This window comes from Eulemur rufifrons, chromosome 1, assembly GCF_041146395.1.
Source record: "Eulemur rufifrons isolate Redbay chromosome 1, OSU_ERuf_1, whole genome shotgun sequence".
Taxonomy (NCBI): domain Eukaryota; kingdom Metazoa; phylum Chordata; class Mammalia; order Primates; family Lemuridae; genus Eulemur; species Eulemur rufifrons.
The window spans coordinates 89116177-89260355 of record NC_090983.1 but is presented as its reverse complement, the minus strand read 5'-3'; positions in this window follow the sequence as shown (position 1 = coordinate 89260355).

Sequence of the window (144179 nt, the reverse complement as noted above, 5' to 3'; positions counted from 1 at the left end):
TCTCTCTCCTAGACCTCTGAAACAGCTCCCTAACCAATCTCTCTGCCATGTCCTTAAGTGGATGGTCCACCAGCTGCCAGAGAGAATTGTCTAAACCTTGAACCATATCTCACTACTTCCTCCTCCACCCTTAAAACTTTCCCATGATTCTCCCTTGGAACTTGAATAAAATCCAAATCTGATTATCTGACCCCAGCCTCTCTCCAACCCCGTATCTCCTCCATGCCTCCCTCACCCACGATGTTCCAGTCACACAGGTTGCCATTGGTGCCTTGAGGATGCCGTGCTCATTGCTGTACCAGAGCCTTGTACACTTGTCCTTTCTCCTTGGAATGAGCTTCACCCAAATCTTCAAGCGGCTCTGCCCTCTCATCATTCAGGTTCCAACTAGAATTATTTGTGATGTCTATTGCACAATGAAACAATAAGAATAATTATAGTATACCTACATAAATTACATAAATGATTAAATATCTATATAGTTCATTACATCTATTATATAATAACTACACTTTCAATTTGTTTTTTCTTTGCCTTTTCTTGCTAAAAGAAGACTCCCTGAATGTGGGCTGTTTGGTTTATTTGCTGATGAACCTTTTCTTCCTAGAAAGCAGCCTGTAGCATAGAAGATACTTGATTATCTGTGTTCAGTGAATGAACTCAATTGTTCTACCCCTCAGAGAGACCTTCCCCAAGAATGCAGGCTAAAGCAACACAAATACCCATACAGTTATTCCCTGCCCACATCAGATCCTTCAAAGTACTCACTGGCACCTGAAATTGCCTACTTAGTGATTTGCTTTTATTTATTTGCCTTCTATTTGTTTTTTTTGTTGTTGTTTGTTTGTTTGTTTGTTTGTTTTTTCTCTCCCACTACAGTCTAAGCCCCTTGAAGATGGAGGTTTTTGCTGGTCTCACTCATAGCTGAGTCCCTGTTGCTGAAAGCAGGGCTTGGCAGATGGTAGCTGCTCAGTGGATACTTTCAGTCTGACCAATCTTGATGTCCTGACATGACCAAGGGGAGCTGACATGTCCAGGAGGAGCCACTTTGGACGTTCCAGGCCTGCACACAGCAACACACTGCCGCGGTGCTCTGAGTGTGCACTCTGCAGTGTCTACACGGGGCACTGTGCTCTGGGTGAGGGAGGGGCTGGCTGAGAGCCTCTGTTCAGCACCCAGGACCAATCCCAGGAAATAAGATAAAATGCCCTAAATTGCCACTGACACTTTTGTTTTTTGTTTTTTTTTTTCATTCTTTTCCAGCCTCAGACCCAGGTCCATCGTGTTCACTGACTCACTGGCTGAGGGCAGCAGCCTGTGGACACGACTCTGTTCCTTGCTCCTGGCCTCCTCTCTCCATTAACACATAGCTATTTGAGTCCTTTATACCTGGTCTGCTTTCAGCTGAGAGTAATAGCAAAGAGATAAATCCGAAAAGAAAATTTACATGAATCCTCCAGCATCCGAGGGGGCAGAAGATGACCCACCCATTTAAGGTACATTGAAAATATGTGAAGGGCCAAAGTAATTGGAGGGGGCACGTGGTAAAGCCTGGGGTGGACAACGAAGGAGGTATTTGGGGGGCATGTCATGGCACCACTTCTTGGTTAGCGTGTCCTTTGCAAGACACTGTTCCCTCAGGTCAGATCCACCAAGATGAAGCTAAAGGAGCTGGGGTGGCACTGAAAACCTCATTTTGATCCCTCATGATCTGGTGCCAACTTTTGCTACCTTTTTCCTCCCACATGGACTATTTGTTGAAGATGTCACGTATTTGGCCTCCTATACAATCCTAAAATTCCATGTAGCATCTCACCAAACTGACTCTACGAATGAGGGCTAAGGCCCAGAAAGGGGATGAGGCTTGTCTAAGGTGACACAGCCCCAGTGTGATGGGGCCAGACCAGAAACCAGAGCCCATCACAGCCCAGAGCTCAGCTCTCACCACCCCTTGCACTAGGGTCAAGTCCTGGAACCTTCTACTGAGTACTCAAGGAATGATTTTAGCATTTTAGGAGAAAGCCTCTTGAGGTTTCTTTGGGTTTCTGACCTCAGGGTGGCTACTGGCAGTTGGGGTAGGTCACAGAAGAAAGCATGAGATGGAGATAAAAGAAATAGGGTTCAGACCACCTTGGACCCCCTTCAGAATCCATCAAATTGCTCAAATATCTCAGCAATTATTAGTTCATTAACATCAACTGTCCCATAAGCAGCTGTTCCTGACCATCTAACCCAAGATTGTCTCACATTTTCCTGTTAACGTTTTCTTCCTAGAGCATCGGAAGTCATCTTGTTTATCTGTTGTCTTATTATTATTAGTCTTGTCCATTAGAAGGCCAGTTCCACAACGATGGGATCTTGTATATCCTATTGAGCACATATGTCCAATCCTGGAACAGTGGTAGCTACTCAATAAACATTTGTTGAGTTAATTAATGCTGAATAAATCAGAGGTATAGCATAGGCTTTGGAACCAGGAAATTCTAAATTTTTTGATTGAATAAACTTATTATTTGATCCTCCCTTACTTCTAATGTTTTAATCTAAGAAATAAAATGTTTCTTCTTGGGGAAAAAAAAAAAAAGAACAGATTTCCTGTATTTGAGATAGCTGGCAGCCTAAAAGGCTGGTCAATCATTTATAACTCATTTGCTCTCCAGCCCGCATTACTGCTTTAACTCATTTCTAATAAAATGGCAGAAAAATACTTGAAAGCCACTCTCCTCTCTTGAATCCCTCTGATCTAAACCTGGAGTGAAAAGGTGCAAATACTGTTCTCCCCAGGGGAAAGTAATCCCACCCTAGTCGCCGTTAGAGGGATGGCATTATGATTCCCCGGCACTGGAAATCTATCATCTTCAACTTTTCCACCTACCTGGGAACAGACGGCTGTAATAACTCCGAGGAGCTGTGTTTCAACTCCAGCTGTGGATCCAATTTCCACTCATAAGATTTAACCTGGAAATTATCAGCGACAACAGCAGGGGGAAAATGAACAGCTGATTTGGGAGGTACAGTGGGAGAAGCCGGCTCAGCCTGGCAAGAGGAAAAGACTAATGATGCACAAGGCAGACGAGCATAAAGGATGTCCTTGTGGAAATGAAATGTGATGTACAGTAATTCCAACTGCGAAGCCACCAAACAGCCTATTAACAAATAAATGGCTTGATGTGATTAGAGATAAGACAACTGAAATTAAAGAACATCACACGCGACGAAAGCAGTATCTGGGAGCATTGATTGAGAGCTGGTGAGAGGTTTAAGCAGCAAGAGGAGAGAACGATTGAATGATGCTTTGAATGAGAAAATTAAAGGAAAGATGATAAACAGGAAAAAGTCTGTCTATTTAATTGGGGTGCCGATGTAGGGGGTCATTAGTTTCTGACTCTGAAACGCCAAAGATAAAGGCTAAGAACAGCAAGAATGTATAATGAAAACTCAAAAACTTCCAGCATCTTTAGCTGTAGGTACTTCATTCATTCAATAAACGTTATTAAACACCTAAGTGCCAGGCACTGTGCTAATACATAAAAGATTAAAGATACCGTCTCTTCCCTCTAAGAGACTGAGTTGTGTGAACAGACTTGAGAGCTGAAAAATACAGGAGCAAACTTGTGATGGGAAGCAACGCATTCTACTGCCACGGAAGCTACACGCTGCATTTCAAGAACACGAATCCCTCAACACGTTATTAATTGCCTTTGTATATATTATTTCACTCCACCCACACAGCACCCTCTGAGGTACACACTGCTGCCCCCCACTGCACTGGCAAAACACCTGAGGATCCGAGAGACTTAAACACTTCACTGAGCTAAAGACTGAAGAATCTCAGACTTGAATCCAGTGTTTGAGCCAAAATCCACGCTCTTTTCACGACACCGTGTTACCTCTGCAGGTACTTAGCAAAAACAATGCCTGGCAAATCTATGACACACACACAACCCCCGTTTTTTGTTTTTTGTTTTTTTTGTGCTTTATGTCTCACCGCAGTGACCCCGGGTAACTTTCTCAGAGAAACTTTCTGATCCCGCCGAGAGAGGTTTGCAAGGCAGGATCAGAAATTCATTTATAATCTGGATAATTGGGAGGAAAAGCATATGTTTTATTCTCCTCAAGCGTATTTGAACGTTAACATGTGCTACAGTGTAGCCTTAAGATCAAAGAGTGAATAAAAGCTCCAAACAGCAACCAGATCAGTCACTGGGGAGGAGAGAGGTATTGGAAGCAGAGAAGGAAGCCTTTAAAAATCCTGCACAGATGTCGCACAGATACTCAGTTCAGGCATAAAGCAAAGGGGTTCACCACGAGGGACCCAGTCGAGGACGGCAGAGTGCTCTGTCTGCTGCAGTAGCGTCTCCAGACCAAGCTGTGTGGAGCAGCCGCCGGCTGTCTCCGGGCTATTGTCTGCAACAGTGTTCACCACCCGAGAGGGCGCTGCCTGCGCTGGAGCTCAGAAGAAACGTCTCTCTGCCCGGAGCCTCCCCACAACGCTAGGAGGCAGCAAAGTACCTGGGAAAAAACTCAATTCCGTGGACTTTAGCTCCGCAAGTATTTACTATCTGGTGAACACGTGCCCTTCTTCTGCAGCTGTAAATATAGTAAAGAACTAGAAATTATAGCCTTGATCATTTAAGAGTACACAATCTCATTAAGGATATAAGGGAAATAAATCCATAGTCAAATTTTTCAAGGGGAATGAGGGTGCATGGTGGGACTGTCCAGAGATGGTGACGCGGAGAATACGTTTTAGGAAATAGGGAGAGACCAAAGCAAGCTACATAGTTAAGGAAGGCTTCGTGAGCCACGGGGAACTTTGAGACAATCTTTATAATTGTGATGAGAAACAGGGGAAAATCATCGTTGGTAGAAAGCAAGAGCTCAGAAGGTGAAACAAGCTTAGAAAAGGTGTGGGTGGCGGACACATTGCAGGGACACCAGCCTGACTCCACAAGGGACATTTTGTGGTGCATCTATGACATGCCAGCCCAGGGCTACGGGTTTACGATCATCATTTAACTTGACTCTCACAATAGCTGTGCTGAAGGAAGAACTCTGTTTGCCTCTATTATAAAAAGAACCTCAGAGATAAGTAATTCGTCTGATCAACAAGAGTCAGAGCTGGGAATTGAAAGATCATTTGCACCATCCTTCACTCAGTGGCTCCACGGGTCAGATGCAAGTGAGATAAAGGTAGATGTTGTCCCCGACCTTGAGAAACACACAGCTTGTCTGTGGGGCACACATACAAATTAATCAGGGATTTCAGTCCAGTATAATGTGTCACAGCAGCCAAGTCAGACAGGGTCTTGGTTAATGGAAGAGACTGTGTGGTACTTGAAGTGAATCTGGAAAAATAAACAGAAGATATTCAGGCAAAGAAAGGATGAAGGGTTCCTTCAAAGGGAGGAAATAGCCTATGTACACCCCGGGAGGGGAGGAAGGACCTGGCTCATGCAAAGTGCTGTACAGGAGCAGGTCCTAGAGGCCAAGGGCATAGACTCTGCAAGCAAATGTCTGGTGTAAGTCCTGGCTCTGTCCCTTATGAGCTGTGTGACCTTGAAAAAGTTACTTAACTTTTCTGTGCCTCAGTTTCCTCATCTGTAAAATAGGGGCAACATACCACACATCTCCTAGGGTTGTTTGAGGGGTAAATGATCTAACATTTGTATTGTGCCTGGCCAGTATGTAATGTGTAATGACTGGCGTCTTAAAAACAATTCCAACCATGGAAAACTTTTTGTACCATAAACTGATGAACTTAGAATTTGTTCTGAGAATGATGCAGGAATGTTGAGAGAATTTAACTGCAACAGTGAAATCTCTGGACCTGTATTTTAGAAAGCTGGGGGTGGACCTTACAATAATTTGGGTGAAAAATGGAACCTTAGCCAGCAGCTAAGACTGTAGCCGTCAAAAAGTAGAGAATGAAATGGGCTCAAATGATAGCGAGACTGGCATATACAGAATTAGCTGACAAAATAGATGAGGGCCCCTTGGTTATAGGTTTGGCGGTGTGATCATTTCTAAAGGAGGTAGAAATGCTTCCTTTGACCTTTGACCCTTGACCCTCCCATTCCCAGTCACTCCGTCCACACCCAGGGCTGTTCCCTATGTGTAAGATGAGTGCTTTCCAGGGTGCACCGTTTCATGGTCCCTTCTAGCTCTGAGAGCTGTGAAGGCTGCGTTGGTTTATCGTGAGCGATTCCGAAGTACGAATGAGTCCAGTTGTCTCTAACCGGGGACTCTCTCCTCCTGTTTATGTAGACACGTTTTTTAATGGTGCTTAGGGACGAAGTTTAAGTCACTGCTTCTTCTCAAACAAACACACAAAGCACCCAGACACGGGGCTGAGAGTGGTGAATGACTCTCTGGGTGGAGACTCATCCCACGCTGTGGATTCCCTCCCCAGCCACGTGACGCTGTCACAGGAGCCAGTGAGCACACCTGGGCAGCGAGGACAACTTGCCACCCACTCCTCTCATGCATGTGCACACTCCTGAGGGCCCAAGAAAGTGACCCAAATGAAAACAAAATGCGTTCCCAGTCTCTCTCCTTCTCCTCCCGCTAACATGAAATGAATTTAGTCCGTAAGAAAATTAAATATGGGACTTACTTTGATTTCTATTTCTATGTGATTGTGTCCTTCTGCTTTTAAGGACACACATCAGAGTGTTTTAAACACATCTCTCTTTGACTGGAACTAAATAAGACGTTTCTCAGTTCAATTGCTCTTTCTAAGGGTCAACTTTCACGTGTGTGCCGCAGGAGAAACGAGTTCAGTTTTTTCCTCACGCATTACAAGCAACTCATACCACAGAACATTCAGGCGTGGAGAGAAGCGATGCCGTTTCATTCTCCCTGTTGGGGGTCACTGCCCCTCAGGTCCCAGAGCTAAAAAACTCCAAGGTCTCCAACTATTTGTGTTTGCAGTGTCACTTAAAAAGCAGCTCTAGAAATGAAGTAGATGTTTAGGGACCACCCGCTGCTCCAGAGACTCACCAACTGGATTTCCACGCTCGACCCAGGAAGAGATTCATGCATGTAAAGGCCTGGCTTGCATCAGAGCAGTTTCTCGATAACTCCCTGCTGCTCACAAGTGCCTGTTATTAGTCCTCCCATATCAAAGACGAGTAAGGGGTGGAGGAGAGGAGGCAAGTGAGTTGCTCAATTTTTCTACAGAAACACGTCAGAGCCTGGATCAGAACCCAAGTGGCCCGACATCCTTGATCTCTATGTTGCTGGGATTTTGCTTTGTACCTTAACCCAACATCACCATTTCCAAGTGTGGTACCGTGATGGAACGAAGAATGCAGAAGCACTTCCTTTACTCTCCCCACCCCGATACCTGAACTCAAACTTGCTCCGGAGTCTCCGCAGAGATAAATAATATGAATAGTAACAATACGTGCTCTGCCTCTGTTCAACAGCACTTTGCAGTTATGCCGTGTTTTACATACTTTAGCTCATGTAATCCTCAAAGCAACCCTGAGCCCTGTGGATCACTCGACACCCTTGCCACCCTGCTCTGTCCTTAGGAGGCTGCCCCCATGGACCACAGCGACTGTGGTCCCTGCAGTGTGGCTTCTGGTCCTTTCCTGCCAGAGGAAGACACCAGCAGGGGATTAGAGAGTCAGAGGCAAGAAGTCAGTGAATGTAATCACCAGCTCCCTGCTGCAGGGTCAAGGCGTGGCAGTAGCTGTGCTCCTCTAAAGAGGGAACCCCTCCTGCCCAGTGGTCCCCTGCTACCCTCTTCTACTGCGATGGCTTCAGCAACCTCAGGGTTCCCACAGCCACCCCCTCCCCATGCTGGTAAAGGAATACCACTCTCACGGGAAGCAGTTAAACAATCTCTAAAGTCTATTATCTTTGTTACCTATGAATACATTGAACTCACATGCATACACATATATATATATATACACATGTAAATATGCATATATTCCTAAACACACGCAAACACATATCTTAGTGCTTTTCTGATTGAAATCTGACCCTGACTGATACACAGAGGATCAGAAAGGCTAAGGATCTTTCCCGTAGTCACACCACTAGGGCCAGCTATAAAATTTGTGGTCCCAGAGCAACACCAAAATGCAGCTTCCTTATTCAAAGCAGGAAAAAAGCTATTCCCTTCCTTGTGTGGTCTCCTGCTCGACCTGTCATGGTGTGTTTTTATTTGTTATTTAATGGCGCAGTCACTGGGAGTAGGCCCCAGCCTCAGTCCTTCCCACACCTGCATCCAGGCCCCCGCAGCAGGGGCAAATGGCAGAAGTGGTCACCGGGCAGGAGCAGGGCAGCAGCAAATTGGGTCCCTGGGGAGGTGGAAGTGGCAGGAGGTGAGAAGGCCAGCGGTCAAGGCACACTCCAGTGCCCCATCGGGCTCCACTTACAAAACACAAATTCAAAGGTAAAATTATGAAGAATCTCAAGACAGCAACTGCGGGGCATTAAACCACAGAAGCAGAGCCCCCTTCTGATGGGCCCTGCGCTGCCGCACACCCAGGGCGCCTGCCTACTCACAGCCAGTCTGTGATGCTGCTGGAATTGAAAGTGTGTCTGACTCTCATATCTGTGCTTTTGCCACAGAATCACCTTGCCTTGCAAAGCCAATAAATGAGCACCTCTGTCCTTTCTGAGGAGTCTGGGGTTCGGAATAAGAACTGACAGACAGAGCACATCTTTAATTTCCCAATCCCACAACTCACATACATTCTTCATGTTATTAGCCAAGGAAGGAGAGTATTTAGTTTTCCTTTATAGTTAAGAAAACAAGTTAAGCCAGACAACATTTCCGGTGACTTTTCCACTTCTAATCTCAGCATCCGACTCACACTGAGCCCCCATTAAGTGTACACACCTAGCAGAAGAATTAATTAATGCTTAATTAATTAGAATGCTTTGCCTTAGGAGACATGGATGTTACCAACCAGTTTAAAATTGAGTAGTGTGGCCTGACTATTCTTGGTTCAGGGAAAATTCGAAATCGTCACATTGGAAAAGCATTTCAGGGCTTTGGGCACAGTGCAGGGAGATTGATCATGAGGGTGTCTGGCTGAGTGAGTAACACTGAATTCTGCTTCTCAAGACTGGAATGATGGTTTGGGTTTGGGTGAAGGCGGAGGAAACAAAACAGAGAACTTCCGAGGAATGAACTAAAGACTCCTAACATGAATTTGCATGCCAGGAATCTGTTCCAAAGTTAAATTTCATACCTAATATAAGGTATAAATTACCCAGGTAATGAAGCAGCAGTAGCAGAGATAAAAGACATTCATTGAGAGTTTACATGTGTAAAATTTGCTCCATGAGTTAGGGTACAAAGTAATCCAAGACCGGACTGAGTTTTCTTACAGGTGAGACCAGAATGCTTTACCTTAGGAGATGTGGATGTGTGTTTGTGTATTGCACACATACAAAAATAAACAGTAGCTATGCTTAATTGGTGTTGAATAAAAAATGAACACTACAAGAGACTGAAAAAGAGAGAATAGACTTTACAGAGTGGGCAAAACTGGGACTGTTTTTTCCAAGAAAAATGAAAAGTCGCATAAATTCATGTACTTGCTAAAAGATCACATAAGAAAGTTCAAAAAAGATTTATCTCAATCCCCTGCATGAGAAGTTCTCATTAAGTTATTAAGAAGAAGGTAAGGCAGTTGAAAGGATGTTGTCTGTTGGTCTCAATGAATTCAACTTTTTCTTCTCAATATACTCCCTCTTCACTAATATATCCAAAACATCTAGAATGGTTGAATACTAGGTGATCAGAATAAAAGTTTTGAATTAGAAAAATTAATGCATGAGTGAATGAATGAATGAGGCCCAAAAGACCAAGCTACATTTCAAGGCTCCTCTGAGCTAGGCTGGCAGACTGGCAGATCCTGCTGTGGTCACAGCAGATGTCAGGTACTCTCTTCTCAATCCAGGCAAAAAAAAACTCGAGTTCAGGCCAGCAGTGTTTAAGAACAGCACTGAACAAATAAAAGTTAACAGTCCGTATGGGAGAGGAGTTTGCCTTGCTTAATGACTTGGCAGCAGAGCAAGTGTGGGGACTGTTTGAAGAGATTTGAGACCTTATCTTTTGTTGACTTCCTGCTCCCACAGACCAGAGGAGCCATGAGGAATATTTCCAAAGGACAGCAAAATTCTCTAGCCCTATTCAGCCACCAGGAGGCAGAGGGAAGCATCAGCATAAAAGGAAAAGACAACAGTTACCCTCAAATGAATTCCAGGAAGGAAGAAATAGACTCAAAAAGAAGTGGAGAAAATGACCCTTTTTCCTCTGGCTGTTTCCTACTTGTTCGTTAGCCTTGGTTCAGGGCAGAGAGGGATTGAGGATGTTGTCAATGCGGAACTTGACTGAGGTTGAGAATTGTAGAAATAGCTTTTTGGCAAAGGGCTTTATGGTAAGAGCTTAGCTTTGCATTTAGCTGAGCGCTGAGAACAAGATGTCGCCATGTCACTAGTGCTTAGAGATGATGGAAATCAGAAAGCAAAAAGAGAAGCTAAGTTGTTTAAGTTACTTCCTTTTACAAAAGGAAAACTCTGATAATGGTAAGACAATAAAAAACTTTGTAACAAGTGAATTTTAATAGTTAGTACTGTTATTGATACCCTGTTCACGTCTCAAATCATATTGGTCAGGAAATGGAAAAAGCCTTTAGCAGAATTAATCCAGACTTTGTGGTGAAAACATCGTTTAAATTTGCTTCTGTTAACCAGGAAAAAAAAAAAAACAAAAAAAACACTATTCTCTTGAGCACTACCAGGGCTTATTTGAATGAAGCAGGCTTTTGTTTATCCAAGGCATTAGACATGTTTGGAAAACAAGGAAGTAGAGCCAAAGAGACTCCTAAGGATGATCACATCCTAAGAAATGAGAGGCAGACCCCAATGCTAATAAAATCCACACTATCAGGGCACTGAGTTTTGGAAGCACAGTGCAATCACGGGTCATGAGATATAAAGCAGCTATTCATGTCTGAGAACCCTATGCTGAGACATAGATTTTTTTGGACTTAGATTTCCTCATTTTCAGTCCACCAGAACAAAGTAGTGTTCATTACCAATTTACAAATGAGAAAGCTTGTCTTCTTTACCTAAGGAGGTAACCTGGGGTCACACAGCTAACAGTGGAGTCAACTGCAACTGAAAGCAATTTGATGCCAAAGCGTTTTGTTTTTCTACTGTATGCTCAGAGATAACAGGCACAAAAACTGCATTCCTCAGGGACACAGAGGATGCTGGGGAGGTTTAAATCCAAAAGCCTGGATGTGCTAGTAAGATAAGACTTGTACAAATCCAGGTCTAAATCTCCAAGGGCTCCAGCTGCAATCAGCCTTCTAGAAAAGCAGTGGAGGCCTTCCCTGGGCCAGGGTTTGTGGGGAGACCTGGCACATCATTCCCTACCAGATAAACAGGGTAGGTGTCAGTAGACAAAGATACTCATAGATATACATATACACTCGAGCAGAAACCGATTTTCCCATTGAGGAGAATTCATTCCTTTCTTATTTTTATACTTAACTTTTTCCCTGTTACCAGAAATATAAAAGGATGTCTCAATAATTGAAATAAAAACCACAATCCCATTACACAAAGGCAACTATTTACTATTTACTTCTAGTATTTCTCTTTGACATTTTTAAATAGTTTTTCATCATACTGTACTCTTTCCTGCTGTGTTTGCTCGACATATGGCGTAAACATGTTTTGCCGTTGATATTCTACAAGTTTAAAATGTTTGATAATTTTATATGGAAAAAATTAAAACAGTTCACAAATGCACTTTTAATAGTTTTGTAACATGCCATCAGGTATATGTCAAAATTTACATAATTCCCGCAATGTTAGTCATTTGCTTCCATTTTTTACTATTACAAATTGCAAAGATTAAGTCTTTTATTTAAAGCCTTGCCTTCTGCACTTGTTTAAATATCTGTAGGAAGGCTGAATAAGATCTGATGATCTGTTTGTATATTGAGAGGAGTTTGCTGCATGTTTTTCTGGGAGTGGATTTTAAAGGCGGGGCAGGGGTGGGTGGAAAAGCAGGAGGACAGGCATGGAACTCCTGGCGGTTGGATAATGGGGCTTCCCTAAGGGGGAAGATGGTACAGAAAAAAGAGGCTGGCCTACAAACAGTCACCTGCCAGTATGGACCACTCTGACTCTACTTTCACACAAATCACTCAAGGCAGTATGAATGCTTGAAATCCTCCCTCCCCTCCCCAATATCCAGACCTCCTGGGTACATCAAGGGAGTATTAAGCCTAAACCTGAGTTTTAGAAGGGATTAGATTAGATTAGATTCTTGTACACTTAAAACAAAAATACAATGTTTGAGAAAAACCAAGACTTTGCCTACATCAGAAGAATCACATTATCTGCCAGAGAAACTATCCTCCAAGTGGGCAAGAGAGCTCCATCTAGAATGTTCTGAATTCTCATTTGAAATAGTCTCAAAGGATATATTTATTCACATCTTAAAGACGTGGAGGGGACAAGGTATTTAAAACACCAAAGAGATTGGATTTGAGCTGTGATGGAGGCAGGGGGAGCTTCCTAATAAGAAGGTGTGTCAGTTTCAACAGTATATTTCTACAGGCAGTTCATATCTTTTCTGAAGATAAGACTAAGAAGAGATTTGGCAATACTATTTTTGTGAATGGTTTTAGGAGTGGGGAGGCCGGTAGGGACATATTCAGAGGTAAGGAGAGGGATTGGAAGACATTTCACAGAACTGTTATAAAACAAATGTTTGGCCTTTAGTCTCTCTTCTTTTGCAAAGTTTCTATTCATGTTTTTGCCCACTTTTTAATAGGGTTATTTGATTTTTTCTTGCTGATTTTCCTGAGTTCTATATAGATTCTAGTTATCAAACCTTTATTGGCTGTGTCGCATACAAATATTTTTTCCCATTCTGTAGGTTGTCTATTCGCTCTAATGATAGTTTCCTTGTTTGTAATTTTTTAATTTGATCAGGTCTGTTTATTTATTTTTGTTGTTGATGTGATTGCTTTTGGGGTCTTCCTCATAAATTCTCTGCCTAGGCCGATATCTATAAGAGTTTTTCCAAAATTTATTTCTAGAATTCTTATGGTTTCACACCTTACATTTAAGTCTGTTATCCATTGTGAGTTGATTTTTGTGAGAGGTGAGAGGGGCAGATCCTGTTTCAGTCTTCTACATGTGGCTATCCAATTTTCCCAGCACCATTTATTGAATAAGGATTCTTTTCCCCAGTGTATGTCTTTGTCTGTTTTGTCAAAGATCAGATGGCTATATGAGGATGGTTTATATCTGGGTTCTCAGTTCTGTTCCATTGGTCTATGTCTCTGTTCTTGTGCCAATACCATGCTGCTTTGGCTACTATAGCCTTGTAGTATAGCTTGAAGTTTGGTAAACTGATTCTGCATGAAAAAATGCGCAACGTCTCTAATCATCAGGGAAATGCAAATCAAAACCACAATGAGATATCACTTAACTCCAGTGATTATGCCTTTTATCAAAAAGTCCCAAAGTAACAAATGTTGGCATGGATGAGGAGAGATAAGAACACTCATACACTACTCTGGTGGGACTGCAAGCTAGTACAACCTCTATGGAAAGTATTATGGAGATACCTCAAAGAACTAAAAGTAGACCTACCATTTGATCTAGCAATCCCACTACTGGGTATCTACCCAAAGGAAAAAAAGACAGTCTATAAAAAAGACACTTGCACTCAATGTTTATAGCAGCATAATTCACAATTGCAAAGATGTGGAAATAACCCAAGTGCCCATCAATACATGGATAGATTAATAAAATGTGGTATATTTATACCACTGAATGCTATTCAGCCATTAAAAAATGGTGAACTACCTCTTGTATTATCCTGGATGGAGCTGGAGCCCATTCTTCTAAGTGAGGTGTCACAAAAATGGAAAAACAAACACCACATGTACTTATTGTTAAATCAGTGCTAATCAATCAAAACTTATGTGCATATATGGTATTAACATTCATCATGTGTTGGGCAGGTGGGGGGGGAAGGGGATGGGTAAAGGCATACCTAATGAGTGCAGTACGTGATGTCTGGGGGATGGGCACGCTTGTAGCTCTGACTCGGGCAGTGCAAAGGCAATTTGTGTAACCAAGCATTTGTACTCCTGTAATATTCTGAAGTAAAAAATAAAAAAAAATTAAAAAAAAAAAAAACACTGTAAACCTTCTTAATTTGTACTCCTTTTCATTTGGGCTCCAGTGTAACTAAATGCAAGTCAGCAATAACAAAATATCCTAAACAATTTTAGTGTATAATATGTGCTGACAAATGTCATTAAGGAGATGGCTGCAACAGATAGGGAAATATTTAGTGTGGCTCCATCTGAATGTTATATTGCTAAGGAAACTCAATGTTTTTTTTAAGAAAATATTTTCAATGTAGTGACTTCACTAGGTGACTTTACAACTATGGTCAGTTCTACCAAAGGAATTACCAAAATGCTTTTAATGAGTATTTGCTAAATTTATCAAGTTTTTACAAAACATTTTAAGTGGATAATACTACTGATGTACCACTCATGGATAACATTTTAAAATAAGTTTAGTAGGCATCAAATCGTTTTTTGTTTTTTTTTTCTGTTGAGTTTTTTTTTTCTGTTGATAGATGAAAACTCTCTGTCTCATATTCTCCAGGACAGTTCCAATTACATGTATTCCATGTCATTATTCTTCCAAACCATCAAATTGCCTTAGATATTCCCATATTATGGTGTCAAAACTACTCTTCAAATATACTTTTCCACACAGGGAAATGACAAGAAAAATCCTTTGTCAGACTGTATTTGATTTTTTATTTGGAAAATATTATCACTCCATCATTCTTACGAGAAAGACTGAATTGGTGGTGTCTGCCTTTGAAAATATGTTGCACATTTCCTCTGTCACTCAAACCTTGGGTTCCCACCCCTATTATGTTCTCTCATATTCAAAAAATAATAAATTTTAGACTGAAAATGCCCAATAGGCTGGTGATGAATTGTAAATACTTGGAATTATCATTATCTGCAAGTTGGGCATCATTATCATGATAATATTACTAATAATCTAGCCAGACTGTTCTATGTGATTTATCTCTTATGCCTATGTCACTGTGTTTCAGAAGACTATGTATAATATTGCATATGGGAGGCCTCCGATCATTCATTCTTGCATGTAATCATTTTAAAATATTTATTGAGTACCTTCTTTGTGCCAGGCACTGTATAATGAGCTGAATCCACAATGGAGAACAAGACGCCCTGACCTCTATGTGCATGAAACTTAGAGCTGGTCAGAGATGACACTAAAGCCGAAACATGAAAGTTGTGAAAGAATTAGCCAAGCAAAGAGAGAGCAGAGTAGCAAACAGGGGAGGGAACAGGAGGCAGTGGGGGGCAGTGGGGTGGGGAAAGAACCTGAGCAGGGAAAGCACTCAGAAAATGCAAGGACTGGAAGAAAGCAAGCCTCTCAGAGCTTAAGGAGCTAAGGCAGAGAGGCAGGAGAATGGAAAATGCCTCATCACACAAAGCCTGTAGGCCTTATGGGGTAGCTTGCATTCTACCTTAAGGTGATAGGAAGGAAATATAGGGCTTCCATCAGAGCTGCCAAATAATAAATTTATGTATAAATAAATATAATTTATATGCAAGTTATGTATGATATAATATATTGATAAACATATATAGGTATATTTATATAATAATAAATATAACTCTCATATAACAATAAATATCTAATTTGTGTGTATGTAAAATATAATTTTTATTGTAAAAACCTCATGCTGGCTGCTATGTGGAGATTGAAGAGGGGTAAGAGGAGAAGCAGGAAGATCAGTGTGGCTGTCACCTCTCATGCTCCTCAATGTCTCTGCTCTTCTCCTATGAAGGACAGGAAGACAGTAAGTTCTCCGCTCTTTGGCGGTTTGATGGGTACGTGTGACTAATCTGGTCAAGGGGCTATGAACAAAAGTGACGTGAAGCACTAATGGACCCCAGCTCAGAGAAGGGGGTGTGAATTCTCTTGTGTGTCCCCTTCTTTTGCCCGAGCAAACCCATGCTCTGTGCCCTGGAGAGTGCATCTACTGGAAGTTGGAGACTCTCTCCGTCTGAGTCCTTTGGTGACAGTGAGAAGAGGGATCTTCCCACACCCCCATCTGTCACCCACTGATCCATGCTAGACTATAACATGAACAAGAAGTCAATCTGTGTTCTATCAATGCTCCTGAGATGTCAGTGCTACTCTGTTACGTCAAACTAACCTAACTTATCTCGACTAAAACATGGGGATAACGGCACCCAAATTTGGGGGCGTGAGAAGCAACAAAGTAATAGTTACGTAAGTGCAGATCACAGTAGCAAGCACACAGGAGATGCTGAGAAAATGGTAGCTAGAAACAATGATTATTGGCTTTTTGATTCTAGTCTCAGCTGTGTTATTAACTAGCTCTCTGGACTTCAGGTGACCACTTCAGCTCTCTCAGTCTCAATTTCCTCCTCTGCTGAATGAGGGGCTTCAACTAGATCTCCAAAACTCTAGCCAACTAGGACTCTCAGCTGGGAGGTGGGGTAAAGAGTGCTGCAGTAGCTGGAAGGGCTGGGGCAACACTCTCCTTTCCTCTTCTTTCTTCTCCATTCATCAAGCAGAGTAAGCACGTTCCTTGGAAACCAGGTCAATAGACAAATGATTCAAGGAATAAGGCCACTAATACTTCATTTTGCTTTTCTCTGCATAAAGAAAAAAGTAAAAACAACTCAGGGTTCTTTCAAGGCCACTGGACAAATCTTTAATTACTCTTCAGAGATTTACAAACCCAGCAGCTAACCAGGGAAAATAAAAGCACCAATTCTTCTGGCGAAGATGGTCACAGGTATCAGTTAACTAGTATTAAGGATTTTTCCAGTTTGCATTTCTGTCCCCTTATTAAACTGCCATGCAAATCTGCAAATCTCCAGAGCCACGGATCCAGATTTCCAGGTGTGAGGGAGGTTTGGGCTTTCTCTGTGTCCTGGGCATTTGTGTGTGCAGGCAGTGCACATAATCCATTTATGTGACAGCAATTCTCAGAAAAACTGGGCTCTGGCTCCAAAGCTGCCACTAACTAGCTCTGGGATTCTAGAAAAATAACTCTACATTCTCCACAGCTGAGGATCCTCATGTGTGAAATGGTGATAATAATACCTACCTTATCTACCTCCTGGGGTTGTCATAATGATCAAACGAGATGGAATAGAAGGGAATGTCCTTTGGAAGGCGTACTCTGCCCCCCGGATGCATTTGAGAATCACTGATGCATTGCTCATTGCTGTTATTGCTATTATGCTCTTTCCTGCTCTACAATGATTCATCTCAAGGGATCTTCCTTGTGCATATCAAGACCAAAAAAAGAGAAAAAAATGGCCTTCCTTCTCTGTATGATGCATGGTGTGTCTGAGAAGGAGTTTGCTGTCTTGAAAATGTAAACAACCCATTTCCATGGAGATGATTTTCCTTATACACACAGGAACAACTGTTTTTTTGTTTTTTTTATTCTTTCTAATGCACATGAATTCCTGTCCACCAGAGGGATCCTAACTGCTTTGTCTCTGTAATCAGTTTACCCTCCTAGGTGCTTGCTATTCTCTGAATAAACTTACTAAAGCAAATACCTATCCTCCTCAGATCTCATGGTAATCTAGAAAATTGTTTTTACCCAATTCTCATCCCCAGGGCCATTGGCTGAAATAGGAGGGAAAAAAAAAAAAAAAAAAAGCAAAAGAATTGGAGGCCATGTTCTATAACACAGGCACCCACCCAAGACATACTGTGAGGTTATTTTGGTGGTGAAAGGAGTTGGGGCCCTGATAGAACCCCTTTATCCAGTAGTCTACTCAGCACCTCAATATCCCCCTTCCACAGGGAGCTTCAATCTTAGGAGTTATAAGAATTTTCAAGCAGCCAGACTCCTGTCTAGTAATGTAAATACACTTGGGAGTGTATTTGAAATTATTAGCCAAGACTTTGGGTGGACTTACTGAGAGCTTGCGAACAGCTAACTTTAAGTAGGAGACTCTGGAATAGGAAGTGTGTGGGGGGAGGGGTGCAAATGCCAGGAAAGAACAGAAGGATTCTAAGAAAGACAGAAATTTTAGGCTTAAATTATAGAAATCTAAACAATTATAAAAATGACACAATTGAGGCCTAGAGATATTAAACAGCTTGTTAGGCATAGATCAGAGTTACCTCAATCCCAAGCCAGTGAGTGAATTTTAAGTCAAAACAGCTCAAATAATTATGGAAGTAGGTAAAACATTCCCCTAAGGGAAAAGATTCGTCTGCTGGCAGCCCTCAGTTTCAATATCATCATAGTAGGAAACATTCTACAATGTGTCAGACAGTATGCAGAAGTTTAAAATCATGGAACAGCTCTAATAGGGCACGGGAGCTCAGGCAACCAGTGCAGATACAGAATAGCATAGTAGGATGGTGCAGAGTACTCCGGGAGAGTGGAGAAGGAACTGTGAGCCTCGCTGTTGGTAGGTTGGTGAGCGATTCCTAGAGGCACCTAACGTGGTTTTGAAGGATGTCACCAGAAGAAGGTAACTCTGATCTATTCCTAACAAACTGTTTAACGTCTGTCTCTAGGCCTCAACTGTGTCATTTTTATGCACACTCTGCAGGGAGTGTGCTCCAAGCAGAGGGAGTAGCGTGTATAAGGGCATAGAAGCACAAAATTGTTTGGAGTCTGCCATGGAAGTGCATGAAAGCAAATGGTCTTACTGAAGTGCTACGTCCAGAAAGGCCATGGTGAAAACTGAGGTTGAAGAGGCTAGTGCAGGAGGCAGATCCTTGATAGCTCTCAATGCTGCTCTCAGTTTGGACTTTATTAGTGCAATAAGGATTCATTTGGAAGGTTTTTTTTTTTAAGTGACATAATCATATTTTTATTTCAGAAAAAAATCAGTCTGGCCACAGCGAAGTGGATGGATTTGAGGCGTGTGCAGCAGAGAAAATACAGAAGGAAAAAACAGAAGAGATATTCAGGAAGTAAAATCATCCGCATTTGGTGAATGGTTGGATACAGAGCTGGTGAGATAGGTGTGGTTAAGGAAAACTCTCTGGTTTAACAGCTACTTTAATATTAGAAGAAGAAAAGTGTATGATTTGGGAGTGTAGTAGGATGGATCAGTTTAGAGAACATTTGAATTTGTCTTAATTCATATTCTAGTGCTAGACCTGGGGAAAACAACTGTTTCTCTTCTCTTGGGAGTCTTCATGTAACAGTGGCAATATTGCCCTTTTCTTACACAGCCACTGATATTTCAAAATGAATCCGTACCTTATTGGAAGACACATTGGTGATAATATCATAAATAAAATCAAGGAAGTAATTAACCCAAAAGTCATGATAGTGAGTACTTCTGGAGGGTAGAATGAGTGTAATTTCCTTCATAAAGGAAATTAAGAGATAGAAAGTTGACCTCTTTTTTCAAATTTAGGTAATTATCATTATTATCTAGTAGTTTCACTGATAGGAAGCTTGCCTATCCTAAATTTACTAAGGAAGGGATATTTATTAATAAATTATACCAAAAATAATTGCCTTAGAATCTATGGAGACATAATGATGCTACTCTAACAGAAATCAAGAAATATTTGTGGAATAGCTGAGTTAAAGGTTAAGATTGTAGATTAAATACATACATCGAAGGTTGTTTCCCTATGAAACCCACTAAATTTGTAGTAAATAAATTTTGTTTGAAAAAGAAAACCACACAAATGTAAAAAAGAGAAAAGGAGACAATAGTAACAAAATTCTGGAAGCTGAAAAGCAGATGGACAAGACGTAACTCAATGGAACTGAGAAGGTTGAATCATAGGTCAATATTAAAGAAAACTGAGAATTAACACAAGTTATACCATAAAATCCTCAAAGGACCCCCAAAATGGGCTTCCCAGGCACTCAGGGATCTAGGGATGGCCATAGAAGGGCAGGAAGAGGTCAAAATCAAAAAGAAATTCAGGTGAAGCTCTTTGAGGAGAATCAGGTAGACCACTAGCTGCCATCCTCCCCAGCCCCATGACTCTGGAAGACAAAATTCTTAAGGCTTATTCCCTAAAAAAATAAATAAGTAAATAAAAAGTGAAACAGAGGGTTTCTAGGGACATCAGGCACAGTTAAGGGTGTGGGTATTATACTGAAAACAAAGGGCATAAGTGACTATATGCAAAGAATGCCAACTGTGGAAATCCCAAGACAGTTGCCCTGGCAGTCAGACTACCGTTACAGGAGGAAGAGTGGAAGAGCGTTTTCTGAGAAATCTGACTAGAACAAGAAGGAAACATCAAAGACCTTGGAGCATTCTCTTACGGGAATCTCAAAGTTGACAACCTATCAGACAATCAGAACTTCAAATAAGCTTTTGAGTAGCTCATTCCTAATCATGAACAGGCAACTAGGTTTATCAGATATGAGAGTTAAAGGAAAGCCTCTAGGTTAGAGAAACCTCTCTAAGAAGGAATATAGAGACCAAAATGACAAACAGAATAAAAAGCAACATGTAGAAAATAGAGACCATGCCAAAAGAGTAAGAAAAAAAAAAAGGAAAGGAAAGGAAACTATTATATATATTCTCAGAGATATAATGCAGACACAAAGCAAAAAGAAGATAATATATAAGAAAAAGATTCACATAATTTTAGAAGAGTTCTTGGAAATTCAAATCATGAACAGAAAAGATAAAATAAAAATATCAATTGAAGAGTTGTAAGATAATGTTAAGGGCTAGACCATAAAGTAGAGCAAAACAACAAGAGTTGGAAAATAAAAAGAAAATAAGTCAATTAGTGTAAAAGGCCTCACATCCAAATAATAGATGTTCTAGGAAGAGATATCACAGAAAACAGAAGGGAGAAAATCATCAGTGTAATAATTCAAGAGAATTTCCTAGAAATGGACAAGAGTTTTTTGTTTGTTTGTATTTTGTTTAGATTTAAAGGGCCTAGTGAGTATCCAGCACTATGAAATCACAAAATTCTATAAGCTTCCAAAGACGGACTGAGGAATTGAGGATCGGGTGGCTTCAGGCTTCTTAAGATAACTTTGGAAGGAAATATTAGAAAAATGTCTTTAAAATTCTGAAGGGAAATTATTTCTTATCTAAAATTTTATACTCAGGAAAACTAGCAATTAATATGATGTCATAACAAAAGTATTTTCAAACACTCAAGCTTTAAAAATCCCCTTGCCTCTTACCTGTTCTCAAGAAACTACTAGAATATGAGCTCTACCAAAATAATAATGATAATAATAATAAATAAACCAAAAAACAACAAAACATGGGAAACAGGTCACCCAACACAGAAGAAAAAAATGCAGAAATCCATGAGAGAATCATAAAATGTAATCTCAGTAGGATAGTGTGCACCAAATTTAGAGGGCAACCAGCAGAGGTTGGACCAAAGCATGCCAAGAGTTAGAAGCACTGAAGGTTATAGGTTGTGCACACTAAGATGCCCAATGCCATCATACCAACTTTTTTTCAGAGAATAAAATGCCCTGGTAAGCCTGACCCTAATAGTAGCTGGTCTTGGTTTGTCATGTCAATGTGCTGATAAATTTCCTGCTCTTCACTCTGTCATGCTTCCTGAATCAACTGACAACATTCATTTTGCTTCACAGAAATGTTCAGCTTTGATCCACTCCAAGAGCTGTAGGTAGGGCATGATGAGTTCAGAAGCATAAAATACCCCAATCTATTCCTGCTGGATGTCTAGTGTGTGGTCCACACCTTAACCCTTCGACATGCCCTGACTGGGGCCTCTGATTTCCCCAGAGGAGACTCATTCATGTAACATCCAGTGATGGATGGTGGAGCCATGAGATTTCTCAGACTGTTCTGTTTCTCTTTTTGTAGTAATCTTCATGTAATAATGCCAATATCACCCTTTCCTTACACAGCTACTCAAATTTCAAAACTAATCCATACATGATTGGAAGACACTTACACTGGTGATAATATCATAAATAAAATCAAGGAAGTAATTAACCCAAAAGTCAGGATAGTGAGTACTTCTAGAGGGTAGAATGGAGTACAATGAGATCAAGTACAGACACACAGAAGGCTTCTAAGACACTGGCCATATTCTAACCCTTAAGCTAGATACTGGGGAGATAAATGATTGCTAAATAATCTATAAACTATGTGTATGTTTTATACACTCTTCTATCTATGTAACTGTATTATTCAGGGTTCTGAAGAGAAACAGAATCAATACAGGATCTATCTATCTATCTATCTATGTCTATATTATATATATAGATAGCTATAGATATAGATGAGGAAATTTATTATGGGAATTGGCTCATGCAGTTTGGGAGGCCAAGCAATCCCAAAATCTGCTGTCTTCAAGCTGGATAACCAGGAAAGCAGGTGGTGTAATTCAGTCTGAGTCTGAAGGCCTGAAAATGGAGAGGATCAATGGTATAAGTTCTGGTCTCAGTATGAAAACCCTAGAAACAGAAGCACTCATGTCCAAGGGCAGGAGAAGATGGAGGTCTCAGACAAGGAAGAAATTCTCTCTTCCACCATCTTTTTGTTCTACTTGGTCCTTTAATGGATTGGATGATGCCCGCCCACATTTGTGAAGGCAGCCTTGACTCAGTCTACCAGTTCAAATGCTAATCTCTTCCAGAAACACCCTCACAGACACACCCAGAAATAACATTTTACCAGCTATATGGGTGTCCCTTAGGCCAGTCAAACTGACATATAAAATTAATCACGAAAGTAACACATACCAAAATCTGTAAAAGTAAAGTAAGTATAATACTTTTCATAGCTCTTTGCTTTTAGGTCCAACTTATCCTTCGTGAACATCTATTTGCTTCCATAATATAACAAATACTGTTCTGGTTACCATCAAGAAAGAGGTTATGTGTGACATAAACAGTACCTTTCAGAAGTTTTCAGAGAGACTCCTGAAGATAGGAACACTTAGGAAAGGCCTCTGTGAGTGCTTTGAGTCCTGTTTGAAGGGAAGTGGTCGTCCTCTCCTTCCATGTATCACAGCTCGTTTATTTCTTTTCTTTTTTTGGTTCCCCCAATAACAAGTACAGTTCTTAGAATAAAGGAGGAGCTCAATAAATATGAAATGACGGAATGTGTCTGAGGGAAAGTCATTCTAGTCTGTGCAGTCTCAGCCAACACTATAGCTGGCATTGGAGCTTCTCCTGTGGGCCATCTTTGTCCCCTGCCTCCCAGAATTATTGACTGAAGAGAATTCCTATAATGAGGCTTTAATTAAATCATGTCTTTTTTTGTTAATTGACATAAGTAAATTATTCTGGAATAGATATTTGCATAAAACAAAAATGTAGTATAGATTCTCTAGAAACTCTTACTGGCCACCAGTGTGGTTTTGTTCCCATATATCCAGACTTTGTGATCCAAGAGAATATTTTTCTTGTTTTGTTGATTCTACAAAACTTTAGAATTAATAATATAATTATCTCTTTAATGTTTTTTTGGCTATCTTATTGAAGACAGAACTTCCATAGATGCTTCTGCTGTGATCATCATACGAAAGTGATGAGCTTAGGTCAGCAGAGCAACTTGGAGGAAACCCTGGAGGGGGGTTGACTAGTTGAGTTATTGGCTTGTTTTCTGAGGTTTTACTGGGGATGCTCATAAAAAATGGAATTCAAGACCTACCATTGACCTGTGAGCAGCTAAATGTTTATAAATGAGCCTCCTTCCTCTGACTATAGGCTATGTTTATTCCCAAACTCCTCAAGTCAGCTCTCAGTTTAACTCACAACAGATCATTTAGAGAATAATCATGGAAGGCTGCTTTCCCTGTGTTGTTGCCTTATTTAAATGACCTCTATTTTATTTTTATTTTTGGCTGCCTTTAGCTAGTGATACTTTTTTATTATTCATCTAATAAATATTTATAAAATGGTAATCATGTACCATGAATTATGCAAAACATTACAGATAAAATGAAAAACTAAGGCATGGAACACCCCTCCACACACACACACACACAGAACTTATTATATATCAATATAACAATTATATATAATTATACTCCCTGACAAATGCTTTGAAGCACATATATAGGGTACTATAAGAACATATTAACTGGAGACCTGAACTCCTGTGGCAAAAATGTGAAGTGCCACGAAAAGCTTCCCGAAGAATGTAATATTTCACGTAAAACTGCAGGCCAGGGATGCGAGGGGACAAGCCAGAAATGGGGAATTTCTGAAGAGAGGCAAAAATTCAAGAATTCTGAATTCTGAAAAGTCAGAGGTCTCCTGTCAATTTCAAGGAACTAAAAGAAGCAACATGGCTGGAGCCCAATGATTGGGACAAGAGATGACGAAGAAGAAGTAGACAGGAGCCAGATCATGCAGGCTGCGGCCACATTAGAGCTATTTCTGTCTATCTTAAGATCAACAAGAAGCCTTTGAAGAGTTCTAATCAGGAAAATGACAGTCAAATTTGCACTTTAAAAGATCACTCTGCCTTTAATATGGAGAGCAGTTTGAAGTAGGCAAAGTGAGTGTGGAGGAAATACTGGTTCATTCAGCTGTCTACTAGAAAATGCATGGCTTGTTCGATAAGGTTTGCCTGAAGATCATTTACACAGGAGAAAAATTCAGAAGCTAAAAAGCAGAATAGAGCTGCACTCACTTCCCAGCCTGAAAGAACAGGAGAGAGGCAGTTTACCAGAGCCTAGAAAGGCTGAGAGCACAGGAGCAGGGCCAGCTGACAGAGCAGGGGTGGAGATAACGCTTCTGATCTCTTCCCTTTCTCACTCCGGCCAGTGTCGTCCCAGCCAGAACCACCTGGAGGACATAAGTCAAGGGCAAGACAGAGCAGGGCAGAAGAGGGCAAAGAATAGATCTAGGGAGAGAGGTGCAAAGAGAGAATGGCAAGCCCAGATGGTTACAGTGAGTCCCTCAGGTGCAGCCCCTGGTCATCATCCACTATCCCACAAATCAAGGGTATCAGTGACAAGGGGCCCTGGAGGAGAGAATACAGATGTGCAGTGCATTCCCTGCCCTGACCCTCATCCTAGAGTTTGCACTGAGCATTCATCTAGGACTAGACAGCCTTACTCCCTGTCTAGAACAAGGAGTGGAACAGCTAGACTCTATGGGGACAATACCTCTACAAAGTAATTGAAAGTTGATTTTGTAAGGTACTGGGCCTGAGGATAGAGTCCCAAGCACTTTTGGCTAATCTTGAGCATTGACACTAATCCTTTTCCATTGCCTAGGCTGTTCCCTGGCTTATATTTCCACAAAATAAGAGTGGCGCCCAGACTGATCCTTTAGCCAGTGTCTCTTTGTAACCACAACTTCTTGTAGTTCCCTGGACTTGCAGTAAGGATGGGAGGTGGCTCTAATGTTGCCAGTGCCCTGGGGTGAGGATGGGAGTGATGGTGCTGGATGTGTACTTCCTTTCTCCATCTTCAGGGAAGTCCCTGATATAATCCCATTTAGTATTGACACTCCACTCTCCCTTTCAGAAGACTTCACCTCTCTGTTGTTCGGAACTACAGTCATGTGTCACAAAAAGATGCTTCAGTCAATGTTGGACCACATATACAACTGACAGTGGCCCCATATGATTATAATACCATATTTTTACTATATCTTTTCTATGTTGAGATATGTTTAAATACACAAATACTTACTATTGTGTTACAACTACAGTATCCAGCACAGATTCATGTTGTCCAGGTCTGTAGCCTAGGAGCAATAGGCTATGCCACATAGCCTGGGTGTGTAGTACGCGATGCTATCTAAGTTTATGTGAGTGCACTCTACGATGTTCCCACACATTGCAAAACAAATGTGGAACATGACTGTATTTTATAATTTTTAGTCCTCTAACCCATCATAAATCCATGGCTGGGAAAACCAGTCCAATCACACTGGACAATAGTTAGAAATAGTCTCATTTAGACTGGGATTTGGGGGGAAAAAAAGCTGAATTGGTGGAACATGATGGGTTGCTCACTTGCTCTGATCCATAAGGATTCTAAGCTTTAGGAAACTCAGTTCTTTTATTGCGAGAAAAAGGGAATTATTGAAAAATTACCTGGTTGAAAAAAATGCATTCAGGACTTAGTGACCCCACATTTAACACAGAGCTAGTCATAGCGTAGACAATCAATAAACCCTTGTCTAAAGATTGATCTCACAACTATAATTATTTCTCATTTCGTGTGATAAGAGTGAGGACAGAGGTAATCACAGAGTCCAAAGGAAGCCCTGAGAAGGAGTCTCAAAGTCAAACTAGGGAAAGAGGTGTGTAGATTGAGGACCGCGTCCCAGAGTAAATGTTTAAAGAGTAGGCAAATGATAGGACATCAAAGAGAGAGCATTATAAGAAAAGTGAAGTTTGGGAAAGATAACTGCATTGGTATAACTATTTGAAAATAATACCCATCCATCTCTGAGACACAAAGGCACATATGATGAACTGAATGTTTATGCCCCACCCAATTCATATGTTGAAATCCTTACCAAGGTGATGGTATTAGAAGGCGAAGCCTTCGGGAGGTGATTAGGTCATGAAGGTGGGCCCCTCATAAATGAGATTAGTGTTCCTACAGAGGAGGACCCAGAGAGCTCCCTCATTTCTTCTATGACATGAGGATACAGCGAGAAGACAGCCGTCTAAGAACAAGGAAGCTGATTCTCGCCAGACACTGAATCTGTCATATCTTGATCTTGGACTTTCCAGCCTCCAGAACTGTAAGAAATAACTTTTTGTTGTTTAAACCACTCACTTTATGGTATTTTTCTTTATAATTGCCTGAGTGGCCTAAGACAACACATAAAAGTATATTCTATGGGATATTTTAGATTATTACTATACTTTTCCAGATTGTTTTATAATTTCTTATCCTCCCTTCAACTTTAGGAATGAAAGCAGGGTTTATAAAATGAGAAGCAAGATCATATAAAAGTATAAGCAAAATTTATGCTCTTGGCTATCTCCTCCACTTGTCAACAGGAAAGAAAACAAGCAAAGAGCCCATATTTTCTGATTGACCAATGTAAATTACCTTTGTGTGCAATAGCATAACTGATGTTGAGGAATGCAACTTCAGGTCTACTGGGTGAGCTGTCCCCTTGGCTGGCATAGCAGCCAGTGCCCTAGAAATGATGAATAAGCATTGTTCACAATCAGATTACTACCATGCTTTGCCAAGGAGCATTTCTCTCCAGCAATAAAATATGACTTTGTTTTCAGTGTCAGACATGATTAAGTTAAACGTGTGAAGATCCCTAACCTTATCGATTTTCTTGTGTTATGCTCATATTTCACATGCTTTTCAGCACCTTGCTCATGCCTAAATAGAGGGAGACATTTGAAAGAACAGCTGCTGTTTAGGAGTCAAAAAGAATGTAGGTAGAGATCTAGATGCAGAGTAAGGACGCTAAAGAGTACTCGAAAGACTAATAAATTTGCCTTTTTCTCAAATTTGACTAGTTGCTAAATAAAGACAGTTTCATGGAGATGAGTATAAAATCATTCAATTGGAACAGACCTGAGAAAAGGTTTTGTCAACTCCCTTCATTTTACAGGTGTGAAATGAAGGTTGAATCTAGTGATGTAACTTGTCCAAAAATCACAGTTAGTGAGTGATAAAATAAAAACTACAATCCAAGATTCTTAATCTGAAACTAGGCCTCTTTCACATGATCTTGAACAATTTTTAACACCTCTATGCCTCAGTATCCTCATCTGTAAGATGGAAATAATAACAAATATTTCATAGAGTTGTAGAAATTGCATGATCACAATACATGTAAAATTGCTTAGCTCAATACTTTTTATATAGTATCCAATAATATTCACTATTATTATTATATTACACTTTTAACATATGTTCTTCTTCAATATTTGTATTAAGACTTGGCTTCATGTGAATTCAGAAATTAAATATATGGTGTGACTCCAATGTACCAAAATGTATTTTTCATATTCCCATTTACCATATATGCATTTTCAGCTAAGATGCCTAAACTCCTTCCTGAAAGGATTTTTCTTTGAATTAAGCATTGCCTCTTCCCAAAACACATTTTTACAATGACAACATGCTTGTATTAATGCACTAACATTTGTGTATATGAGTTTAACAGACTCTTTCTTCCTAATACAGTATAAATGAAGACAAGATGGACTTGAAAGTGAGTTAAGCCTATGAGGAAGAACTCAAGGGTTGGAGGCAGATATTGCTAATACAGCAGCAAATCTTCTACACACATGTGGAGACATTGCCCCTTCCCAGCAAACTATGCTGAATTTTATGTTTGTCAGATCACAACTGAGGCAACAGTCCATTCTGGAAGGCTACATTTGAAGAAAAACATTGAAAAAAATACAAAATCTGCAGAGGAGGAAGGAATGTGATTCAAAGGAATTTAGAAGTCATGTAACACGAGAATAAATTCAAGACCTGGGACAGATTCAGAAAAAACAAACAAGCAGGATGTGGGGGAAAGATAAACATGATTCTTCCCATGAATATTGAAGGTATTGTTTCACAAAGGCACCATGAATGCTCTTAAGATGCCTGGATAGTCATTCATCTCTTCCTCTAAATTTCCTATAGCTTTTTTCTGCTGGTATTTATTACAACAAAACTCAAATGTTTATGTCTTTTTCTTATCACTGGATTTTAATTTCCTGGAGAGCTAGGACCATGTCTTCTTCACCTTTGTAAACCCACTTGTAAGGCAGCACTGGACATGTACATCTTTTTGTTGAGTGAACAAGCCACCTGTTCTGCTTAGCTTCCAAGAACAGGAATGATTTTCAGAGATGATTTTAACTCTTTGTCAGGCAAACATCCTTAATGCTTGGACTCATACATCAGTTTATGTTTGCTGTTTCATGGAGAAAGAAGTGTCAGTGGTCCTTTTGTCAGGAATGTGGGATCTTGCATTGCCTGGGAGGTGCTTACTAAGATTACTTTAGGCCTTCAATATTTTTTCTTGGACACCCAAAACAGCCCTGAATGGCCTCCCTGACACTCTCTTCCCTCTCCAGCCCATCCTCCACATTTCCTTAAGAGTTACCAAGTTACCATGCCACGGCACAAATGTAAACTTCACTTCTATTTCTTGAAACCCCCTTGGGTCTCATTGCCACATCAGCATTTACTAAAAAATGTTTTTATAGAATAATGTTCCCATGGGATAGTCAGCAAACAATGGGTCTCATTGTAAAATAAATTTGCAAAATGCCACCTTCTAGCCCTCTCTTAGAGACTTGGGAACTTCTTAGTATATGTTACAGAGGGCAATTTCCATTAGTTCTTTCTAGTCTCATCTTAATCAGAGACCACGTTTTCCTTTTATTTTCACATTACCAACAAAGTGCCTGTGTTTCTCATGTTCTGTTCTTGGGGCTTAAAAGTTCCCAGACTGCCATTTGAGACCTGCCATCCGATGTGAAATGGATCACTGGGGCCAGTAGGGAGGAGAGAGGGATGGGATGAGCAGCGGGTTGGGGGAAGAGTTGGGCACAATCTCTGGAGGACATCAAGCAGCACTTCACAGCTCCAGAGGCTGACCATCTGAGATTGTTGTGACCCCACACCTGGCAACATGGATAATTGCTTGATGCTGAAACAGCTCCCGCAAAGCTCACTGGCATGTTTTCTTCCCCTGAAAACACCTAGGTTTCTCTGCCCTTTCCCTTCTCTCCATAGAGGTTCTATCCTGTCCTCTTAGTGTAAAGCATCTAGACACTGAAAATGGGCATCTGTATGTCATGCTGAAAAACAACAAAGGACTGATCAGTGATGAGAACGCTAACATCAAATAGAGCTACCAGGACCCTGTAGGTGACACTAGTGGACTTTGCCCAAGTTCATCAGGCTGATGGACCAGCCCCCAGCTGCTGTGTCAGTTGTTATTGCCCCCAGATATCCTCTTTTCGGAAAATCACCCATCATGGAACTGGAGCCATCTGTCTCCTGCGTTACACCCCTTTTTATCCCTCTCCCATTGAGCAGCCTGTAGGCAATGAGTAACTGATACAAGAAAACGAAAGTCCAGTCCCTCGCCTCAAAGTGGGGCCAGCACTGTGGTTCAACGTATGCTCAGAACTCTCTGTAGGATCAGACTGCAGCTGGACTCAAGCTGAGACCACATCTTCACTTAACTTCATCCCCATCTGGTTTGCCCACACCCTTCCTCTCAGGAGCACTCACTCGATAAATCGCAGACACCCAAACTCCTGTCTCAGGGTCTAGTTCTAGAGTACCCAACCTAAAACAGCCTGAAAAAAGCAATCAAAGTTTCATTTCTCCCCAAATGCCAAATCCTTAAAAATAATTGTTCATGGTTCTTTCTTTCTTCTCTCTTCCATGATATATCTGCTTTAATAGTCATATCTTGTACATGAATGCTTATTGTATTCACATAAAAAGAGCTATATCTAGTTCCACAAAATAGAACCACCTTGTTAGAGCATCTTCCCATGTCACTGCCTCCCCAAATTCCTGATGATTATATAATTACTGGAAATTGTAACATAATTTTAGATTGAGTAATATATTTATAATATTTATATTGTTCCTATAATCATAATTCTCATGTTTTTTTTTTTTTGTCTCAACTCTAAGTATAAATGGAGTCAATGCCAATGCAATGAGTTCTCTAACCTAGAGTTCTTTATTTGATTTTGATCTATCTTCCATGGTTAGATTCTTTCATCAACTGTTTTATTGTTTTTTTTCTTTTGCTTTTTGTTTTTTTAAAGAAGGGTCATGGGTGTTATAATCCTTGAGTTCTCATTTCTATATAGCCTTTATGCTTAAGAACAGGTTGACTGGGTATAAAAACTTTAGATAATAATTTCTATCATTATACAATTTTTTCCCCTGTGTTCTGGCATTCAATTCTGCCATGAAGAATTTTAGACCAGCCTTCTTTGCCTGCCTGGATGCTCAGAGATACTTTCTTTATATTTATTAGGACATGTTTCATATAAATTTTCTTAGAACACAGTAGGCTTTTTTAATTACATCTTTTTAATAAAATGCAGGTTTTAGTTGATTTCAGCATTTTTTTTTACCATATAGCTTATTTTTTCTGTGTTATATTATTGTCTTTTGGGGAATCTCACTTAACATAATTTATGTCTCCTATGTCTGACTTCCATGTCTACAAAATTATCTCTAATCACTGTTCTTTTTGTTTGTTTGTTTCTATTTCTTTTCTGTGATTATCTCAATACTTTCTTTTATGCTGATGGATGCTATTTTCAACATTGTCCTTTCTTATTTCTTTATGTTCTTAATGTGGCCACATTTTTAATGGCTTTATTCTTCCATTCCACTTCTTTTTAAAGATCTACCAACCTGCTTTTCCTCTCAATGCAGTGTGTGTGTGTGTTGACATCTTTTATTCATTTTATATCTCATTGTAATGTAACTAGTCTATATTCACTTTATGTTAAAGTATGAAGAATAGACTTTTCATTCATTTTCTTCTTTATTTCCTTTCCTGATGTGTTATCAAATTTGTCTTTTTGTTTTCTATATTCCTTTCCTCTATAGGTCTTGTGTTAGGTTCCTTCTGCTCATGTTGCTTCTTGGAATGAAGAAAGTTCTATCCAGACTAGCAATCTCCCCAAGATTGGGGGGCAGTCTGACAAAGTATGATCTGGAGAAGCTGTTTTCACTTGGTTATGTTGTCTTGGCACAGTGTAAAAGCAAGTCATCCACACTTTCTATTGGGGTGTTTGGTTCTGCTAAGGTTTCTGCATTCCCTTTGGGTCAGGTTGGATCATAGCAAGCCCATACCTCACGCATCCCTGTTTCATGATTGGCTGTTATTTTTTATCTCTTCGGGTGACTCTAATAAACAGATTCAGAGGATCCATAATACCTTTACAGATCGAGAGAAGAACGAATTGGTTTTTGGCATACGGCCATGATGTAAGTGGAGATTCTTCTCCTCTTTTTTCTTCTTATCAGTGGATACTTTCATAAAGGAAAGCAAGGTAAAAATATCCTTACCCAATCATCTGACTCTAGAATTCCACTTTCTATGTGTAGGCCATGCTGCATCATGCTCCTCTTTTATCATTTCATTGATTTGTCCTTGCCTAATGAAAACCTATCTTTACTTTTGACTTTGCTTGCTGTATCTACTGTCAATTTCCAATAATTTCTACAGACAAAAGCAGCAGCATTCTCACAGTGAGTGTTTTGCCTTTAAGCACTCTCCTTTATGGAGCAGTCTCTAGGAATGCATTATGTCCAAATTAAGGGTCATCTATATTTTACTTTATTCATTTACTCACCCCTCATTCATTCGCCACATATCTACTGAGTGTATCTGATGTGTGTTGGCTCAAATAGAAATGGAGAAAAACACACTTACCAGTACTTCATAAATCCCCTTGAGATAAACAAAAAAGTTTTAAGGAATTTGATGATAGTTTTAGAGGCTAATTTTATTTACTCTGCATTTCTATCATCCATAAATATTATTAAGGGATGATTATCTGCTTTGTTTCTGACCTGGGAAATTGAATTTCATGAGCTACTGATGAAATTGATTTTTCTAAGGAAAGAACTCCAGTCAGTTATTTCAGTAGGTTTTTCTTTCTTTCTTCTTCTTTTTTTTTTTTTCTTTTTTGGTAGTTGTATTTTAAAAAAGAGAATATATGTGCTCCTAAGAAGATTTAAAGATGTGGGTATTTTTCTAATAACCTCACCACAATACATGAAGAAGGATGCAAAATAACTTAATGGAAATCCCATAGGTAAATGAGTAAGGATATATTTTGTAGACTTCTAAAATAAATCCGTCAACTGAGTTCTTTGGAGGAAATATGCCATCCTAAGCCAATAAACTTATAAATAAGTAATAGACTGATGCAGCTATGTGGATGGAAAATATAAAAGGTGCACATTGGTTCTACAATATGGGTTTGGAAAGAACATTTGCTGCTGTTTTGAGGAAAGAAGGAACCATATTTAGAACTGGGCTAAAAATATGCCCTATTTCCCTATGCAGTGGTCCCCAACTTTTTGGCTCCAGGGACCAATTTCATGGAAGATAATTTTTCCATGGATGAGGGTTGGGGGATAGTTTCAGGGTAAGTCAAAACTCCCTGCTAAGGATAATCTGCATTTGCAGTTGCTCCCCAGTGCTAGCATCACCACCTCCCTCAGCTCCATCTCAGATCATCAGGCATTAGATTCTCATAAGGAGCGTGCAACCTAGATCCCTCGCATGCGCACTTTACCGTAGGGTTTGGTTCGTGCTCCTATGAGAATCTAATGCTGTCGCTGATCTGACAGGAGATGGAGCTTATGCAGTGATGTGAGCAATGGGGAACGGCTGTAAATACAGAGGCAGCGTCACTCCCTCACCTGCTGCTCGCCTCCTTCTTTGCGGTCTGGTTCCAAACAGGCCACAGACTGGTACCAGTCTGAGGCCCGGGAATTGGGGACCGCAGCCCTGTAGAGTGCAAACGAATCTGTTCAGGGACTATAACTTTAACTATGACTCTGACTCCAATGCAGGGACTCAGTTGCAGAAACTGTCACCTGAGAATGAACTGGGAAGCTGGGTTTTCTTAGGTCATCAGGGTGTGCAGGGCTGGAAACTGCTTTGCCAGATGTAGAATATCAGTGGGTGTCTCAAACCTCTAAACCCAATTCCCTTTTTAGATCAAGATATGCAAAGTGACTGGCACTGGCCCCCAAATGGCTAAGGGCCAGAGTGATCCAAATTACCAGCACTGATACAATAATTAAATAAAAGATAGTAAAATGAGGTCTCATAAACAGTTCTGCTATAGTGTCAAATGAGGTGAGGTTTGAATAGTATATGGCTAAGACTGAGGAGAACAGAGGGAAATTCGGTGGCAGAAAGAGTTTCTCTATCCTGATCTCTCTATCCTCATCTCCTAAAGTGAGCTAAACTATCTGTCAGCCTCAGTCCCTCACAGCTGTAAACCTGGCAAGTGTATATAACAGAACAGATTGTTCCTTTTATTAAAAGAAAAAATTTCTTATCAATGAATGATATTACAATGATAGAAAACTCAGGTCTGGAAGTGACTTTAGGATTCCTTGGGGAATCCCTTAAAACTTTCACAGGCAAACCTTTTTTTTTCAAACAGTGTCTTATGTTAAAGCCTAATAGATAAAAACTAATAAAACTGGAGTTGCTCAGGGTTCAGATGGGAGCCTCTGTCCTTACCACCTAGCTTCCGAGGAATCATAGCTGAATGGGTGGTGTTCCAAGGAAGACAGTTTAAAAAACTGAGCTGCCTCATATAGGGTCACATGGTTAGACAGTGGCAGAGCTAAGACCAGAAGTTAGATCATCTGCTTTGATGCCAATATTCTTTACCAATAATTTTAAAATTTTACTGTGCACATGAATCACCTGGAAATCTTACTAAAATGCAAGTTATGATTCTGTGGGTCTGAGGGGGCCTGAGATTCTGTATTTCTAACAAGCTCCTGTGGCAATGATGTCAATGCTGCTGGCCCAGGGGGCACGGGAGGAGAAACAAGAAGGCTTCATAGAATGCCACAGTGCCAGGAGTTGAGCAAGCATCCTAAAAGGGAATTTGGTCTAAACTACTAAACCCGGTGCCTGAAAAGGTATGAATTTAGACCTTCCATCTTCAAGATCTTAACTAATCTCTACTGAAAATAGAAAGAGGAACATGAGCAGTAGTTGTCAATCCATTGTGACCCAATAAATCCTTAGAGAATTACTATGAAAATGGGGAATGGCTCATATTGGGTTCTGATTATTGTTGAAATTATCAAACCAAATTTGAAAGTCCTGAATTTTTCAAATAGTATGTTGAGGAAGGCTGTGCAAATGGAATGAGTGAAAAAGATGAAAGGCCAAAAAATGCCTATGGAAACATTGGCCAGTACATGCAGACATCCCTCAGAGGACCTCCACATTCCCGTGTGGCTTTATCCCTCCAGACACGCAGCGTCACTGAGCCTCCCTTTGCGGCCGGCTGCTTACCCCACCTGGGTGGGCGGGACCCAGCTTTCAAACTTCAGCTGCTCTGTGTCCCTGCAGTCACACTCTTCATGCATCTGAAGCAGCTGATCAAATAATTTGCAGGTTAAAAATAGCTTAATGTGTTTTCATTTCAAGATAGTATTTGGATTCATATAATAGCCTTAGAAATTTTAATGCAAATTAGTGATAAAAATATAAGAAGAATGTTTTACAGGCTCTCTGAAAGTCCTTGTTATGAAGACAGACCCTGATTTCTCAACAGAAATAAACACTTGTCCATGAAATAAATAGATCCTTTAAGCGAAGGTTTTACTCCTCAAACCCTAAGATTTGATTACTGCTTGTGCTATCAAATCCACAGTGGAAGCTAAAGTGAATTGCCCTGTAAGCAAGATCTCACTAAATCAAATACATACTGTCTGAACTTAGTTAGGAAAAAAAAAACAAACATGTACACACACACATATTTTGAGAAACTGGTGGAAAACTGATTGTATTGACCATTATCCACCAAAGTTGCTGTGAACTCATAGCAACATAAGAAGAGGAGAAGCTGTTTTCCCCACTTTGGCAGTATCTGTATGCAAATCAATCATGTGGATTTCAAGAATTCCTGCAATAGATACTACCCAAAGGCTTAAAATCTTTGAGTGCTAAACATCAGTAGTTCATGAAAACAAAAGCAGAAGTTTAAAAAAGCCCAGCAATGCAGTGTCACAAAACATCTCCAGTCCATTTACATCTTCTTTTTTATTTCAGCATATGATGGGGACACAAATGTCTAGATTACGTACATTGCCCTTGCCCCACCTGAGTCAGAGCTTCAAGTGTGTCCATCCCACAGACGGTGAGCACCATTTACGTTTTTAAACGAAATACTCTTCTGAGTTTAAACTGCTTTAAACTATTTAGAAGCCTACATTGATATTGCTTTCTTATAATTTAGTAAGGTACAAACAAAGCATTTGAATAATGAAAGAGAGGCATTTTCTCCTCAATACTACATTAAGTAAAAGCAAATCACTAATATAATCCTGTTTCCATGGCAACCTAAGTACAGAGCCAGTCTGATACAACGCATTTCTTCTAGTATACATATTTTCCCCCTTCTCCTTAAAATACACTTTCAATGGCTATTCAAAGGCTAAAGAGTAAGTGTTGAAAACGAAATGATCATCTTTGCTCATCTTTTCCAGGGCTGAGAGAGCTGCAACAATAGTGAAAACGGAAAACAACAGAGTCTCATCACAGCAGGATTAGAGCAAGAGCTGGCTGGAAGAATGAACTTTGCAGGGAGAAAAAAAAAAAAAAGGCTTAATGAATCTGATTCTCTGACTTGAAATTTGGAGATTAAATTTGAACCTCCCAACCTCATCACAATTATCTCCCAAATTTGTGCATAGCAGCCTGGTATAGGGTGATGTCTTCCTCCCCTGCCCCTCTGCTATCTTTAACCGGAGTGCAATCAGTCTACTGACTTTTTTTTCCCCCAGAACAGTTGTCCTTAAAGTGTTGTTACTGAACCAGTAACATCTGCAGCACCTGGAAAGACACTAAAAATGCAAATTTTGGGGCCCCAACTCAGATCTACCAAATCAGAAACTTAGGAGTCTGAGGCACAGCAAGCTGCGTTTTACCAAGTGCTCTGGGTGATTCTAATGCCTGCTATAGAATCACCGGATACATATTTGTTTGAACAGAGACTTGTGGGGAGACAGAGACTTTAACTTGGAGCTAAGTGACCCTCGGCATGCAGGAAAGAGTAGCTAGAATTAATGTCTTATCCATAGCACCAACACTGAGAGAGATCACTCAGGAACTTCAATACCCTGGGTACCAGCTATGAAAATAAGAGTAGAAAAATTCTAGAAAGAGGATGATATGAGATGTGGAGGTTATACAGGATTGTGAATTAAGATGAAATGACCAAAAGAAACAAAACAAAACAAAACAAAACAGAAAAATAAGGAGGAGGAGGAAGGGGGAAGCCATTTTTCATATCATTTGAACTTTCTCTCTCAATGAAATTGGGTTGAGGACTACCTCTGGCTCCAAATGGTAACTAAATAAATAAACAAACTTGTATAGGGTACATGTTGTACTATTTTCCATCTGTAGAGGGAGACTCCTTTATTTGTGACCTAAATGAGCATTTTATTTTAGGGAAATAGTTTCAGAATGCATTGCATCAAAAGCTCTATCAGCAAGCCTCGGATCTTTCTAAAATGCCCTGGTCTTCTTGTCTGGGTTTATTGGAACAACCCAGGGAGGCCAGATGCCTGTTGCAGAGGTGCTGCATGGAGATTCTGAGGAATATTAGACACCTGGACCTCAGTACCTCTAAGCTTTATTCCAACATTGAAATTCTCTAATCTTATGACACATTAGGCTCTAGGAAGACATGGGAGTCATCGTTCCCAATGTTTATGCTCATTACGAGAGGCTAAAACTGGAAATTGTCTTAGTGCTAAATGCCCACTCCAAGCATGTTTCCTATCTCTTTCCTCTTTCTCTGTAAGTAGCATGCAGAAAAAGAAGATCTGTCATTTGAAGAGGCTTGTAACTAGATTCCAGCTAATCAAATATCTGCCAAACTATACTTTGGTACACTGTATAATATAGTCTATGCACAACTTCTTTTTTCTTATTAGCAGCAATGCATGAATGCTCTGAGTATCGTTTGGGAGTAAGGCAATGGTACCTATTGATAATAGGAGTAATAGGCAACTCCTCCTACTACTATAGGAAAGTAGGGCTCGGACGGGAGCCTCAACCTGCTTTTTCCTGCCTCCACCATGGAAAGAAAAGGAAAAAAGGAAAAGATAAGATTTTTCCCAGTTGTCACAGGTGGTACACAAATCTAATTCTGCACATGGATACTGGAAAGGCCTTTCTTGCTCTTTTCTTTGCCATTGTTCCTGCCACGCCTCGGTGGGTTTTGCATCCCCAAGTTCTCAGTGGTGGCCAAGTTTGAGGCAACCCCTTGGCACTGAAACACAGCCTGGAACTTGAGTTTAATCCTGAGGGCAGGTAGGAATGTCAAAGCCTTAAGCTTTCCTGGCCTCAAAATGACTTGTTAAATCTCTCAAAAGAACCTATCAAAACAGTGGACCATATGTGAATTGGAAGCTTCTGTGGATGCTAAAATTCAGTTCTAATCATCAAGTGGTTTTGAAGGTGTTTCTGTGAGGCAGGATTTTAGAGTAGCAAGAGGACTGGCCTGAGGGTTAAGGAGACCCAAGGCTTAATCTTAGATTTGCTTCGAAATCACTTAAGCTGTCAGATCTTGCTTTCTTTATTTATAAAATGAGGATAATGAGAGTGTCTACATCATAGAGTTGATGTGGAGGTTAGATGCTTTAAACCATGCTGAGTACTTAGAAGAGCATCTGATATCAACCAGCCTTGGCCAAATCATGTAGTCAAATTGGACCTCAGATTCTTCCACATTATGAGGGGCATGAGGTGTGTTTCATGGAATTTTAGGTTACCTTGAAAGCTTCTCAGATGTCACTTTGGAAAAAGAGAAGAGGGACAGGGAAGGATCAGAATGATGACTTGGGTAACACAGCCTCTGCTTCCTTTAATTCAAACCATAGTAACTTGGTTTTTATGTATTTTATATATTTGGAGCCAATTTTATTTAATTGAAATATAAACTTGGGGGGAATAATTAGGTTGATATTAAAAAGTTTCAAAAACACTGGACCAGATATTCTCAAGGTCTTTTCGAGTTCTGAGGTCATTTGATGTTCAGAATACATTAACTTGCTTGTCCTGACACAAGATATTCTCAATATAAGAATATGTTTCATGTAACTAAAAGGACAAAATCATGCCATCTCTTCCCAAAATACAAACACAATAAGACCTCTTAAATTAAATCATTTTTATAGCAATGCCAAAGCTTTTATTTGGTCTATTTCTTTTTCTTTCTTTCTTTTTAGTTCCCAGACCCTCAGATATTGAGATATATTTGGTCTAACCAAGGTCTAATTTCTTATTGCCAAACTGAGAGAACATAATAGGAAAGGACAAGGTGAAGTGAGAAGATGGAATTAAAAAAGTAATGAATATTGTTTCACATGAAAAGGGGAAATAATAATTCCACTGTGAAAGAAGAGCCTTGTAAATCATGGAGGAAGATCTCTTCTTTCTCTTTTCTTCTCCTTCCCCTCCTGCTCTGCTTCCCTCTCTTCCTCCTTCTGCTCCTTCTCCTTCTTCTTCACTTTGAAAGGTATCACAGATAGTGAAACTCAGCTCTTTGAATAGGCAAATTTTCAACTGATGATCTGCGTTTTACATGATCTCCACCTCTAATCCTGTCTTCACAGCAGTGTTCCGGGCTGGTAAGAGGTGAGGGCATCCTCAACCAGGAAGTGCTTCCAGGCAGCCCCTGTCCTGTTGATGAGGACAACATATGTACAGGCCACTGCTGGCATCTGGAAAGTTTGCATGTCTCTGAAGAACTCAAAACCCAGCTCTAAAAATGCATGCTTTGCTGATGGTGAATTCGCACTCTCAGAGTCATGCAGAAAACTGGCAAACTGATGATATGTAAAGGTAAAATAGTGTACTTGTTTTCACGTATAGCATTGTGCTGAGAGAGGGAAAAATTTACTGTCATCTGTGCTTACTGTGTTCATAATTTTTAAATATAGTGTCACAATTAGGCCACGTAACAATTTTCCCACTTTTACAGATGAGAAAACTGAGGCCACAAAGTTGTGCATCTTGTCATGTTTGCCTGAAGCGCATGGAGCTCTCCAAAGGATGAACAAAAGCATAAAGTGCAATTCCTGTATAACCAAGTCGATGAGATAAATGGACACCCATGAAATCAATAAATCCTAAAGTATGTGTAGGGATGATGCGGCAAGGGTGGTTATTAAGGAACAATGAGAACACAAAATGTGAAAGAAAGAAATTGATTGGGCCTTGCAGAGTGGAAAAGACTCTTCAGATATCATAATGCCACCATTCCCTGGTTACATAATTAGCACCAGAGTTCACTTATTCAGAGTAAAATCATCTGTGTTAGGTTTCACAAAAGGCTAGAGCTCTATAAAAGATGGGGGCAGCCTCATATGCTATTTGCTTATTTCTTTACTTTTTCCCAAGTAAAAATAACTCTTCATCATTGACATGTTCAAAGACAGCAATCTCTTCAAAGTAATTATGAATCTAATCTCCACAGGTGCCTGCAGATCTTTATGGGTTATCTTTTCGGTTGCAACCTTTAAAAGCAGATGCTGGAACAAAACATTGTCTAGCAAGGCACAGCTTATCATCTGGAAAACTTACCATCTAGAAACAACACTGGGCAAGAAGTAACCTGAAGCCCTCAGACAATGTATGCCTGGAAGAAGCGTTATGTGCTGGGATGATGCCCCCATGCCTGGGCTGCTCTTGTTAGTTCAGGATCACTTTGTGGATCAAACTTGCAGGAGAAATTTGAATTATTGTGAGATTTGGGAGCTGATGTGCATTTAGAGCTGATGGAGACTAACCTGTTTATCTCCACTTTCTACTGGTCATTAGACAGCATTTATGCAAATAATTGAGTTTGATTAGACTAGGAGTAGTCCAGCAGCTAAATTAACTCCAGGGTTTATTTGGATTTCCCTGATATCAGCTCCATATATTTATACATACTTATTTTTTTATTTCAATGCATTATGGGGACACAACTATTTTTGATTACATGGATCACTTTTAAAACTCTTGAGTCGTGGTTGTAAGTGTGCCCATCACCCAGATAGTGTTCATTGTACCTGTTACATTGGTTTTTGCCCATCCCTACATATACTTGTTTTGTTTTGTTTTTGTTGTACTTTCAGAGGACTGTGTCCAAAAATAGCCAGTCATTTCTTTCCAACTGTTTTTAAATTGCTCATTTTAGTGCAAGAATAAATGGGCAAATGTCAAAAGCCTGTTCTGATGGTTCTGTTTGTCTTTAGCACAACAACATTTGAGGGCCCAATTAGGGAATATTTTTCTGTTTTCCATAAGCATGTCTTTGTCAGCGCCCTAGTTCCTGTTAATACTTTATTGGAGTTACATTGATTTTGTGAAGTCTCTTTGAACACAAGAATGTTCAAGGCTAAATATAGAAATAAATCAATTAATATTATTTTTGTTCACAGAGTGCAAAGCAGTAGCATTAGAAATACACCACATTTATTTATATCTACCTATACCTATATCTACAAATCTATATTGATATCTATACAGATTTATTTAGCTAAGGTACAAGACTGAATTTAGTCCCCACTCTCAGCTCCTCTGTCTTCCACAGAAGGGACCATTCACTAAGCCTCATGACCTAGGGATACCCACCACCCCTGAGCCACACAATGCTGTAATACCCTTTGTGTCTTACAAAGAGCTTTGAACTACATATTTAAGCTCTTTGGCACCTGTAACTGAGAAGGTGTTATGATAAATTTAAATTATTAACTACAAAGAAGTCTCTGGGTTATTTTTATCTAAATTTGTGAGTGAGTATAGAATAGTCACTCCACCATAGGCCATGAAATGATATTTGTCACTGTGAACCTCTTTGATTATCTAGACCAGAGAAAATCCTGAAGGTAAATAGTTGAACAACCACGGATGTCTCAAAGACAGTAAGAAGTGGCAATAAAGGACCTAATATTCACCAAGCACCTATTATGTATCAGCAGGCTTAGTATTTTACTTACATTAACCCAATTAGTTTTTATAATTAGTCTGCAAGGTCTAATAATCCTTGTTTTCAGATGAGGAGACCAAAGCTGAGAAAAGATAAGGGAAGTCATCACAGGCCAGACAGTTAGTGCCAAGACTATCTTCATCTCCAAATAGCGTGACTAAAACACGTACTTCACCCATTCCTCAAATGCCTCTGAAGCCCAGCAGGCCAGGGGAATAACTGTAACCTTGGGGTGCTTCTCATAACTCCTGAGATCTTTCCCCCAATCCTTGATGGAAATAGCGCTCCCACACATCTTCCTCATACCCCCCAACTCTCTCCTTCTTTTCTGTGTTTCACTCACTGCTTTCATTTTGCTCTATCCACCAAGTCCTTCCCACCCCTTATCCACTTGTAAGAAGAAACAGAAATAAACACTTTAGATCTTTAAAAGTCATGTGTTCCCTCCATAAAGTAAGCAAAAGAACAAACATGCAAACATGCAAGAGAGGAAGGTTTATATTTCTCTAAATTATATATATATATATATATATATGTGTGTGGAATATAGTCCTATAAGGACCACACATCTTACAATTTTTCTGCATTCCTAAATTAGTATCCTGTAGCTTTTCCTAACAGCTTCCTTCAAATATTCTATATTATCACATCTTCCCTTATCATCAGCAAGTAATCTAGACTCCCAGAGAAAATGGAGACAATAGACAGCACTCTCTTCATGCCTCTTACTCCATTCACTCCTTAGACATGTAAAAGGGGGATAACTAAGCTGGGGGAGGCCACCTCCTTCACATCACCATTCAGGGTCCAACATGGGAGCACCATTTCCATCAGGGACTTTGGGGAAAAGTAGCTCAGAATTTAGACTCTAGGTTAGCTACTCTCCAACATTTTGACCTTATACAAATTATTTAATTTCTTCAAACTCATTTCAGTTTCTTCAAAGAAAAACTCTTCCCCATAGGGTTGTTGTTGTGGCCCAATTTAAGAAAGCAAGCAAGAAATTCTTGCTTATTAAAGTAGTATTAAAGTAGTAGTTGGTACATAGTTAGAACTCAATAAATCTTTATAACAACAATTTGTTTCCATCAGAGATTATTTGGTTGGTGTATTTCTCGGAAACAAAAGCCCACTGAACCTACTTTAAACCAAAGAGAGTTGACTAGAAAACTTTCAGGGCATCTGGCAAAACCACAGAGTATAAAGGATTGCCTGGCGTCTTGGAACATTGAAAGAGGGAGGAACAGAGGTAGCTCACCTCTCTATCTTGTAATCTAGTCTCTTATTTCTGGGTCTTATTGCTTTTCTGCAGTTTCACGTGCTCTCTCTCTCTCTCTCCTCCCCACCCCCCCACCCCCTGCACTAGAGGTCTCTTCTCTCTCAGTATTTGACCCAAATTGCCCATCCTAGCTAAGTCTACCTCACCTCTAGTTCAAGTATACATCATCAGTTAAACTAAGCCCCTGTTTCTGAATTTTGCATTCTCAGAGGATGAAATGCATTTGCCCCAGTTTGAGCCAGGTGTCTACCTCAGTCCAATGAAGCATGGCTGGAATGTGGTAAGGTAACCTGGCTCAGTGGGAATAGGGGAGCAGCCTCTCTGGGAAGTGAATATGGACAGGCCAGACAACGGAGAGGACATGCCTGCTTCGTTACAATTATCATCATCTTGGGAAGCAGAGAGAAGACAGAACTAAGATGCTCTGATTTAGGCATCGTGTGCTACGCTTTCCATTGTCACCCAGTGTCCTCACTAAGCCCTATAAGAAAGTCAGTCCACACAAAGTCTCATAATCAAATGTTTATAGCAATAGTATTCATAAAGCCAAAGACCAAAACAACCCAAATGTCTACCAACTGGTGAATGGATAGACAAGTTATGGTATATTCATACTACACAACACTACTGAGCAATAAAAATGAACAAAATATTATTACGCATGACAACATGAGTCAATCACAAAAATAGGCAAAGTGAAAGAAATACAATACAAAAACCTGCTAATTTTATATTTCTGTTTATATGGAATGCTACAAATGGCAAAACTATAGTCAAAGAAACAGATCAGTGGTTGCCTGGGGTTGGGAGTGGTGGGGAAGGGGTGGAGGTGGGGGTTGACATGAAGAAGTGTTTTAGGGTGATGGAAGTATTTTATATTTTCATTGTGGGGGAGCTTACCCAACTGCATACAGTTACCAAATCTATCAAACTGTTCATTAAAATGATTGAATTTTATCTTTTGTAACTTATACATTAGAAAGAAGGAGAGAGAGAGAAGAAAGAGGAGGAGGGAGGGAGAGAGGGAGGGAGGGAAGGAAGAAAGGAAGAGAAGAAGAAAGGAGACTGTAATTTCCAAATTCTACATGCCATTTTTTTCAGGTGAGGCAGCATCTATTAATTACTATGTTTATGAGTATATGATTACCACTAATAAAACTTTTTATTGAGCGATTTCCATATGGCTGAAAGTATGCTAAGTAACTCCTTTATATGCATTACTGAATTTAATTCTCACAGCAACCCCTGTAGAGTAGGTGTTATTATCCCCGTTTTAGATATCAAGATGTGATTGTTCAGAGAAGCTACATTTCTTGCTAAGATCACCCAGCTAGTCAGTGGCAGAGCTGGGATTCCAAACCAGGTCTGCCTGATTTCCAAGCCTCTGTTCTCAATGGTCACCCTTTGAGAATCAATCCAATATAAAACTCAGGTATTTTCTCATGTCATGATCATCCCGTTGGTTAAAAGAAAGAAAAATCAGTTAAATCTCAGGTTTTTAAGCCAATGTCCATGTTTTCTGAATCATATGCTTTTTGGTGCCGAACTAAGGTGATTGAATAGTGTCTCTTATTATGCGGACTATAAGTGTACGGAATTTTCTCATTTGTGTGATGTTTATGTGGGATGGAATTTTTTAAAATTTGTTTCAGAAAAACGTCAAATGAAAACTGAATAATTCATATCCATTGGAACCCAACTCAGAAGCCATTGCAGAATGCTAATCAACTTTCACAAAAAGAGTCACTTTGTAGATCATATACATGGTATTTAAAATGCTTTTTAGGGTGTCACCAGTGTTGAAGATACTTGGTCTACATTGTCAGAGTGAATGACAAAAATCAAGATGATGATTTACATAATTGGAGGGAAGGAGAACCATCTTTGCATTATCTATCAATGACGAAGTATTTAATGAATTTCTACCATGACTCAGAACTATATACTGCTTTGGAAAAAAAAGTAGAATAAGGCAAGAAACCATTTCAAGATATATTGTTATATAATTGCACAGAAAAATCATTACCAAGCATGAAATAGACACAATGAAATAATAAACTGTATGGTTTCGAATACAGTTACCACATAACTTCATAAATGGAGGAAGTCAGAATGAGCTGGAGGAGTCTGAGAAGTCTGTGAAGGGAAGAGCAGAGGAGCCGTGGAAGAGAGGAGAGGGCAGGAATGGAGTGAGGGGCAGGCTGAAGGCTCTGTGCCCAGCTGAGTGGCTTCACAGCTGGGTTACTTGGGCAACTTCTCCTCTGTGCCTCAGTGTCCTCATTTGTAAAATGGGAACATAAAATGGGAACTCCTTATACAATTTGAAGGAGTTGAGGACATGCCAACCCAAAATACACTGCTTTGGCATATTGATTATTTTGACTTGAAGGCACTCAAGAAATACCAGACGAAGGAAGGGATTTCGGACCTCCCTTCTCTACCTCCAAATAGGCAAAAAAAATTTTCTGTGACAAAGATGCCCTCCCGGTGCTAGGAAGAGAGCATCCTTATAACCTGACTGGGAATTGATGCTAAACTGGATCGGTACAAACAAACTCACTAAAATAACCCTTATCTTCCAAAGTTTTCCCCAACATGTCTCAGTCACTTCCCAGCAATTTATTGCCTCTGGTCTGAACCCCTATATCTTGTCATTTCTTTACATATTTACCATTTCTTTGCTTAAAAAGTATATAATATGTCTGTCTGGTCATATCTTTGGGTCTTCATTATCTTGAGTGTACTCCCATCCATGTAAATGTACAATTTTAATAAACTTGTATGCTTTTTTCCTGCTAATCTGTCTTACATCAATTAAATTCTTAAACTCAATAAGAGACTCTAAGAGGGTAGAGGAGAACTTTCCCTCCCTTACAGGTTGATATAAAAATTAAACAACATAATACATGGTGTGTCTAGAACAGTGGCTGCTATTTTGTCATTATAAGATGGAAATTAAGGTGAAACTTAATGCTCAGTAGAATATTAATATAAGAAGGAAAAGGAAAAGGGTGGGGTGGGTGCTCTTGGGAAAAGCAGTAGCACAGAGTATGGCATGAAGACTATGAGAGAGTAAGGAAAAAGACTTCATGTGGGGAGAGAGTACAATTTATGGTGAGGAGGGGCAAGAAATTAAGGTGAGACCAAGTGGAGCAAAACTTAGGATGGCCTTGAAATCCAGAAAGAGAAATGTGAATTACACACAAGCGCAATGGAAAATTTGTTAGGTTCTTCAACAAGCAATTGCTCAGAAAGCAAAGTAGTGTTTAAAGAAAATTTGTTTCATGCCAACCGATAGGATGAATTGGAAATAAGAAATGACAAATAAAAAGGAGAATAAATAGAAGGCTATTGAAGAATCTTGTGTACTTCAACAAAATGCTAAACTATAGGCCTGAAATGAGAAAGCTGGAAGTCCACCCAACAAAAGAACACCCCACAGCAGTCTTAAGTTACGTAACCACTTATTGGAGTCGTAAGTTATGTAACCACTTATTGCAGCAGTGGGGAGAGCATGGCACCTGATTCTGTAACAAATGACAAGGAAAATAGAGGATTCACTTTACTACATTTGGTTAAAATATATCTATTCCAGGAATCAAGGTAAACTCTTTACTGCTTGTCATTCTTTTCCTCCTCACAGGCATTTTAAATATACAAGGGATACTCTACAGTCACCCAAAGCTGTGTAAAAATAGAAACTGATGAATAATTGTAAAAAAAAAAAAATAGCCTTCCTAGTGTCTTGTTTTTTATGGTACAAAAGTCTGACAAAACCCAGCATTAAAAAAAAAAAAAAGGTACCCACTCATGCAGTCAAACTCAGCAAGCTTTACGATCACCTGCAGCATTCTGAGATTGTCCCAATCAGAATTCATGTTTCTGTGTGATGGTTCTGCTTGCTTTCTCCTGTAAATCCACTTCCCTTCCTGTCTCACAAACACTCTCATGAAACAACATATTGCTTGGGATCTTCAGATCTTCTCCCCTTTCAGGATAACCTCTTTTACTCAGACTCCAGGCATTGACCCTCGTATCAGTGTATATTCTTTAGATTGAGTCTCAATTCAGTTTGATAAAACCCAAGAAATGCATCTCCAAGGTGTCATTGATATATCAGTATCAAGGCATTTGAATCTCTCAACCTTCTAAAAGAAAACTAATAAATTATAATCAGTCAAAACTCCCAAAATGCATATACTGGTTACAAAGCATATGTGTTTCATGATTGAATATTAAAGATCAAATCAAGCTAGTTTTTCAATCATCTTTTAGGATAAACACCTCCCTATGTCAAAGAAAACCACTGTCAGTATTTTTGATCCCAAAGCAAATGTCACCAGATTTACTGACTGTGCAATGTCGCTCCTCTTATAAAGTCGGGCAAGTAGAGTAGCACTTAGAGCATCTGTGTGAGAGGCCGTCTGCCAGCAGTGATTGCCAGAGTCATTGCCAAGGGTGTGGACAGCCAACAGCACCTTGACAGAAGAGCAGTTCAAGTTACACTCATTTCTGACGCTCTTACGTGTCTATCCTATAGCTCTCTGTGGCCCGTTTATATTTCACAGGGACACACGAGCACATTTCCACGTTGTCTTTGTCTATCTCAAGCTGTGACAAGTGCCCTGGCCTGTCCTATTCCACGGTGTTCCAAATCCTTAGAGTGTTCCACTTCCTCTCTCTCAAGCAGAATTCATATTTCTGTCTGATCTCAATTTGTAAAGAAATATTATATATTTAACATTTTCAAAAATTCACACTAAAGTAGGAGCCACCAGATGATAGGTTTAACCCTTTCAGGGCTATCTGAATGCAAATGCAAGCCTCCATTAACCCAATGACTCTCCATGTGGTAGAAATATGCAGGGAAGATACTTTGACTGGAATGTGTTCCTGGGTTCTTTCACGCGACACCACCCACGTGAGACAACGACAGGGCACTCAGCTGGCATTCCAATTCTGAAAGAAAACAGCTCAAAATATAGGTTGGTTAACTAACTCACTAATCTTGTTTAGGATAATGACAACTGATTTATTGCTTACCTATGGCTGCTTTGTAATCTCTCTAAAGCTTTGCCATAGCCTCAAACCAAATAAATTTTTAAAATATTCAACAAAAGAAACATATGTCTATATACTGATACCTCTATTTGTATAAAAGACATGTTCATGAACTAGTCTTATCTATATTAAAATTTCATAAATAACCATCAGGTTTAAATGTTTGAAAAATGCTTCTAAAAGAACTCTCTTGAGTACAGAACACACAGACACACACACACACACACAGTCTCTCTCTTTCTCTCTTAACATGGATTCACCAAAAAGTTTCATAGAATATTGGGCTTACTTTTTCCTCATATCAATCGTATCCTCACTTTAATGGTGTTTGACCAGATGGAAAGACACCTTCTTCATCAATTATTTCCCACTATGCTTTAACAGTGAATATGTACTTCTGAGTAATATTTTATCATATGACACCTGAGATACAGCTTCGTGAGCATGAGAGTTGCAAAATGAAATTGAACCGCTCTAGCACCAAAGCCATAAGCAAGATGACAGATATTGATTGTGCCCCAAGATGTAATGTAGGCACCTAATGGGGCGTAGTAATGTACAATGAATCATTAGAATATTATTTTAAATTTTCCATTCACCTGGGGGATTGCTAACGGGGTATTTCACCTTCAAGTTACTCCTCCGCCTCCCTAGACTAGGAGAGTGCTTCATAAAGGTCATTTAGAACATGGCGGATTTTTAGCAGCTTTGAGAAAATTACTGATGATTTTCTAGGTCCCAGGGAGCAGATGTGTGTCAATATTACTGAGGATTAGACATCTTTAATATTTTTAAAATATATATTCTTGTTAGTCAAACAGAAAGGCTGGGATGTTTCGCAAAACTCCAATAATCACAACAAAGTGACAAACAACTAGCATTTATGGAAGACTCACCCTTGCTATTTGGACAATGGCTTCACATACATCATTCCCTACTGTTCCCAATAATCCTCTGAAGTTGCTATTATTATCTTCACTTTAAGGAGGGGGCAACTGAGGTAAATGGAAGTAAAAGTAGTAGCCTGACATCACACAGTTGTAGTAAATGGCAGAGTCAAGGTAAAAAGCCAGATTTTTCTATATCTGGGGACTACCCACTTTTAATTACTATATAACTCTGCCTTTAAAAAGATATAAGACCTTGAGTCATTCATTAGTAAGTTAAATGACTATTTATCTTTGTAACTGTAGTTCCCACCCAAAAGCAGGTTGCCTAGGCTGACCTCCTGGTCACAGATACGAAGTGCATGAAAAATGTTTCCAGTCCCTTTCTGTGGCCCTCAACTCTGAAACATTCATCATTGTCCTCTGCTGTCCTTGGCTAACGACAGCCTCCCATAGAGAAGCCCAGTCACCAGTTGGATTCCTGCCTTGATCCTCCTCCCAACAGATTACCTGCTGCGGGCTTCTTTCTCTCAGGATGCTGCAAAGACAAAGACGTTTCAGATTCAATGTTTTTGTTTGCTAGTACATCACATCTATTTTCCTTTCTGTCTTGCCCTCACCCTTTATTCTTTCTGGTTTTTTTTTTTTTTTCTGGATCCAGGAGGTCAATCAATACCCTACTTTGCTTTTAAGGCATCTCTCATCTGAAGAAAGCAATGTAGCATGATGGACAAGTCTTAGTTTTTCACATTAGGCTGACTAGGTTCAAATCTGGTTCTGCAACATTTTAGTAGAGAATTGGAGCTAATCTGATCTGATATTTTGGTATAATGCTTCCAAATCAGCATTTTATCAGGGGTTTCCAATATTTAACCCAAATAATTAAATAGTGCAAAGTTGTGAAAATTTGCACATAAATATATATAAATACCAGGGAACCCTTTTTGCCATGATATTTCATCATATGGGCCATATGGGCAAACGCATATTACATTCACACAAAATGTAGGCCTGATTCAGCAAATGTTTATTTTTAATTTGTTCAGTAGCATAATTACAAACCGTGGAGCCTTGATCATGGTTCCTCATGAATCCTTTAATTCAGTCAATGAAGTTAACCCACATTGAGTGCTTATTGTGTGGCATGACTTTGTTAGTCATTCAGCTAGAAATTCAGCAGTGGCCAAGGCATAGTCTCTGCTTTCAGGATCTCTCCACATTGTGCAGAAGCAGAATGATTTATGCCATGATAGAAATGAGAAAAAATGCAAAAAGACCTCTGAAACACAGAGGAGAGAACCCTAATATTCCCAAAAGCTTGGCAGAAAGGAGAGATGCCAGTGAGCTCTCCCTGGAGGAGGTGACAGGAGATGAATCATGAGTTCCAAGTGGGAGTTGGCTATTCAGAAACTATGGGATTGTGTGAACATCAACACAATTTGAAGTGGCAAAAGAAAACTTCCACAGGGATAGAACAGTGGTACACATTGGGCCTCATTTAAGGAAATTTATTTTAAATAATTAGCACAGGAACTGATCTGCAGGATAACAAGCTTTCATTCCATAAAGAGAGAAGCTGTCAGAGCTATTCTTACTTCTCCCCCGGAAGTCCTCTCCCTGTATTGTTTTTATGTACTTCTAGTTTCTCCTACCTAAACTGGAAAATATTTGGAATTACTTCCAGACACTAAGAAAAATGTGGGGTCCGTCATCTTAGCCTGTGACTGTCCTCCATAGCCATGTCCCTGTCCCCAACCCAGAAAAAAAGTCTTTGCAAAAGCTTATTGTGCCAACATTTCATTTAGGAGAATATAATCCCAAGGCAGCAAGAGTAAGAGAAAAGGAAGAGGAAACACATATAATACAGTGTGTTATAGAGCTGTACAGAATCTGTGACAAGCTATTTGCCAAGCCTTACAGGACATCTTCACCGAGACCACATGATGCTATTGTAAATCTGAAAAGCCCATCCAGGGAGAAGAAGGGGAAAAAAGTTATCTACAAGTTACAATATCCGTTGCTCAGAGTTCACTCCGAAGGGTATTAACTCCCTTGCTGTTTTGGATTACACGTGCCTGAGCACTGAGCACATGCCCTGGTGCCTCATATCTCAGTAGCAATTGGAAAGCCCTGAGGTGGGAGGCAAGAAATGAAAGTCATCAGAATGAAGCTGGCCACTATTGGAAAATACTCATGAATGACACAGGAGATCAGGAATAGCTGCCACCATGGATGCCTTGGTTTTTGGTAGCAGAAACTTGACTTTAAGACTATGGCAGTTGTCTTTCTGTGCCTGGCTTATTTCGCTTAGCATAATGCCCTCCAGATTCAACCATGCTGTTGCAAATGACAGAATTAACTTCTTTTTAAAGGCTGAATAATATTCCATTGTGTGTATATACCACATTTTCTTTATCCATTCATCTGTTGACGGATATTTAGGTTGGTTTAATATCTTTGCTATTGTGAATAAGGCTGCAATGCACATGGGAGTGAGGTGCTACGGTTTGGATGTCCCCTCCAAAACTCATGTTGAAATTTTTTTTTATTTCAGCATGTCACAGGGGTACAAATATTTAGGTTACGTATATTGCCTTTGCCCCACCCAAGTCAGAGCTTCAAGAGTGTCCATCCCCCTGATGGTGCACATCGCACCCATTATGTTTGTATATACCCAGCCCCTTATCCCCCTTCCCACCTGCCCAACACCCAATGAATGTTATTACTATATGTGCACTTAAGTATTAATCAGTTAATACCAATTTGATGGTGAGTACATGTGGTGCTTGTTTCCCCATTCTTGGGATACTTCACTTAGTAGAACGGGCTCCAGCTCTATCCAGGATAATACAAGAGGTGCTAGATCACCATTGTTTTTGTGGCTGAGTAGAACTCCATGGTGTACATATATCACATTTTATTAATCCACTCATGTATTGATGGGCACTTGGGTTGTTTCCACCTCTTTGCAGCAATGTGTGCATCTGCCCAAAAGAACAAAAGACATTCTATTTAAAAAAAAAAAAATACATCTGCACTCGAATGTTGATAGCAGCATGTTGAAATTTAAATGCCATTTTAATAGTGTTGAGAAGTAGGACTTTTCAAATGTTATTTGGTCATGAGGGCTCAGCCTTCATGAATGGATCAATGCCATTATCTTGGGAGTGAGTCAGTTATTTCAGGAGTGGGCTCCTAATAAAAAGATTAATTCAGCTGATTTCCTTGCTCTGTCTCACATGTGTGCCTGTCTTTCTGCTTTCTACCACAGGATGACGCAACAAGAAGGCCCCCACCAGATGGCTGAGCAGATGCTGGCACCATGCACTTGGACTTTCTAGCCTCCAGAACTGTGAGCCAAATACATCTTTTTTCTTTATAAATTACCAACTTTGTGCCATTCTGTTACAGAACCAGAAAATGTATGATGACAGCAGATATTCCTTTGACATATTGACTTCAGTTCCTTTGTGATCTCACTTATATGTGGTATCTAAAAAAGTTGAATTCATAGAAGAGTATAATGATGGATAGCAAAAACTGAGGCTTAAGGACAAGGAGGGAGGAAATAGAGAGCTGTTGATCAAAGGGTACAAAGTTTCAGATAGATAGAAGGAATAGATTCTGAGATCAATTGTACAGCAGGGTGACTATAGTCAATAATAATGTATTGTATATTTCAAAATAAAGAAGAGATAAAATTTCAATTGTCTCACCATAAAAAATGATAGGCAATTGAAGTAATGGATATTTTAATTAGCTTGATTTAATCATTCCACAATGTACATAGACATTAAAGCATCAATTTTATCCATAAATGAAAACTATTATGATTTGTTAATCAAAAATAATATTAATATATTTTTAAAAGACCATGGGAAAATCCCAAGTACTTGATAGAGCAGTTCTATCCCAAAGGCAAAGCTAGAATGCAGACCTGAAGCACAGAAACTGAATCTAATACATTCTCCATAGCTGAGTGGTCATTTCCATAGAATAAAGGTCACTCTGGATGCTAGTACCTTCCCTCCCCTTTTTCTGTGCCTGTGTTTTTAACTCCTTGGTCCTGCCTTATTCTACATTTTAGCAAATCAGGAAAGTTCAACATTTCCTTTGTTGTTAGACAGACTTTGGCTAGAATCCTACCTGCTACTTACTGACTGAAATTACGTAAATCCTCTGAGTCATATTTTTTTATTTGTAATATGGAGGTAAGCCCACTTCCCTAACAAGGCTGTTGGGATTATAAAATGAGATGTTATCTCTGAAGGACTTGATAAAATTATTGACCCATAATGGGAGCAAGAGTGATGTTAGTTTTTTCTCTGAATCATACTCATTATCCTAGTTTGTGGCTTTCCACTATCCCTGCTCTTAGACATTTTTATACATATGTCTATGCATGGCAAGAATGTCTCCACAGTCCTTCTATTAGGAATACTTTTGTAACAGGAAAACTTGGTTAAAAGGCTTATGTAATCATTAACCTCTTATCTCTCAGCTCAACACCCACCCTTCCACACTCTGCTTGGTGATGCTGAGGCTCTTCTTTGCCAGCAGGTTCTATATCATATCTGATGAAGAGTACTAACAGAAGACCAGAGGACCAGAAAAGAAATAAGGTTCTTGCTCCTTTCAGTTTTCCTCTGTTTCTGCAGGTGTCATTTCAACAATGGCCCTTCACCCTGGCAGCAGCAGTTGGTTCCAGTTTATATCTCACCTTGGATATTCCCAAACCAGCCTCATCGTGCCCCCTCAGAGATTGTATTAAATAGAAGTGGTGTCAAAGTACCCTTCTATGGTCTGAATGTTTCTGTCTCTCAAAATTCACAGGTTGAGTTTCCTATGAAAGGTCCTCAAAGTGAAGGTAGCAGGAGGTGAAGTGTTTGGCGGATGATTAGGTCATGAGGGTGGAGCCTAATGAATAGTATTAGAGCCCTTATAAAAGAGGCCTGAGAGGGACTCCTTGCCCTTCCACCATGTGAGGACACAGAGAGAAGACAGTCATCTATGAACTGGGAAGCAGACCTTCACCAGACACTAAATCTGTTGACACGTTGATTTTGGACTTCCCAGACTCCAGAACTGTAAGTAATAAATTTCTTTTGTTTATAATCTACCCAGTCTAAGGCATTTTGGTATAGTAGCCCCAAAGAACTATGACATGCCCTTTCATTAGAGGTCTAGGACCCAATTCTGAAGTGTTCCTTCTCTGAGCTTCTGATATAGTGCCACCGGCTGGACAGACAGGGGTTTTTTTTGTCCTAAGAATCCCAAACTTCCCACCACTAGCACCACCACCACCACCGTAGAAATCATAGTTGCTTCCTCCATTAGCTCTCAGATCTAGTTTTTCAGTACTTTATTGGTTAATTCCCTATAATTTTTCCTCTGTTGAAATATATGATATGGTGTCTATTTTCCTGACTGGACACTGATATGAAGGATATCAAGATCAGTCTTGCCAAAAAAAGGGGGAAGAAGAAGTTACCCAAGGGCAAGATAAAGGTTGTGAAAAAAGAGAAAGGTGAAAATATTTACACAAGTACACACACACACAAGGGGTCTTCAAAAAATTCATGTAAAATGTATATTATGAATAAAACATGCATAGATTTCAAAATTTTTGCACCAAAATAAACTGATCTATTTTGTGGCACTAAGACCCCCCATCAGAGCAACATGAATTCTGCTAAAATTGACATAAGACCAAATATCAAATTTATTTTATACAAATTTGGAGGGAAGAATGGTGAAATTATTGCTTCTTCACAAAAAGTTTATAGAGATGACAACCCAAAGAAATCAGCAGTTTACAAATGGATAGCTCATTTTAAGAAGGGACAAGACAATATTGAAGATTAAGCCCACAGACTATCCGTATCAATTTGTGAGGAAAAAATTCAATCTTGTTCATGCCCTAATTGAAGGAGGAGTGACAATTAACAGCAGAAACAATAGCCAACACCATAGACATCTCAACTGTTTCAGCTTACACAATTTTGACTAACAAAATAAAGTTGAGCAAACTTTCCATTTGAGAGGTGCCAAAACCATTGTACCTAGATAAGCTGCAGACATAAGTAGACCTTTCAATGGAAATTTTAAACAACTGGGATAAAGATTCTGAGGCATTTCTTTGAAGAATTATAACACGAAATTAAACATGGCTTTGTCAGTACAATCCTGAAGACAAAGCACAATCAAATCAATGGCTACCCAGAGGAGGACATAGTCCAGTCAGAGCAAAAGTGGACTGGTCAAAAGCAAAGGTGATGTCAACAGTTTTGTGGGATGCTCAATGCATTTTGCTTGTTGACTTTCTGAAGGACTAAAAAACAATAATATCTGCTTATTAGGAGAATGTTTTGAGAAAATTAGCCAGAGCTTTAGCACAAAAATGCCTGGGATATCTTTACCAGAGAGTCTTTCTCTACCATGACAATGCTCCTGTTCCTCTCTCTCATCAAACAAGGGGAACTTTGCAAGAGTTTCAACGTGAAATCATTAGACATCCATCTTACAGTCCTGATTTGGCTCCTTTTATGTTTTTTTTCTGTTTGTTTCCTAATCTTAGAAAAATTTTAAAAGGCACTCATTTTTCTTCAGTTAATAATATAAAAGAGTCTGCATTTCCATGGTTGAATCCCTAAGACCCTCAGTTCTTTAGGAATGCACTAAATAAATGGCTGGCATGATCACTTACAAAAGTGGCTTGACCTTGATGGAGCTTATGTTGAGAAATGAGGTTTATATATTTTTTTATTTTTTTGTTTAAGTTTTCCACAAACTTTTAAAAGTCCCTCTCTATGTGTCTCTTTGTGTGTATTTGCTCATGCATGTATGTAATATGCTATTTTGTGTGTGTATATATATACACACACATACAATATATATATTTAAATGTAGTTAGTGTTTGCCTCTCAGATAATAGATAAACCACCAAAAAGTGGCTCTATCTACTTCATCCAACAAGCTTTAGTATATCTAGACACCCAAGAAGCTCATTTGCTGTTTATCATACAGTAGCCAATTTACGAATGTTCTCTAGATACTAGTTTATGGACTCATTTTTTAATGGCCTGTCAGTGTTGACATCTAATGTCAATACCTGAGACCAAATGGATACTTTGGGCATATTCACAGAGTACAAAACGTCCCTTTGCAAATTCCTATAAAAGAGCATTCTCTACCTTAGTTATCAAATTGTGGTATGTCCAAAGCCATTATTTTGTCATGGCTTAACCTTTCAGAGGAATTAGTTTTTCTTGGATGATATTACTTAATTTGATGGGCCATGGGTAGGGAGAGGAGTGTAATAATGGAGAGAGATGACATGTTTTAAAATGCTTTCAAATGATTTCCCAGAGCTAAAGGAATATTTACAGATTTCAACATTTGTTCCCTTATAGTATAAAAGAAAACTTTAATCAACTGGAGTGGAAGATGCAAAGGTAGTTAAGATGAGTTAAATGCAGATGAATTCTTAAAAGTACTCTTTAAGGAGCTCTGAATTAATGGACCTCAAAACAAAATGACAACTCAGCACCTGTTCAATACCAGCACTACATAGGTTCAGGTCACATGGCAATGGATGGGGACATCTTTTAAGCAATAAAATTTTATAACAAAGACATATGTATGTATAATAACCCATATGTATCATAGCCCATAGAGACTTTTACACATGTATTTTTAACTATTTCCATAATTCCTAGAAAATAAAACTAAAATTTTTTAAATGAGATTATTTACATGTTCCTCTCCCAAATTACCTGGTTACCATTTAATTAAAGACATAGATTCTTAAAAGACCACCAAAATTTCATAAAAGCTATAATAGAAAACCTCTCCACACAAAACAGACCATTTCACTACAAAACGAACTCTCCCTGGCAACCCTAATACTACCTGTGATTTAGATGGAAAGGCCTGAAGGGAAGGCATTTTTTTATCATGGACCAAACCCTGGCCCATTCTATCACTAGTACTAAACCTACTACTGTTTTCTAAAAATATTCATCTTTCACCTTACTCTTGCAGAGAACCCTGGTCACATGGCCTCTGTAAATGTGTATTCAACCAGAATGTGACTATCAGACCCAGCTTCCCCAAAAGCCATGCTTGTGTTGTCATTTCCTTTTGAGAATCCCCAACACTTTACCATTAGTTATCTTTACAGAGCTGGGCATAATGTGCTCGGGAGCTATGACTAGATTTCCTGATCCTTCTAGTAGGAACTTCTATACTAGAAATTAATGTTCTTCATTATTCATACTGCTTTCTTTCTTCTGTAGAAAAATGACATGATATCATCCATCTACAGGTGTCAAATTCATACTTGCTTCTTTCTTTCCACATGCTATGTCCCTTGCCTGAAATATCTTTCTAAACTTTTCTCTCCTTAATATCCAGCTCAAGTTAAGTCTATCTCTTCTATGGAGCTTAGTATAAATTCTGCACTCCCTACGTACTAGGCTCCACTATAATCAGCTTTGCACATATAAACTTACTTAATTCTCCCCAAAGCACTATAAGGAGGATAATATTATTATTCACATTTTATAGATAAGGAAACTGAGGCAGAGGAAGTTGAATAAATTTCTCAAGATTATACTGCAGACAGAGCCAGGATTTGAACCTAGGCAATCTGGCCCCAGAATTCAGTTCTTAACTGCTATTTTTTTCTAATAGGTTTTTCTAATAGGTTTTTTTTTTTTTTTGTCTTATTCCTGTCTACATTTATCTGCCATTTCCCTCAATGCTTTCAGCATATCTTCACTAAAATAGATAATTAGGCACTCAATATTATGTAATATCAGTCTATGTTCTAGAGCTCATAGAAACATAAATGAAAATATTTGAATATTTGTTTACATGCTATCTACTACAGATAAAAACACCAAGGTGCAGAAAAAGCACATTATTTGTGAAAAATTCACCAGAAACCAGCTCTTCTGACTCTTAATTCAGTGCTCTGTCTACCACACACAATTTGTACCATCTTCTGTGGTCTCTATTTGCTTGAAGTGTGTTAACCTTTCTTCTCACTTGTAGAACAATCTTCAATTTGACCTTCAAACCTTTCAGCAATTACTACACAGTGATGTTTTATCCTTAATTCAAACTGAGGTCCCAACTGTCATTTTTTTATTATAATTAATTTTCCATGTTCAATTTTCTACAGCAATGAGTAAATCCTCCAGTCCAAGTCAGAATTATTAAGAGTGTCTTCTGCTAGTTTATTGCATCCCATTCACCATCTTGATAAAACTCACCATGTCCTATATGAACTTTCTGAACTTAAGAAATTTAAGCAAATCCCCTTAGCTTTCTGGGCCTCAATTTCCTTTCCCCAGTTCCTACTAGCATTAGAGTAAGTCTCTCTCTTTCACCTTGCATGACACCCCCTTCTGGGAAAACTGTTCTTCTGAATTCTGAGTCTTTCATCTCAGAACCACTGTTTCCCCTTTGCTTCCCCCACACTCCAGCACTCCTCACTTCCACTCTCCTGCCCTTTCCCCCTCTGGTCACCATTCCTGTCCTGAGCTCCATAGAAAAAGCTGACTCACTCCATTTACCAGTGGTCTCAAGCAAGTTGACCCCACACGGTTCCCAATCCTTCACCCAGAACAAATCTAGCCAGTGTGTTCTACTCTGCTCTTTCCAGCTCCTTATCTTTTCCTCACAGCTGTTGCTGTATCCTGTCATGGTTTTAAAGCTTTTCCCAAGTGAGACACTATGCTGACAGTAGTACAGTAGACCACAGCAAAGGCCTCCTCCAATCTCCTACTACCCATTAGCACCTCCCTCATTATCCCTAGTCCTGGAAAGAGTCCCCCCACCCAAGCACCGGGCATCTCAGATGGCACTCTCACCCCAAAGCAGTTGCACAGGAAGTCTACATTTGAGATGCAGTGTCACCATCATCATATCAGCCAGCATTTATTGAGCACCTACAATAGGCTAATTGCTGTGCTAGTTCCCAGACATACTAAGCTTATTCAGTCCTAACAACATCTCTAGGCTATTTTTCCCATAATAACCCCCATTTTACTGCTGAGATACAGGCCAAGAGGTCAAATGACCTGCTCATGGGAATAGTGGAGCCAGGATTGACACTGGGCAGTTTATGTCCAGAGCACATTTGCCCAACTACCACTCTGTGGTGTATACTTATGCTTTGAGTCTATCTGTATGTTTTATACTCATTCCTTATGAGCAAATGCTTCCCACCTGTCTACTGTGCACTACAAACTATCTCTAGGTCTAGTCTCCTGGAGAGCAGGAACTGTCCACTATTTTTCATAGTACCAGCGTGCCTATCTTAGTATCCACTAGAAGCCAAGCTCTGGAGAACTGAGGCTCATGCATGTGCTGCTCACGCTTACATCCCCGGCATGGCGTCTGGGCACATTACAGATGGTCAACAAACATTTGTTGAATGAAAATAGCATATTTCCAAAGAAATACAGCTATTTCTCCCTCTCAAGTTACAGTTTTAGTAGCTGTGCCCTAATACAGAACCACATTCGAGTGCATTCAATGTTGCTGCTGCTGCTGCTGAGTGTGCTAGTAACCTACACGATTTGGTATTATTCATATAATTAACTGCATTTGGAAGGAAACCTGGTTTTAACTTATATGTAAGACAGCTTTTATTTAGTCTTATATTAAACAAGAAATATATTAAAATGCAAATTAGTTGCTCCTAGAAGTTTCTAGAAAATAGCATGTGCATAAAAACCTTATTTGCCTTATCCCTTGAAACCAAAGGGTATTTTTAATACTAAATGATGCCTGTTGCATGAGTCCTATTTTTCAGTTGCACATATGTGTGCTCCTACTGTTGCAGTTACTATTATTCAATTATAAGAAAATTAAGATAGTTTGATTAGTGGATCACTGATAACCTAACCTTAATGGCTCATTTAACAGTCCTCGCTAGAGGCTTTTGACATTTCATGAAAGTGTTTTAAATTGGAAAATTAGCTTTGGGGATAAAATTATACAATATGTCACTTCGTCAGAATAAAGAATTTCTGATGTGATAGTTTCTATTAAAGAAAAGAGCTGTTGAATGAATAACAAATTAATTAGGTATGTAAAAATAATATTTAGTGTAAGAATGCACAAGTTAATTCAGTTCTAACAAATGCATTCAACTGATATCATTTACTAAGGACAGAGGTTATATATAAGCCTGTCCAAAGTATCTGATAATAGAAATGGCAAAGGTACGCTAATCCTTCCTAATTCTTAAAGGCTTATATTCATTCATTAGTCTATTTGTTGGGGGGTGGGTTACAACTGTTTTCCATGAATTCTAGATGCCCTAAGGGGGAAAAACACTAAAAGACACAGATACGCTTCATAGGTTCTTAGGAAAATCCTTTTTGTTTCATGATTACTCCGTTTGAGAACATTCATTAAATCTGCCTTCCAAGGTGATATAATTAAATTCTAGAATTAAATATCTGAAAATTAATCCTTCCAGAACTTAACTGACATGCATTTATCTTGAAAGCAATTATTTTTGTTCTTCAATGAGTATAATGTTCTCAGCAAAGTAGAGAAAACTTTCCTAATGAAATGCCATATTTGGTGAGGAATCTCTTAGGTAAGTTGCCAGTGGAAATGAACCACTTCTGCTACTATACAAGAAATATGATATTTCCTATGCTATAGAAAAGATTTGTGTAACAAACTGGAGGGTAAAGTTGGGCTATTGAACCTGTAAATGAAGAAGAAATATTCTTCTTCCTTCATGGAGATATAAAGAAATGAAGTAACCATAGACTTTGATTTTTATACAAAAATATCTATTGAAGGTTTAATTACAATAGGAAAAACTTGGAACAGACAAAACGTTCACCATTCAAACAATGATGACATAAATTACATTATATCCACACCTTGGAATAATATGATGCCATTAATGATATCTCAATAAATACATCATGAAAGAAAATTTTGAATAGAAAAAAACTACTTGTAATTCTTTATTTCTTCACTATATTTTATATTTTCCAAATTTTAAATAATTTGGACTTTCTAAAATTTTAACAAATTTTCTGATCCTCAGAAGAATCAAAGATAATTTTCAATGGAAGAAATCGCATATACAGGAGTCTATTGGGTATAATTGGTTTTCTTCATAAGGCAAAGTTCTTGAAATGTCATAAAACATCCCTAGTATAAATCAGATGTAAGAAAGAGGACAAATTGCTGAGGTATAGGCTGGCCAGGGCATGGTAGGCACTTGATAAACACTTTAATGTTAATTATGGGTCTGATTTGATGCTTGTTTTCTCTCAGGTTTCTACTGTATTTTCAAACCCTATTAGTTTGGCAGTATTAATATCACAATTAAAAACTTACAACTAAATATGTCTACTAAAGTCTCATCTATAAAATCCAATTCAACAAATTTATATTAAGTACCTTCTCACACAAGTGTTTTGAGTTCACATTACCAACCAACAATACATCATGGATTAATGGAAGCTCAGAGTTTTTAAGTACCTTGCCCGAGATCATACTGTTAGAAAAGCAAAGCGATGAATCAAATCGAGATCTTAAAGTTCCAAATCCAAGACTTTTTTCCAGTACTCAGCAGAAGTGCTTCTCCTCACCTTCTCTCTCTTCCTCCCTTTTGCTTCTCCATTCTTCAGATTTTGCCTCATCCCCAAAGCCCTTCTTGGCTGCCTCCAGCCTACAATAATTCCCCTCTGAATACACGTTGAGTCTCAAGTTGATTATGGGTGTGAAGCTCTTGGCTCCCTCCAAGGGTCCGTTACCCTCTCCTGTTTCCTCTCTCCCTCTTCCCTCTGCACCCTTTCCTCACAAAGCTGGCAGTGGAGTGAAAAGAGTCCACACAGGGTTAGGAAGGCAAGAATGTGTAGGGCAGAGCCTGCCAAAGGTAGGAAGCTTGTGTTGCAAGGGGCATGGAAAGGATGAGAACATACCTGGACAGCTTACCAAACACAGAAAGGGATCTTTAGGGCAGGATGTGACCAGACAGTGAGAAATTAGCACTCAAGAGAATATAGGTATATAATAAAAAATAACATACATTGAGCTTTCACTATGTTCAGACATTTGTTAAGGGTTTTGCATGCATTATTTCTTTCAGTCTTGACATCAGCCCATTTTACAGTTGAGAGAACTAAGTCTTTGAGGGGTAAACAAAACTTGCTGAAAGACACAGCTAGTAAGTGCTACAGCCATATTGAGACCCAGGTTTACATGTCCTCTTAAGTGCCTGTAGGCCTATATATCTTACTGCAGAGATTACTGATTGAAAAATAATCACTTGCTGTGTGTGGTCGGAGGTACTTTTATTAATACCTCCAGGAGCTTGTCAAACGCAGCCTCATACGCACTCAAATCCATATACCCTGTTCTGAAGCTCAAGAAAGGGAAAAAGACAATTCTCTTACCAGGCCATTGGTTAAGGGAAGAGCTAAAATGTAATGTCCTTGAGCACTGTCACAGTGGGACAAATGTTCACAAACAGAGGTTACCTGCTGTTCTTCCCTCCTGGGACATGATGCTAGTAATGATATTTGTGAGAACAGTATTTCATTTTCCCTTTAGATGTACTTGGTGTTTTTTTATTGAGAATCACAAGGGTTGGATGCCAGGACTCCAGCTACAGCAAACGCAGCCCTCTCTGCTCATCTAGACTGGGTGGGGAAGCTTCTGCCACTCGCCTCGTGGGCCAGGGCTGTTAGACAGCTGAACTGGGCCCAAGGGCTGTGCATCTGGTGGCAGCTACTCAGGAAGGCTGTCTCTGTGTTTAACATCGGTTGCACTCCTTCCTGGAGAGAAGAATGAGATGGGCATGTACAAAATAAAGGTGCAGAAGAGCATGACACCGCAGGAACATTGTAACTACCTCAGGGATCTGGGCATGGATGACATCTCACAAAGACTTCGGAGGGGATCTGGACTCTGGTCAAACATTTAAAGCAGCTTCTAATGATGCTTTATTTTGAAAACAGATTCAACTAGGATGAAAATACTCACATGTAAGCCAAAGGGTGTCTGAGGGAGCAAATGCTCCAAATGTTGTCTCTGGCAGAGGTCTTCAAAGAACCAAGAAAAGTGTGGGGCTCATTTAAAGTGTTAGATGATTTAAAATTAGTTAGCATGATCAAGAAGAGTGTTTATCTCATTTCTATCAAGATTTGCCATGTGATAAAGCAGGCTTGACACAGAACATGAGGCTATGGCTCCAAATAGGAGAACGTGGGCCAGGGCTGGAATGGGCTTTGGGCAGGACTATTATAGAAAGGATGTTGCAGAGTATGGCTGAATCCTGGAGATGCCACCAGGCTGGGGTTTTCCAAACTGTATTCTACAAAGCAGTGTCTACATAAGATCCTTAGGCTCGAATAAGTGTCCTATGGCTATATAAATTTAAAAAACACTATATACATTGTAACTCTGCCACTGCTTAGAGATTCGCAATGCATGTTAGAGGTATATTTAGCACTATAAACACTTTATAATTTAAAAAGCTGCTTAATTTTGCCCTAATTCATGATTTATCATTTGACTATGGGCCCCCCCTCTTCATATATTACTGCTACTATTAATAGTTGTAGGAATAAAAATGAGTAGCAGCAGCTGAGCACTCACACTATGCGCAACATTGTTCAGGAGTGAATACATGTCCTAACTCAATCCTCATGTCAGCCTAAAACACAGTAGGCAGTGCTATTATCACCATTTTACAGATGAGGAGGCTCAGGCATAGAGTCACTTATCCAAAATCACATAACAAGTAAGTGGCGGAGCCCAGCGTAAAATCCAGGTGGTCCTCCACCCCTGCCTGGTCACTACACCACTAGGCCAGAGATGCTCAGCCAGGGGGTGACAAGTGAGACACAGGTCAGCCATGACATACTGATGGTTGTAAAATGTATGAGGTGACAAAAATTTAAAGCCATTTTTGCAACTATTCCAAAATGTGAATAGTTGAAATGCTGTTTGATCACTATTTGTATGTACCTTTCTGAATTTGGAAATTATCACTTCAGCAGATGAAAACTTTGTGAGAATAAAACACAGCACCTTCCTGTTAAATCACCACAACTGGTTGGTGATTTATTTATCAAAAATAAAGCTCTTCTGTTTGCTAGTGTATGCAAATTACTTCCTGCTCTGCTCTTTAATGTTCAGTCTTCGTGATTTCTCAACTAAATCTAGAAGTTGTCTAAGATTGCTGCTGTTATTTATTATTGTTCTTATGAAATATTGATATTTAAAAGATAATTGATGTTAATATTCTAGATTAAAACCTCTGGATTTATTTATATTTTATTAGCTTCTGATGTTTAAAATTAGCCAAAATCTGTTTGCGGAATTTCATAATAATTATTGTTTGTTTCTGCAAATTTTTATATCTGATAAAAATAATTGAACTTAATTTGTTTAAATTGATTTATTACTGTGGCTCCTTAAAATTTAAAATCACATTTTATGAAGTTTTAAAATTTTTAATTATTAAATTAAATGAAACTTAATATTAATAGTTCAATAACCAGAAAATCAATTTCCTAAAGTTGTAAAGATCATCATTTCTGTTGAGAACTTTACACTTAAAAACAGATTTAATTTTTACTTGGCATTTATTTTCCCACAATTGTAATGTTTTTGATTAAAGCTGAAGTCATCAGATTTATAAGGTAAACAAAGGATCTACCACAGAAGCTGCTGTGAATAATAAGGCAACATGGAGTTCCTCTCAAATGTCTATTTTGTGTGCCCTGATACTTTCTTCTTCAAATTTTGTGACTTATTTGCATAGAAAGGTATTAAACAAATTATCTCAAACTGCACCAGTACCCAGTCAAAACACATCTACTCACCACAGAAAAATATTTGAACTTTAAATGTGTGTGCAAGGGCAAAATATGAAACAAAGCTTTTCTGTAGGATTTTTTACAACAATATTAGCTAGAGGTCAAGAAACTAATTATAAGAGCACATCATGCCTGCTAGATTCAAAGTACTTTTCAATTTTGGTTTCAGAAATTGACTTCTCAGATTTTTGAGCATTGGAATGAACATAAATTGCAAGAATGTAAATTATGCAAAATGTAATTGCAACATATAAAATTACATTGATATTTAATGACAAATTTTATGGATTCAGAACAAGTCAACTTTTGAAGCGGGAGGTCAAAATGGTTATTAGTGATATTTAACCAGCATTTTATTTGAATCTCAAAAGAAAATCATTAACATTAGAACAATATCTGACTGTACTTGAAGAAAAGCATCATCATTATTTTTAAAAACTTGTATAAAAATTGATAAGAAATCCAGATGCAGCATTCTCATGAATATCTTCAACAGTATAGTTTCATGTGAAAGAAAAGAACAAACCAGAATCATTAGATTTGGAGAACTACAACTCCTTTGACATACAATTTATAGAAACTAAATTCTGGTTGCTAGCGGGAAAAGAGTTTTATTTAAATGGAGAAAAAAGTAACACATACACTCCTTATATCTAATGCCATCTACTTGAGATGATAAAGAATTAGAAGAAATCATCTTTAAATTGTCTTATTCAAAAATTAGTTTTAGCGATTTCAAGCCTAAATACCTGTTATAAAACATTGTATTCATGGACTGAAGCTTATTAAAAATATTTTTAAATTTGTATTTGAATATTTTATGCAAATTCAATAGGTAATATCTTACCTAGAACTTTGTATTTTTTTCTTGCAATTTGAAGAAAAGGAAATGTAATATTTTGTCAATAAGCCTCATAAAGAGGATAAGAAAAAAATTGGAATGCAGTATACAATGCTATGCTCTATCAGCATCACACACAAACAAAGGGATGTACCTTTGGAAACCTTGTTCTAGTCAATTTGATCTACCCAGGATGGCGATGCTGTGGCCCTGTGTTCCAGAGTTCTTTAGAGTAGATAATAATCAATCTATTAATATCAATGTTCTATTCCTTCCATGCCTAACCTCGTGATTGAATGTAGCCCTAATTAATCTTCCAGTCAGTGCAATTTTCTCTCAAATTGTATCAGACAGTATAAGCAACCTTTTAAACTTGAAGTGCATGTGTGTGGGAGCATGGAATGGAGTGGGAGAATGCACCCTAGCCCCAGGCCTTCTTCTGTACAAAGTGGCATTTACTCAAATATTGTCATCTCGGGGATGTTTTCCATCTCTAACCCTCGGGTACACATGCTTTCCTTGGCTGGAATTCGAGGTAATCTTGGGCTAACAGAACCGGCTCATCAGTCAGGCATGTGGGATTTAGAGAGCCCAGCTTAGAAACACATGGCAGGACAACTCAGAGGACTACGGCAAGGGGGAGGAAAAGCATGAGGAAATAGGGAGTTACAGAAGGGAAGAAGGAAGGGAGGACCCCAGACATTCCAGAAAAGATATAACAATGTAACAACAACCTGTTAAGTCGACATTATGGGAGGCCATTGTTTTCAACTGTGGTACTTTGCACTATGCTCCAACTGACCAGACCAAACAGAAATGGAGTCACTTATGCTAAATGCCACATAATCAAACTGAAACTTAAAAAAATAGATAGATTCCCCAAAGCAAATAGATTCCATTCTAGCTGAGTCAGCATAAGAAAGACCCCCCCCCCCGCCCCCCCTTAACCCTTAAAAAGCAGTGACCTGATGTTAACCAATCAGCTTTTTCCCATTGTTCTGTTTCCTGGTTTCTGCCTTACGAAGCCCACTGCTCTATCATTGCCCAGCAGAGCTCTCATTCTATTCTGTAGAACGGAGGCTGCCCTGAGTCGTGAATCATGAATGCAAGGCAATTTGATCTATAACTAAATTTTTTGTAATTTTATCCTTTGACGACCTCAACAATGCAAGTGCTTTAGGATCTGAGGTGTAATTCCAATTAGACCTCATGGTCAGATTGTTTCTCTCAGTACCATCGAAGGCCGTTCAAATTTACCAACCTACTCTACGGAGCTTTGTCTGGCTAATACCACTTTATTTCTCTATTTTCTCTTTTCAGTTTGTGCTGTTAAAACAATGGGGATTATTTTGATTTGTTTTGTTTAACCTTTAAAACTCTTTCTTCAAATAAAATATTAGGAGAGGCTCAATGAATAAAGCAGAAAAATTACATACTACTCTATGTTGAAGCAAGGAAGTAGCTCCACAAAACTCCTATACTGAAGACATTTGAATTTTTAACTATGTTGCTTTGTGGTCTTTATTTAATATTATGTTATGTATTCATTCAAGTCTTCTCTGTATGTCAATGCTTTTCAAACTCTAGTCAGTATCATATGAATTGCCTGTAGATATTGTTAAATACAGATTCCCATTGAAGAGTTATGGAGTGGGACCAGAGAGGCTATATTTCTAGTAAGCTGCTGGATGATGCCATTGCTGCTTCAACAAGACCTTGGCCCACACATTGGGTAGCTAGGTACTGTGTTACTAGCTATAGGCTAAACCATTTGACAGATAAAAGAAAGTATACATTTTTATTATTAAAACTATTAAGAACTCAAAAATAATCAGGAGGAACTGATTAATGAGCTATAAGGCTTATTACCTAATTAAGTGACTCTTCCACTCATAACTCAGTAATGTCAGCAAAGTTCTCAAGCTTTCTAAACCTCAGTTTCCCCTTACGTTCAGATTCTTTTGACTCCATGATTCTAAAAGCAATGTGCTCTAAATCTAATTGCAAGTCTAGAACAGGTTGAGAGATCCCAAGAGAGTCAGAATAGTAGAAGACAATGCAAGCGGATGCAGGCCAGGGACTGGGGTTGGATAGTAGGCAGGCTTACAGCCTCTGCCTGGCAATATCGGAGCCTGCAGACTCCAAAGTTGTAGTCGCTTTCTCAAGTATTGCAACGTTTTGACCCTGGGTGATATTTGCTTGGTTAAAAGGAGTGAAAAAGTATGCCCGGTCTGGCAGTGACACAAAGGACTCAGACCTAAAAGTCTACAGGGCCTAGGAAGCCAATGTAAATGAGTGAAGTTGTCCCCAGGCCAACTTATGGAGAGTGTGACAAAATGAAGGTGCTACTGCTCAGCTCCAGACAGTTCTGCAGTATGGAAACACAGGCCTGTGGATTGTACAAAAGCAGACATTCAGATTTTTCAGCAGAAGTAAAAATCTAGATTTTTTTAAAAATTTAAATCTTATTTAAAACAGTGTGTGTGCTAGGTAACAAAACCTGGATGAGGCCTTCCGATCTGTAAGCCCTGGAAGAAGGATTGTGTTTCACAGACGGCCCTGATGACTTCTAATGAAATCCAAGCACCTCCAGGTATGAGTATATCTTTTTTATGACCAAAAAGAAACTGCATAGCAGGCTGCAATAATCTTAGTCAAGACTACTTCTTCTTCTTCTTCTTCTTCTTCTTCTTCTTCCTTTTTTTAAAAAAGTTCTTGCTTGCTATTCAGTCCTTGCAGTTAATCATATGTTACAAGTTCTTCAAGTGTAGACTGTTCTGTCAGGGATGGCCTGTTGTCCAAGAAACACCTTGGGGCTTCATGTGGTTACTGGTTAGCATCTTGTTCTCTTAGATTTAAAAAAAAAAAAAGAGTACAATTATTTTGTTATTCCTGAAGGCTTCGTAATACTTGTTTTAAAGTGGAAGCTGAATGCTGGGGTCATTGAACGTTTTCGAAGTGTCTACATGGTAGAGGAAGAAAACCTAGTTGAATAGATGTGCACTGTGGCGTCTTCTTTTTCACAGAAACAAACTCAACTCTATCTTATCTTCCACCCCCTCAGCAAATTTAGTATTCTACAGAACATGGAGGGAAAAATCAAATAAATCAATACTGGTCCCATCAAAAGGTCTCACTGTCTTCTAGTTAAAGATTGTGGGGCTTGGACTGGCTCTGGTGACAACACAACATTCAACTAGTTCTATTAAAATGTCACTTAGATCACTTATCCAACTCTTGGGTCATGTTTACTAAACAGCTATTTGAAAAAAATGAGGGGAAAACAGCTAGCCTAATAGTTGTTTAATTGACCCGTAAGCACAATAATTTGTTTCATTAACTTGTTTTCACTTGCTAAGTTGTCAGACTAAATGGAAAGAATCAATCTTGTGTGGCCACAGATGTACAGATATTATGTGGTTTTTGTTTTTGTTTTTGTTTTTTTTTTTTTGCTTAGCCAAAGAGTGAAACTGGTGACTGAAGTTATTGTGAAACTAGGTAAATAAGCAGGAGGTTTATTTTTCTAAGACTTCAAATCAAAGTCAACAAGACACTTATCAGTAATCATAAAGTACAAGATGTGCATTGGCCAATAAGCAATCTTTGACAACATGAAGCTAAAGAGTCTCTATTTGAAATCTTCAACAAGGAAAGAAATAGCTATAAACAAGGCTCCTCCACAAAAGAAATTTTGACTAATATCACCTTAGGCTGTTTTGTGCTCCTTTCTTGACATACTTATATCTCCAATTCGCCTCTATTTAAATATGACTGCAGATGCAAATGACCCTAGCCAAGATCTGCTGATCCTTACTCATGTAAAGTAATAAATGATTGTTGTTTTAAGCTACTAAGTTTTGAGGTGGTTATGTAGCAATAGATAACAGATACGTTTGGTTTTCATAATTTACAGTTCTCCATAAGATGGGTTTTTTTTCAGTTTTGATGAGGTCCAATTTGTCATTTATTCCTTTTATGGATCATGCTTTTTGTGTCAAATCTAATAACTCTTTTCTTCACCCTAAATTCTGAAGATTTTCTCCTGGCTTTTTTTTTTCCTAACTGCTTTATAGTTATAAGTTTTATATTTAGATTCATGATCCATTTTGAGTTAATTTTTATAAAAGGGGAGAGGTTTAGGAAAAGGCTCCCTTTTTTTGCCCACAAATGTCCAATTGTTGCAGCACCATTTGTTGAAAAAGCTATCTTTCCTACATTGAATTATTTTTGCACATTTATCAAAATCATTTTGGTATTTTTGTGTGGTTCTGTTTTTATGTTTTCTATTCTGTTTCATCGATCTATGCATCTATCCCTCCACCAATACCACATTTGTTTGGATTTTTGTAGCTATATAGTAAGACTTAAATCAGGTACAGTGATTCCTCACATTTATTCTTCTTTTTCAAGATGTTTTAGCTAGTCAGTGTTTATGCTTGTCCATATAAATTTTAGAATAAGCTTGTCTATGTGTAAAAAACATAACAGAACAAAAACTTGGGGAGAATTGACATCTTCACTACTCTTAGTCTTTTAATACATAAACATGAAATATATATTTATTTACATTTTCTTTACTTTCTTTCATCAGCATTTTATAATTTTCAGCATACAGAGTCTGCACATGCTTTATTAAGTGTGCACCTATATATTTCATTTTCTTTGGAGCAATTTTAAATGGCATGATATTTTTAATTTTGATTTCCATGTGTTCACAGTCATTATGTAGAAACTGATTTTTGCATGCTGATTTTGCATCCCATGGTTTTGTTGAACTCATCTATTTGTTCTATAATTTCTTTTGTAGATCTCTTCAGATTTTCTATGTGAGAAATTATGTCATCTGTAATAGGGATAATTTTATTTCCTTTTCAATCTGTATACCCCTTCCTTCTTCCTTCCTTCCTTCCTTTCATCCTTCCTTCTTTATTATGTACTTATTTAATTTTGTAAATTTTCATTTGCTCTACAGAAACAGCTAGAACTTCCAATATTGCATTGAATAAAAGTGATGAGGTTGGATATTCTTGCCTTGGTATCAATCTTAGGGGGAAAGCATTAAGTTTTTCATCATCAGGGATATTAGTTGTAAGTTTTTTGTAGATGCTCTTTGTCAAGTTGAGGTAATTCTTAACTTGTAGAGAGTGTTTGCCATCAATGAGTGCTAGATTTTGTTAAATTCTTTTTTCTGGGCCAATTGATATGACCCTGTAATTCGTCTTGTCTAGCTTATTGATAAGGTGGATTACAGATCAATATTAAAATGTTGAACCAGATTTTTTTCATGCCTGAAATAAGTCTTATTTGGTTGTACTGCATAATTATTCTTGTACATTTTTATACAATTTTCTAATATTTTGTTGAGGATTTTTAAGTCTAAATTCATAAGAGATGTAGCTTTTTTTTGTTGGTACTTTGTGTGGTTTTGGTATCAGGGTAATACTAGCCTCATAAAATTAATTGCAGGAATATTTTTAGTTGCCTGAATTTAGATGCTACTCAATTATCCATCATGAATAGAATGGACACATAGATACATATATTGTGGTATTTCATAAAATGCAATAGTTTAGAGCAATGGTAATAAACCGCAACTACACACAAAAATACATAGGGATCTCACAAACATTATATTGCAAAGAAGCCAGCCACAAAAGAGTATATTCTGTAGGATTCCATTTATACAAAGAACTAAACAAGAAAAAAACTAATCCAAGATGTTAAAAGTCAAGATCATGGGTACTCTTTTGAGAATTATCCCTGAAATGGGGCATAAAGGATAGTTTTCTAGGGCACTTGCCATATTCTGTTTATTATCTGGGTAGTGGCTACACAGGTGTGGGTATTTTGTACAGTTCTTGGAGTTGTGCACTTAACCTACCTATTTCTATATGATTGCTATACTTTGATTAAAAAAGAAAAACTATCTACCATCCCATCACCAACCCCACAGAGGAGTTCCCTGCACACACATACACACCCTGTTCTTGTTTGAACTTCTAGGAACAAGGGGTATATGATTCAATGCTCATGTAAATATAAAGATGAGAACTCCTGTTTTATAGAGTGTTTGAAAAGAGAGACATGAATTTTGTTGTTTTTTAAAAAGACCCACCATCTATTTTTGTTTCCTTTTAGGCCTTAGGGTTGAACAACTTCACTGGCATCCAATGTAGAATCCCTGTGAAAAGTCTGAGAGCCATTCATATGTCCTGTCGAGATGAAATGGACCAAAAGGTAGTTTTGCCAAATACTTTTCATTCGAAGTACATTTTGTCTTGTCTGCTTTGTACTTGAAGATGGAAATATCACAGAGTATTTTTATAACAATACTCCGCTAATTAGAAATAATTAAGCCTGATAGCATCTGTGATTGCAGTAGCCCTTCTTTAGTGTTCTGTACTTAGGAATGATAAATGAATAGAGGTCTATTAAATACATATTAGAAAAATGAAAGCCACAATTAGTAAAGTACATCAAGAACCTGAGAATATCCTGGCTTTAAAACAGTAAGCAGGAGTGGTAGATTCTAGTGGCGGGTGATACTACGGCTTACACCAAAAGAACAAACAATTCACCAAAAAATACTTCCACCCAAGAAATTTAAAGTTCTTAAGCCTTCATATGCTTAGAAAAAAACCCTGGCCCTTCTAAATGCCCCTGGTGATTTGTGAAACAGCACACAGCAGGAAGCCTGCAAAAAATCTTCACCGAAGACTCTGCGGAACAGGAAAACTTCTTTGAACAAAATCAGTTCACTCCAACCACCCTGCATAGTCACTATCAAGTTACCCCCACAAGAAACAGAGTTCCTATTGATCCATCCACCTCTCTCACCCTCACTCAGTGCTTCTCTACTTTGTTATTTTACAATCTTTAGGGGAGAAAAAGTTGTTTGAAGACGAAGTTTCTACATGATACTCTGTATTGTCAGACTGACAATGTATAAAACTGTGGTTTTGTAAACAGATTAATTAGAAGTGGTTCTCAAATTTTAGTGTCCATGAGAATCACCTGCACAGGGTTTAAACACCGTAGATCCTCAGATTCTAGCCCCAGAGATTATGACGGGGCCCTGGATTCTGCATTTTTAACAATCATCCCAGATGATTATGACATACAGACTTGGGGGAGGGAGAGAGAGAGAGAAAGAGAGGTATGGATTAAGAACCAGGCTGAATACATGGAAATTCCAAGACTGAAGAGCATTTTTGCAAAAAAAAAAAAAAAGAGGAACTTTGTTAGTTTTGAATACAAATGGCAATGACAACTATGTATAAATAGAAATTTAAAAAAGAAAAAGAAAAAAGTTTCATGGTTACAGCTCCCCTGTTGGATACCTACCTGCACAATGCCTTGTGAGTGCAGGACAAAGCTACTCATCAGTGAGAGTGTTTTACCATCAAAGTCAAAGTTGTGTCCCAGAAATAAGTAGAGTACTTATCTTTAGTCTTTCCCTACCTCTGGGTGGGTGACCTTCCTCCCTTCGCTGCAGGGCGCACTCTCACTCAAAGTCAAAGAGATATTGATTTGCCCCCTCTTTGAGGATCGGAAATTTGGAATTTGGGGTACCCCCTTAGGTATTCTTCCTGTGTTGCCTAGAGCCCTTAATTTACTAGGTTCCCTGACACCCTCTCATTGGCACATTATCAACAGTTTTGTTCCCACACTTCTAGTATCAGGCACTGTTTCTGCAGGTATCATTATTATGTATAGGATTGATTTGGCCAGGAACCAGAAGAAAACCCACTGAAGTTGTACAAGGTTTTCTTGACATAATGGGTAAGAAAATTAAACTGTGATTTTACGTTCCTCATTCTTTTTTATTTTGGTTGTTGCACCATTACTATACTATATTAATATAATTATAAACTACAAGAAGACACAAAATCACCAATCATTCTCTTAGGCTTTCGTCTAGCCAAATGAATACATATATATGAGTGTGTGTATGTACATTTATGTGCAGGTATATATAATATTTATATGTATCTTTTAATAGCTAAATTGCAGTGTTAATATTAATTTTCAGGCTATGTCTTTTGCCTGACAATGTATTGTAACATCTTTCCATTTCAAAAAAATTCTAGAACTATCATCAGTTTTAAGATTATGTTGTTTCTGTTGTGTGGGTTTACCATATTTTACCTAAAATGTTCTCTAAAGTTCAGTATCTAGGATTGTTTATGATGTTTCACCATAAACAATTCCATGCCTTTTAATTACATCTTTGATAGCCTGTGATGAACTCACTTTTACCTATATCTTCATGGGTTGGTTCCATCATTTCTTTAGGTTACCTTCCTAAAAGTACAACTGCTGGGCCAAACAAAATGAGCTTCACAAAGTTAAGTCTTCAAATTAACACTGTAGGAAAAGCAAGCCACTCCAGCAGAACAGATTTGGCCATAACTGGGCTCAAATAAGTGTCTTAAAGCATGATGTGAGCTTGAAAGAATTTCCTAACTAAATGTAGTTTGTCCAAAAGGTAGAATTGTCCTGGTTGCAAGCATGACAATTTTTTTTTCTGGGGAGCCAATATTCTTGATCATTGGAGTTTGATTAGTCATAGAAAAGTAAATATGTAATTATTAATATAATAGCAGTGGCTGCTATACACCTCATAATTACTTTTTAATTTATTTTTTCATTTCCTAATATGACTTCTATGCCTCACTGCCACAGATAAAGGGAAGAAGATTGGGTCTAAGTCTGTCTAGATCTAATACAGAAGACTGTTAGATAAATAAAAAGGCAGAAGGAGAAAAAAAATCAATAAACTTGGCAGATAGTGGGGCACACACTACCCAAGAATTGGCCGAGATTGCTGTGTGCTGTTCCCAAGATCCATATCTTCCATCTCTCCCAACCTGCACATGCAAAAGGCAGTGCTGAGTCACTCAGTGAGTTGGAATTAACTCCTCCATGATGTGGTTGCATCAGAGAAGGTAGAAGGATATTAGGAGCATTGTATTATTTTGATAAACCTGGACCATATATGATTTTGCACCAACTTATTTTTGTGAGCTAGTTTTGGCATTTCTCTTTACCTCCTTCCACAATGCTAGAACACATCTCAAAGCTCATGAAAATGTATACCAAAAGCTTTTCTGGCTACAGGGGTCTCCAACACCACTAAATTTCTTTGCATCTTCTGGCAAGTCACTAGGAGTTGGGGAAGATAAAAGTCTGAGAACCAATTTGCCATCTCTTCCTGGCTATTACTCTTCTTGGATAAAAATATGAGGACGTGTATTGGACTGGGAAGCAGCTTACATCCAATGTGAGGACAACACTAGGATGGCCCACCTTTAAATGGCTGTCTGAGAAAGCCCAGTGCTGTCAGCAAAATTTACTGTTTGTTACAGCCCAAACCTGGTGGTAAGCCAACAGACCCTTGAAGCCCTTCTTATAGCAGCTATTTTAGAAAGCTTGCACTCCTTTCTCTGCCCCACTGAGATATAAATCATCTACTACCCTCTACTACCACCTACTAGAACTGTCTCTTTAAGGACCAGAAAACCACATCTTTGAAATACAAGCATTCAAGGAGCTAGCTCTCACTCCCAGTCCCTGTGTGAGGGTAAGGACCTAACTTTGGTGGACACCTTGCTGCAACTTGCCCCCTATCATAAAGATATGAGAAGCTCATTCCTCAGGACCAGCACTAATTATCAAACCCAGATAGCCTAGTCACATGGACCCATCCTCTTTCTGCCCTTCCTCGCCTTGCCTCGAGCACACCCCAGCATTTAAACAGTCCCCCACCTTTTGTTTGCAGAATTGTTCCACAGAGGTCTCTCCCCCATTATAATAGTTATTACTGAATTAAATCTGGTTTTACTGCCTTTAACGGATGTCCAGCTTTGTTTCTCCTTGGCAGTACTGATTGTTGATGCTTTGACAAGTTTCAGGTCCTACCAAGCCTGATCTATAATACGGAATACCGTTTGTGGTTCTGTCTAACAGGATTCCTGTCCTCCTGATAGTTCTGAATTCCACTCATTGTTAGATTCCTTGTGCTTCTCTTACCTGCCTGAACCTCTGGTTTCTCAGCCTTTCTAGCCTGGAAATGTGCCTGCTGAGCTCTGCTCCATCTCTTCTCATAGGCCTGGCCATTGATAGGTTTTGCGGAACCATTTGCATCGCCAGCAGGAGGCACATAAGACTCTTAAATAGAAAAGAAATTCATCTCTAATTTACAACCCATATCATTTTATTCTTATTCTTTTGGAGGCTCTTTTTTAGTTTTAAAAAACTATTCTTTCACTTATATCCATCCGTATCACATTCACCAACCACTAAATTTAAAACAATTATACAGCTTACGTCCAAAAAAAATCTCATCTTCCCTTTTTTATTTCTGTTGGTTCTTAAAAATAAAATAATGGGGAGGTGGTAGGTGTGAAGTGAGGTGGAAACACTAAGGAGATGGGTTGTTTAATTTTGTCACTGGCTCTATTTGATTCTCTAGGAATCTGTCTTATAGCATGGTAATGCTGGAATTCCCTCTGCTGCTAATCCTTTAACACCTTTTAGACTGCTTAAGGAAGCAAATGGTCTCTTGACTTAGCCAAGAAAATGATCCAAATCTCTCAAATATAAACTACTTTCCATTTTGACTTTCTAGCATTTGCTCACCAACTAGGGTATAAGGTGATAACAATAGAATAGCTTTTATTGCCAGCATTATATTTTTATTATTCTTAATTAAATAGTAGTATTGAGGAAGCACTATTTATCAAGTCTTAATAATGTGTTAGCTACTAAAAAGAACATGTAATTAGGCTGAAATGATAATATGGATTTTAGATGTTGCAGATTAATCCAAAATCTTTCGTCTTTCTACTTCCTTCTTAATTCCCTTCATATTTAACTAATTAACAACTATTTGTTAGGAGGCTACTCTATGCCTGCAATATACTAAACAGTAACAAGAGACCCAAACTGTTATACCACTGCTGCAAAACAAGACTCCACCAATGAACTTCTTACAACGTAGTTGGCGAGATGATACTTGCACGTATAAAGCAGTTAGCTAATAGGGCAGTATATACTAAGTAAAAGCACTTCTTGTATTCCACTTGTAGGTGTCTGTAAGATGCTCTGGCTTCTGTTAATGTGGAAGAAAAAAACCCAAAAGAACTCATGTTCCTTATTTAAAGGAAACTACTCACCAAATGAACACTAATTCATCAACAAAGAGTCAAGGAGAAGATGAGATTGTAGGTACTATCAGTGTACCCCTTCCTTATCCCCCATCCCCAAAAGAAATACCTCTGTAGCCATGAAACTTAGAGAAGGGTTAGCATTTCTCAGGTCCCAATAGGTTTATATCAGCATTACATAAAATGGGAATAGATGAGCTTGTATTTTTAAAACCGTTTTGTTTGCCTGATGAGTCTACACCAGCTATTTACACAGTACCTGAGATGTTAGAGAAGAATCAGTCAAAGATAGTGCAGGTCAGTGGAGAATTGATATTATGCTTCAGGCCATTGCTTTTCCCTAGACCTGATCTGCACATACTACCCTTATCTAGGTACACCTAAAATAATACAGGAAATACAGATTAACTTCTTCTTAGCAACTTCAACCTCTTTACAGAAATACAATTCATTACTTTGCAAACCTATATTAATGATCAGTGTAAAATCAGGGAGGATGGGCTCTGAAAGCAATTCTTTAAATTCCAGAAATCCTGCCACTTTATCAAACTAGCATTCTTTAGACCAACATAATTGGCTATTGGAATCAAATTATCACTAAGAACAAATTTTTCATATTTCCCATATATGATGCAATTTCTTTCTATTACTGCTAAAACTCTACTTTTGCCTGTTTGAAGATGCTTTACTATATTTATCAAAAAGCAACAATAAATATATATATGCTTTTTTTTAAATTGGGGGGCTCTAATGCATGGCTTTAAAAAGACTATGTGTTCTTTATTTCCAACTTCACCCTAAACATTTTTTAAGTAGTCACTTCACCAGAAGCATACCACTTTCAAATTATTTGCATAACTATTGGAAGATTTCCATAAGTTAAAAGTTGACTTGAAACTGCAGCTTTAAATGAGAAAATAATAAAATTAAAATCTATCTCATTTTAATTTTATTTGCCAAAAAGAACACAATTCTTCAGAGACAAGAAACTCTAGATTCTTGTTATTATCACTGAAAATTGTAATATTGAATCCTACTGGGACCCAGAGTCTCAAACTCAAGTGATTAAAAAAAAAATTAAAAACCAGGTGAGATAAACATTCCCTCTAACAGACATGCAATAAAAACATTCTTTGGGCACAGTGACAGCACAGCAATAGTTTTGATGTTTCTGGGCTGATGTTAGTTCAGACTGGGTGAGGAGCAATTCGGTTTCACTGGCCAAATAGCCAGGCAAGTGTTATTGACAGAGAGAGCCACTGATGGAAGCCCATCTTACTCCTGAAAGAATAACAAAGGGAAACGTGGTGTGTCTGCCCACATCACTGCATGGTGTCCATTTGTTTGATCTCGTTGGTTTTCAATTTCTTCACCCTGGTTTGTTTTTCCCCTATGGCCATGACAAGCCCCCTCTCCCAGCTGTCTTTCTCTTCTCTATTTCTAGGTAAAGCTACCTTTGGCAGGAAGGTGCCTGTGCTCTGTCCATCTATTAATATCTTTTATGTTGTTTCCAAACACACTGTGGAAGTATCTGGAGATTGCTGTGACATTCTCGACTTCTTGTTCAATCACTTGGTCATCCAAAATATATAAAAAAACATCAACCTTTCATCCTCCTGGCTGAAAGTTAGACAAGATGAATGATAAAAACCTAGACACTAACATACTTATTTATTTTTATCTATAGGTGAAGCCACTGTTACTTGATAAATACTCATAATTCTAAACGTTTAGTACATTTGAACAGTGTTTTGCACTCCTGATCTCAACCCTGTACTCATCCTACGTTTGCCATGGAGTATGATCCAGATGTTTTGAGATGATGGAATAAAACCGTAACACTCTGGGATTTCTCAGAGAAAAGACCTCTGCCACTAGCATTGTTTTGCCTCTCTCAGGAGGAATTGAGAATTATGCTTCTCTTCTCCCACGACTCATAGTTCATGGCTACTTTTACTTCTTGCATGGTTAGGGAAACGCAGCCCCGGTCTTTAATTTTCTTCCACTTGATATCTTTCTCAACTCCTGCATCATTAGGAAATCCATCTCCATTTATCTTCTCTGTCTCACCCTTCCATGTCTTTCCTTTTCATATAAAGTGGACATCAAAAACAGCATTAATCACAGGGAGATTAAGTTTAAAAATCTAGAAGTCATGAGAAGAAATCAGATATTTCAAGGACATGATTACATTAATTTCTCAAGCGATTTGAAAGTGTCCAGAAGCCCCCTTTAAAAGCTCCACAAAATTATTTCCAAAGTTCTGCGTCCTTTTCTGGGTAAATCTGCCTTTCCTTCAAGTCAGCATTCAAGTTGCATTTTAAAGTTCTCAATTTTACTTTTTTTTTCCTTTTATTTAATTACTAGAATTACAAGAGTTCTATTTTCGACACATTTTCACAGCAAATGTACACTATTCAGATACATTAAGGCTAAATAGTCTTTTGTGGATAAGCCTCAGGGGAAACATAACCACCATTTGTAACTGTTTCTGAAGGAAAATGAATTCTGCATTTGAAACAACTGATTTACAAATGAACATTCGAATAGCTATCCATTTGTAAGTGGGAGACATCTTTTATCCTGTCGTTTCTGCATTGTAAGCTGTAAGCCTGACAAGGTCATCCAATGGAATGGCCCTAGAAAAAGTTTTCCAGGACAAGGCATGATCAGCAAGCTCAGTTAGCTGGCGCCAGGAGAATGCACACCCTGGAGAGATCCGGACCTCTGGTTACTTGTTTTGATCTCTCACTCCCTTGAAAAGGCAGACCTAGACAATGTGGGATCAGGTTCACTCTGACAATAGCCTTGTGCCTTAGAAAAGTAACGTAATCTCTTAATTTTCTTGTCTATAAAATGAGAAAAACAACCTGATGGAATATTATAACAATAAGAGGGATATATGCAGAGTCTCTCACAGCATCCTATATTTAAAATAAATGGCTAAAATGTGGAGCTATTGTTATCAACTCAAAGCATTGATTAGAATCAGAAAGACTCATGATTAAAAGCAAATTGATTCAACAAAAAACAAGCACTGAGTCCTTATGATCTAGGCAGCACTGTGCAAGGTACAACGGGGACATACAAGCTGCCAGAAAGACAAGGCAGTGTAGCACAGACATAACTAAAGCCTCAGATGACAAACAAACAATATAAACCAACTCTGTTCTGCAGACATCTTTTTTATTTGACCTTTACAATGTTTAAAATTTTGAACAAGTTGTCAACATTTAGAAGCCAGAAAATCTCGTATGAAAACCAAAATGTTCGGATTCTCTTAAAAAATGAGTGATCGTGTTTCTGCATGGCCATAATCGGGTGATGTTGAACAACGGTTGTCTTCTTCAATGTCTGTGAGGCCTCCCTCTCACTGCATGCTCCACCTAGTCTATTTTGTTCATTTACCTGCTCACCCCTCTAAGCAATTGAGTTTGTAATTCTCATTTTGGATAATATGTTAAAAGGGTATCCCTTAAAGAATCCTTTACCACTTACTATTTTCATAACAAAGATTAAAATGGTCTATTTATTTTAGAAAGTCAAAATGAATCCACATCACAAGAAACCAGCAACCACCAACTGGATGGCACGTGTCATTATAAGGCTCTAAAACAGGCACTAAAAGGTTATTTTTCAAAGTGGATAGACAATTGCTTAAGGTCTATATTAGGAATAATAATAATAATGCTTCACATTTACTGGTGCTTAGTGACAGGGCCTAGTCTAAGCTTCTTGTCAATATTAATTCATTTAATTTTAACCCTCATGAGTACTCTTTGAGGTAGATATTGTTTTTTTTCTCTTTTAGCATAAAAGAAAATTGAGAAATTATATAACCTGCTTAAGATCATACAGTTGGGACATATCAGAGCCAGGACTGAGACCAGAGAGTCTGGTGCCAGGGCCCGTGCTCATGGCTTCTGTGGAATACAGACCCTTCAGTATGGTCTATCCTTTCCCCAATAATGTGAAATACTATCATAATATTGTGCTTAAATATATGCATGTATATGCATATAAATACATATATACCTACAAATATTTATGTCGACACAATACATATATATGAACCACATATGTGTACATATATGCATGACTTGCTCTCTGTATTTTTTATTGATAAACTACATATTGTCAATATCAGATTGCTTTAATTATTGTAACTGGATCAAATGTTCTGATACATTTCTTGGCTATTCTTAAACATGTTCTCTTCCAAACAGGTTTTAGAATAAGTTTGTCAGGTTCGTAAAAAAAATTCACAATGGGATTTTAATTGGGATTGCATTAAATTTGGGGGAAATTATCATCTTAATAAAATTGAGTCTTTTTGAGTTGATCTCATAGAAGAATGAGTGAAATAGTGGTTACTAGAGATGGGGAAGAGTGGAGGAGGAATAACCAGAGGTTCCTTAACAGACACAAAAGTACAGCTCGACAGGAGGTATAAGTGTTAATGTTCTATAGCACTGTAAGTTGATTATAATTAACTACAATTCATTGTATATTTTCAAATAACTAGAAGAACAGATTTGAATGTTCCCAACACAAAGAAATGATAGGGATTGAGGTGTTGGATATGGTAATCATCCTGATTTGATCATTACACATTGTGTACATGTATCAGAATATCACACTGTACCCCATAAATATGTACAATTATTATTCTTAATTATGAATTATAATAAAAGCAAAAATAAAAGCTTCCTATTATTTTAGATTTAATCATAAAAAATTAAGTCTTTCTATCCAATCACAGAATAAGCCCCTTACAAAGATCTTACGGGGTAAAATTGTCAGGGCTTGGTGATGGGTTGGGAATGAGAGGTAAAAAAAGGGCAAGCTTGCAGGTGTGTTGTTTTTTAATGATGCTCCCCTGACCTGCTCAAAAACGTTGTGATCTAGATATTAGGAAGTGCTAGAGCAGCTCCTTGCTGGGCGCAGGGAAATCATCTTAATAGGATGAGCCACAGGCAGTGTAGAAAGGAACAGAAAAGCTCCTCAAAGTGGCATATCCTGAGCTGTAACAGAAATGGTAGATGAAAACTAGCAGCAGAGTAAGGAGTTCCACCAGCAAAAATCAAGAGACGCTGAGAGAAAGTGTGGGACACAAGAGAGGAAAACGAGTGTGCAGTAACATTTACTGAACGCTTACACTGTCTTAGCCCCTGTGCTAAGCACTTTGTATGTGTCCTTGTAATAGCACCTTAAGACAGGTGGGTAATACTGCTTTATTTTACAGGTGAGAAAGTCAAACTTCAGCAAAGTAAGTAATTTTCCCATAGTCACAAAACCAGGAAACATTAAGAGCAGAATTTGAACCAAGGTCTCTGAGTCCAATGCCCATGATTGTTGTGCTCTATATACAATGCAGGAGGTTCCCTCCAGTCCTGGCATCCTCTCCTGGTTTTTAGATAAGTAGAGATGCTCTCTGTGGCAGCTCTGACAGACATAGATGTCATATTACACAGAATGGAAAAAACTAAGGTAATGAGCAATACCATTCCACATATAGCAGTTCACCTAAATAGACAATTATTTAGAGCAACAGAAGTTAATACAATTTACTCTAAAAATAGGTGGAGCAGTTCTATATAGTAGGGAATATAGTCATAGATAAAAGTAGGATATAAATAAAATAAAAAATTATACACACTTTTGCTTTGTGAAGGACACTGTTAAGAGAATAAAGAGACAAGTCACAGACTAGGAGAAAATACGTACAAATCACATATCTAATAAAGGATTTCTATCTTACATATTTCTTTAAAAACTTTTAAAATTCAATAATAAGAAAATATACAATGCAATTAAAATGGGAAAAAGAACTGAACAGACTCCTCACCAAAGAAGATATACAAAAAGCAAATAAGTATATAAAAAGATAATCAACATCATTTGTCATTAGGTAACTGCAAATTAAATCATTAAGATAATACTACATGCCTACAATAATGGCTGAAATCTAAAAACAAATGAACAAAACAAAACAAAAAAAATTGACAATATCAATCCTGCTGGTAAAGCATTTTCATTCATTGCTAGTTAGAATGCAAAATAGTATAGCCACTTTGAAAGGCAGTTCTTCAGTTTCTTATAAAGCTAAATAAAGACTTACCATATTCCCCACTAGTTATACTTTTAGATATTTACCCAACTTATTTGAATTTATGTCCACACAAAAACCTGATTGTGAATGCTTCTAGCAGTTTTATCCATAATCACCAAAAACTGGAAGCAATAAAGAAATTTTCCAAAAGGTGGTTGTATAGACAAAATGACACATTCCCACAGAGACTATTATTTAGCAATAAAGTGGAATGAGCTATTAATCCATGCTACAATGTGACTGGATCTTAAATGCATATCAATAAGTGAAAGGTGTCTATGTAAAAAAGCTACATATTCCATGATTCCATTCATAAGACATTCTGAAAAAGGCAGAAATATAGAGACAGAAAACTGATCTGAACTTTTAAGGGGTTTGAGGAGGGGGATGGTTGACTAGGTGAAGCATAAGAGATTATTTTAGGATTGTGAAAGTATTCTGTATGGTACTATAGTAGTGGATACATGGAACTTTACAGAACAAAGAGTAAATCTTAATGTTTAAAATTAAAAAAAAAAATAACTAGTAGATTGGGAGATCCCAAGAGAGGATGTATATTTTGACAAAGGAGTCTAACTGTATAATAAATGTATAAGACAATCTCACTGAAGAGGGTAGGTTAAAGAACTGTTGATCTAAGTAACTTTGGAAATGACTGGAAAGTAAAAGACTAAAGACAAAGGAGCTGTAGATAAGCACTGTACTCTAGTTGATAAAGCTGTTTCTCAAGCAGATAGAAGTTAACAATTCTGAAACCACTCTACATATATGTATACCTGAATGAAACAAGGAAGTAAATGGATGACCAATTGTTGGAGCCAGGTTTGTCACTGTCGGATTGAGAGTATAGACAAGCAAAGGGAGAAGGCTAGAATGATCCACGTGGTACAATATTAGAGTTGAAAACATCAGTATTAACTCATGTTTAGACATCTAATATACATACAGATGGACAGATACAGAACTAGTTGTAGACATGTGCATATTCATGGGTTAGTATGCACACATGCATTTCCTAGCTAGATCTACAGAGAGGGCCTAGAAACAACAACATCCCTGTAGTAACCAGCACACTCACCTCCCAGATCTTAGTTTCGAAAACCATTGTCCAATAAAAGGAACCAGTGTCCTTGGGAAAATGATTGATTCCAGAGCTAGGGCAGGGAATATACAAGATAATCCTGGAGCATCCATCTTATAGTGTCAGAAAGTAAGGAATTACTCAAAGAGCAAAAATGATAGGGTATGCCAAAGAGACACAGGAGCTAACCTGAAAGAGCTCCCACTGGCCAACACTAGAATAATTTGCACAATAAAATAAATACAGTAGTACTGGATTATGATCCAAGGTATAAACTAAATATTCATGAATTTGTAGTGATAAAAATAAATGATTGAATAGATAAATAAACAGACACAGGTGAGAGAGGAGGAGACAAATCTCTGAACAGGAGAATTTAAAATAATTTATGTGGATACCTTTCACCCTCAAGGAGATGGAGAATAACTCCCCACCATGTAAGTATAAGCTGTGACTAGTAATTTGCCACCAAGGAGTATGTTGTGTGAAGTCAGGGGAAAAGAGCATTTTATAGTGGAGAAACCCAAAACGCTATCTTAGCCAGGTGATCAAGGTTAATGTTCATCAACGATAAGTCATGTTGATAGCATTTGCCCTGTTATAATATGAATTGGATACCATATCACTTCCGAGGTATTCCTCCCCAAAACCCATAACCTCAGTCTAACTATGAAAAAAAAATCATAAAACCCAATTTGAGGAACATTCTACAAAATAACTGGGCAGTAGTCCTGAAAACTGTCAAGGTCATCAAAAACAAAGTCAAAAATATTGTCACAGTTCCAAGGAAGCTAAGGAGACATCATGACTGAATGTAATGTGGTATCATACAGGGGATCCTGGAACAGGAAAACGAAGTTAAAGAAAAACTAAGGGAATCAGACAAAGTATGGAATTCAGTTAACAGTGATATACCAATGTTGATTCTTCAGTTGTAACAAATGTATTCCAGTAGTATAAAATATTAACAGCAGGGGAAACTATGCTGGGGTGTGTGGGAACTCTGTACAATCTTTGCAACTTGTCTGTAAATATAAAACAATTGTAAAATTTTTAAAAATGTATTTATAAAAGAGGAAAAATACCTAATAGTGTAGGATAATGTTTTGTTCTAATGAAACTCCGTATCTGTTTGCTTTGATCATCTGGTCAAGCCTAATTTTGACATCAGCACACTCAGTTCCAGTTTGTTCTCAACCACAATGCGTTTGAATGAATACCATAGTACTTCTTTTCTATTCCACAAGAGAACTTCTGTGTCTTAGATGGTCGAGGCCTCCTGGTTATCTCCTGCTTCCTAACCAGCACACCAGCTCCACACAGCTCTCTCCTCCCATGGGTCTCTTTTCCCCTTCTCATTCTTCTTACAGCTAAACATTGAAGCTATCTTCTATCATAATTCGTATGTACCAGGAACTTCCATATGTTATTTCTATTCCTCTAATTTACAGACGAGGAAACTGAGACCTGGAGTGCTTAAATAACATGTCCAAGGTTAGGTGACTATTAAGTATAGATGTCTGATCAAAATGAAAAGCAAGCATTTGTCTCCGATGCACAGGCCCTCAGCAAGTAAGACATCACTGTTTTTCTTAAAACCTTCTAGTTCCTCTTTGTTCAAGCATGTAATACAACATGATAAAGAATTGTACTGCTTCCATTTAAAAGGAACCTGATCATTACTGGGGTTGAGGGAATGTGTGGAAGAGGCGGATTGGTGGAGGGAGGGAAGGTGTCAAATCCTAAGTAAAGGCAACCTTGAAAAAAATGCAACCATGATAAACAAAATTGTTCTCCCCTAGTGAACCAATGTGACCAGGAAAGAATTTGTAGGTTTGGCATCTTTCTTTATTTTTTTCTCCCTCCCACAAAGATGGCTCAAGAGCAACATTGCTAAATGTGTTCTGCTCACTCAGCAAGGAGGCAGGCTCTGTGGGGAACTTAAGGCCTCAAGGCCACGTGTGGCCCTCCAGATCCCCAAGTACGGCCCTTCTACTGAATACAAACTTCACAGAACAAATTAAAGGATTTGTTCTGTAAAACTTGGATTCAGTCAAAAAGCTGCATTCAAGGATCCAGAAGGCCACATGGGGCCGCAAGACCGCAGATTCCCCACCCCTGGTTGGGGGTTGTGCCAACTCAGGTATTAGGGTGGGGGTGTGACTCCTAACTTCTCAGAGCTCACCTGCTGAAAATCATAAGAAACCCAAATGCTAACTCATTCAAATGAAGCTTTAACCTGATGACTTTAAAGAGATTGAATAAACTCTTTATGTTACAATCTGGCATGAGCTTTTAATATTAACTACTACATATTTTATAGACTGTATTTGCTGCCAAGCACTAAAGCAAACATTAAGATGTTTTTACCTCAACTGGTACTATGAATGCTTCCAAAACAGTGGTATAAAAAGCAGCATAAAACACATCATAATCATGGAAATCATCTGCATTAAACTCACATTTGCCATGAATGTGGCAGTTATTTTTCATCTACAAACAATTATATCTCAATTACTTACTCTCTGTTAGGAGACATTTCATCAAAAACTCTCATTTAATTCATATAAGAATGCATTTGGTTCAGAGAGAAACATAATCTCTAATTTTGACTAATTAAAGGAATAAGCGTTCTGAATTAGTGAAAGGCTGATGTCTATTGAAAAATATGCATCTTTATTAGTTTCTTATACAGAAAGTTACATAAACTAAGCTACAAAGTTTACGGTAGCAAAAGAAGGACTTAAAAAGAAAATTATTCTATAGTGAATAGATGAACAATGCACAATGTTCTATATTTTCCATAAAATGGAGACTTGAAAAAGTTGTTTTGTAGTTTAAATGTACACCTTGTGTTATCCTGTTTAAATTTTGAATTTTCTCAGCAGTTCTTTTCAAGTACATAGTTATAATAGGCACATATAAATCATATATCCAGAATCATTACAGTTCAGACAAATGAGATTTTTTTCTGTAGGGAGGGAGTGGTTTTAGTTAAACCCTAGATATATCAGCTAATCTTAAATTATATACAAAATGTCTATAGGTTGTAAAAAGATAGTACTTTACCAAAACATATGAAAGGATTGAAGTCTACTAGCATTTAATGTTTTGTCTGTAAGTTTCCAAAAAAGTTTTTTTTAAAGCAGAAATTTCTACACAAACATATGCTCTTAGAATAAAGAAATAAATAGGAGTCATCCCAAATGTACTTGGTTGCAATGATATGATTTTCAGAAAATACAGTACTCTGTTTTCCTATCCAGCCCCATGACCATCCCAGCATATTGCTGCTTATAATGTGTAGGAGAAAATAAAAGACTTTTTCCTTGGTCTAACACACTTTAGTAGATGGTTTGTAAAAGGATTTCATGGGATGAGAATGACTTTAATGTCACTATACCCTCTACACTGTATGTCCACCAAGTAATAACCTGTCAGTCACTACATGGGCCAGGGCAGCCAAGCAGGGTCCCCAGGAACAAATGGCAGGGACAGCGACAATGATAGTACGATGTAACTCTTTATTATTACTCAAGGAAAAAAAACTACATTAAAGTAACAGAATAATACCTTATATTAAGTAACATATAAAATAAGAAAACAAATATTAAGTATTTTACCATAAAAACAAAGATTTTATAGTAAAAATGTAGTAGAGGAATGGCAATACCTTATAATAAACTAAATCACATTGCTATGTAATTTAAATTGCTTTTATCCTTTCAGAATTAAATATAGTTTACTGTGAAGTCCCTTGTAATACAGAAGAGATCATTCTCTTTGCGATCCCAAGTGGACCCCACTGGCTTTGCGTGTATTAGGAAATGGGGGAATCACAGAGAAGAAAAAACTTACATGATTTCTCCAGGTCTCATAGAATTTTTAGACACCAGTCTCTGCAAGTGGACCCTATATAGATCTTTCTAGACTGTAACATGTTTTTGACCCACGACATTGCCATGCAGCATGTAACATGCACCACTGACTGAGACTGTGATATGGGTAGTACTGGTTTAGGTCCCTAGAAAAAAACCTGTCCCAGCATAATAGCCAGATCACCGGTTACATCATCCAGTGGTATGTGTTAAATGTTGCATGACAATGTCACCTGGTTGAGAGAAAAGGATCACAGCAACAGTGAAAGGATGCATGGTATACGGTATGGCAACCATGGTGAACCAAATGTCTTCAGCATTCATTCTGCAAACATTTCTTTGGCTCATTCTATGTTACGTGTTTCTTAACATTTCTAGAATTTTACTCAATTGGTAAAGAAAGGTAGCAGCATTACTACGTGTATTACTGTATTACTCTCCTCTTTCTAACACCCAGATTAAGAATATAATAAAATATTTGTCGGAAGACACTTATTTAGGTAAATGTCCCAATTTATCCAGTTTTTATAAAACTATTTTATATCTAAAGTATCAAATACTTGATAGAACTTTCAGTGACATTAGTACTTCTTTTTAAAAAGTTCTCCCTAATACATAAAGCAAGATTCCTTCAGAAATCTTTTGTCCTCTAGAAGTAACAAACAAGATAGCAGAAATTCCCTTGGAAGCCTACAAATCCACTTATGACTTGGTTTATAACCAGGAGAAAAGGAAATCACATTTTAAAATGTCTAATATGTGGATTCTACAAGCTTATTACAGTAAGAATTTGATTCTTATCCATGATTTAGTCTTTAAAATCCATTTTATATCATTCTGCCTTGCTATAGTTACATTTCTGTTGCTCTATTTGTTATAATTTATGTTTGCCAGTGACTCAGAGATGATTATGAAATTGGACAAGATGACCTCCAATACTGCATTTATTTTTACCAAGACTCCTGTGATTTGTAATATGCATGCACCATGACCCCTAAGCATAAAGCAGTAATAACAATGGTGCTGGCTATTTTTTAAAAATACTTTGCATGTATCACATCATTTATTTCCCATCATCCTGATACAGAGAGCTTTATTACCCCATCTTACAGATGATAAAAGAACGTTCAGATGATTTTTGAAAACTTGCCTAAGATAATATTGCTAAAAGTGGCAAGCTGGAATATGAACTGAAGCAGTTTGATTCTGAAGTACATATTGTTAACAAGTATATAATATTGCCTCCTGAAATAGATGGTTTCTCTTTGGCTGACAAAATATACATATGTCAAAATTTTCAAGTTCATCTGCTTTTGAGAAAATTAACTAGGCCAGTCAACCTCTTCATTATAAAAAGTCAGTCTCAAAATGTAGAATTTCACATATCAGGACAGGAAAATAGGGGAGAGGTGAGTGGTCAATTTGTGTTTCTCCTGTCCTGAAAACATATCCTATTTCATGAAAAAGGGTAGAGTTAGGAGTTAGAAATTCCTGGATTAATATAGAATTTGAAGATTGCCAAGCAAGATGCTATCAGGATGAGAATTTAGATTCCCAAGAATGGGGCGCTATTTGTTAAGGTTCTGCCAAGAAAAAACTTTGGCAGAATAACTCAGGGTAGACTGGGTGAGTGAAATACGGAAACAAGAAGATGACTTTTTCTGGAAAGGGACCAGCAATGGATGATGAAATGGCCTTTTTGGGTACCAGTCCCTTGTCTTTCTAGCTTGCAGATTAGCAAATTCACCCTGCAGCCTCTGCCCGCCTTGCCCTTGAAAACAGATTTCCAACAGCAGGAAAGGAGTGCGGTTGAGCTGTTTTCTGGGTTAACACTAGTTCTGTCTTCTGCATCTCCAAGCAGGCAAAAAGGTATAATGCAGGGGATTTTATCTGTTATTATTTTAATAGGAACGTTAACCATCATCAGCCTAGGACAGCGATGCTACTTTAGCCAAGACAAGAGTAGGGGTAGGAGTGGGAATGCTAGAGGTCCTGAAGTCTCACCTGCCTTTCCTCTCCCTCCATACCTATGCCTTGTGGCCCTGCAAAGCATAGGAGAAAAACTATCTGTTACAGAGAAAAGAGACAAGGTTTAGAATGTTATGACTCGGGCTCAAGTATCAATTCTTCCATGCGATTGGGGGGTGGGGTCCTAACTTTCTGATCAAATTCCTCCATTTGTAAACCCTGGATGATAGATGTTGAATCCTCTCAGTGTCCTATGGGTGAGTCAACCATGCTCAGTGTCAGAAAGGCCACTGATAGACCAGAGGGACCCACGCTCACTCCCAGACGCAGGTTTTTCTCACCTGCAGCAACAGCCACCATTGACAACAGTGGTTAATTTTACTCCCAAGAGGACATTTAGTAATGTCTGGGGGCCCTTTTGTTGTCACAGCTGGGGAGAAGACTACTGACTGGTAGAGAGAGGCCAGGAATGCAGCTAAACATTCTACAATGCACAGGAACGCCCCACAACAATCATGATCTGGTGCAACATGGCGATGGTGCCGAGGTTGAGAAATCCTGGGTTAGAGCAAGTGAAACTAAATGGATAAAGTTCATCTGTATTGACCAACAGAGTCTGTATAAGGTACAAATAGATACATAGTATCTGTTCTTTTCTGAACATTAAGACTGAACTCAGTTTTTATTTATATAGCCAAGACTACCCTCCCAAATCTTACTCTTGGTCTATTCTACAAGCACATTTCAAACTTTCTCAAACCTTCTCCCAAGCCGGAGCTAGAGAGGGCACGGAGAGCGTCACTCCTGTTAACTGATTCCTATATTTTTGTCCATGGCTTTCTTCTTGTACCATCAGCAGCAGAACTTGGACCCTATAACCCCTGTGGCCAGGAATAGATGGCATGCATTATAATAGTATATTTGTTGCTGTCTTTGCTTCACTGTGTCCTGGCCTCATATCAGCCCTTGACTTATTGGACTCTAATGGTCTCCAGAACATAGGCTGCCTCCTCTGCCCTATCTTGATGACCAGGGAAAATTCAGTCCAGTACTTTAAAGGCTTCAAATATTTTGTACATGCAATTATAACCATCCCTTTCAGCAAGTACCTTTCCAAAATCTATTGCAGTTTATGAAACTATATAGTGTATGCGGCAACAGCCACCATTTATGACAGTGGTTAATTTTACCCCCAAGAGAACAATGTCTGGAGGCCCTTTCGTTATCAGGACTGGGGAGAAGACCACTGACTGGTAGAGGCCAGGGATGCAGCATCCACAATGCACATTGCACACTGCCGCTTTGCTAATTCTGACACCACATTTCCTACTTTATTCCATCAAATTCTATCAATAATAAGCACCTGTGTTGTAGAAGATTGTGATTGCTGTTCCATAAGAAAAAAATCTAAAATGTTGGAAAATACTTGAATCCTACACATGTTTCTGTGTTGCCATTGTTAATATTCTTACTCTGACCCTGGCTAGACTGAGATTGAGACAGATGCCTCTGCCTGGGCCTCTTCTATTAAGAAGTCACTAGACCAAATCACTGGCCATCCAGATTTGTGCAAGCTTGTCTTTACTCCTCAATGTCCTATTTCTCCCAGGCCCTGAGCTATCGTTTGAAATTACTTTATGGTGTTCTGTCCCCCTAAGCGTTCCCATCAGATGCTCTTTCTGGACTCTGCATTGTTTCTGCTGCCTCACTGAACTCTGGGTTCCCAGCTCTGATGTTTCCAGGTTGGCCTCGTCGTACAATCTCCATGAGTAATACATGATAAGGACTTAAGTGGGGTGATGACTGTGAAAATGGAGACTTTGAAAAGACAGATCTGTCAGCACATGATTTTCCAGATAGTCAAATGCCTGTATGACTTAGAAGGAAGCCCTGTTAAGTTGGATATCTTCTGTAAGCAACATTGCCATGTGGTATGATGGCAAGGGCTTGACGGGGGAGCCAGGGAAGCAATAGGTAGGAGGCTCAGTTCTACCTCTTTCTCACTCAGAAAATTAGGCCCTTAATATTTTTTGTTAAAATGAGGATAATAACGTCTACCCAAAAATATTAAAAGAGATACTGAACGCAGAGGGCTTGACCAAGATCAGCTGTTTAAAATGCTGGCTCCCACTATTTCCTTAGCAGGGAAGTGTGAAAAATAAATGAATTTGTGGGTATAAGAATTTCTGGCACAGAGTAGGTGCTCAGAAGATATTTTCTTATTATGGAAGATTCCCATTCTTAAAAAAATAACTTCTCCACATTTGAAATCAGTTTAAAATCTTTTCAGCCAAATACTAATGAAAGAACTTAGTAATAAGCCAACTGCAGCTGTATTTACATTTTAAAAACTCTCTCTTCTCTCTTATTGTCTCAAACATACACACACACACACACACAGAGGGAAGAAAACCCTTTGAAAAAACCAGGAATGTATTTGGCTTCCTTTCCTCTAGTGGTATCTTCTTTCAGAATGAGAGCCATGTGATTACATATCAAATAAAACAAAACATTGCTATTATGAAGAATATTCTGGAGCAATCATACACCATTCTGCACATTGCATGGCCTTCACTTATTCATTTATTTGGCAGCCCTTCTTGAGCATTCTTTCTATGCCAGGTACAGAGCTAGATGCTAAAGTCACAATGATGAACGAGGGCCTGTCTTTGCTTCAGGGAGCTTGCAGTCCAGCTGTGGAGTTGATGTGCAGTGGAAGGTGGTAGGGTATGGCAAGGGGTGAAGGGACAGGATAAAAAAGGTGACTAGACATACAAGTAATGGTGTGCTGCAGGTGCTGGGGAGGAGGAAGCAAGGAACACACAAAGCTTCAGGGAGGAGGAGAATCCTCTGTGAACTGAGCCCAAAATGACAAGCAGTGTCCACTCCCAGGCAAAAAGGAAGGATGCAAAGCAATCCTGTGAGAGAAAACAGGGAACTTCAACTGAGACACTTAAAACAGCAGGGGACCCTGGGTAACAGCAACGAGTTCCTTAGAGCTGTTGGGAACATGAGAGAGCAGGGAGAACACTCAGAGAGCAGGCAGGAAACACGAGCTGTCAGCGTGAGTTTTGCAGCAAATTCATCTGGGTTCGAGTATGAACTCCACTTCTTCAGTCTGGGTAACCTTGGGCAAATTAATGTTCTCATCTATAAAATAAAGATAATCGCTCCTTACTAAGTCACTATGGGAATTAGAAATATAACATAAAAGTGCCTGGAAATGTGCCTATCATGGTGTGGGCACTTAACAATGGTAATAATGAGATAACAATGATGACGATGGAGGTGGTGCTTGTCTGGGTGCTTTCACACATCCTCCATCTGGAATGTCCTTTTTGTCCCCATTATTTACCAAGTCACTATTTCTTGCCCATCAAGTCTCAGTTCAAAGATCCAAACTCATCTACAAGTTGGAGCACAGTGGCCCCTTCTCTGCTGTCCCAGAGTACATTCTTCTTACCTCTGTCCTGACCCTTTCCACACTAGGTGGTCATCAATAACTCACTTTTCTTTGCCAACCTCCTTCATTCCAGGGCAAGGAAGAGGAGAAAAGCAGCTGGACTGTGAGCTTTTTAAAGACAGTTTCTGTGTCTTACGTCTTTTGGTGTCCTCATTTGTGCAATGTGATATCTGTTGTATATTCAATAAATATCTATTGAATTAACATGTGGCTACGCAAGATACTGGAATACAAAATCCAAAAGATTCTCTTATGAAATAAAACCTTCCACAAGGGCTTTATATTATCAGAATCGACAAGGCTTCTGATAACGAATGTAGCAAACGAAGGTCACAGGCTTTCAGGGAGATAAAAGTGCGTCACCTCCCCTACCGCTTGGAGCCCACAGGAGCAGCACTGTCAGCATAATGCAAGAAAATTACCACCTCTGGTTATGAGGTTTTGGAGCACTAACGTAAGTGTGACCACAGTCTAGATGGGCGGAGTCCATCAGAAAAGTCCTCTCTAAGTTAAAACTAGAAAGGTTATGAAAAGCATCATAAAAAAGAATTTCCAGACTATGGGAACATCAAGCACAAAGACCATACTATGGCAAAATGCTGGGCTTCCTTTTGGCTCAGAAGGGAAGCCTTGATTGGAGAATAGTGATTAGGGAAGGATAATACACAACAAGGTCAGAAGGAAGAACCAGGGTCAGATAATACAGGGTTGCCAGGATAAAGCTAAGGATTTGGACTTGTTTTCTTAAAGCAATGTTAAAGTTTAAATCAGGTGTGCAAAGTGATTAGAGTAACATGTTAAAACTACACTCAGCTGATGAGTAGAGAATTAATAGTGGCAAAGCAAGCCGGAAGCCAGGAGTCCGTTGAAGTTGTTGGCATAATTCAGGTGAGATGTGAGTGTGCAGTGGGTTTGGGTGATGGTGATGGAGGTGGAGAGAAGTGGTTAGGCTGGAGACACATTGAGGAGGTAAAACAGACAGGACTTGCTGATAGAGTGCATGGTGGGTTAGGGAAAAGAGAGGGAAAGATGAACGTTAGATTTTTGGCTTGAGGGAAAAAAAGGAGGGTGGCATCATTTAATAAGTGATTAAATTAATCATTTAGCTAAAAGAGAGGTAGGAAGCAAGAACTGAGAGTTCTGATTTTAATGTATTAAGTTTACGGTGTCTATTAGACATCTAGGTGACAGTATTGAATAGACTGCAGCATCTGAGAATAGAGGTCCAGGGAGAGGTCTGGGTGAGAAAGAGTCTGGCTGGTGTTCAGCATCTGGTAGTTAAATCCATGGGATTTAGTGACATTACACAGCTAGAAGTCACAAACCAAAGGTCCTGAACCCTCTGAAGAATCATTTGGGTGTGATATCGTATACCCTATCCTCCCAAAATAAATACTCCTCCAAGGTATTTTCTTGGAGAGGAGAGAGGGCTTTGCTCTGATATGTCATTAGGTGGGGACATGCTCTCTCCAGTTATCACAGTTTCAACTCTTGTGTGTCTAACATTAAGCCTCGTGCTACCCCCTAATCCTGGAGGCATTTGGGTGTTTAAATGATCCTAAAGGTTTAAGAATTTCAAGTCTCTAGAGGTACCAGAGGAAAAGTCACTGTGATAAGCCCTGAGTGACACTAATTATTTGATGAAGAATACCACCATTATGTTCCTTCATATTCTCCAATAGAAGAGAGCCTAAAGACATGTAAAGAGAGAGAGAGAAAGGAAAACACAATGCAAAATTGGATACTGAGTCATTTAATAGCAAATGAAACAAGGTTTCTCTTTTCCTGTCCTTTTGCTCAAAAGAAGTCTCTGATGTGAGGTAATCAGAGATGATGCTATATTTTAGATTATTGCACCTTTGTTGAACCAGTGCTTGGACCATGGCATTGCCTGTCTTTCACAGTGTGGTAGACATTATATGTACATCAAATTCTAAAATCTATTTTACTGATCTCTGTAGTGCATATCTTTGGTTTCTACCTACTAATCATCCAGTTTCTCTAATTGTTTCTGACAAAACCCAATATTTATTCATGTAACCTCCTCCTCTATGTCCTCTAGTTACCTCTGTGTATTATCAAGCAATTAGATAAGGAGCTGGAGTAGGATTTATATCTAGCCAACAGGTGTGGAGGGAGAATTTGCGGGGGACTCTTTCTTGGAAAGAAACCTCTCTTTGTCCACTGGACATCGTCAGCAGTCATGTCTGCAGGCCAGTTATTGCACTGAAGCAAGAATGTAGTCACCATGAAGGACGTGAGTCTGAGAAAAACAAGGTAGAAAGATGCTAAGAGCCTGGGTCCTGGGTCATGATATTTAGGCACCAAATTAAATGACCCTAGATGTCGTTCTACCAAGGGGCTTTTCAGTTCACGAAGTTATCATTTTTTTCTTATTCTTACACCTAAGTTATTTAGAATTTTCTGTTACTTTCTTATGCTTTCAATGTAAAACATCTCAATTAGTAAAGTCTACATGTTCTTTAACTTACCCCAGACCTCAGAAAACCATAATAATTTAAAGTATGAGAGGTAGAAAGGAGAGGAAATAAATCATTGTTGCCACACTAAGAGTTAACCATGAGATATTCCTGCATGGTGGTCATATGGAGAACTAGATCTAGATAGAACTACATAAAAGTGTGGTTCCTGCTTAAAGGAATGACTGGGCAGCTCTCACATTATCTATTTTCCCTTTCTAATCATCAGCTTTCTTGTCGGCAAAATGAGAGTCTGAACTAGCATATCTCTAAGAAACATCTAAAATTTTACGACTAGAACTGCAGCATATCAAATGTACTTTAATTTCTCTGTATCCTCTTCTAGAAAATGGTGTGAGCCATCATTGGAGACCCTTGGAACTCATCCTTGAAAAAACCCAAGGTATCTTTATCAAAGATAGTACATAGTTCCCGTAATCAGGAGACTAGGCAGAAAAGAACATTCATACCACTACACCTGAAATTTCCAGGTATCCTTCATGCTGAAATACAATGTTACTAACAGAGGTCATTCATGTGTGACTAGGCATTGTTGAAATAATGAATCAGCAACCAATATCCAATAAAATGATTATCACTATGTTATCTTCAAATACTAAAGAGGAAAATTTTGGTACAGCTAAAGGATTAGAATTCATCAAAAAAGACTTTTATTAGATTAAAAAGTTACCACTAAATTAAAGTGTTTGAAGACCAGCTATTAAGCTATTATTAGCATCCAAGAAAGTGGGTGGTACCTTTCTAAATCAAGCTAATGAACAAACCTTTTGTTCTCAAGATTTACCTCAGTGAAACCTGTCTGGCTAAGAACATCCTATATTTGGATTACCCTGAAAGATGGACCAGGAAGGTGTTACCATCTTTACTTTTACTTGAAGACACACCAACCTCAGGAATGTCTCCCAGAGTGACAGAGCTGGGTCCTGAACCTAGATCTTGAGATCTTGTTTCTGCACCATTTGTCCGTAAGCTTTTCCCCCAGAGCACAGTCAAATTCTGAAAGCTAGTCCCCTGTGTGCATTTGCAGCCGCCTTTCTCACCCTTCCTAATCACTCACACTCTGCAATCTAGTCCATCTCAACTGTTAAATGCTTTCATGACAGTTGCATTGCCTTCTTTCTTCATCTTTTGCATAACGTCTCTGTGTCTGGAGCATTTTCTTGCTCTCTCTTTATCAATCTAATCCCTGTTCGGGGTTCTGGTTTGGGTTTTCTGAAATGACTCCCTAACCCCAACAAAAACCTTGTACTTACCTCACTTAGCACCTCACATTGCAATTGTATTAATTTGTATCCTAGGGGGTGCTCCTCAAAAATAAGAGGTACCACCCTACTTACATTTGAATCCTCTTTCACTAAATATTGAATGACTGAAACAGTGAAAGAGCAAACCTAGGGCTCTATCCATCACACCATGCTGTGCTCACTGATCAACCAGAGCCAACAGTTCTTGAGTTTGTTCTGTCACGCTATTTTATTCCCTTCAGAGAATACACATAAAGGAAAAAATCTTACCATAGTGGCTCTTCCTTGATCAAGAATGCCTGCCTTGCATAGTCTCTATGCCCTAATTCTTTTATTCTCTCAAAAAATTATTCAAATAAAGGGCCCATCTATTAAATACAGTAAATACTTTCATGCTATTTACTTTCCAGTAAAATGAAGTGGAATTCATTTTTCTCAGGGCAAAATCCTGGAAACCAGAGTTGTGAGAAGTGGTGTTGCTCACCCCAGCAGCAGTGATTCATCTTGGAAATTAAAGTTTCTGATGAGAAAGAGCCTCCCTAAAGTACCAGAGCCAATAGTTCTTGTGCAAATCCCTATCCATTAAAATCAGCAGCAACTTGTGTCTGCTATGCTAACCCAAGCTTCAAAACAGGATGACAGAGATTGTCTCTATTTGGACACAAAACTTGTCGCAACCTTAACGCAGGAGCACTCATGATGCAAAACCTATTTTTGACCTACAGAAGCCACTGCATGCTCAAGAGAAATAGCATATCTGTCCTCACAAGCCCTGAGGACCCTGGTCACTTCTCCAAATGTTTACATATTTTAAGGTAAAATGTTTAGTCCTGCTTAGGTCAAGAAGGACTAGGATGTTTCTGAATTCAAAAGTCAGACAGCATCCCTTGGGAAGACAAATGAGTTTATAGCCTTCCTTGATTGTTCTTTTATTCAAAGAATATTAATTGAGCACTTGCTATGCACCAGATGTGGAGCTAGGCACTGGGATTAACAAAAGTAAAAGATGGATACTGTTTAAGAGCTCTTTAAGGGCTGGTAAAGAGACTTACATGAAACAATCATAACTCAGAAGATTAATTATTATTAAGGAGGTACAGAAGATTATGTAAGAACATAAGTGATTAGGTGGAAACATAACTGTCTGAGTAGGGGAGTCTGAGAACTCTCACTGAGAATATTCTGCATGAGATTTAAAGAATAGGGGTTTGCTAAAAGGGCTATTGTGAGGGAGCATAAAGGAGACAAAGGAAAGAGGAAGTCCCAGAGGCACAAACAAGTATGAAGACTGTATTCATCCCATGATAAAATGTCTCCTCAATGCAACCACATGGACCATCCATGCAGCTACCCAGGTATTTTCCATTTTGGTAGCAGAGCACTGGGATGAGTAACTGCATTTTTTATGGAATTAATCAGTCCTTTAGGTGGCATTTGAATCCAATCTCGTTCTTCTCCTACCTTGCTGGTACGGGTCCATGGTGAAATCTTGCAGATGTTACTACAATATTAGAAGATACTTTTCAGTTCCCTGGTGACTTCAAAATGAGTTTTTATCATCATTATAGTTAATAATAATTGCAAATAAAATTCTCAGCTTTTATGTCATAAAAATTGATTCTCACTATACAACTCTTTATGAAAATGTCATATCCTTAAAAATTGCTACTAGAACAAATTATAATACAAAGCACTTACATAGCATTTTTGTTTGGGGAGATAATTTAAGTTTATTGCTCTTCTGTTAGTGGGGAAAAAAAGCCTTAACAGGGTTAATTGTCTTCCCCAAGGCCACATGATTCATGTGGTACAAGGAGAGTGAGAATTCAACTTAAGGATGCCCCTCTAAAGGAAAAGTCATCCAATCTGCCTTATACTTCATTTGCAAGTAGTAGAGAAGGCTGTGTGCATTTTGTCTTTCTTCCCAGTGATGACTGTAAAAAACAAACAAGACCATCGGAGTGCTATGAAGAATTTCCAAGAAGTAAGCCTGTTCAGAAGGTAAATTTCCTTTATTTCATGGCTTATCATCCAGCTTAAATCCAGTTCTGCTAATGTAACACCATGCTGTGTCTGTCTGTGCAAGGTCAGGTTTTTAATGATGATTCATTTTGTTCCAGTTGTGTACTGCTGCCAATTATGCCCTACCAACCTGGCACATATCTGAGGGCCAAAGAACATTCATGGAGAGAAGGAGAAAGGCTAAGGTGATATTCATGCCTACCATTGTTTTGACAATTTGCAGATACAGCGGGCAAGGAGGGAGCTACTTGTCCCGCACACTTTTTGCCTAGTGTGACTCTGAGTCTCCCTAGTTACCAAAAGGTGTTGATTACCAGATGGCTCCAAACCAAGATCAGAGAACAAAACCAGTGAAAGCCAAACAAAATGTCAGTACCTTCTTTGAGAAATTTTCTATGAATTCAAACAAAAAGCAAGGTTTCCAACCTAGTTGCTTATCGAGTAAAGTCTTAAAATATTATTTAGTTCCCCTTAAAGGTGATAAACCATTTAGTAACCAGCAAATATATATTTGATGTCTACTGTGTGAAGGGTTTCATATCAAGTATGCCTGTGAGGGATAAAAGAGATGAACTTCATGAGATCCTGGCTCTCATAGAATGCATGTTAAATAGTGACCCTAAGTTGCATTCTGAAGTTGTTCTGACTCCTTCTATGATACTCAAGCACAGACAATTCTTATAGGGGAGCCATAGCACAGGTGTGTCTTATTTTGTAGACCTTTAGCTCAGTGATTCTGAAACATCAAGGTGCATCAGAATCACCTTGTTAAGACATGGAGTGCTGGGCTCCACCCCCAGGGTTTCTGATTTAGTAGGTCTAGATAAAGCCCAACAATGTTCATTTCTAACTAATTCACAGGGATGCTGATGTTGCTGGTCTAGGGACCACACACTGAAAACTACTACCTTAGCTGATTAATCCCATGCTTCATTTGTAAAAACGTGATGTCTTTTTAGTGACAATTAATAATTTGTCACCACAAATTTATCATCAAGAATGTCTTTGCTAACTGGCCAAAACATGAGTTTCTAGAAAATTAACATATTACTTTTCCAAGGAGAAAATGAACTCACATTAAATATTTTCTGAAACCTTTCAAATTTACCTCAAAAGTACATTATACAAGAATACTTCTTTGAAGTAAAAGTTGACATTCAAGCGCTATAAATGTCAAATAAAAAAGAAACTTTCTTTTTTATTAAGAAAAAAGCTAATAAAATGTAAAGCTGGCTAATTTTTATAACACTGTCACTCTTTATTAAGGGGAAAAAATTAATGCTTCCTTCAAAAACAGTTGAATTTATAGTAATTTGAAATAAAACTGTCCTATACTCATTTAAGGTTTAAAATACTTGGCCACAAATGCAAATTGTAAATGACTATAAATTTGTCATCAGCAGACAGTCCTCTTCATGTTTATCATAGGCTGTGGTTTTGCCTTAAGCATATGAGGAAGCTGTGTGAGAGTAATTAAAAAGATGTAGACCATTTCTAAGAGTGAAAACAATTCTCTCTCTCACATCCCTAATGTTTTGTAAGTTTCTCTTTGACTTCCTCATCTGTCATCACTTAGGAGAGTGGCTCGTTCTGCTGATGCGAAGGAAAACCTGCACCTTGTCAAATGGAAGTGCATAGCTCACCGATGACCTCAATAGCTGTAGAGTTAGCAATGACAACTCTTTCTTACAGTGTGTCTGAGTCCGTGTGGAGATCGTAATTTTATCAAGTTTCTGTCTTTTTCTTATGACTAAAGTTCTTAGGATTAGGACCAGGAAGAATGCCTAAGATGAGGTACAATATAGAAGTATATCATAATCTTTGCACTTAGAATTTTATATATTGTAATAGCTAAATTGGAAAATCTTAAATTTTTCATATAATGATGACATAAAGAGGTGGGATTGTTTTTCTTATACACTCCATACATTCCTAAATGTTTGTGGGTATATTAATAATTTGCAGATTTAATTATGAGGTACTCCTTGAGATTAACTTGCAATAGTAGTTCAAGTACCATGTGAAATACAGATGTGGTGCCCATCCTTTAGGTTAGGAGTGTGGAATTAACAACCAGTGAGATGCCAGTGATATCATTCCAAGCCAGTCTCACCATGCCAATCCATCACAATGTCATACCCCCAAATCCCAATTTGCTAAACAAAGAAATTATTTCCTAGCCACCATGCCCCAAGCCTACAGATTTAATAAAAAAAAAAAACTTATGATAAGACTTTTATTTCTTTTACTCCCTTACTTTATCTCCTGTTCCCTATACCACAAGCTTGGATGGGGCTGTGGATTAGAAGCAGTAATGGGGGAAAATGTCTTTGTTTGCATAATGGCTTATCAATATTACAATATAAGAGGCTGTCAAAATTATCATGAAAAAGTCTGTCAGCTCAAGATGTCGTACTCTGAAGCATTGAAAATCCTAAAGATTTTTTCAAGTATGGTTTGTAAAAAACTTGCAACAGGGTTATGTAGAAAACAACCAGAACTTTCAGAACTTCAGGACCCTTTTTTACGTGGAACTGGGAACCTGTGTGTGAAGATAGTCTTAGAATAAACCAGGCAGATCTTGACGGGTTTGGCATGGTCGTGAGATGGGAAAAGTAAAGTTGTATACTTTATTATGGAGTTTCCATAATAAAATACATATAATTTATGATCCAGGAATTACCAACCATAAATTTACTCACAACTTCGACCCTAAAAAGGGTGGAGGATTTCCTCTACTTGCCTAGACACACATGGGCACTAGGCTGATCTTAAAATGTGAAAGAAATAAGAAAAAAAATCTCTGCTCATTTTAGAGGCAAAATTCTAAATGTGCAATTCCACTAGCAAAAGAAGTAAACCAAGACCAGAGATTTGGCTTGGACATTTAATTTACTTTCAGTTAAGCCAAGAGCATCCAAAATAGTGAAAAAAAAAAAAAAAAGGAAAGAAAAAATAAGTTTATTGCCCATGGTGGGGGCAATTCTTTAGAAATCAAGTTTATAAAAATACAAAGATTAGATCTGCATTTAATATTTCCACAGAGTTCCTAAAACTTTCCATTACAGATCTCAGAGTGAAAGATCTTTTTGTTTTGTTTTGTTTTGTTCCCTTAGGAGTGCCATTATTTTGACAGTAAGATTTCTAATCATTTCAGGAAAAGCTTTATTTCTTTACCAGCTCAGAAACAGAGGAGGACTTTAAGAGTGCACCACGTTCAACATTCCATCCAAAGTGATCTGAGAACATGTTTGGCACCTTTACTTGACTTCCTATATTACCAGTTTTGACTATAGCAACACATATGCCCAGGTACATCAGAAAAAGTGTGTCCCTTACTGATGGAGCTAGATAATGGCCAGAATGACAAAAACAAATGTCAAACAACCTGAATAATGTTGACCGTCTCATTCCATTATGACTTTTCCCGATTCCTTCTTCTCCAACTCTGCCACCATCATGACCACAAACAACCTTCACTGGCAACAATTGCTGAATTTGACCCAACACAGATTTCACCACTTTTTAACCTTCAAGTGGAGGAGACATCCACACTGACACACATCCCTGTTCTTTCTCTTCCTATTCATGTTTGGCCTTTACAGCTACTTTTAGCAAAACAATTCATTTTTGTTCATTCCCATTGCATTCTTAGCAGTAGTTTAAGAAGAAACAGCCAGAATTTACTACACTGACAGGGGGTGGGGAGGAATTCCCTAAAGGTTTATTCCACTGAGCTGGTGGGGGGAGTCCCTAGAAGTTTTAGAATTTCTAAAATGGAGCAATATGCCAGTTATTAAGTATTTGGATATTTCCAGAGCCCCAAAGTGGGTTATCATTATCTGCAGGCACACTAGATTCCACTGGGGTGGGGGGTGGATTACTTAAAATTGTCAGATAGTAACTTTAAGAGTGAGGGAAAAATTAACTTTAAACAGCCATGCTTGAAACTAAAATTCCAAAAGTTCCAAGAGTATTTTGAGCTTCCAACATCCCATAGCTTTCCAAAAATCTTTTTTCTCAGGGTTTTTCTTTAAATTGTTATTGCATTTTGTTCATAGGCTAATGCATTACCTAAATATAGATAGCCATTTTTAGTATAAATTCCAAAAGTCATAAATGCTTCATAATTGAGCACATAATTTGAAGTAAGAGAGCTTTTCCACTCATCGCTTTTTACTGTTGCAAATTGGAAAATACTCAAGTAATTACTCCTTTAATAGTTCAATGCTTGCAACTATATATACTTTATGAACATCACAAGCATCTTTTGCTCCCCAGAGCAATATCGGGGGTTGGGTGTACAAAAGAATTTAACTTGTACAATTAACCAAATCACCCAGAGCTTTGATTCAAGATTCCTTCATTAAGCCATTAATATAATACATTACTAAGTGGTGGATTGTCCAATTTTTATGATGCCTTTCATTTCAATTCAATGGCTGCAGTTAGAATGAAAAACCAGCATCTGCAAGATCAGCAAGATGATGCAAAACCCTTACAATAGAAACATTTTTTTCAGCTCCACAGTTTGTCTGAGAGCAGTCAATTCCAGAGCATTAATTAGGGAAGTAATTTTCAGTTTCAGAAAGTAGCATTTGTTTATGCTTACTCAATAAAGAAAAGGGCAAATAAAAGCTTGATTCCTGTGACCTCAAACTCTTATACAAAAAGCCATTGGTCATTGTACGGCATTCTAGACACACTCAACAATAGACAGCTCATCTGTAACTCTATCTCACTTTAGGTTACAACACATGTTTCCCACTAGAGTTTATATATCACAACGTGAAGTGTCACATATTTACTTTTTTGGCTTTGTTCGGTGGTGGTATGCTTGCTTATATAATTGACGTATGTGGGAATTTGACATGCAGAGGAAAACTTAAATCCTAAAGTGCACATTTTATTTCTAAACGTGGAACAGTACAGAAAATTCAATGCTGAAAAAAATTCTCAAATCTTTGCCATTAGAGATGGTATAAATTATCTGAATTTGGGTTCTGCATGATTTCAATTAACTCCCTATGTTTATATATGATGAAAATCTAACTATGCATCATTTGATATGTCCTGGAGACCACAATATAACTGCTGATAAATGAGAGAAAATGTTTAGTTCATGGTCTATTTATCGATGCAAGACTCTGGCAAAGGGTAGGTAAGTTCACAAGAAAGAGATATTGCTGAAAATTATATTCTTTTTGCAATTATAGTCTATGCAATATTGTCAAAGGCCTAAGATATAAACTCAAAAGTAATATAAATCATAAAAATCCAGTCTTCTCAAATTCTGGAATCTTAGTAAAAGGTATACATTTGTATGTGAATAAGAGATTGCAGTAACTGAAGATGACCCATCAGGTTATCAGGATTTTTTCATTAAAAAGTTTCAGAAGAACATACCATTTTTCCTCAAGATGCAAACTATCCACAGAGATAATAATCCAATTCAAGTAAATGGAAAAATAGAGTAAATCCTTGATTGGGAGCCTAGTCATTTATAAGTTTCCTTATAAGTAAGAGTATTGCAAATAAAAACAAAGAGAATGGCATAAACATTACTTAAAACTAAAACACAGCAGTGAAATTCTGAGCTTGTTCTTTACCTTTAGCCATGTGTTGTCAGAAAAGCATCAAGTTTAAAACAAGCACCTGAATTAAAGACTATCAACAGTTACCTCACAGGTTTTTAGTTATATGGTGGTATACATAAGAACATGCAATTTTATACTCTGTCTACAGTCTTTTATCTTCTCTCAGTATAGTCACTTTAGTGTAACCACCAGTTCAACATTCACAGTAAAGATGTGTTTTTCTTTGGAAAGGTTAAGAGATCCAAAATCCATATGAAATACTATTATCAAATTTTTATTCAATTTAACATCATCTGATTTGAGCAGTTTGCAAAATCTTCACCAGTTCCATCAGGAAAACCAACATGGACTAGAAACTCTTCTAGACACTCACTAAACTTTCTTCCTCAAATATACCACTGACAGATTCTCAGTCAAAAAAAAAAAAAAAAAAAAAAAGCCAAAGTCATCAGAATAAAAGAAGTGTTCAGCGGAAATTACTCTCTCCAGTCTACACACACATGGAAACAGAGCCAAACACTTTCCTAGATCCAACCTTCAATTCAAACTCAAACCAAATAGGTACCTCCACTGCCAGTGTCCAGGCATACCAGTGTCCACGTTTTAGGTAAATGAATGAAGACACATGTGCAGCAGCAGAGGGAAGAGACAAAAACCGGGTCCTACCTTGATTGTTTTTGAGGGCTGACACTTGATGTGATGGGACACGCTGGCAGTTTGGTTCATGTTTCAGGACCCTGGACAGTGCACAACCCCAAGCAGAGTTCCAGGATGAACCAGAGATCAAGTCTCCTCCGTTGGACTTCAGCAGGGGCTGCTGCTGTTGCTGCTGCTACTGCTGTTGCTTCTGCTGCTTCTGTTTCTGCTGCTTCCTCACTCCGGAGGCTGAAACGCTGTCAGATTGGAGGAATCTGTATCTCACTTAGCCCTAAATAAAGCATTTACTTGGTTCATCATTCTCAAAGCTCTTGGCGATATGAAATAGAAAGCCAAAAACTGTTTAAATTCACTTGCACTGTACCTTTTCAGTACTGAGATGTGACAGCTCCACAGTACAGCCAATGATCTTGGCTCTCATTCTCCTTTCAAAGGGACGGATACCAGAAAACATACAGAGATCAATTGCAGTCCTGCAGTTTAAAGGGGCACTCTCAACTCCTCTGTTTTTCCAGATTATGGGGGGATGTTAGTGAAAAATAATTTGTCTCTCCCTGTCCCTCTCCCTCCCTCTCCGCCCCCCCCCCCCCACATCTTTCTATCTCTATCTATCTTCTGGATTTTTTACCATGACTCACTCTCATTCTGTTAATAAATTTTATACCTTCCCGGGTAGTGCTTATAATCAAAACACAAGTAAATGCTGGGGGAAAAAAAAAAAAAAACCCGTTGGCAGTTTTAAATTTTCAGAGTTTTACATTTGTAAGGTGAAGGACTGACACTCCCTATGGTTATTTAAGAAATTTTGCAATAACAGCCAGCTAAAAGAGTGATCCTTCTATAAGCTAGGAGAAAGCTTAAGGTATATAAGGAATTTTTCAAGATCAATAATTATTGTAGTTATTATATGCTGTACCAAAGCAAGAAAATGGTTTCTTTTTTCCCCCTTTATTTTTAATTATTGCTTTCCTTGAGGCCACATTTTTTGACTGCCTGGGACACACTAGTAGTTAGCTTATGCCAGTCCAACTTTCCAAATAATCATCTCTCTGCCACAAATGCCATTGTAGGCAAAATAAACCATAAAGACTTATGCATAAAGCTTTCTCAGAGTCACCAATCCCCATGGTCACATCAACACCTACTAGGATAAATACATTCTAATTGTCACATCAACACTGACTAGGATAAATGCATCTTAGTTGGAGATCCAGTTGTCTTGAGTAAATAGAGAACATTATTTTCCAATCTTTATTATAAAGTATTTGATGTGACCTAGGCTGCGTATATGTCTCAGACATTTTTGAAGACCAACAGTTTTTGCTTATCAGAAATATACTCTGCTGATGAAATCCAACTTTATAAGATTGAACTGCATGTAGCATTCAGAAAGCTTTATGAATAGTCTAAGAATGTAGTTACAGATATACTTTAATGTGAGAAGGAATAAATTAATGAGCTTGGTGAAATAATTAAACTTACACATGATCTTTTTCTCTTCTGAAACAGAAAAAGGATCTAAATGTTCTGGCAAAGTAGTCTCTAAATGTTTAAAAAAGGCTGCGTTTCAGCACAGCAGATATAAGGACTTGACAGTAGCAATGTAAGACTCGCTGAAGCCACAAAGGTTAATGGCAGGAGTATTGGAGAAATCAAGAGATTTACGGCTAAGGAGATAGAGCCAATGAGAACCAAGAAAAAAGCCATGTCCAAGAATCTGGGGTAGCAGTATCAAGGCATCACACTGAGAACAACCAGAGGCAGCCTTAGGACTAACAAGACTTGTGATTCAAAGTTTAAAATTCTACATCACAAATGTGGCTGGCATTTGCAGCTTATATTGTACTTTGATTGGACAGTCATGCTTTAAATAATCCATAAATAACAAAAGAATTTATATTAGAAATTTTTAAACCTTTTGTATTCAACGATAATGAAAACAACATATCAAATTTGTAGGATGCAGCTAAATCAATATTTAGAGGGAATGTATATATTTAAGTGCCTATTTTAGAAATGCAGAAAGGCATGAAATTAATAATTAATAAGCTAAATAGTCATTTCAAGGAGTCAGAAAAAGAATGATAAAATAAGCCCAAACAAAGTATAGGGGAGGGAATAATAAAGAATCAGAAAGACATTAGTGTAGTAAAAAAAAAAATACAAAGTGTATGACAATGAACAAATCCATGAACATTTCAACATGTAGTTACCAGTTTGATAATCTCTGCAGAAATGAACATCCTATACCAGTAGGATTGGTCTAGTTTCTCTTTCTTAGATAGTACTTGGTAATAGGTATCTGAGGAACCTCCAAATTAAATAATCTGGGTGACCCAGGGAGAATGACGAAGAGTGGAAGATGGGAGAGATGCAAGAGTTCAGAGCTCCTCATCCACACCACAGAGCTATACCATGTGGAAGGAGCCACTTACACTCCAAGGAACCTTAACTGGGCACAAGGAGAAAGCCAACATTTGCATGCCTACCACAAAGAGGGTATAAGTGGCTGGACTGCTACAACTGTAGTCACATGAGATTTTACCCCTTTTCCACAATTTTTCAAAACTTTTCCATGCCCACCTGGATGGCAGTAGGATGCAAGAAATAAATAGGCACTACCATTTATAGGTAAGTGACCAGATCCACCTAAAATTCCTGCCCAATATTGAATTTTAAAAACAAAGAACAATCACAGTAAGAGAAAAGTGTGCCCCATATACCCCATATGCTCCTTTCCATGTCCCACAGCCTTTCATTATGTCAAACTCCAAGTCCCAAAGAAAAATCAATTGTTCAGAGCAAAACATATGACCCAAATCTCATTTTAGATTTTGTTTTCCCTTTCTGTTACATTATCATTTTATGAATCAAGGAAATAAAAACCATAGTCATTTAAAAACATTTCTATTTAAAACATGTATAGATTTTTCATAATTTTGTAAAAATCTGCTGTCTTAATGTATCCAATTGGAATGTACAATCAGAAGAAGAAAGAAATCAAAAAAATTTAGACAAATGCTAGAAAATTACAAATACTGCTTAATAAGGATAATTCATATACATTTCTTCTAATTGGGATATATTGAGTTCAATATGTTTAGAATGAAAACATCTGCAAAATTGCATCACAGTTTGTCACATGGAAGGATTTTTTTAAATGTTTAGATCTGCTCGGGAAACACTATACAGTGAATCATAGTGAACTAGAAAATTTAGGCAATTTAATTCAAAGGACCAATTTCAGATTCAGTCAACACTGGTGATAATCATGTAAAAATATGCTGTTGTCAGGTTCCAGAATTTGCAAAAATGGGAATGAGTTCCCTCTATCCTTCACACAAAAAGACAAGGAAAATATAACCTATGACATTCCTTGAACTGCTATCATTTAATCTGAGAAGTAAAAAGCTAGGATTGGCTTAATGTAAATATCCCATTTGAAAAAAAATATTGCCACAGTGTCAGATAGTCTCAACTAACAATTTCTGTCTCTGTATTTCTGGCCTCATCTCTTCTAGCCTTAACTAGCTGGTCACAGTAATGACCCACAGATTGCAAGCTTAGGCAAGCCCAGGGCCCTAGTCGATGAGAATATCTGAAGGATATTGGGCTGTTTCCCTGATACTTGGAGTCCGCTACAGAAAATCCAAACTTCTACATGACCATTGAGAGATCACCTCCTCATCTTAAAACCACGTGTGTCCCAGTCATCTCATGACCTGTCCAATGAGTCATTTGCATTTCTTGCTAAAATTGGAATGTGATTTCAAATTGTCAGCTTCATTGACTTTGACCCTAAGGCCCTCACCTACTTCCTGCCTGCCGCCTCTTTCTCCGAGAATGGCCCCAGCTTCTGATATTGTTTCTGCTCTAGATTGTTTCCTGAATTCATCCAGGTGGGTGTCACTGGCCTCATTCTGGCCTTCACTGTCTTCAAGAATTGGTCTTTCCTGGAAACCACTTGTATTAATATCAGGCACGATAAGCAAAGTTATGTTGTAATAATAAATTATCTAAAAATTACAGTGGCTTAAAATGATGAAGGTTTCTTTCTCATTACTCTGTATATCAATACCAGGTGGGTGTGTGAGGTGGTGTTCTTCCAATCTTAGGGAACCCAGGCTGATAGAGGCTCCATCTTGATACCAGCTTCAATAATCAACATGGCAGAGGGAAGCAACCATGACAAATCATGCTCTCCCTGAAAGGTTTATGCCCAGCAATGACACATATCACTTCTACTTACACTTCATTAGCCAAAGCCAGTCTCACATCCAAACCCAAGTTTAGGTAATAAGAAAGTGACTTACAGCATATGCTCAAAGAGGAGTAGAACCAGATGAGCATTCTGAACAGCTGTAATAATAGCCACAATCCTGTTCTTCTGTTGTTCCACACTGCAGAGACATATGCCTATTTCTGCCATTTAGTCTTAAGACAACAAGACGCTTGTATTTGAGGTTCCATAGATTATGACAAATTCACTTCAAAGGCATCACAGATAAATATAAGACAAAATTTCCTTATCCTATGTGTCCTGTTACCAACAGGGCTTTTCCTGAGTTCTTCAGGTATAGGACACATACCTACGATAATATTCATTTGCAGGAAAATACCAGAGTTGAATGTGAGCTAAGTACATGGGGTTTTCCCCTGCTGGTACATGTAGTTCGTCAAAAGCCAAGGACATTGCTGGGAGACAGGCAGGCAGGTCTGACTACATCCAGAGTATATACTTCTAACTACTCTGCTATACAAATAAAAGACAGATTCTTTTATCCTGCTAAGCATTGTAACTCCACTAATACAACAAAAATAAAAACTCACACTTTTCATTCTTTCAACATGAATCATTTCAAGGACTTCCTGAAAGAGTCCAAATATAGTATTATGAATTCTCAAGTAGCAATACAAGTTTGTGGAAAATAAAGAACTCAAATATCTAAACTTACTTTTATGTTAGATGGCCAACTACCATGTGACTTACTCTCTGAAAGCCACCTCTTTAGAATTATGTCCCATAATATTCCAACTAAACAATATTTTGAAGGAATTGTGAAGGTAGTGATCTAGAAATCCATGGGGATATACACACAGACACACACACACACACACACACACACATACATATACAAAAAAAACATTGAGAAGCACTTGCTCTACATTTTCAATTTATTTTTCAATTTAAATAATGAAGTAGTTTATTATATTCCCTCTCTCAGGAGGTATTGCCTAAAACCACACAGACTGTGAGAGCAGGAATTAAGGCTGACCAGTAAGGAAGGCTACTGTCTAGCCTGTGCCAATCCAGCTCTCAAGCTGACTTCTCATGACCATATCCAATAAGAACTGAACAACACTCAGTGATAAGTGTGAACTGCCTCTCTTTGCATCTCTCTTTATTAGATGTGGCTTTCTGGTTTTTCTACTCTTCACCTCTTGGTCATCACCACAAACTTTTCAAGTTGTACTTTTGGCTGATCCCTCACTATAATTTACTCCTGCCCAAGGATTACCCACTTCCAAGTACCTGGGCATATAGTCTATGTGATGCAGATGAACCTCATGGTGCATGACTGTCACAGATCCTGTTGACTGGCATCCCTGATACAGGTTCCACTCCTCCCCAACCCCGCTTGTCAGCCAGAACCAAACACAAATATCTCAGAAATTATCTCTTGCCCAAAATGGAGTTCCACACCACTGGAAAACCACAACATTATGGTGATGTCATTGTCTTATGCTTTCATTTTTAATGGTGACATTTATGGTTTGTGAAATAATTCTCTTTGTAAAACTTCCAGCTAAAAATATGATCCAAACTCTAAATTCATAAAACACCAAAATAAATGGCCATGATTTCCTCATAAGAAGCTTTTGGAGCTTCCTTCATTCTCAGTTCTCTGGTTGCAAATAATTCACCAAACAGGACCCCCAAAGTGCCTTAGAAATGTCCAGTTTTATGTACAGATGCTTCCAGGAACACATAGAAATAAACACTGGAGGTAACTCTTTCTGTAAGCATAACAATCTCTGCTCTGCAATCCCTGACAAATGCCTTCAATAAATTCTCTCTATGGCCAAATTCATAAATCATTGTGAAGACAGAATTCACACATAAAATCCATTGCACTATAGTTCCCCAGACATCCAGGAACAGACTACTTCATCTAGTTCAGCTACTAGTGACAGTACTTTCCCAAGCCACCCTATTCAATTCTAAAGTTCCAGGATTTGACTATTAGGAATTTTGACTGTAGCTCCCTGATTACCCATTCATCCTATTCTCATTCCTTCCTGTTCTGAGGGTGGTCCCAACATTTATGACCTGAAAGGAGTTCACATTTAAAGTAGATAATTGATGACCCCCAATTAAACAAATTTTTAGGGAGTTTTGGCAGTCATTCAGACCTGGATCCCACCACACACCCCACATCTCCCAAGCAGTAGAGTACAGAACCAGTGTTTTCCAGGACTCAATCCCCATCTTTTTCCTACAGTAAACAGTCTTCAACTATAGACAGTGCCCAACTCAAGGACTGAATTCTACCCTTGCAGCATTAAAGAGGCACCATGGCAGGTGTAGTTTCTAACTTCAGCATTTTGTACATTATATGAGAGAACAAAGTACAGTGCTTGTTGGAAATTTTGTTTTATCTCAACAAGATTATGGTCATAAGACAAGTGTTCTGAAATAAAAATTCAAAGAGAAGCTTTGAAACAAATTAAACATTTGTATTCTTTGGGGAAGGAAAGTAAAGAACCCAAATTCAAAACATCCCCTCTTCTAATCTAGCCATTGCCTCACTTCAGGAGGACCTTGAAATCAAAGCTAAAAGGGTTACTTTTGAACTTCTACAAAAAAGGCTAGGAAAGTACTCAAGTTATTCCCTCCCTGCCATCCTTGATTACTACACGTTCTTCAACGCTTGTATAAAATGTCATCTCTTTCCTCAACTTTTCTCCCTGATTTTCTCAAGTAAAGCTAACCTCTTCCTCCCCACATTTTATCTTTGTCCCTTTTTCTCTTTTATGGTACTAATCACATTCTGATTTTAGTAACTTACTTCCGTATTGTTTTGATATCTATTAACTTGCCAATAAGTGCTTTAAGGAATAAGATTATGGTTCAGAATTCTCCATATGCTGTGAAACACTTTAGTACATGCTGTGTGTACAGATCAACAATCACATATTATATTAGTTAATTACTTAATTAAATTATCAAATAAAGTCTGTTCACTGAGTTTAGCAGTAAAAAAGTCACATTTGGCCTTGCTTAAAGCAGTTTGGTGAAATGGCAGAAGAGACATCATATTTCAATGGGTTAAAGTCTGAATAAAAGGCAGAAAAATAGGCATAGGGAATATAAACCACTGTTTGTTAAGAAACTCAGCTGTGAAGAGAAAAATAAGTGCTTGGAAAAGGTAACAGTACCATATAAATCAAAGTTATTATTACTACAAAATCATGAAGTCTATAGAAACTGCTAATTTCTTCTTTTCTCTAAAAATATTACTAAATCTTTCTATCCTCTACCCCCAAACAAATATATCAGATATGAGTCAGCACGGGAACCAAACAGCAGATGTGCTACTGAGCTTATTAGAAAATTAGTGTCTGAAGTAACAGTGACAAAGGAGGAGCCACATCAAGAAAACTGCCTTTTATTCTGAATTTTGCAAAAATAATACTTGAGTTCCTCCACAGCATGCTTGTTTTTACAATATACAAAGTTTCTTGTATTTAGGGGGCAAGCCAGTACAATATTAATATTTCTTTTTTTGTTTGTTTGTTTATTAGAGCTCCCAAGAGTTAAATGATGCAATGATTTAAAATGAGAATATCGTGAAAATATGTTTTCCCATGAAGGGATTTTGACTGAAAAACTGCTTGAATGCCAAAAGTTTCCAGCTCTTAGCATAGTAGTTAAAGCATTCATTTGTTAATTGAGAAAACATTTTGCAAATCTACTATGTCCTAAGTAACATTCCAGGCATTAGAAGTACAAAAGTGAGCAATGATGACCCTTTTCTTCACTGAGCTCACACCCAAGTACAGGGACGACAAGGTCAAATGGTGGTGCCACATATGAAGCAACCAGCTCTGACGGTAAGTGACCAAAGAAGGCTTCAGAGAAGACATGACGCATGAGCTGGGTTATCAAGGGTGAGATGTGGGAGTTCACCAGGTAGAAAAGTGGAAAGAAACAAGTATAAGGTGGAAAAAATAATGCGGCAATTTTCAGGAAAAATCTGAGAGGATGGGGTTAAGATTACTGGTGGTAAGATCAGACTTTATAAGGAAGAAGCTTTCTATTTCTTCTGAGGCAAGAAAGAAGGAGGCTCTTGTGAGGTCAGTTGCAGATCTCTGTAAATATCAAGGAGAGAACTGGAAGTACAAGAACAGATTCTGTACTAAGAGTCAGCATCATCTTCTCAGAACGAAGGAGACACGGGATTGGGCTAGAGGAGAGCAGTGAAAGACTGAAACAGCTACTGAGAAGAATTGAGTTCAAGTGAACCAAATGAAAAGATTTTCTGGGGAAATAAGGTTCTAGCTAAAAAAGGCCACAGCAGTAGTGCCAAAGAGCTGTTTGGGCAGAGCATAAGGCCCCTTTGGCAGAGAACCAGCACCAAACACTACATGAGTTAAAGATCACTGAATTTCCAAGTTCTCATTTTGCTATAGCTGATGACCTGAAATGTCTACACTTAGCTGCACAAGGCATTTCAGTTCTCCTTTAATATGTGAAAAAGAGCAAATCCAGAAAAAGATAACAAATTAAATACATACATTGATTTTGCACCCTCCAGAAAACCCACTAGATAAGTAAAGAGATTTTTTTTAAGATATAAACTTACAAAGATGGAAAGAACAGGACAAGATTCAATAACAGCAAATTTTTGGAAGACCTGAAAGATAAATATTAAATAATTTAGCAGACCTAATTAAATAATTAAGCAGCGGGAGCTTAAGCTAGTACCATGGAAAATTGAGAAATAACCATATTTGCACCACAGAATCCTCAAAAGATCCGAGAAGTGACAGCACCAGATAGTTCTGGAACTGGGAGCAAAGAGTAATTTAGATGAAGAGCAAGATAATAATTGGTTTAAAGTTGTTTGAGAAAATTTAGAATCCTAGGACTCTCCCTCACTCTATGTCCCTGGGTTACTACCCAGCCTCCACTCCAGCAAAATTCTGGAGGGTTTTCAGCAGATTTATGGAAGGTTCAACTCTAGAGACTAAAAATAGAGGATACTAGCACAAAGGGCCCAAGACTCATCTGAAAACCTGAATACTTTTCTAAGAACAGTGACATGAAGTAGCCAAATGCATATGGCATGCTGACCAAGCCACCCCCTCCCCCTTCTCCATTTCTAGAACCTTGGTAGGCAGACCTGTATTTTCCAGACAAAAGATTGGAAGAGTCTGCTCCAAGGAAAATCATAAAGACAATGACATTGGAGGACCCTAAGAAGCCACCCTGATCACCTTGCCAAGATCAAGGTCTGCAAGCCCTATTCATGGGCTCAGAGATTTCAATCCAAGTGTTTCCTCCATGAACTCCATGAAAGTGAGGGATCAGAGTAGACACAGGTTTCTGGAGAGCAATTCTCTAAACTGGTAGGCTGAGTGGAACAACAGACTTAATGAAAATTATTTCTAACATAGAATTCTGTAACTAGCCAAACAATCAAGTAGGAAGATAGAATAAAGCTATCTTCAGATGTCCAAACCACAAAATATTAACCTTCCACGTACTCTTTCTCACAATGCTTCTGTACAAGAACAAAAGATTGTTCTTGTGCTACCAAAGAAAAACAACCACAATTATCTGAAAAGGCCATAAAATATTTCTGTCTTTTCCAACTACAATTCTGTGTGAGGTCAATTTTCTTCATGTACTTCAGTGAAAACAACAAACTGCAACAGATTGAATGCAGATATAGGTATGAAAATCCATCTGTTTTCTCTTAAAGCAGACATTAAAGAGATTGTGTTTTGTTTTGAAAATAATAGTTACTTTTCATAAAAATATGTTACTTTTGTTAAAACACAATGAGCATATTATTATTTTTAAATGAATTAATAAATACTCGTAAAAATTTTTTCAGTTTTAATTTCCAATATGGCCAACATTAATAGATATGACCCATATAAACAAAAGCTCTTTGAGTTCCTCAATTTTTTATTATTTTTTTAAAATATGAGTCCTTTAGACCAAAAAGTTTGAGAACCACTAATTTAGGGAAAAGAAGAAAATGAGTGAACTTAAGAGCCATTCGTTTTTTAAAATAGTTTGGGGAGGGGTGCGGAAACAGGTGCTATGGATGTGCATAAACAACCACTAGCACATCTTTCATGTATAGTTGAGGACAATCAGATCCAGAGATGGGAGGGTAGCCACCCAAGGTGACACCAGTGGTTAGTGACAAAGCTAGTTAAGTGTCCATGTCTCTTCCCTCCCACTTCAAGGCTTTTTCCTCTGTATTATGCTGGCTTCTTGACCTCAGTTTTCTAAGCTGTGTATCTTTTTTTATGAATGGATGTTATATATGCACATAAGTGGTGTATGTATGTGGCATGGCGTGTGTGTGTGTGTGTGTGTGTGTGTGTGCAGAACGGCATGCACTACAGGAAGCAATCTTGTCCTTCCAGCTTTCTTAACTCCTTCTCAGAAAACTTGTTCTGAGAGCCTCTACTAAGGGAAAAACAAACCCCAGGAGACCACATCTTTTGGTTCCAGCTAAGGGGACTAGGTACAGGCATATACACAAAATAAACTTCTCTTTTTGGAATTTAGAATTGGAGAAAATGAAAACCAGTCAGTGCCTATTAGAAACTTAAACTGGATATAAGTTGAAAAACTGAGTAGTTGGGGTTGGGCTTAAGGCAACCACATGCAGGCCATATACTTGCCAAAGCCAAGAACATGTGAACAGCTGCAGAAGGAAAGAAGAAAGATATGCAGAGAAACACGGAGGAGTGGGCTGGCCTCCAGTCCTGCAGTTCCTGGCTCTAGGCCCCTGCGAGAGGCCCATAAATGGTTTCCATGATGTTCCCTTTGATTTGTCTATTTTTGCTTTATTTACTCTGGGTTTTTATTCCTTGCAACCCAACAACTACGTGTGAGGACAAAAGTGCACATGTACCTGTCCCCTACCCCAATCGTGATGAAGGACAGCTTCCAAGTGGGTGGTAAAAACAGGCAGAACATAAAGCCCTGACATTCGCCTGGTGACAGTGGTGGCCAAGGCATGGCATAGAGAACCAACATGCATGCTTTCCGTTGGCAACTTGAGAGATCATGTCAGAGGTTTGTAATTTGGATCAATCATGTAATTGGCACTTTCACTGAAGAACTGGATACAGAGATATTCAGGGCTTGATAGCACATTAAAGTTCTTCATAAATAAATGTTAAATCAAGAAATGAAATCTTGGCCTGCCTGTTACCAACACTGGCTAAATGTTACAATTGTCTGGGAAGCCACTTATCTAAAACTTCTTATGTAGTCGATCTAAAATACCATGTGATTTTTTAAAAAATCACCCCCCCCCCCCCGACACATCAGGTAATGTCAGTGTGGGATGGGGAAATCACACTAGGACCCCAGAGGAGAAACTCTACAGAATAAAACAATTTTGCAGAAATGAACGGGTACCTTTTTGTAATTTTTGAGGCAGAAGGTAAAAGTGGTATTTCTATTAAAGAAGAGAGGAAAGGGTTTCCTAGATAAATTCCAGGATGTCCTCGAGAAGGGGTTAAAAATAGTGGAGGAGTCAACTAGCAAAGAGCTAAGAAAAGGTGTCAAATCAATAAAAATCCAAAAGGGGAAACATCGTAAGGAATAAAAGAAGAAATATCTGTGCCAGTGACTCAAATGACATAGGGTGACAAAGGATTTTGACCAGGATATTGCTGAAATGTCAGTAATAATGTCAACCCCATTGTATATAGATGCTTATTGTTCATGAAAGCTCTTGCTGAAGCATTATGTTAAATGTGCGAGAACACAGCAAGGGAGTCAAAATAGCTGTGTCTCTCCCAGTCTTAGTTCATGAGGACTCAAACCTTAGTGAATGTAAGATTCTCTTAAAAAATGATTATGGTTCTGACATGTCATGGGGTTCTCAAAGGAGTCACAAAACAACTGATATAAGACTGTGGACAGATATGGGTTGTTTCTCTTCCAAAAGGGCGGTCTTCGTTCACATGGAGGTATGGCACTCAGGGGTCAATGAAACGCAATGATTAAAATCTGTGCCCAATATCCAGCCAGAGCTAAGGGAGGCCTGAGATTTAGGGAGAATCTCTTCACTATCTTTGGCTTCCAGGCCAAAGACTGCAGAATGTTGCAGACCCTGCAATTCAGGTTTTCTATCCTTGAAGACACAGAAGATGGACGAGACTCAAATCACTCTCCAAACACTGATTCTTTATTTATGGGGCCTAGGAGATAGAGAACATTAAGTGAACTCAAAATGGCATGTTGCGATCCAATTTTTAGCTGTTCTGTGTCACTGGGAACTGCAAAGTAAAAAGAACAGTCCTAATATCAATAATAAATGCCCACCGGAGAACTCCAGTAAAGCTAACAATGATTAAATAACACCGAGGAAGAAAGGCAAAGTGTGGAAGACAGTCTCTCTCTCCACCGCCCTCTTTCTCTCTCTCTCTCTCTCTTTTAAAATTGCCCAGGGTATTGCCCTTTCTTTGCTTCTTCACGCCTATGTTTGCCAGCCCAACACCCCACTCCCACCCTCAGTCCTATGACAAGATAACTGAGATCCTAAAGGAGATACAAAAATTAGTTCAAGTCTTTGAATTTCTCTATGAGCAAAACTAATAACTTTAAATTTGATGCATCTATCCTTTATGCCATCCCAGTGCCCAGTGTGGACTCTCATATTGATTAGGAGATAGGAAGAAAAGAAATAAATGTTAATGTTGTCACCACTATGAATCAATCTCTCTCCCAGTACTTTATACATGCTACTTATTCTTATAGTGACCATACAAGGTTTATCAAGTAAAATTGCTTCCATCTTACAAATGAAGAATTTGAGACTCAGAGAAGTTAATTTGCCTGAGGATTAGTAAAGATCAGAGATATTAAATAATGGTGTCAGTACTAAAACCTGGATCTGCTAAATACCCAAGCCCTCCCCATCACTTGGTCTTTTCCATCAGTGAATAGCAGACGAGAGTGAGCTTCCAGCATCACCCATTCCTCACCATTTTCTGGTATCTGATGTCTAATACAAGATCAACAAATATTTGTTGAATGAATGGATGAGAAAATGCCCTTCAGAGGGCCTTGATGCTGAGAAGTGACTCAGAAATAGGAAGTAAACAGGAAGAAGACAAGACCAATACTCTTGAATGTTAAGAAAGCTCGAGACCCCCGTGAATGGCTTAACTTGAATGTTGGCCCACCTGGTCCAGGTACTGTACCTGTTACCTCCTCAGGTACTCTGCAGTCCATCTCAGATGTCTTTTTTCCTTTTGAGGCAGCAGAAGATGGTGTTTTTGACTTGATATCTGCTACCAATAAATAAGCACTGGTTAGGAATTATTATAGCTACTCAACTAGTATCATCATTGTATTATGAAGTTTTAGAAGATTTGGTTGTGGTCAATGTTTGATGCTCAGGGGGAAGATACAGAGATTTTGCAGGCTGAGCTTGGACTGAATGTTTCAGAAGCATTTTAAACCACAGTGATGAATTCCTGATCTGCCTCCTGACATATGGAAGCTCCCTAACCCTCATATGCACAGGAGCAACTTTTCCTGCCTGCTTCTCTCAGTCTTTGGGATTTTCTCTTGCTCTTCCTTTAAGTCCTCTTGCCCCTGTCCTCTCAGCTCAGGTATTGAAATTTCTTCCCCTCTGAAGAAGAAAGTAGTGAGAACGCTTGACAATGTGTTTAACATCTTTTCTCTTTCTCTGCCTGGCACCAAGTAGGTGCTGTCTTTGCCCCAGCACCTCTTCCTGCCCAGACAGGTGTGAGTACCTGAAGCAAAGCCATGGGAAAATGTCCTTCTGGTAGAGAAGTATTTAGATATGGGAAAACTTGCTATGGTACATGCCAGCTGAATATCAGCCCTGTCCTTACCAAAACAGTATACAGAATTGTTCCTGTCTCTGTGAGATCTATTCTGTTCTCCCTCTTGGTTTTTGCTACTCCTCTCTTTTTCAAAACTTAGCTTTCTAAGAGTACGTTCACTCATTTAATTTCTTTTTACATAAACTGAAGAGCTTTGATACCAGGCAGTCTTCTATAGATTCAATGTTTGCCCCTCCTGCCCCAAATTAATAGTCCTAACCCCCAAGGTGACAGAATTAGAAGGTGGGGCCTTTGGGGCGATTAGGTCATGAGGGTGGAGCACTCATGAGCGGGATTGTGCCTATATAGAAGGGATCCCAGAGAGCTCCCTCTCCCCTTCTGCCACATGAGGTCACAGTGAGAAGACAGCTGTCTAAGAACCAGGAAGCAGGCCCTCACCAGACACAGAACCTGCCGGCACCCTAATCTTGGATTTCCCAGACAACAGAACTGTGAGAAATAAATTTCTGGTTTTTGTAAGTCAATCAATCTGTGGTATTCTGTTATTGCAGCCCAAGTAGACTAAGACCAGTCTTCCATTTTTTATCATGAGCAGAGTTGTCATGATGAGCTGAGGTGAGGGGAGATGGAGGTACGTGGCCCAACAGGGCTCCAGACTTTTCCACATAGTCACCAGTGAATATGTCAGGAGCTGGTGGTGATTTCCCTTCCCTATCCCCTGCTAAGAATTGCCCTGCTTCGGTCTTCTACAGGAACTGAAAGATATTTTAGTGGAAATAAGGAATGTGAGCACCCAGCAATGAGTTTAGAAGCAAAATCAGACCTTTTAAGGTCTTGTGACAGTTCCAAGTGCAAACAATCTTGTGGAGTATTTTATACCTCAAAATTTTAGAACTTCTAAGATGTGGCTATAGTTTATAGAAACCATTATTAAGGATGTTTAAAAGTGAATCTTTTGAGGAATATAAGGGATATATAGCTGTGTTCTAGGTCTTCATTTGCAAACTCAAAGATCAGCAGCAAAGTGCTGGGGTCCAGATGAACAAAAGCAGGATATCTACTTGTACAAAAAAGGAAAATATGTTAAAATAATGAAACATAACTGGATTTTTTTCTATTCAAGTCTACATGTCCTGAAACCACATCTGAGCTTTCCTTTACAAACTATACCAAATGCCCAATCCAAGGAGTAACAAACCCATCCTACCGATGAATTGAACAGTTTGTTATTCAATGCCAGTTTGGGGGTTAGAAAAAAGGAAGGAAACTCAACTATCCTGATCGTTATCCAGCCAGTCAGGATAGCTGTGGAGGGGGTGATCATATATGTAATAAAATTCTACGTGCTCCAGGAGGGGTCATTCCAGGAAAAAACTGATTCAGCTGGCCCAGTCCCAGATACCCCTTGACATTCATAGTATAGCAATTGTACAAGGAAGAGCCATTGTTTGGAGACCTTCTCTGTGTTCCCCTCTTTATAAACTATAAATGTACCTACTGCTTGGTATAATTCATTTAAAAAACCCTCTATTCATCAAATATTCTTCATCTGAATATGAGAGAGAGAGAAAGAGAGAGAGAGATATCTGTAAAACACATCATCATTTACTCCTGGGAAGTAGGACGTGAAGGAGGGTAAGAATGAGAGAAGTAAAGGCTTTCTTTTATTTTTTTAAATTCTATACAAAACTGGATTTGTTTGAACTTTGTTCCAACAAATATGCACTTCCTTTGTAATTTCAACAAAAGAAATCCCCCCCCAAATAATTGTTGCCCACACTTCTGGAGTGTTAGTGGCTCATTGGCACAAACTTTGCCTTGACTAACATGAAATTTTCACTTGGTGTTTTTTCATGCCAATCTTAAGAATTATGAATTGAATTCTATCCTGTATCAAAAGATCATAAACTATAAGAGCTGGAAGACCACTTAAGGCAAACCCTGAATATTAGAGGAAAGGAGACTAGGTAATAAATCAGTTGTTTATGATACATTCTCTCATTCATTCAGCAAATATTCTTAGAGTGTCTATATATTTAATCACAAATCAAGAGCATGTGGGAGTTACAATTATAAGTTTGATACATATCTGCCCACAAAGGACTTATCATCTAGTACAGATTTATTCCATACCCATAATATGGTTGCACAATTCTAAATATATTCATACTCATATATCCATATGTGTAGATGGAAATCAGTAGACCCATTTTGTGGGTAAAGAAATTGAGAATAAGAAAAGTGAAGTGTTTTTGCCTGAAGTCACACATCACAAAAATATTGGTGATATAGTCAAACTCAGATCTTCTGCTTCCAATCTAACAGTCCTGGTCAGTTTTGTACTGGGCATTCTTCTCTTAGGATTTATTCCAGGAGATTAGAGATGATAAGCAGTGAAATCATTTTGGGTTTTTTTTTTTTTTTCCTAAATTTCTAGTTCAATCTTTTTTCTAAATCACAGCGATCAGTTTATCAGTGTTAGGCTTATTTATGTCCTCAGTTTTAAATATTCTATTGAATAGCTCAGAACTATTTCCTTGATCCAAAGCTGATATTCACTTGGCCAACCCTATTACTTAAATCATCTGTCATGGAAGAAAAAAAAGCTCATTAGAGAAGATTTTTCAATATTCTCAGATGTGTAATTAAAACAAGAATTAAAAATCATAAAACTGATTAAATTTTATGTGGAAGAAAATAACCTTTGGACTGGTGGTATTTATCCTTCTTGGTGACTTCTCAAGCTAAATAATTCTAGCCAAAAATAAGACGGTGATGAAAAGTGTATTTGGATTGCTTTTCATGCTTCCTCACAAATCTTCCTAAAGACCTTGAACATTCTGTGGATAGAGGATATCATGACTTATGATACAGGTTAGAATAAAAGATATTTTATTGACCTTAGGAATGAAAAAATGTATCTTCTATTTTAGGATTGTAACTTACCTATAATTTTATTTTATAGAGATGCGATAGACTGAATTATGTTCCCCAAAATTTATATATTGAAGCCCTAATCTCTAATGTGACTATATTTGTAGATAGAGCCCATAAGGAAGTAATTAAGGGTAAATGAGGTCATAAGGTAGGGCCTTGATACAGTATGATTAGTGTTCTAATAAGAAGAGAGTCCAGAGAGCTTTCTGTTTCTCTCTCCCCCACCCACACAAAGAGGTCATGTGAGCACAGCAAGAGGGCGGCCAGCTGAAAGCCAAGAGGAGAGGTCTTGGGATGAAACACCTTAATCTTAGACCTTCCAGCCTTCATAACCGTGAGAAAATAAATCTCTGTTGTTTAAGCCACTCAGTCTACAGTGTCTTCTTATGGCAACCAAGCAGCCCAATTCAAAGGAATATGACAGCTCATTTACATGAATAGGTAATTTTGAGCAGAAATATCCTGGGTGGAGAAACTTAAGATTGCTGTTCTGGGCATAAAGCTTTGCTCCAACTGATAACTGGTTATGAGAATGACGGTATAAACTGCAGCATGACTCATGTGGCAACTGTCACTCCCTTGAAAATTACTTAGTCAGAATACGGAGTTAATGGCGATATCCCTCGTTCAATTTCTTAATCTCAAAGAAAACATGGGTAGCTGACTATCAACCTGGCTTTCATTTCTATAACATAAGAAGTTCCCAACTGAACTCTCTTTACTTAACAAAAGCATCAGTTTCTCTCTCTTCATAAATACTGGTGTTAAAAGAATTACATGGGGAAAGAGAAAACTTAGTACACTTTCTAGGGAAGTGTTTACATTATAACTGAATTTGTAGGAAAAGGGAGAACAGACAGCCTTTGAGCAAACATTTTCCCTCATAGCAGACACCAAGGCCCACTTTCCTGCCAGGCCTGCGGGCAACTTCAGAATCCATTTCTACGTGGCGGTCTAGGCAGCACTTCCAAGGGACTGCTGTTGGCATGCACCCAGAGCGTCATTGGTGTGCCCAAGTGTAACTCAGCCTGCCATTCCTTCACACAGCCACAGACCAGGTGTGGGGGAAACGGGGCTGAATCTAAGATAAATTAAACTAAAAGCAAGAAAGATTTAAAACCACCAGCTCTCATATTACTATATTTGGGAGCTGAGAAATATTAATAATTCAGCACATATTGTGTGATCTAATAATTGCTTATATAATATTTATCCTTGGGATGGCTGTGGGCCAACACTACAGGTTGGCTGATGCAACCTTCACTTTCAATTCCCTTCTCCTTTGCCTGACTCTGGTATAGAGGCCTTAAAAGCTGAAAACAGGTTTATTCAGTCCCCTTTTAAGGTAGGTGTGGGCATAAGCCATAGGTCTGGGATATGCAGGAATCTACTGAAGCCCCCAGTTCTTCAGTCCGGAATACAGTCATGAGGCCTGGAGATGTGGCAGCTTCCAGTGCCTGTAAAGCAACATACATAAGCGTAAGTGCCAATATTGGATGGTGTGGTAGAAACACGGGAGAAGTCTGGGTTCCCAAAGTCATTACTAAACCCACCCACCTTGAACTGCTACCACCAGCCTTCTTCTTATGCATGGCAGTTTTAAATCTAGGGCTAGTCAGGTTTTTCATATTTTGCCCTTGAACACATTCCTGATTAATACAATGGCTTAATAAAGTTTAATAAAATCACAAAACTTGAAGCAAAACAAAGATTCTATATCATAAATATTTATTCATGAAAACTTAAAACCCTTTCAAAGTATACAAAGACCTAGCTATCATTCTCAGTTGAGCAAATGCTCACCTCCCTCTTCTATCCTGGGGGAAAGAGCACCAATCCTCTTATAGTGATGAAGGAGACAATGACTTCGAGCTTGAGCCTTGTAATGCTGTTGCTTTTATAATTCTGTCTGCTGTCACTTACTCTCTCACCAATTCTGTGTGCTTGTTCCAGTTCTTTTTTATGCCTAATAGTCCCTCTCTTTTCCCAGCCATGGTTGTCTGCCAACACAGAGGAATTCCATCATATAGGCCAGCTGTTTCCAGACCTGGCCCAATCCAAGCTATGCTTGGCAATATATAAAAAGACCAAGTCCAACGAGTCTGTAGAGTGTGGAACTGGTTTTTGTCCCTAAGTCACTAAAGCCTATGTACATATCAAACAAGTAGCCTTGTCGCCCAACTTCATTTTCACTGGCCTATTGACAACACAAACCTGCTTAGTGTAGACACCCTTAGTGTCCTACAAACAGGTCTACTTTAAAGGACCCTTGCATAGAGCCATTCTAGGCTTTGATAAACATTTCCTTTCCTCATTCCCAAATTTAACACAAGAAGCAGAATGCTCTATTGATTTGAAACTATCCATGTTTTATTCACATAACTGTGGTTTGCATAAGCTATACAACACACATGTACTCATATTTTTAGCTTTTCTGGAGGAAGAAATTTTTAGGGCAAAATCTGTTGAGGTGAATATTATCAGGTTTTTTAAACAAAAATGTTTATGTGCTATTAATAATATAAAGCAAAATCATTGTATGTCCTCAGTGGTCACCTCAGTTTACACACCTGTGATTTTCACCACTGAGATGATATTCAGAGCAATTCATTTTCATCCAACCAGAACCCAGCAATGTTTTGATTGTTTGGAGGTCATATCCACAGAGCTGTTGACTTATTCCAGCACCCACATTTTTATCATTAAACTGAGAAAGAGTTGATATGGCCCTTTACAAGTAACATAAATTTGTTGAAAGGGGAAAACTAGTAAAGTCATTGTTATGCCAATCCCTCCCAAAAATCTACAATTAGATAAGATTATTTTAAGAGCAGAACATTAGAATCAGGCTGGGAAAAAGAAGAAGGAGGAAGGGAATAAGGACGAACAGGAGGAGGGAGAGAGGAAAGGTAAGTCTTGAAGACCATGACTTTTCTATGTAAAAACTGTCCTGAAACTTTATCCCAGAGTCTCAGATCCACTGTTCTGCTGCCCTGAATCCCGGCCTCCTCCCCTGAAGCTCACCAGCCTTCATGACCTAGTTCTTCTCAGTCACTCCCTACTCGGGTTGGTCTCTCTCCAATTGCTGTGTTAAGATTCTGCTTCAAACTGAAGGGCATCTGAAACTATATTACAGTCTCCTTGGTGATTCCTGTAAGGAAGATGGCCATAGAATTGTATAGGGAGGCAGGGAGGTAAATGTAGGATCCAGTCAATAAAAAGAGTACCTACATAAAATCAAGTGGTGAAATAAATCAGCCTCAACCTTAGCACAAGCGCATGATTCTGGTACTGCTCTGCAGGCAGACTTCTTGTGCAGAAAGTCTTTCAATTTGGCTTCAGCTAAGTTTGTGTCCTAAACGCTCATTTTGCCTGGGACATTGCATGCATCCATGCTTTGGCAAACTGTGGAAGTGCAGGCTTTTCCCTATGTCTTCCCTCTCCCCTCTCTGTGTCATCACGGGTTCCTACAACACACTTGATATCCTTCAGAATTCCTCCAAACCGCTAGGTAATATGTTGGGTTCTCCCAGAAGTGCTCTCACCACATAGCACACAGTGGGCTCTTTCTGCATCTCAGCAAACTTCCAGCCAGAGAGTGACACATCAATGTCCCCATATTACCGGCACCGTCAATCTCTGTAAGTGAACGCTCTGAGCCCCTATTACTTGGATGGAGTTTATAGGAGAAAGGATAAAATTCTAAAGTCTCTATCCTATGCATTCTCTCCATCTGTCTTTGCTTATTTTCTTTTCCTCTTTTACATGGACTGATGGAGCAGTGAGGATGACGGTCTCAGGACTGGTTTTGCTCACTTTTATTAAGGCCTACATGAAAGATTCCAGCACTTCCTAGTCTCCATTTTGAGGTTCCCAATGGAATTCTAAAACAAAAGGAAATCTTCCACTCAAATTTCTGCTATATAGCAAAAGAAATTAAGATATTTTATGTGGATTTAAAAGGTTTTTTTTAAATCTAGGTTTTGAACTTTACAACATTAATAATTTGAATATCAAGTTAAAATATACTTAATAAATAGTCCTATCTGTAGAATCACCTTCCTGTGACATTAAAAATAACTCAGCCAATCTTTGTCACTACTGGAAATTCCTGGCACGATCCCCCACCCACCAGATCAGCTTGCCTAGGGGTCTGACTGATGTGAGCGCTGAGCCATCCTGAGTTTTCCCAGACATTTCAGCCCCGATTTGGATTGCTAACTACCCACCTCCATGCCTGCACAAGGGCTCAGTGCACAGCACTGAAAATTCCTCCCAGCCCAGATGTTGCTGCTTCCTCCTCCTCACCAGATCTCAGCTTGCCTTATGGTAGACCCACAACCACAGTTTACATCAATTAACTCTTCCAGTATGTGAGAAGCCTCGATAGAGCAGATATAGCATATTTCTTCTTAAATGGTCTTTCTCAAGGGAAAGAATTGAATACCCAGATATTTTGTGCTATTGCAGACACTCAAACCTTTCTTCTTTTCAGGACATTTGCATATTGTTCTGCAAAGGTGTAGTTTACTATCCAGTCTCTCTAAGTAGGCAGAAAAAAAAGAAAAAATAACTTGGCCAGATACAGAACTTTGATCCTCAAACTAGGATCAAGGAAAGACATGAAAATCATAAAATGTGTGTAATTGTGTTTCTAAGCCAGAAGTAATAATGAATGAATTTCTTTATTCAACTAACATTTTTGGACACATTATTATGAGCCAAGCACTATGTTATTTTGATGGACCCAGAGATAGAGAGGTTCCAGTAGTATACAAAGGCTTAGGCATGTAAACAAATAAGCTAGATTATTTATTGCAATGCTAACTTCTTGCTATTTTCTGACTGTGGAGATTAAGTTGAAAGAATTTCCTCCATGTTGCTACTTTTCTAGTCTTGGAAAATCATCATAGACTTTGGTGTCTGGGACAACAGAAGTCACAGGACAAGTGGATATCTCTTTTAACGCACATTTTTCTTTGGGGCTCTAGAAACATTTATAAAGACTAAAGATGGAGTTTGAAGGGAGGAATGATACCTGAGGACCATGGAAAAGAACAAAGGTTTGGGGTTGGGGATTTTCTGTGAATGGTACCCAATGTCCCTCTCACCAGAGATACAAACTTTAATGGGAAATGATAAAACCATAAACTAAGACCCCTGGTGAAAGATTTATAGGTCCACACTAGCCACCAAGCAAATGGTGTTGTCTAACTGGGAGTAGAGTCATGCACCTTTGAGAAGCCCCAAAGGGTTTGGGAAGTGGGCAGTTGCATGAGTAGCTGTCATGATGGAAGTCTTTCCACCCTTCTCAGGTAAGCATTGGGGTCTTGTATTATCACAAGGAGGGGGAGGTACTTCCCAAAGCATGAATGAGACTGAATTAGTTTATACTTTCTCAAGCAAGGGCTGATCCAGATTGATGCTTAAAAATTGAGAAATTTGATGTTTTCTGTACCTGTCTCTTTTGTAGGAAACACTTCTGCCCTCAAATAAATATAATAAAGGAAATATGCCATCAAGGAAACATACATGGAGGAAAAAAAGGAAGAAATGGTCAATCTTTCTAGGAAAATAGGAAGGTGTGGTGAAAAAAGGCTTTATATCCCCTACTTCCTAAATCTTTCCACTTTTTGTAAATATTCATGTCTAATGTCTGTAGCTCATGCTCAAAAACATGTTAACATGGTTGTGCCAACTGACTAATATGGAAAGATGAGGACAGAGAAACTTGTAATTCATTAAAGTGATCCCTTCTGAGATGATTATTGATAGGCTAATAGATTTATTTTTCATTTCATGAATAAATTCTTTCATGCCTTAACCTAAACAAAGAAGTAATGGTGTAAACATATTAGGCCTAATCAAGGAAGTAGTCCAAGACACCTATTGTTTCTTATAATAGCACCGAGTAGGTCATTACCTTCCTTGCTTCCATATATGATGATAGGTAAGTAGGTAGGTAAATATATAAATAGATAAAATTTACATACTAGATTGAAATTAAGGCAAAATGCACTGTTCATTTTATGTCTAGTATAATTGTATGAGTGTATATGTTTGTTTTTTAAAGTGATTCGAAAGCAGAAAAAATTCACACAACTGTTAATGATGGTTCACTCCAGGAAAGGGAAATCCATCTGTTTTTTCCTTTTCTCTATGATTTTTATCATATTTTCTTCAGTACTATTTAATATATTCCAGTATCATTTTTCTTCGAAGATTTAATTATTTTGTTATTTTTTTTGTCTTTCATTTTCCCATCAACAGTTTCACAATAGATATTTATTACCTGGTGATTAGACAAAAATAAAAGTTGCATTTCTTTATCTCTAATTTTGAGAGTAGGCCAAAGGGAAGAAAACACTTTTAGTTTAAGAGTCTATGGGTTTACATGCACATATGGTAGTAACATTCATCAGGTGTCAGGCAGGTGGGAGCAGGGAGGAGGGGATGGGTACAGTCACACCTAATGGGTGCCATATGCACCATCTGGGAAATGGGCACACTTGTAGCTCTGACTTGGACAGGGCAAAGGCAATATATGTAACCTAAACTTTTGTACCCCCATAATATTCTGAAATAAAAATATATATATATATATATTTTTTTAAAAAAGAATAAAAATTAAGCTCATGGAAGAGGAAAAAAAGGAGTCTATGGGCAGTAGAGATTCTAGAAGTATTACTTCTTGTGGAATGAGCAGTTAAGACAAGCTATAGAACTCAGAAATCCCAGGGTCTGTAAAGTCTGTGTCAGTTGCAAAGAGCCATTAAAATGGAAGGTACTTCTCATTGTCTAAGATGTAGGGCCGAGAGTCCCAGCCCATCCCCACCCCATGGCCTTTTACACTTGCTCTTCCCATCACCTAGACACTCCCAGTGGGATATCACTTCATGTCATAGTGGGCTCAGCCAGTTTTTAACTTCCTTGACCACTAAAGCTGACATAATCCCACCAACCTTATCTGGACAATCCTAACCATATCCCTTTACATTATTTTCTTCACAGTGAACACCACAGTCTTCAATTATCGTACGTATTTACTTTCCTGTTTATTGTTGAACTCTGCTGGCTAAATGATAAGTTGCTGAGGACTGAGGCTGTGTCTGACTTGTACAATGTGCCTCTCCAGAGCCTGGGACAACCTCTGTGTAGTCAACATTCAATATATTTTTGGAATTAATGATTGAAAGGGTTTTTTTACTATCTTAATTAGGCATTTGTCAGGTATCAAAACTCCTGAATATTTAGAAACCACTTATTCCATAGAGCCAGTGAATTGACTGATAATTGAACTGTTTATGTAATTGAATATCTTCTACTCTGCTAACTCAGAGTGCAAGCGCAGCTAAATCTCTTTTCTTTTCCCAATTAATCCAACTGCCTTATAAGAGGAGAGTTCCTCTTGCTTGTAGCTTAAAACAATGAAAAACCACCCAATGAGCAAAAAAGGATTTGCTACTCTGACATTTTCCTAATTACCTCATTTTACCAAGACTTATTATATATACCTTTTATTCTTTCACTTAGAGACACTTCAATGACATATTATCAGAAAGTTTTGGAAAATCTGAAATGTTAATTCTATTAAAAGTTTTGCAAAAAAAATTTTTATTATTTTATCTTTTCAAATGCTTTCAGTATATTTTTATATAAACCTTGGCGCTGCTGATTTGGTTTAGTCATTTCGTGGATATAAATTAACATCTCCTGACTATGCTGGATAAACTAACATAACCTAGTTGGCTAAGCCAGTCCTCATTTTCAAACCAATCCACAAATCAGACTATAATTTTTAATTCAAAACTATATTAATATGCATTAAAAGGAATATCATAAAAACTACTGAATAAATTGCAGATCACATTGTGAAAAATAGATTTATTTTGGACACACTTTATGATAAAGAACGATATGTGCTACTAAAAACTGATAGGTCTGGCACCTAGCACATAAATTTATCTCTTGTCAATAGGAGGTAGAAAATTTCAGCCAAATCAAAATGCCTGTATTTAGAAGAAAATGTAATTTTATTTTCAAAATAAGCTTTATAGCTTTTGCATTACATCAAACATGAAAAACATGTAATTTTTTAAATTGTTTGATTTTATTGACTATAACCTGAAATATTTTCTAATTCTAGAACACATTCTAAATTATTTAAAAGAACCTCTGATTCTTTGGCTGTTTAAAAGTGTTTTTCTTTTCAGCACATTTCAGGTCATAAGAATAAGTATTACCAAGAGCTAATTTCTAAAAAAAAAATGGGAAAAAGCCAGTTTGCATGCCTAGTGTTTCTTAGTGATAGTTTCTCTTCTTTACTCCTACAGGACTCTGCCTTAAGTGGACTGTGTTCTTTTCCAATAGCTGGTGAGTAGTAGAGGGAAAATCACTGAATTAATATTGTAATTAGTCCCATAGTCTTACTCTACTAGAGATATGAACTCAGAAATCCCAATACAGCCCCCCAAATACTCTCTTTCTGACAACTACATCAACCTTAACACAACATTTTTAATGCATGAAAGACTAAAAGCCCTGAGGATTTATGGTAACTTATTAAAGGAACCCTCCCTTTAGATGCCTAGGAAGGGTTTTAACACCTTGGTGATGTGCACTTTTGTAAGATTTGGGATGGGTGAGGAATATGCCTTTCTTTTACAAGTGGAAGAAGCACTGTTTTAAATGCAAGTAAGTTCTCAGGCAGAAAAAAAAAATAGGAAAATATGGAAATTAAGGTTCTGAACATTGATTTATTTAAATCTGTGTCCATGAGTAACTCTAATCAAGTTTAAAGACTGCTGTTTTAAAAGCTCCCATCACTTGACAGACCCATGTCTGACTGACCCTCCCCATCCCTCTCTGGGATAATACTTCCTTTTAAACTCCTAAAACCTAAGAGTTTATGACACCTGCTTACCTTGGACAATGGAGCTTTTCACTAACCCTCCCAAGGAAAGTTATTGTCCGTGACTCCAGGAGGTCCTTCCCCCACCTTGTTGAAGGAAGCTACCTCTGTTATTCTGAGGTGATCTCACATTCTAAGGGAGTCAGCCCAAGTTATTCTAAGAGGTACTGCTTACACATATCAGTTTGAAATAAAAATGATTCCTTTGTGATAACATGCTCAGTATTCCAACTTTACTGTGGGGTGAACACAAGAGCTTAGTTGTCATCTATCATGGCCATTCCCATTTGCTAACTCAATAAATAATGCAACAATGGATCAATTCAGTAGAAGGGTAAGTAAGGGCATTGGAGTTGAAAAGATCTGGGCTACCATCTCTGCTTTGGTCCTTGACAGATACATGATCTTGGGCAAGCAGTCCCTGAGTTTCACTGTTTTCAACCATCCAATGAAGATTAAATTACCAACTTCATAGGTGTTTTGAGGATTAATTGAATTGACATCTGCAAAGCCCATAGCACAGCCACATGCCAGACATAGCAGCCAAATAATAGAATGTTAGATCCTTTTCCTTACTCACCATTTGCTCAGATAAGCACAAAATATCGAGAGGCAGTCAGATATAGGAACAAAAAGTTAAAATAGAGTTGATTAGAGACTATAAAAGAGGCATGTATAAAGTATGATGAAAACACAGAGCCAGAATCCAGGAAGGCATTCCTTCCTATGAGTAAATCCATATAATTCAATTATACTGAATAAAACAAATCATCACCAAGATCCTGCTGTCTATTCAGCACTATTGCATCCAATGAACCATTCAGAGTACAAACTGTAAACTGTGTCCCTTGGTAGTTTATAATTTAGTTCAGAAGACAGGATTTACAGGAAAAACAATAATTTGCAAATATTTATGTGCAAATATTTGTGCCCTATTATGTGCCCAAAACTACACAATGTGGAGGGTACGCATGGCCCCTTCCAGAGAAAACTTGTAGTGGTGGATGGAGGCTAATAAGTAATAACTTAATCAATTAAATAATTAATGCCTCTTGATGAGGGACAAAGAGGTAAATAGGGAGGGTGAGTCATGGAGGGAAGAGAGGAGCACCTGTCATACCAGGCTGCCTCCAAACTCCCTTGAAGACCCAGGCAGCCCTTTCTGAATTCGTGGGTAGGAGACTCAGATTCTGCAACTTTAGGTTCCTGTGTGAAAGAAATCCTTTTAGGTTTTGTACATCATATAATTTAACAACTCTACTTTGCTTTTTCCTGAGACTGTAAGTAATGAAATGAACACAATCTACCAAGGTTATGTATTCCATTTGTGTTATATTAGCCATTCATTCTTATCATATTATACACTGGAAAACATGATTCCTGTTCTAGCTATTCTGAACTCTGCTCAGAGATGCTCACTGCTTCACCATTTGACAGAAGATACCTGATTTTATAGAGTATAGAATCACAGGATTTTTTTTATTTCAAAATATTACAGGGGTACAAATGTTGAGGTTACATATATTGCCCTTGCACTGCCCAAGTCAAAGCTACAAGTGTGCCCATCCCTCAGACAGTGCATACCACACCTATTAGTTATTAATTTACCCATCCTTTCTTCCCCTTCCCTCCTGCCCGACACCCAATGAGTGTTACTTCCATATGTGCACATAAGTATTGATCAATTAGTACCAATTTGATAGTGAGTACATGTGATGCTTGTTTTTCCATTCTTGTGATACTTAACTTGGAAGAATGGGTTCCAGCTCCAAACAAAATAATATTAGAAGTGCTAGGTCACCATTGATTTTTTTGTGGCTGAATAGTACTCTATGCTGTACATATACCACATTTTATTAATCCACTCACAGATTGATGGGCACTTGGGTTGTTTCCACATCTTTGCAATTGTGAACTGTGCTGCTATAAACTTTTTCATGTAGATGTCTTTTTTATAGAATGCCTTTTCTTCCTTTGGGTAGATACCCAGTAGTGGGATTGCTGGATCAAAAGGCAGTTCTACTTTTATTTCTTTGAGACATCTCCATATTACTTTCTATAGAGGTTGTACTAGTTTTCAGTACCACCAGCAGTGTATGAGTGTTCCTATCTCTCCACATCCATGCCAAAATACGTTGTTTGGGATTTTTTGATAAAAGCCATTCTCACTGGAGATAAATGATATCTTATTGTGGTTTTGATCTGCATTTCCCTGAGGATTAGGAATGTTGAGCATTTTTTCATATGTTTGTTGGCCATTAGTCTATCTTCTTTTGAAAAGTTTCTGTTCATGTTCTTTGCCCATTTTTTAATGGGGTTATTTGATTTTTTTCTTCCTGATTTTCCTGAGTTATATATAGATTCTAGCTGTCAGCCCTTTATCAGATGTATACCATGCAAATATTTTCTCCCATTCTGTGTGTTGTCTATTCGCTCTAGTGTTAGTTTCTCTGGATGTGCAGAAACTTCTTAATTTGATCAGGTCCCATTTGTTTATTTGTATTGTTGCTGTGATTGCTTTGGGGGTCTTGTTCATAAATTCATTGCCTAGGCCAATATCTATAAGGATTTTTCTTACATTTTCTTTTACAGTTCTTATGGTTTCATGCCTTAGATTTGAGTCTGTTATCCATGGTGAATTGATTTTTGTAAGAAGTGAAAGATGGGGATTCTGTTTCAGTCTTCAACATGAGGCTATCCAATTTTCCCAGCACATTTTACTGAATAGGGATTCTTTTCTCCATTGTTTGTTTTTGTATGCTTTGTCAAAGATCAGATGGCTATATGAGGATGGGTTTATCTGTGGGTTCTCAGTCCTGTTCCATTCGTCTATGTTTCTACACTTGTGCCAGTACCATGCCATTTCAGTTAGTATAGCTTTGTAATATATCTTGAAATCTGGTAAATTGATGCCTCCTAATTTGTTCTTTTTGCTTAAGGTTGCTTTGGAAATACGGGGTCTTCTCTGGTTCCATTTGAAACATAGAATTATATTTTTCTAGATCTGTGAAAAATGATGTTGGTATTTTAATAGGGATTGCATTGAATATGTAGATCACTTTAGGTAGTATAGACATTTGAACAATGTTGATTCTGCTAACCCATGAGCATGATATGGTTTTCCATCTGTTTGCATCCTCTGCCATTTATTTCCTCAGTGTTTCATAATTCTCCCTGTAAAGGTCCTTTACCTCCTTAGTTAAATATATCCCTAGGTATTTCATTTTCTTTGTTCCTATTGTGACAGGTGTTGAGTCTTTGATTTGGTTCTCAGTTTGACTCTTTTTGGCATGTATGAATGCTACTGATTTGTGTACATTAATTTTGTAACCTAAGACTTGCTGAACTTATTTATTAATTCCAGTAGTTTCTTGGCAGAATCTTTGGAATTTTCTAGACATAAGATCATATCGTCAGCAAAGAGCAATAGTTTGACCTCTTCTGACCCCATTTGGATGCCCTTGATTTCCTTCTCTTGTCTGATTGGTCTGGCTAGAACTTCAAGCACTAAGTTGAATAGAAGTGGTAATTAAAGGTAAACTTCTCTGATTCCAGTTCTAAGTGGGAATGCTTTCAGTTTTTCCTCATTCAGTATGATGGCTTGTGGGCTTGTCATATATGGATTTTATCATTTTAAGGTAAGTCCCATCTATGTCTATTTTGTTAAGCATTCTTATCATAAAAGAATGATGAATTTTGTCAAATACTTTTTCTATGTCTATTGAGAGGATCATGTGGTCTTCGTTTTTACTTCTATTTATGTGGTGAATTACATTTATAGATTCGTGTATGTCGAACCATCCTTACATCTCTGGGGTGAAGCCCACTTGGTCATGATGGATTATTTTATTGATGATCGGCTGAATTTGATTTGCTAGGATTTTATTGAGAATTTTTGCATCTATATTCATAAGGGATATTGGTCTGTGGTTTTCGTTTTTTGTTGGGTCCTTTCCTGGCTTTGGTATCAAGGTGATATTGGCTTTGTAAAACATGTTGGAGAGGATACCTTCCTTTTTGACACTGTGGAATAATTTCTGCAGGATAGGCACCAGTTCTTCTTTGTAAGTTTGATAGAATTCAGGTGTGAAACCATCTGGTCCAAAACTTTTTTTTTTTTTTAAGTTTTTTATTACTGCTTCAATTTTGGATGATACTGATCTGTTCAGGAATTCTATATCACCTAGCAAGGCTGAGTGCTTCTAAGAATTTATCCATTTCCTCCATGTTTTCAAGTTTATTTTAATAGAGATTTTTATAGTGTTCAGAGATGATATTTTGTATTTCTATGGTATCAGTTGTAATTTCTCCTTTTTCATTCCTAATTGAGCTTATTAGAGTCCTTTCTTTTGTGCTTCTGTTTAATCTAGCAAGAGGCATATCAGTTTTGTTTATGTTTTCAAGGAACCAACTTTTTGTTGTATTAATCTTCCATATAGTTCTTTTATTATTGATTTCATTTAGTTCTGCTCTAATCTTGGTTATTTCTTCTCTTCTCCTGGGTTTTGGAGTGGTTTGTTTATCCTTTTCTAGATCTTTGAGATTATTCGTTAGATTGCTGAGTTGTGATCTTTCTGTCTTTTGAATGTAGATATTTATAGCTATGAATTTTCCTCTCAAACCTGCTTTAACTATGTCCCACAGATTTTGATAACTTATGTCCCCATTATCTTTTAATTCAAGGAATCTTTTGATTTCTATCTTAATTTCTTGCCTGACCTGCCAATCATTCAGAAGTAGGTTGTTTAATTTCCATGACTTTGTGTAAGGATGATTGTTTTTGTTGGAGTTGATTTCTAATTTTATACCACAGTGATCTAAGATTCATGGTACAAATTCTATTTTTTTTTTATTTTGTTGAGACATGTTTTGTGGCCTAGGATGTGATCAATCTTAGAGAACACCCCATGAGCTGATGATGGTTTTGGGGAAGAATGTTCTTCAAATGTCTGTTAGGTCCATATGTTCTAGAGTTATATTTAAGTCCCTTGTTTATTTGTTTATTTTCTGTTTGGAGGATCTGTCCAGTTCCATCAGTGGGGTGTTGAAGCCACTGGCTGTTATTGTGTTGTTGCCTATCTTTTTATTTAGATCTAGTAGGATTTATTTTATGAATCTGAGTGCTCCAGTTAGGTATGCAAATATTTATGATAGTTATGTCTTCTTTTGAATTGTTCTCTTTATAAAGACCATCTTTGTCCTTTATTACTTTTGTTGATTTGAGTACTAAATTATCTGATATGATAACTGCTATGCCAGCTTTCCTTTGGTTTCCATTAACATGGAATATTGTTTTCCATCACTTTACCTTGAGTCTGCATGAGTCCTTGTGAGGTAGATGTGTTTTCTGAAGACAGCAGGTACTTGGCCTGTGTATATTTATTCATTTGGCCAGCCTATGTTTCTTTTGTGGGCAGTTTAAGCCATTCACATTTATCAAAAGAATTGATAAGTGGGGTAGATTTCTGTTCATCCTGTTAAGTTTAACTTTGTTGCTTTGTTTTATCTGTTGAGCCACAGTAGTATCTGGCCTTTGACCTTTAGCTTTTGGATAATTTTACCTTGGTAAGTGTTTATTATGCTGATCTGCAAATAATGCAGTTCTGAGTATTTCCTACAGAGCAGGTCTTGTCTTGATGAATTCCCTTAGTGTTTGCTTGTCTGAGAAAGACTTTATTTCTTCATATATGAAACTTAGTTTTGCAGGATGCAGAATTCTAGGCTGGATACTATTCTGTTTGAGAAGACTGAGGATGAGGCCCCAATCTCTTCTGGCTTATAGGGTCTCAGTTGAGAAGTCTGCAGTTCCTCTGATCTGTTTTCCTTTATAAGTTACTTGCTGCTTTCACCTTATAGCTCATAGGAGCACCTCTTTCATGTCTATTTTGGCCAGTCTGATGACTATGTGTCATAGTGTTTTCCTCTTTGTGATGAATCTCCCAGGGGTCCTATGACCTTCTTATACCTAGATATCTAGATTGTTAGCAAGGCCAGAGAAATTTTTCTCAATAATTCCCTTAAATAAATTATCTAACCCTTGTGTATTTTCTTCTTCACCCTCAGGGATTCCTGTGATTCTTATGTTAGGCCTCTTTACATAATTCAATATTTCTTGTGGGCTTTGCTCATTCCTCTTATTTCTCTGCTCTATGTCTGTGAGTGATTTGTTTAGTTGAAAGGTAGTGTCCTCGAGCTCTGAGATTCTTTCTTCTGCCTGAAATAACCTGCTTTTAAGGCTTTCTATAATGTTTTGTAATTCCTCAAATGAATTTTTCATTTCCAGATGTTCTTTTTGATTTTTCTTTAGTTATTCAATTTATTTAGTGAATTTTTGTTCATTTCCTGCATTTTTGTGGTTTCTTTGTGTTGGGTTTCTATTTTATCTTGAATTTCATTAAGCTTTCTTACAATCCATATTTGAAATTCTTAATCTATCATTTTAATATTCTGCTTTGGCTGGTATCCATCACTAAGGAGCTGGTGTTTCCTTTTGTGGGTGACCTTTCCATCTGACACTTCTTACTTCCAAAGTTCTTTTGCTGGTTCCTTCTCATTTGGAACAGATGTTGCTTCTTACTTTTGGATTTTCTTTTGTTTAGATACTGACATGCCCATTTTCATCTCTGAGTGTTTGTGGGTGTGACTCTACCACACCCTCTATCATGAGTCAGTAAATGCTGTAATGGACATGCAAACTGTTCTCTTTGTCACTGCTCTATTGTTTTTGGATCCTGTGACCAGCTCTAGTTCCTCAGAAGGCCGCTAATGCCCTAGGCAGTGGGTGGGGCCCTGGAACTTCCACGTGAGTCCTTTATTCACTACCATAGCAAGGAAGGTGGGGGAATGATGTTGAGTGGGGTTAGGGTGGGTGAGCCTGCCCTCCACCTCCACAAATGCTGGTAAATTATATGCAGGGGTTAAAGGACCATTACCTGCCTCTAGGCTAAGCTGCCTGGAAGGGGCTGAAGTGGCCCCTCTTTACCAGAGAGTCTGAGTGTGGAGGCGGGGCTGTGTGAGACCAGCAATCTGGTAGTTTGGAGCAGGCTGCACTCCTTTCAACCCTCCCCTGTTTCTCAGTTTCTCCCAGGCCTCTGCCTATAGTAAGGACTTCAAGTCAGCCAAGCTCCCCAGTGACTGTTTTGCAGGCAGGGATATTCCCTGGTCAGGGTTCTGGTCTGAGCTTGGAGCAATGCCCTCCTGAAGAAGGAGAGGTACCCCACTAGGTCACCACAGCTAGGACCCACACTAATCTCTCTTCCCCATTCTTCCCCCATAGGCACCTGCACCTTGTGAGCCTAATTCACAGAATTCCCTCTGTGCGCCTGGGCAATGCGATGGAGATGTGGGTGTATGGGATCTGATCTGTGGGCCCATTCCTGAGGCCTGGGAGATCAATCCCTGACCATGCCAGGGAGAAGAATGCTGGTCTTGTGTCACCCATAGGGTTCCCCACAATGCTTCAATATCCCTCTGCCTCTGGGCCTGTCCTGTTCTAATGGGCCTGCCAGGCAAACAGCAGCAGCAGCCAGGGTCTCACAGAAAACATGGCTCTCCTCACCCTGCCCAGAGCCCCCAGAAGAGGCTGCTGGTGGCAGCTCAGGGTGGAGTTTTGTGCACCCCAGCTCGAGAGCCGTTGGGCCAGGAGTGTGGTGGAGCCTAAAACCAAGTTTCCAAACATGACCTACAAGCAGAGTAACCTGAAGATGGTGGCCACAGAAGGTGACTGGGCAGGTGGTCACAGAATGTGACTGGGCAGATGGCCCAGATGAAGAGATTGCAATCTGCTTCTTAGGACTCAGCATCCTACAGATGCAGGTAAGCTGTGCAGAAAATGTGGCTCTCCTCACCCAGCCTAGAGCCCACAGAAGCAGCTGCCAGTGGCCTTCCAGGTTAACTCCTGCTGCTCTCTGGTCAATTCCCATCCCCTTCTCCTGCTGATTTCCAGGGACAAGGTGCCTGTCTCCAAATTCCAGTGGACAGCCACTGGAAGTCACAACTCAGTCTAGTCCCTTCCCAGCCTGGTGGAGTCCTAGCTCAGTGCACGCAAGAGCTCAGGCTGGCTCTTGTTATTTTCGTCTCTCCACAGAGCCTGTTGTCTAGTGCAGTGGCTTTGCACCGACTCCAGGCATGCTGCTGTCTGAGCAGACAGAGGGTCTTTGAGGGTGGCAGGCATCCTCCTGCAGGTTAGATTGAACCATGCCAGCAGGGCAGGCGTGCCCCCTCCCCCCCCGCCCCCATTCTCTATTGATCTCCTCATGCTCTCCAATCTTTGTGAATGTATCTCCCCATCACCTTTTTTCCTGCGCTGAATATCCCATGCTGCTTCTCTGCAAATTCACAACGCTGCTTTTGGAGTGAGCAATCTACACATAGGCAGCCATCTGTGCTCTTCACCTCCTTCCCTGGGAGCAGTGAACTGGGAGGCCACCACTAGTCCACCATGTTTGGGGGGAAATCACAGGAATTGATTAGGCTTAAGAAATATTTTAAATACCAATCCCAAAGGGGAGTTCATAACTACAGATATAAGTTGCTATTAAATTTGACTCAAGATAATGGAGCTGACAGAAGAATATGGATCTTGATGTATTGCCTTTAATTTTCCAAAACAGAACACATTTTTTATGGTAACATGATAGAGCAAAGTACATTACTCCTAGCCATTAGGATTCCAAGAAACTGTCAAGCTCAAAAGAAATCTTCTAGTAGGGCATAGGGCTAAGAAATATTCTCTAATTTCAATGGCATTATTTACTTCTGACTTCAGGATTCTTGGAAATACTACTCTCTTACGTATCTGGCAATAGAATTCAGAAGGCAAATCATCTTTCCTTTCTCTCCCATCCACCACATTGACCACGCCTCACACTGTCTCACTCTTGCCTCATCCCCAGATTCTCCACATCCAGAAGGCATATGGCAGAAATATAAAGGGGTGACATTGGAGATAAGGGGACCTGTGCAGATATCATGGCTTCGCTACTTGTGTGTGTGACACTGAAAATTATTAACCTCTCTTAAACTTGACCAGTAGAATAAGGAAGACAGTATGGTTCATGCAGAATTATTGTGAGGATGTGATCCAGATTGTGAGGATGTAATCCACATGTAACCCACATGTAATCATAAAGCATCTGGAAATCAATAAAGTTATATCATTATTGTAACAGGAAGAATGAAGCCACTTAAGGGCAAAGGTATTGAGTTTTGGGGACACAATAGTCATCAATGCTTCTCAATTTTACAACAATAGTTTGACATTCTCAAAAACAAAATAGCTCAGGTAAAAGTATCCAAGAGCCCTCTTTTTTTTAAAAAAAAAGAAAACATTTCACAAACAAATGCAGTCAATCAAAAGATTGACTGGAGAAGGTGTCCTCAAAGGGCTAGTTCCATAGTCAAGATAGAAGGCCATGGAACAGTGTCTATAGAGATCTGAGAGAAAGAAACGTGATCTACCCAACCAAGTTGCTTTTTAAAGTACAAAGATAGCAACCAGATGTTCTCAAGAATGTGAGAACTAAGGAAACGTAACCCCTAAAAACCTTTTTGTTACTAAATTCTGGCCAACTGAGGGATAATAAAACTCAAAATTTTGAGTAGAGAAGGCATTGCAAAATGACAGGTTATAAGCATGAAATTCAATTAAATGTAGCAGTAAGATTGCATACTTGTGGGAATTATGGTTATTAAACAGACTATAATTGTGATAAACCTTGAAAATGTAAAAGTAATAACATAAAAACCAAAACTAAAAAGTGAAGGGAAAAAAGGTTTTTAAAAAAAGACAATGCTAATTTCTCCATTTATCATAGCTGAGAGTTAATTGGTATAGTGTAAAAGTTAAACATGAAGTTTTAAAAAACATAATCACTGCAAATTCTTACTGCATTTCATTTTCTTTTGTTTTTATCTAGAGAGGGATGTTACAATATTTACAATAAATGCATCTCTTATGGTTGGAAAAAAATAATTATCTGAATTTGTGCAATCTTTTCCAATGGATTTCTGTTTTTTTCTTCTGCAAAATTTGAGAAAAAAATAAATTAATAATTTAATAAAAATAATAAACTTTATCTCATTTTAATAAAATTGTATCTATACCTATCCATCTGTATATTTACCTATCCCCAACCTTTATATTTTAAATGATGTCTAGAAAGCTATTTACCTGATATTAATGACCGTTCTTTCTCAATGGTAGGTCTTTAAGTAATTTTAAACTTTCTTTGTTATACTTTTCACTGTTTGAATTTTAAATGACAGTGTATCATTTGAAGAGAAATCAGTGAAGTCATTTAAAAAGTATTTTAAAAATGGATGTTTTTAGGAGAGAACTTGGCTAGGGGATACTTTTTTATGTAACCAATGTGGTACTATATGGGGTGTGTGTATGAAAATACTGCCATGTATCTCATATAAAATGGGGGGAAAAAGGAAGGAGGAAAACAGATTGCATGTGGAAGAGTAATGAATTCATTCCAAGTTGTCTCATGTCCAAGGAGGTATAATTGAGAAGTGAAGTAAATTAAGGAAGGAAACGGTTATCAGACACCTCTTGTGGACCAGCTTAGAGTCCCCTTTCCTCGTTGTTACATGGACTCCACAGCTTCGCACAGGGTCGGGCTCCGGGGCCTTGCATCATGCCCACACAGTGCCCCTCTGGCCTCCCACCCCAAGTATCCCTGGTAAAGCCATCATAGAAACCCACCTAGTGTCCACACTTGCAAAATCCAAGTATGGAAAAATTAACTCCCTGTGAGGTAAACTTTGACTAGTGGGATATTGGAGTCAGTGGAAAAATTCTTTTTTCTTCCTCAACCTTGTGGATGATCCTAGATCTGGGTTCTCACTTGAAAGTGAGCAATCAGTTGTATATAAGGATTGTTATCTCCCTAAGGCACTCGAGAAATTGCTCGCCCTCCTCCCCTGTTTCACTCCCATCCTGTGGGATTAAACTCTCCAATAAAATGATAGTCCTATACCCTCTCTACTCATTTTCCTAAGGCTCTGCTTTCTGGAGAAACCAGGTAGGATGGAAAGTACTTCTCTACATAGTAATCTGAAAATCTAATTCCTCTAAAATGAGATGACTCTAAAATTACACAGTGTTTAGAAAATGATTTATCTTCCTGGTCAGGGGTTTAGACAAAGGACTAATGTATGTCCCTGGGAAATGAGTTTTTACGTGCATTAAAAGTATGCATATATGTCTAATATAAAAGTTACATTTCAAAATTGAAGTCATAAAGAGGTATTCTACATCTTATGTTCAAGAGAATCCATAAAACCACTTGAAATATCACCTCCACCCCCATCTGCCTTGGAGGACCTCAGCTTCATCTGTACGGCTCTTTCTCTACTCCACAGGACATGGAGTTCCAAAGGCAACCACCGACTACCCTGAAAGTGTCTCCTTTCTCCATCTTGTACCGTCATTCAACCTGTACTTCAAGGAATTATGACATAGAAGTGACTAAAACTTGGAGGCATGTAGTGAGCGGAAGTCCTGGGGAACTCAGGGTGAGAATAGTCCCAAAGGTAAGGAAGGATGTGGATGAATGGAGCATTCAAAGACAAAGGTTATGACAGAAAATTGCTTTTGCAAAAAATCACAACCTGAGGACAGGGAGGTAAAGAGTTATTTGTTCAATGCATGTACATTATCTGGAATATTTATAAAGTGCTTTAATGTCTTAAATCTGTAATATAAACTAGGTTTTCAGTTCTCAAGAAGAGAAGAACAGAAAAGTTTTGTTGCAAAGAAGGAAAAAATGTAAAAGATCATGAAACTTAACTGGGGAGAAAAGCCCAGAAGTAGTTTTCCCAGGTGGGGTCTCTAGAGTCATGGGGGTGGTGAGTTGACAGTGTTACCAAAACTGGGAACTAGAGCATTTCATTAAAATATTGAGAGGAGAAAACTTTTGTCAAACCATATTTGGGGTATTTGCCTAAAATCTAGTTTGGCAACAAAAAACCAGAAATCTGGTTTGGCTCCAAGCAAATCCCAAAATGAGAATAGTTTAAATTAGGAGGTATAAATCATCTTTTCACATAAAGTCTGTTCATATTTTTTTCCAGAAGGATTCACATAGAGCTATTGCATACATTTGTGCAGACTGCACCTCCCAGGACACATCCCAGTCTATGTGAATGGTGTCCCTGGGGGGTGTATGTGGACAACCCTTGCATTGTATGCAGCTGTCATGCACTTACAATTGATGTACCTCTGAAATTGAGGACTGTTTTTCTTTTTATTGCAAAACATTTGAGTTTGAAATGTATTTTAAACAGCCAGTTCTCCAAGGGAACTATTCTAAGAGTAACTCGCACAGTTCAGTCGAAGCAGGTCTATCCTAAGGTTCATCTTTCCAACCTCATCCTCTGGTTCTAGACCATTTGAGGTTCTTGCCTTCTGCATTGATTTTCCATCACGTACGATGTGGTTTTAGAGAGGATTTGACATCAGACTAGTAAACAGAGCCTATTTTTATATTCCATTTCCTTATAGACAAATTCTAGATATGATTTATAGTTCCATAGTGTATATTGCCTCATACACAGTAAGTACACAAGGGTTATTAACGCAATGAATGATGAGGGGAACTAAATCTACCGTTTCTTTTATATCTTCCCATAGCAATTGTGAAGGGATAACATCCAAAGGCAACATGTGAGTATCAACGAACAATTTTTCTAAATAATAGTTTCTTCTTTCAGAAATATTGCTTCAAACAGCTGAAGAACTAAATGAGGTTTCTGAAATGAAACTGCAAAGAAAGTCTGGAAGAAACAGTTCTTTCTTTCCTAATCAGCAGGCACGGTCCCATGGGTGGGCGCTGCCCTTCGGGCCAGGCCATGCTCTGATTGC